Source organism: Zea mays, chromosome 1 (assembly GCF_902167145.1).
Source record: "Zea mays cultivar B73 chromosome 1, Zm-B73-REFERENCE-NAM-5.0, whole genome shotgun sequence".
Classification (NCBI taxonomy): Eukaryota; Viridiplantae; Streptophyta; class Magnoliopsida; order Poales; family Poaceae; genus Zea; species Zea mays.
Genome location: NC_050096.1, coordinates 140,196,888 through 140,341,066, shown reverse-complemented (window position 1 = coordinate 140,341,066; position 144,179 = coordinate 140,196,888). Strand labels below are relative to the sequence as shown.

Genomic DNA, 144,179 nt, shown 5'->3' with positions numbered 1-144,179 from the left:
CAGGCTAGGCAAAGGAGCTATCATGATAAGAGGCGGAAGCCTCTACAGTTTGAGGTGGGAGATCATGTCTATCTTAAGGTATCACCCACCAAGGGTGTTCAGAGATTCGGGATCAAGGGCAAGTTAGCTCCTCGCTATATTGGACCCTACGAGATCAAGGAGGCTTGTGGACCCGTAGCCTATCAAGTGGAATTGCCACCTCACATGTCGGCAGTTCATAATGTGTTCCATGTATCTCAGCTGCGGAAATGCGTTCGTCTACCCACTGAAGAACTCCCAGAACCAGACCTTGAGATAGAACCAGATTTATCCTACCAAGAGTACCCCGTCAAGGTGCTAGATCAAAAGGAAAGATCAACTCGGGCAAGGTCGGTCAGGATGTATAAGGTTCAATGGGGTCACCATTCAGCAGAAGAAGCTACATGGGAGACTGAGGATTTTCTACGCTCTCGCTTCCCCGACTTTCTACCCAAAGGAGTCGGTATGTAACCCCAAAACCCCACCCCACCTGCCCTTTGAATCCAATTATAAGAAAAACTTAGATAACAAGGATAGTCTAATTTGTGGATTTAACTTAAGAAGGGCTTCCTTCTGAAGTTGCAAAGAGGATGACATTCGAAGAGCAGTTAACAAGAGAAACTTAAGTGTAAAGGAAAAGCAACACCAGCACACCTTCAAGCACCCTCCAAGGGACTCTACCTAAATCTCGGGGCGAGATTCCTTTAAGGGGGGAGGGCTGTAACACCCCAGGTGTTACTCAGAGTGTCCATAGTAGAGTTTCCCCTTTTACCCATTATCACATGAAGATTGATTTGGGTAAAGTATACCCCACTTGGAATTCTAGGTCCTAGGCAAGTGTAATCCACTTTGGATGTCATGCCCTAGCTTATCATGCACATCTAAGTGGGGATCTTCCAAAACCCTAGAACAAAACCCCCATAGGCAATTATAACCCTGATTGAAGCCATGATCAAAAGATCATGTAAACATCATGATCATGGTTTGGGCCAAATACAAAGGTTGTAATATACTCAATAACCTACCATTTATAGTAAGGAAGTACCCCCAAAAAGTTTTCAGAAAGGTCCTAAAAAGATCACCAAAGGTTGAACACAAGGGAGAAATTCAGATTTTTGCCTAAGTCAAAAATCAACCCTTGAGCAAAGATCCCTCATGTTCACCTTGATCCCCTTTTCAAAACCAGTCGACCCAATTAACAAAGTGGCGCCAAATGAACCCTAGAATGCCCTGGAAAAGTTTGAACCCCAGCCAAAACCTTTTGACACGAGTTGGCACTGGTTTTGTCTCGGTTTGCACAGAGCAGACAGACAAGACTTGGCGCTACCATATCTCCTCAACCAGACCACATCTACCCTTGGAACTTACATGAACTAGGTAGCCCTAGGTGCAGGGAAGAAATCTCCCACAGGCGGTAGGGCAAGATTCGTACGCCTGGCCGCTCAGCAGAGCGAAGAACACGGGCAGAAGCAACGCGCCACGTGTTCGACGCGCTCTGAGCTCGCCAGAGCACGCCCGCGCGCGCGCCCCGCGTGCCCGCGTCGCGCCAAACGGTTGAGCCGGCGCCCCGGCCGCGTCCGCGCCTATAAAACCCACCCCGGCGCTCGGTTGCCTTCCCCGTTACCTCCTCCGTACTGCGCCAGACCCGCCCGAGCCAGCCATTGCCTCCGGCGACCTCCCCGCAGCCCGCCAGTGCCGACCAAGAGCCACCGCCGTGGCCAACCCCTCTCCAGTCCCCCTCCGATCGATTCAAGCCCCAGATAGCTTCCTAGTGAGACCGTGAGCCTGGCTCAAGCTTGAACCGAGGGCCCGCGTCACCGGAGAAGTCAAATCGCGCTCACCGGAGTTCAAGAACTCGCCGGCGCACGTGGACCGGGTAAACCCCTTCACCATTTCCCGATTCGTTGAGCGCATGGCCTCTGTGTCATCCCGTGAAGCTCCTCGTGCCCATTAATTGAACTCTCCCGCCGTGGTTTGGCCGGAGCAGGCGCCGCCGTCGATCCCCGCCGCCTGTGTTCGTGGCCAGGGGAGCTCCGACCACCTCTGACGCCGACCCGCACATCGACGTGACCGTCGCGACCTCCTGAACATCACCGACCACCTCGCCGGACCGCCCTCGCCGCCGGTAAGCCGCGCCACCCTTTCTTTTCCCGCGGCTACTATTTCAGTTAAGGGAGGGACTGCGGGTGAGAGGGAGAGAAATCCAGGGGGTTAAGTGAAAAGCCAGTGACTCAAGTGAATAGTGGCGTAAGGGTAGATCTGCGAAGTTTGATTCGGTGTAAACCCAGGGACCTCGGCGCAAACTGTTTTTCCAGAAAAACTTAATTAAAACCAGATTTAAATTCAAACAGAAACTTTAAAAACCTATAACTTCTGTTTGGTTTACCCAAATTTGGTCAAACTAATTTTGCCAGACTCTAAATAATGTAACCTGTCTAAGAAAAATATAAAACCCCATAAGTACTATAGAAAAATGTAAGGTCCTGATTTAATTACAATTTGAACCAAAAGCTTAATAATAGCAAGAAAAATGGTTGTGTTATTTAACTAAGGTTAGAAAAATTTAGAGAAGTTATTATCTACCTACTGACCTAGTTAAAAATATTAAACACCTCTGTCCACTCCATTTAAGTCAGTTTTACCCTTTCTTCTATAATATGCTTAAAGATAAGGAAAATAGAAAGTGTAACTTAATTAATGAACCAGAGAGTACTTCTATTTTTGTTAGGTTACTTGTTCAATAGAGTTCACTGGAAAAATATATCATACCCTGGATTAGTACAAATTAAGTAAGGTATCTTTTATTTTAATAAAACAAGGATAACTTAGAAAAACCCTACAAAAATGACCCCAAGGTAAAAACACCCCCACCCTTGGGATAACTATTGATTTATCAGAAAGAACTTAGGAAAAATAAGAAATCTGCTGTTTGACATTTTTCAAATAGTAATGTAGTAGAAAGAGCCTTTTTGACATTAAACTTGAGAAAATCATAACTAATTAACCACCCCTTAGTTCCCTATGATTTTTAGCACAAAGACCTATTATTACCAGAGGATGCCAACAAAAATAACCTTTAGGACAGAACCTACCCCCAACTAGGAGGTGTAGTGTAAAGTGCCCCTTTTTGCCTAACTTTTGTTATTTTTGTTTAAGGCCTAACTTTTATACTTTAAGCCTCAAATTCTTAAAACAAGCTAAAATAGCCAGTGACAACCCACTGTAATTTTTACAGAATTTTTGAAAATTATTAAAACCCTGTTGTAGTTCAAACCTACCCTAGAAACCCTAAATGGGAATTAAGGAAGGGAAAAAGAATAATATGAATTAAGGTTATCCTAAAACCTTTGTAATCTGTCCACTAAAATGTATCAAGGCAATACCAATCCACTATGTTATCCTAAAAGAAAACCTAAACTTAAAAGGTCGTAAGTCTATGTATCTATATATATATACACCACTAGAAGCCCCGCATGACTAAGAAACCCTAAGTTACTTCTTAACTTAGTTCTCTACCATCATATTATTAAATCCTGCATAATTATGACATACATGTTCATTGCATTCAATAGACTGTAATCTTGCTGACGGAGAGTACATCCTCGTGCCGGAGCAAGGAGCTGCTCAGGAGGTAGCCCCAGATCCAGCACCAGAGCCAGCACCAGAGGACCTGCCTGCCACTGCTTTGGAAGGCAAGCCCCGGTTTTATGCATAACCTGTTATTTATGCTATTTTACTATACTAAATGATTGTAGGATTGATTGTGCACTTAGGTGTAGGAGTTGACTGAAACCCTAGTTGCATGATCTCAGGAATCCCATTGAGATGAATACTAGTATGCTAAGTCGAGTAGCTGCTTTATTAATCAGGAATCTCGGTAGAAGTCGAGTGATTTTTCTAGCACTCGCGCGAGGTCAGGAAATTGATTGTATCCACTTTCATATCATACTGATGCTGGTTTGTGACAACAATCCATGGGGATTGGTTGTTCACGGGATGAAAATTTGAATAAGGATTAAGGTGTGGTACCGTGAGTCAAGCGTTTGAACGTACTAAGCACATGCCGAGAAATATGGTAAATCGGTAAGCCTAGTACCTGATTGAACCTGGCAGTGGACTTTACCCCTCACGCGACCTGAGACGAGGTCTCCCATTCCGGTTATGGTGGGTACAAGTGCGGTCACTGCACGACGGCCAGTCGGGGTCAGTGAGGCATTGTACGCCAAGGCGGTGAGCCCTGATCTGCTGACGGGGAATCGATGGGGACGGTTGATGTGTGTGGGGACGGAGTGCCCCTGCAAGTCGTGTGTTTAGGTTTACCTTGCAAGGATAAAAACTCGATTCGAATCGTCTGCTTCTCGCAGCTAATGAGACTGCTTGATCCATGCTGCTACATTGAGTAACAAGTGGAACTGTGTTGAGATGATACAAGATGTTGATTGCTAAAAATGCTTGCTACTATGTATGAGTAGATAGTACACTTTTAGCCTTAAGAGAGTCACACTTAATTTTGACAAAGTTAAAATCTTGATTTAGAAACTCAGCTAGTGCTTTTGGCAACCAAACCCCACAGCCAAACAGTTGCATGTCTAGAGGTAGAGGAGTAGACTCCTCACACCGGGTAAGTCTAGCTGAGTATTAGTATACTCAGCCTTGCTTGTGGCATAATTTTTTACAGGTTCTCTGGAGGAGATGGTTGCTGGGATAACTTGGTCGTCCACCTTGCCACCGGGTTGGACTGTTGAGTGGGACCCTGCCTCAGCCGAGGAGGAGCATGAGGAGTGATGGGACAGGCTTCCCCATCTCTCTGTTTAATTATCGTTAATTTTATTCCGCTGCACTTCAAACAATGATGGTTACTTTTGCAAAAACTCCGATGATGATGATGGTGATGTAATAATTTAACATTATGGCATGTATGGTTTTATGCTTTATTGTATTTGCTCTGTGACTCACCTTCGAGTGAGATTGTGGTACTTGATCCTGTCAGTGGCCGTGTCGGACTAGATCCGAGGGATTGACGGGTTATTCCCATTTAAGTGTGGTCTAGCCTCTAAGGCGGGACTTGGACACTTAAGTTGGAATAATTCGGGCAGTTCCGCCACAGAACCGAAGGTATCAATGTAATACGAATTATATTCATATGTTCATTATAAAATAAATATATGAATTGATATACAAATGATTAATATTTATCATCTTTTTAAATGATCGCTTTTGTAAATGCTTGTAACGCCCTGAATTTGAGGGGCATAATTTTTTTCTCCCATACTCACCAAATGCATGCGTTACTCTCTTTTCTCTTCCTATTTCGCTCCTTCTTCCAATTTTCAAAGTAGTATAGTGACATGGGTGTTGCATCATGCTGAAGCATATTTATTTGTCTGATGTTGTGTCTGATCGCTCGTTCGTCTCGTCTCTGTTTTTGACTCGCGGTTTGTTTTAGTTTAGTGATCGTGCGTGCAGTGGATCTCTGGCCCGACCCGTGGCCCAACCCGGCCCAGCTCTGGCGCGCGCGCCACTGGCGTGCCCACCTCCCCTGTAGTACCCAAATTTATAAAAGAGTTCATCTTGTTACATGTTTTTCCATCCATTCATTACTTTATGGAAATAACCACATTTAAATAATTACATAAGACACATCCATAAAATTTGCATCATATTGGATTTTTGCTTGTTTGTGCACTTAATAATAAAATATTGATAATGGGGATATAATAATGAGATGGGAATTTGAATTTAACCCAAAGATGCACTTTAGGGAAATTGGAAGTAATATAGATAAAACAAGAGAGAAAATACAATACAAACAAAATAAATTTGTAAAATAAATAACCTTATCCATTGTGGCAGAACCTCCCAAGTTATTGGACCTACATGCACCTGCCCTTGTCTCAAAGACCTTAGACGGTTATGCATGTGCACCAGATAACTTAACAGGATCTGTCTAACTGCCCCAAGGACCTCGGATAAACCACTTACAACAAGGATCGCATGATTAAGTAAACACAAATCAGACACCAACAAGTTGCAGCGGAAATCTTATTACCAAATTTTTCAAGTGATATCAAGTTTACATTGTACACAATCGGAGTGATTACAAAAGTGATTCAAAGAAATAACTTTGAACTGTTATAAATTATTTGTAGTTTTGAAATATATGCTAGCTTAAGTGACCATCCTCAATAAGAAGTATAGAAGAGTTACTTAGACTTATAAGAAGGCTGTGCCCACCGGCGCTTAACACCAATCACAATCAAAGTGACTCGTAACCTGCAGCAACAATGGGAATAAAACCCTAAGTACGCAAGTACTCATCAAGACTTACCCGACTAAAGAAAAGACTCTCAAGGGTATGCTGGTTTTAAAAGGATTTAAAGCATGGCTTATCAAGAATCAAAGACTCTCTTTGCAGAAAAGCTTACTACAAATGGATCCCTAAAAAATCATTTTTACTTGTCAGGTTAGGTAAAGTTACCTGCATCTAAAGTTCTTTCTATCCTAGTTCAAGCACTTGGCCTATACTAGCCGTCTTTTTTATGAACCCTTCAGTTCACTGGATTGCTACGTGTAAGTCAATGACCAAGTCTTCATGTCCGAGAAGTAACGGCGATCCGAATCGATTAATACCCAGTTGGGGATCTCCAATCATGTAACACCCCTGGTGTTACTGTCACTAAAACTTGAGCATAACATCATAAGCATCAGCATTTCATGTGTTTGACACACTTAGAGTGCATTCACTTGGCAAAAATTTCAAACAAGTTGTATTGTTATGACATTTTGCAAATAGAACCTTGGTGTAGGGTACTTAACCCTGAACAGGGATCTGAAGGGTAAAACAAGACCCAAATAGAGAAAACCCTAAAGCTTAAGTAAAATGATCATAAAATATTACTAAGGATGGATCTAAGTGGCATTCACACCCTTGAAATACCAAAAACCCTAATAAGGACCTTGGAAAACCCTAAACCTAAACCCTAGGGGGTTAAGTGCAAAATTAGTGCACTTTTGGACTAAAGTGTAAAAACTATGATGTTAAGGCATATAAAGTCATTTGGTTCACATTTATGAAGATTTGCAATTCAAACCCTGAGTTTTGGACCTATTGGCAAAAAGGCCCTATTTGGGTTCCAAGACTAAGTCTGAAAATCAGTGTTTGGGCTCAACTTTGGAGCTTTGTAATTTTCAAATTATAAGGTTTTATCCCTAGGTCACCAGATCAATATTGTAGAGCTATTAAAGGTGAACTACTTTGTTTAAGGGGTTAAGCATTGTTGTTATGAAGAATTGGGAGATAATTAAACCCAAAGTTGGGCTGTCATTCGGGTTACTGACTGAAAAATGACCACCAGTGTTATTGGTCGAGCTTTGGAATTGAAATTATGTATGATCTAGTGCTCAACTGAGTTCAGTTCCTATAGTCGAAATGTAGCTGGTTTGTAACTCTACAACTTTGCTGCAGAAATTTGGGTGAGTTGCCATGAAAACTTTAGAGAAAATCCACCCTAAACTTTGGCTGTCATGAGCACTGAAGAACATTGCCATGGTACAGTGCCCGGGAGGATAAGCTTTAGACCCTCACCGCCGACGACCAATTCGCGCCGTGATTTGCGCTAGGGTCGGGATGGGGCGCACGGCGTGCATCTCCTTGCAAAGAACTTTTTGATCCGGGTAAGATCGCCGCGGTGGAGCGTGATGATTCCGGCCGCCACGCGACCACTAATCACTCCGGCCATATCCGGTCATCGGCGCCGCTCCTCCTCGTTCATCCACGCCCTCACTGATTTGACCGCGTTACTGTCGTGGCGGGAATGTGGCAAGCTCGTAGGAAAGGATAGCGCTTGACGCCGCCGTTGATCGCCAGCTAAGGCCAGCGATGGTTATCACCATGGCCATGGCTGTGGCTCACTGCGCCTATAAATTCACCGCATCCTCACCCCCTCCATTCAAATCAACCGAGCACAGCTCTTCGTCTCTAAATTGCGAAGCCGAAGCACCCGCTCCCACCCTCGATTAGCCACCATAGTCGGTGAATCACCGATTTCCCCCAAATCGGTCCGCCGCGCCACCAAGAACAGCCCGCCCGTGGCCAGCCCGCTCTGGTAAGACACTGTCCAATTCACGTATTGTTTTCATGACTCTGCATGCTTGTGAAGCTCACTGTGGCGCCCGTTTACTCAATTCGGCCATGGTTTGGCGGGAACACGTGCTCACGAACTCGGTTTCCTCCATGATCGTGGACAGACTGTTCCCAGTAGGGTTTAGGTCAAATAAATGGGTGTTCTTAGATCGTCCTTGGCCAGTTATGCCTCTCCGCTAGTTAGCCGTAGCAGTCATCGCCGGCGATGGCCGATACAGGCAGCGTCAGGGATGAACGACGAGCGCGCCGTGGCCAGGGATGTTTGTGGAGAAGAAATAGAAGTGCGAGGGTATTTCTGCAAAGTGTCAGTGACTGTTTTAAATAGTGTTTTGGACTCCTTCGTGTTATTCAAAACTGCAGGGGCTTATTCGCAAAGTCGTCGTCGCGTGCGCGGGCACGCGTGGGCGCGCTCCTGTTCCCTGTGCAGTTGGGCCGCCTGGGCTGAAATCGGCCCATGAGTGTTCCTTCTTCTTTCTTTTCTTTTTCTGAAAGGACTCCAACAATTTTAGAAAATTGTGGAAAATTTCTAAAAATGTCAAACCAATTTTCCTAGATTCCTAATTTTCCATAGTATTTAATAAAAATAGTTTTATGATTTTTAGGTTAAATGGGAAATTTTGGAGCATTTAGAATGGCCTAAAACATTGTTCCTAGATTTTTAGAAAATCAATAATAATTCCAAAAATCTCCAAACTTTTTATATGAGCTCAAAACATTATTTAGAAGCCTTGGGTAGAGTTTGATTTGATTTGGACCTTGTTTGATACTTAGAACCCAAAACCCTACCCCTGCCCTTTGAATTCCTATAGTAACTCCGAAAACCCTAGGTCCTCGAAGGACCGTGAAGGAAAGTTGTACTCAAGACTTTGGAAAAATAAACTTATTTTATCTTTGCACACTCATAAGCATTACATGGCATTCATTCTTATATATATATATGGTTATATTTTGAAAACGAGGAAGAAGTTGAAGTAGAAGAAGAGAAGACTTCGCCGCCACCACCTGCGGAACATCAGGCAGGAAATTGTTTTTACTTTGACATCTGCGGATCCGAGCCTGACTCACCTATAAACGTAGGCAAGCCCCAGTGCATTTGCCACCTCCTTGTGTTTTAAAAATCTTTTTCACTTGCTTGATGCATTAGGTGATTGGAGTTGATTGCTAAAACAATTCCTACATTACCTTCCTTGGATTTGATTACCTTCTTTGAAATACCTATTTTACAAAAAAGACTTTTGATGCTTAGCCTTGCTTTAGAAAAACAAAATGTTTTGTTTTTACAAAAGATGATGTGGCAAAAGTGGGTGGGATGTTTTCGAAAATAAAACTTGATGGTGGATCCATCATGGCCATGATGGGTTCAACATCGGAAAAGATGTACCTCTGCTAGGTACCAAACTTTGGGTTTGAAATGATTAAACTGAGACCGGGCGGGTGACTTGCACGAGAAAGGAGTCTCGGTGTAGTGTCTCCGTCTGAGTCGATTAAGGACCGTGTCGATGTAGGCTTGATGACCGAGGACCCTTTAACTGGTCACATGCCTCGTCATGGGTAAGCTTTGCCTCGGGCAGACTAAGGCCAGAATAAGATACCACACAATGGGAGTGAAGAGATAGCGAGAGTAGCGTGTACCCTCCGTGGCAAGAGGCTAGACGGTGGTGTATCTATGCTCTCGGTTGGCGTGAACCTAATCTGGTCTTAAGAACCCCGGTGGCGGGTTGACATATGCAAGGGTTAAGTGCTACATATGTCGTGTGATTGGAGATCCTCAGCTGAGTATAATCGATTCGGATCGTCGTACCTTCGCGGTTATGAAGACTTGGTCACTGCCCTATACGTATAACTCCAGTAAAGATGAAGGGATTGTTAAGAAATTGGCTAGTGTAGGTCAAGTGATTGAACTAGGGTAGAAAGAACTCTAGTTATAGGTAATTTTACTTAACTGGACAAATAAAACTGGATTTTTAAGGATCCACGTTTAGTAAGCATTTCTACAAAACATAGTCTTTGATCATTGAGAAACCTTACCTTGACTCCCTTAAGCCAGCATACCCTTGAGAGTCTTTTATTTAGTCGGGTAAGACTTGCTGAGTAATTCCATACTCAGGGTTTTATTCCCCGTTGTTTTTAGGTGAGGAAGCAACCAACTTTTGTTGCTTCTGTTCTAAGGTGGTACCGAAGGAATAACACCAGGAGTAAAGCTGCGGGAGGAAAGGATCCTCCATAAGAACTTTTGTTTGATACTTATCGGGAGGGGTTTTTGCCTCCCTTGGTGTGTAATAATATTACTCTGCACTCATAGGTTATATTCTGGTCTGTAAATATTCAACTCTATCTTACTTTTAAATAAAGGTAAGTTAATGTAATTGCTTCCGCATTCTTGTAACTCCGATGCTTGTAATGTCTGCGTGACGGGTGAAACGCTCTTGGGAAAGGTAAGAAAAGCAGATACCGAACTTGTCAAGTGATTCAAGGGCACCTACAGGGTTGTCTGAGGTCCGTTGGACAAGGACAACTGTAGGTGGGCCTAATGACTTGGGAGGTTCCGTCACAACTGGTTTCGGAGCAAAGCCCTTCTCTGCAGATATTATAAGGCATCTTCAAAAAGAATTTTCTAAAGACTTATCTAGAAAATTTCTTCCCTTCTTACCTAAGTATTTCTGAAGAGTTTATCTTAAAGACCAGATAGTAAGAGTGCAACGTATAGAAGGTGTGAATCAACTAAGGTTGATTCTGTAATTACACATGCATCATGCTAAAAACTATACTAATAAGATTTCCCCCTTAGAGAAATGTTGTCGCGCACCAGAAAGACCGCGCGCAAATCTACTGGACCCATTGGCATACCCCGCCATCAACTTGCTCCAAGACATGAAGAAAGTTATGCCTGATCATTTTCTTTACTTGATGCCTTTGAATTCCCCATACCTATCTAAAGCATACCAACTTAACCTTGTGATTGTTTTCCCTACGTACCTAATCAAATACTAATCCTTGACCCTGTGATCTCTATGATGGGCATAGAAATATGCTTGGGGCTGAATTAACAGTCTCCCATCGTACTTCTTTCATCAAGTTTAGGTTATGGCCATGCCTTGTTCATTTCATCGGTCCATGATCTATTTGGCTCTCTACTTGTAACCATCTTTACTGATGGAGTATCTTTGTATATTGTCACCCTTGCCCAATCCATTAGTGTCACGCGAGATTTCTTATTGGTTACATCTGGCAATGGTGTTATGACTAAAACCGATGGCACCGCGATGAAACCGAGGGCCTCCTGTGGATGCACACACATGGTTGCACCACTTGGCACCCGCTGGTATCACCATTAATAGTCATAATTCATTATTAGATTATATCGATATGTTATCTTTGCGCAAATTGTTCTTACCACATGAGATTCTTTATTAGTGCCAGTTTTGTAATGGTGTCATGGTTAAGAACTTATGGTACCACGGCGAAACTGAGAGCCTCCTATGAATGTGCACACAGGATTTTGCTGCTTGGCGCATGCCGGTATCGAGGTCTCTAGTCATGATCCATTATGGAATTACACTGATGTGTTATCTTCCATTGACCTTTCCTTGAAACAATTCCTATGTTGTTTGTGAAGAGATCAAAAAACATCTGTCATTTCCGTTAGATCAAAAGGGCATACCACTTTCATGTGTGGTCTTATTTTTTTTGATCTTGGTAATGACTACTCATATAAGTTCCCTTTACATCCTTTGTGTAAAGGTGAAGCCTTGGAGCTTTTTAGTGTTGAAAAACAACTAATTAGCTCTCAAAATAGGGATCTGCTTCCCCTATTGCTGAAATGCAGGAGTTTGTACATTCGCTCTCTTATTTAACCCATGTGTTCCCTAACCAAGTGGATAATTCATCTCACATGAGGAAACGGATGAACAACTTGACCAAATAGATTTTTACCCACATACATACTCTCTTATTAACAAAGAGTGAACTCTCAACCCTTGGCTTACCAATGGTACTGAGAGGATTTGCTTAATGTCAAAAGTAGGTCAACAAGTTGGTTTTGACTAACTTGTAACTGCCCAATGAACGAAGGCTGAGTTTAGAGATCATTTTATCGAGTTGTCTAAACTCACTTTGGTTCAACCCACCCTAAAGAAAGTACTTACCAAAATCAAATTAAGTCGACCAGTAACCACCTAATTATCGCTCTAGTCGCGCCTCGATCGCCTCACACGTGCTTTTCCTGCGTGTGTGATTATGCCGATCCATGACTAGTGCTGGATAAAATGGACTGGTTGCAAATTCCGCATCTATAGATCCCTCCGCTGGTGATTTTCTTGAATCTATATCACCTTTTGTGGACTTGGATTCCATGGCTAACACGAGTTGATCGTGATGTTATTCGACATTCACACCCGTCTCGTGTGCTATGAACTTACTGTAACCACTTGTTGGTAAACCTCTTTCTGAGTGTTTTACCCAAGATGGTGCATCTGATTCTGTTTGGGTAAAATTGTGTAATTGCCGCTCGCCCAACATACTCAGATAGTACAGTGCCATCAGAAGAAGCAAATTGCACACATGGACTTTATTGTGGGATTACCCAGGACCACCAAAGGGTATGATTCTATCTGGGTTATCATTGATTGACTTACAAAGATCGCCCACTTCCTTCCAGTCAAAGTAAAATATCCCATCATCACCTATGCGGAACTGTACATTGCTCGCATTCTCAGTTTGCATGGGGTTCCGAAGACTATAGTGTCGGATCGTGGACCTCAATTCGTATCCAAATTCTGGGAAGAACTTCATAAATCCCTGGGTACCAAATTGCTCCACAGTTCGGCCTATCATCCTCAAACAAGCGGGTAGACTGAGAGGTTCAATTAGATACTTGAAGATATGTTGCAGGCATGTGTTCTGGAGTTTCCACATAAATGGGATGAATGTTTACCTTTAGCAGAGTTCTCATATAATAATAGCTATCAAGAAAGTATCAAGATGGCACCCTTCGAAGCTTTATATGGACGACGATGTCGTACTCCGCTAAATTGGTCTGAACCTGGTGAAAGGTACTTCTTCAGGGCTGATATGGTGAAAGAGACCGAAGAAAAGATTTAGAAAATAATTCATAATTTGAAGAAAGCTGAAGCTCGTCAGAAAAGTTACGCAGACAAGCGACGACAACCCTTATATTTTCTAGTAGGGGATTATGTCTACCTGAAAGTTTCACCGATGAAGGGTGTATCACGTTTCGGAGTTAAAGGGAAGCTTGCACCCCGGTACATTGGTCCAGTGTGGACCAGTGGCATACCGACTTCAACTACCCGAAACCTTGTCTGTTGTACATAATGTGTTCCACGTGTCTCAGTTGAAGAAGTGTCTTCGGGTTCCCGATCGAACCATTGACGTAACGGATATTGCCCTAGAACCAGACTTGACATATTCTGAGCACCCTATTCGAGTCTTGGATCAAAAGGACAGAATTACCCGAAGGAAAACTCTCAGGTTTTACAAGATACAATGGAACCAACATTCCGAAGATGAGGCTACATGGGGAACTCAAGACTTTTTAGACAAGAATTTCGTAGGCTTTTTGGCCTCATGTAATTTGTAAAGTGTGTATAGTTGCTGTAATAAAGGAGTAAATCCCCAAACCACCCCTGCTTTGTACCAGAAATAAGGAAATAAAAGTATGACGTGTTTCCTTTTCCATTACTTACCCTAGGACTTTTAATCTCGGGACGAGATTCTTTTATGGGGGGAAGGATGTAACACCCCTGTTGTTACTGTCACTAAAACTTGAGCATAACATCATAAGCATCAGCATTTCATGTGTTTGACACACTTAGAGTGCATTCACTAGGCAAAAATTTCAAACAAGTTGTATTGTTATGACATTTTGCAAATAGAACCCTGGTGTAGGGTACTTAACCCTGAACAGAGATCTGAAGGGTAAAACAAGACCCAAATAGAGAAAACCCTAAAGATTAAGTAAAATGATCATAAAATATTACTAAGGATGGATCTAAGTAGCATTCACACCCTTGAAATACCAAAAACCCTAATAAGGACCCTCGAAAACCCTAAACCTAAACCCTAGGGGGTTAAGTGCAAAAGTAGTGCACTTTTGGACTAAAGTGTAAAAACTATGATGTTAAGGCATATAAAGTCATTTGGTTCACATTTATGAAGATTTGCAATTCAAACCCTGAGTTTTGGACCTATTGGCAAAAAGGCCCTATTTGGGTTCTAATACTAAGTCTGAAAATCACTGTTTGGGCTCAACTTTGGAGCTTTGTAATTTTTAAATTATAAGGTTTTTTCCCTAGGTCACCACATCAATATTGTAGAGCTATTAAAGGTGAACAACTTTGTTTAAGGGGTTAAGCATTGTTGTTATGAAGAATTGGGAGATAATTAAACCCAAAGTTGGGCTGTCATTCGGGTTACTGACTGAAAAATGACGACCAATGTTATTGGTCGAGCTTTGGAATTGAAATTATGTATGATCTAGTGCTCAACTAAGTTTAGTTTCGATAGTCTAAATGTAGCTGGTTTGTAACTCTACAACTTTGCTGCAGAAATTTGGGTGAGTTGCCATGAAAACTTTAGAGAAAATCCACCCTAAACTTTGGCTGTCAGGAGCACTGAAGAACATTGCCATGGTACAGTGCCCGGGAGGATAAGCTTCAGACCCTCGCCGCCGAAGACCAATCCGCGCCGTGATTTGCGCCAAGGTCGGGATGGGCGCGCGTTGTGCATCTCCTCGCAAAGATCTTTTTAATCCGGGTAAGATCGCCGCGGTGGAGCGTGATGATTCCGGCCGCCACGCGGCCACTAATCACTCCGGCCATATCCGGTCATCGGCGCCGCTCCTCCTCGTTCATCCACGCCCTCACTGATTTGAGCGCGTTACTGTCGCGACGGGAACGTGGCAAGCTCGTAGGAAAGGATAGCGCTCGACGCCGCTGTTGATCGCCAGCTAAGGCCGGCGATGGTTATCACCATGGCCATGGCTGTGGCTCACTGCGCCTATAAATTCACCGCATCCTAACCCCCTCTGTTCAAATCAACCAAGCACAGCTCTTCGTCTCTAAATTGCGAAGCCGAAGCACCCGCTCCCACCCTCGATTAGCCACCATTGTCGGTGAATCACCAATTTCCCCCAAATCGGTCTGCCGCGCCACCAAGAACAGCCCGCCCGTGGCCAGCCCGCTCTGGTAAGACACTGTCCAATTCACGTATTGTTTTCATGACTCTGCACGCTTGTGAAGCTCACTGTGGCGCCCGTTTACTCAATTCGGCCATGGTTTGGCGGGAACGCGTGTTCACGAACTCGGTTTCCGCCATGATCGTGGACAGACTGTTCCCAGTAGGGTTTAGGTCAAATAAATGGGTGTTCTTAGATCGTCCTTGGTCAGTTATGCCTCTCCGTTTGTTAGCCGTAGCAGTCATCGCCGGCGATGGCCGGTACGGGCCGCGTCAGGGATGAACGGCGAGCGCGTCGTGGCCAGGGATGTTTGTGGAGAAGAAATAGAAGTGCGAGGGTATTTCTGCAAAGTGTCAGTGACTGTTTTAAATAGTGTTTTGGACTCCTTCGGGTTATTAAAAACTGCAGGGGCTTATTCGCAAATTCGTCGTCACGTGCGCGGGCACGCGTGGGCGCGCTCCTGTTCCCTGTGCAGTTGGGCCGTCTGGGCTGAAATGGGCCCAGGACTGTTCCTTCTTCTTCCTTTTCTTTTTCTGAAAGGGCTCCAACAATTGTAGAAAATTGTGGAAAAATCCAAAAAATGTGAAACCAATTTTCCTAGATTCCTAATTTTCCATAGTATTTAATAAAAATAGTTTTATGATTTTTAGGTCAAATGGGAAATTTTGGAGCATTTAAAATGGCCTAAAACATTATTCCTGGATTTTTAGAAAATCAATAATAATTCCAAAAATCTCCAAACTTTTTACATAAGCTCAAAACATTATTTAGAAGCCTTGGGTAGAGTTTGATTTGATTTTGACCTTGTTTTATACTTAGAACCCAAAACCCTACCCCTGCCCTTTGAATTCCTATAGTAACTCTGGAAACCCTAGGTTCTCAAAGGACCGTGAAGGAAAGTTGAACTCAAGACTTTGGAAAAATAAACTTTTATTATCTTTGCACACTCATAAGCATTACATGGCATTCATTCTTATATATATATATGGTTATATTTAGAAAATGAGGAAGAAGTTGAAGTAGAAGAATAGTAGACTTCGCCACCACCACCTCTGGAACATCAGGCAGGAAATTGTTTTTACTTTGACATCTGCGGATCTGAGCCTGACTCACCTATAAACGAAGGCAAGCCCCGATGCATTTGCCACCTTCTTTGTTTTAAAAATCTTTTTCACTTGCTTGATGCATTAGGTGATAGGAGTTGATTGCTAAAACAATTCCTGCATTACCTTCCTTGGATTTGATTACCTTCCTTGAATCCCTGTTTTACAAAAAGACTTTTGATGCTTAGCCTTGCTTTAGAAAAACAAAATGTTTTATTTTTACAAAAGATGATGTGGCAAAAGTGGGTGGGATGTTTTCGAAAATAAAACTTGATGGTGGATCCATCATGGCCATGATGGGTTCAACATCGGAAAAGATGTACCTCTGCCAGGTACCAAACTTTGGGTTTGAAATGATTAAACTAAGACCGGGCGGGTGACTTGCACGAGAAAGGAGTCTCGATGTAGTGTCTCCGTCTGAGTCGATTAAGGACCGTGTCGATGTAGGCTTGATGACCAAGTACCCTTTAACTGGTCACATGCCTCGTCATGGGTAAGCTTTGCCTCGTGCAGACTAAGGCCAGAATAAGATACCACGCAATGGGAGTGGAGAGATGGCGAGAGTAGCGTGTACCCTCCGTGGCAAGAGGCTGGACGGTGGTGTATCTGTGCTCTCGATTGGCGTGAACCTGATCTGGTCTTAAGAACCCCGGTGGCGGGTTGACATATGCAAGGGTTAAGTGCTACATATGTCGTGTGATTGGAGATCCTAAGCTGAGTATAATCGATTCGTATCGCTGTACCTTCGCGGTTATGAAGACTTGGTCACTGTCCTATACGTAGAACTCCAGTAAAGATGAAGGGATTGTTAAGAAATTGGCTAGTGAAGGTCAAGTGATTGAACTAGGGTAGAAAGAACTCTAGTTATAGGTAATTTTACTTAACTGGACAAATAAAACTGGATTTTTAAGGTTCCACGTTTAGTAAGCATTTCTGCAAAACAGAGTCTTTGATCATTGAGAAACCTTACCTTGACTCCCTTAAGCCAGCATACCCTTGAGAGTCTTTTATTTAGTCGGGTAAGACTTGCTGAGTAATTCCATACTCAGGGTTTTATTCCCCGTTGTTTTTAGGTGAGGAAGCAACCAACTTTTGTTGGTTCTGTTCTAAGGTGGTACTGAAAGAAGAACACGAGGAGTAAAGCTGCGGGAGGAAAGGATCCTCCATAAGAACTTTTGTTTGATACTTATCGGGAGGGGTTTTTGCCTCCCTTGGTGTGTAATAATATTACTCTGCACTCATAGGTTATATTCTGGCCTATAAATATTCAACTCTATCTTACTTTTAAATAAAGGTAAGTTAATGTAATTGCTTCCGCATTCTCGTAACTCCGATGCTTGTAATGTCTGCGTGACGGGTGAAACGCTCTTGGGAAAGGTAAGAAAAGCAGATACCGAACTTGTCAAGTGATTCAGGGGCACCTACAGGGTTGTCTTAGGTCCGTTGGACAAGGACAACTGTAGGTGGGCCTAATGACTTGGGAGGTTCCATCACAAATCACATGACATATGTAGCACTTAACCCTTGCATATGTCAACTCGCCACCGGGTTTCTTAAGACCAGACCGGGTTCACGCCAACCGAGAGCACAGATACACCACCGTCCAGGCTCTTGCCACGGAGGGTACACGCTACTCTCGCCATCTCTCCACTCCCATTGCGTGTTGGCCTTTCTGGTATTAGTCTGCCCAAGGCAAAGCTTACCCATGACGAGGCATGTGACCAGTTAAAAGGTCCTCGATCATCAGGCCCACATCGGTATGGTCCTTAATTGACTTAGACGGAGACACTACACCGAGACTCCTTTCTCGTGCAAGTCAACCGCCAGGTCTTAGTTTTATTATTTAAACCCAAAGTTTGGTACCTGGCAGAGCTACATCTTTTCCGATGTTGAACCCATCACGGCCGTGATGGATCCACCATCAAGTTTTATTTTTGAAAACATTCCCATCCACTGTGAAGCATCACCTTTTGTTTTTAAAACAAAACATTTTGTTTTTCTAAAGCAAGGCTAAGCATCATAAAAGTCCTTTTCAAAAAGGGTATCAAGGAAGGGTAATCAATTTTTCAAGGAAAGAAATGCATCAATTGTTTAGCACACAACTCCTATCACCTAATGCATCAAACAAAGTGATAAAGATTTTAAAACAGCAAGGAGGTGGCAAATGCATCGGGGCAAATGCACACAACTCCTATCAGCCTTTATTCCGATACTTGCTTCGTCCATCCATCTTCAGGTTAATCCATCAACATTATCTTGTGGAGAAGCTCACGCTTTCCAACATCTTGTGGTCGACTCAGTTTTGGTCCTCCGTATCACGTGATTAATTAACATACCTGAATGAAATGTATTATGCACATGGATGCATATAGACAGGAATATCACAAACCTAAATAGTGCTACGCGATAGCGAATTAAGCATCTAGAGGTGAGGCGTTGTACAATTTCATACGGAAACACTAGTTATCGACATACGACTACGCACAATAATCACAAAATAATAAACTATACATACTAATACAACACAATACTAATACAACACACGCATTTCTCCAGTTCAATCATATCTAATTTTATTTTCAAGCAAGAATAAATTATAAACATACACTATCATCCTTAGTAAAATATATTTCAGAGGTCTAGTAAAACCTGGACTCGCTATTATTAAATGCCAACGGCTTAAAATAGTTATAGAAATAATCTAATTAACTCTTTAAATCGTGCGTCTTAATTAACCTGAATTACCGACTTAACTAAATCGAACATCACAATATACGTATGCTAAGTCAATAACAATTATCACGACCAACAATTCTATTTAATCTATTTATATACCTAGTTGACTGGAATACTAATCAACTTACTCTCATTAAAACCGACTTGAAACCACGAAATCGACGATACCTTTCAGCTCTAGCATTTCACCGAAAATAGGGTGAGTGCTGCGTCGAATCGCGTTTCTTTGTCCACATCGAGAATTCTTCGGCCGCGTACTGATTTATTTCCTTCTGCGCCTAATCTTCTCGAATTTTTGGCGTAGACGAGGATGTCGATCGACGACTTGTTCAAGCTTTTTGTCGAGCATCCGACGAGTGTCGCACGAACATCACCATCATCGTCCACTAATTTCCCGGAATTTCTTCCCCAATATCCACAGCTCCAATTTCGCACCAAACAAACATACGAACCAAACGGGCTTCGCTTTCTTCTCCATCGATCCCGTTCTTCCACACACATACAGACAGGATGGAGTTCCGGTGTCGAGATACTGAGGGAGACACACGTAGAGACCGAGCTGTTGGCGACATGGACAGACGTGCGCAAGCATTAGAGAGCCGACATGGGTGTCGCTGGCCGGACCAAGGTGGACTCGCAAGGACTAGGAGCGTGCGCGGCACCAGAGAAACGCGAAGTTGCTGCGGCGTGATGGAGATTGAGGCCGAGCGAGTCGAGATGGCGTGCTGGCGAGGAAGACAAGTACAGCCGGCGAGCTGAGAGATCACGGCGCGAGCTCTAGGGAACCTGCGGAGAAGAGGACGCGCAAAACGTGACAAACGACACTGGAGCGCGCGTCGCGCAGAACATGGTGCTGACTAGAACACGACGCCGGCGAGCTGAGATGACTAAATAAGTGCTGGCGAGCAGGAAAGGCATGGTTGACGGCCACCCGACAGCGCGCACGGTTGGAAAAGGCAGAGGTCCGAGCAGGGAGATTGGCGCGCTGGAGCAGCAAGACAAGACCGCGCCCAGGCGAGCTGGAGCAGGGGCAAGCTGGGGAGCCGGCGCCCACCAGAGAAGAAGATCCGGCGCAGAGAGCAACCAGAGAGAGGGGCGCCGAACTGAAACAGGGAGGAGCGCCGGCGGTGAAGCGTCCGGGCGAGCTGGAGACTAGGCGACCGAGCGCCATGGCACAGGGCAAGGCCGAGCAGGGCGCAATCCGAGTTGGGCGAGCTGGGCGCGGCGCTGGAGGAGAGATGGAGGGAGAGAGAAGCAAGGGGGCGCGCCATGGGAAGGACCGAGCTGGAGCTGGAGCTAAAGCCGGCGGCGGGGTGCTGGAGCGTGGTGGGCGCGACCTGCAGAGAAGCTTCGCGCGTGCGGAGAGAAGGAAGAAGCCGAGGGAGGTGGCTGGAGGGGGCTTGGCTGGCAGATGAAGCACTCGGCTGGTCGGACTTGGGCAGCCGTTGGCCGAGCAGAGGAGCGCGGTGTGGAGGCTAGCGACTGCGAGAGGATGAAGACGGCTGGAGAAAAAAAATCAGGCGTAGAAGACTTACGTGAGGGAGATGAGCACAGCCACTGGGATATTTATGAAATACAACGGCGTGAATATCTTCTCCACAAGAGCAAGCGATAAGAATCTGAGATATTGAATACGTGGGAGCTCTTGGGAGTGAGCACCGCACAGGAAGAAAAATCAAAGCCTACGACGGCGGCTGGGAAATATCAGGAAGAGAGAGAACGACGGGATAACGAGAAGCAACGGCTGTAGAGGAGATTTTCTTTTCCTTTCATTTTTTACTCGAAAATTTAAATAAAAATATAAATATCAGTCGGAGATCGAGGCCAAAATTTAGAAAGATGTAAAAGAACCAAATTAAAATGATTTTGGTTACAATATTTTCATCGGTGTTAGATTTAATTGAAATCAGACGAGTTTCACCCGCTATCTGAATATTTGTCACACCCGGATTTCAGGGGCACTAAGACCCGGGCGCAAACATAATCACTAGGTGTGCTGAGACCAAGTCTCACACATATGATAAATCATGGCACAGGATCGAATGTCACATGTTTACTACATAACATGAATTCTATACAAAATAAATAAATAATTACATTATAAGGAGACAACGGTCCAGCAACCCAAAGTTGACTGTGAGACGACGGCCTAGACCTCCAAGCGCCTCATTCTGTGGTGCCTGTTCTTGACCTGTGGGGGGGTGTGAGACAGCAAGAGTGAGCTCACATACGTTCATCGCTCAACAAGTTGTGGGGAATAATGTGCATGAACTCGCCAAAGGTGGGAGCTCATGTGAAGTGTAAGGCTTACCAAAGAGGATGGTTAGAGCTGAGCATTGCTTTTAAAGTTGGTCAAAATTTTATTAGCAATTACTAAGTATAAGTAAATACCAACCCAATTAAGTAGTAGAACAAAAGTAACAATCTCACCTGTGATGCAATGCATATGACAAATTGAGTTTAAGTTCCATATTTTTAATCATGTGAGTGTCTGAGCTGCTCATGACCGTGAGCACGACTAGTATACCAGTTTTACACTCTGCAGAGGTTGCGCATCTTTACCCACAAGTCATGTTACCCATCTGCCAAGGGATCGCGACTTCCCATACACCTCTACCGAGGAGGCGAGGCAGGGTAACACTACGAGGCCTTTACAAAGTTCCACTAGCTTCAGAAAACCCGCTACAGTTTATAGGAAGCTCTAATGCAGGGTTCTTGCATGACCGCCATCGCATCAAAATCAACCAAGGACCTCCCTACACTGACCACTCACCTACTGTCCTTGCCCCTTTCGGGTAAGGTAGTCCTCCACTAGCTTTCCTAATTAATCAACCAAGGGCGTCCATAAACCCTTGTGGTAGCACTGTTTTCCCGGGTGATTCTCCATGTTCCAATTAACATAATGATCTTAACATGAACAATAAATAATAAACAGATAATAAAAAGTGTAATCATGAATAGTGTAATCTTCATACCCAAAACCACATAAAGCAATAGCAGGTACTACCCAAAAAGTTTAGTGGAGTCAAGGTATAAAGATAATCATCAAACTAGGGTAACTTGTTGGGTCCCATCAAAATTAACCTATGCAGATCATTATGATTAATCAGAACATGACTGGGTAAAAAGAAGTGATTAAGGGCACAACTTGCCTGAGACTTGAGATTCCAGGTACCAACTTGCTCTTCAGGTGACACGTGTCCTCACTGCTAAACGTAGTAATACAGACAAACATGTATATGCAAAATTAACATCACACCAAACATAAGAATAAACTGTGTAATAATATTCTACGCTGCGTAACAAGATCGTGGGAACAAGAACCACTAAATTCGGAGCTACGACTACCGAGTTATGATTTTTCGAAGATCCACGTGATTAAATATAGAATAGACTAAGTGCAACATTTTAACCTATATTTCATGACAAAACAAAGTTACCAGATGATAATAAATATTATTGTGGGACTAATGCAACTTGAATGGATCTTAACGGAGTTACGGTTACTTTTCCAAAGATTTAGGAGTGGTGCACAAAAGATTTTCAAAATATGATTTCAATTCAGATTTTATAACAAAATAAAGTTTACCAGGAGCTAAACAATGTTATTATGGAACTAATGCAATTGAAATGGATTAAAAAGGAGTTAACATGAGTAAGATATGATTTTTCATAGCTTTTGTGCATTTTTGCATTAATTTTGTGCCTAAAAACAAACTCTAGGGGTTAAAACGCAAAGTCTTCATTTAATCTTATTTTCTTTATACTGCAGAATGGACGGCGGGTTGAATAATCAAAAGTATAGGGGCCCTTATGCAATTGATCGGTCGTGAAGGGGTATGGCTGTTTGTGAGCCACAAGATTAGATTTGGATGGCCTAGATCGATCCCGAGCCCATAACCTGTGCAGATCGCACGATTGAAGATCAATGGCCCGCGATGTACCCCCCGCCAGAGACTCCATCCAAGCGTTCGATCTGCACGGACGGACAGGATTCAATTACGCCACGGGGTCAATCCTGGCCGCCCGGTCCAACCTATGGTCCAGATTCACTTACTCGAAGCGGTATGCATACTGTCTTAATCGTGACCGTTGGTTTCGATCCAACGGCCGACACTGATCTCTATCTCATGCCGTCCGAGCCCGGCGGCGCAAGTGCACGCACGGTGGTGACATCGCCGGCGAACTGAATCCGCGCCCCAGTGCACTAATAGGACCCTAGAGAGGTGCTACACCATGCAGAGGAAAGGGCGAGTGGCACAAAGGTGTCGTTACCAACGATTGTGCCGCAGTGATCCCTGCCCACGGAGACGTGCGACCCGCGGCGGCCATGGAGCTGCGGCGAGCAATTCCGATGAACCCAGCCATCGTTCTTGCACGAGATGTCGACGAGGATCATCGATGTGAACTCGCGAAGACCAGAGGCTATCGTATGTTCTCACAACGGCGCAGCAGACGCCGGACAATGGTGATTAGTGACCCGCGTTGTCTTCTCTCCCACGGCCGAGCCACGGCGGCCGCGCAGTGCCCACACGGCGGAGACCCACCGGCGCACACCGCGCATGCACAAACCAGGTCCAGTGGCCAAATTCCCCGGTGCTATGGCTAGAGAAGCGCAAGGCGGACACGATGGAGGTGTACTTACCAGCTGCGGCTCGACACAGGGCTCTGCCCACGCGCACCATAGGTCTGCGGCACGGGGTTGACGTCCGGCGAGCCATTCCGGGTTGAGCGGGATGTATTCTATCCAGGCGAGGTCGTGTTCAGGTTCCACGCGAACTGGTAAAGTACCCAGGCCCGATACCGGGGTATTAACGACGGTGAACCGCGGATCACACCGGCAGCAGCCTCACTGGATTCCGGCGCTGAGCTCCCAGTGATCCGTCGCGGTTGCAGAGGAGAAAGAGAAAGCGGTGGACGTAGGGAGAGGGAAGGTGTGGGGGATAGATATCCCCCGGGTCCACTAAAGAAGTAAAAGACCTCACGAAAGGCCCAAGGGCCCAATAAATCGTAAGGTCGTTCTTTCGTGGGCCTGGGGAAAGACAATCAACAAAGCAGAGAAGACGTAAGACCGGATTGGAGCAAACCCAGACGGCCCACAACGTCGAACGAGTAAATTGCAACAGAGACCCGACCTTCCCGCGCTGAAGCCCCCATGCAATGGAGCCATGCGAGGATAAGTCGGCGAGGGTTACGTAGGGATAAACTCAAGAGGTTCACTACCCTCCAGCTACTTGTTGTTATCATATCCACGTGTACAGCCCCACGGTCGAGTATATAAGGCCTAGGGGGCACCCCTTCAGATCGATCGACCCTATCTTACTAGGCCACCCACGTAAACTCTCGGTGCCTTCAATCCAGAGAGCCCTCTTGTAACCACACTCGCATATTCACCAGGACGTAGGGTGTTACGCATCTCTAAGCGGCCCGAACCTGCAAATCTTGTCCACTGTCCCTCGTGCGATCGGCACGAACCATTTTGCTACAGTCGTTGACACCGTCCTACTCCTAAAAACACCTTGAGGGGCAACCCCGGGTGTGCGGTCAGACCCAAAACACCGACAGCTGGCGCGCCAGGTAGGGGGTGTGTCGACGATCCAAGCTAGCTCAATGGCCGTCACCTTCCACAGCAAGATCACCATGCGTCCCGGATCCGTATTCTGCTTTGGGACAATCTCATCTGTAGCGGATGAAGAGGGAATTCTACACCGCATCGCGGACCCGCCGAAAAAGAAGTCTCCTCCAACGAACTCCGAAAATGCTGGAGAGACGCAACCTCCGGCTCTTCGGAAAAAGATCGTCTCCGGAAAGGCTGGAGCTGAAAGCTCGCTGACCCGGAAGACTCCGCTGCCTACTTCCCCGACGAAAGAATGGACACAGATCACGAGAAAGAAGGAGACCAGGGAAAAGCAAGTCGTTCTTTCCGTTCCTCCGACCTCAAAGGAGGACGGAAAGAAAGTCGCCACGACAGCAGCGCCATTCTACCCCGACGTCCTCTTCATCGGGAGAGTGGAGTCGCCCGCCGTCTCTGACGACGAACCGATCGCGCCTGGAGAAGAACCACCTCAACGAGAATCCCGCCGACGGAGGAACCGACGCAAGAACGTTCGATGACATCACGCGGCCGGAGAACGAGATCCGGAGCAGCCTGTCTCACGAGACGAGGTCTCGGAAATAGGAGAAACTCCGGAAGAACGCGTCTTCAGAGAACGAAGGAACTCCCGACGACGTGATCGCCGACGGACTCAGGAGCAAGCCGAGCAAGATGCAAGGCAACGCCGGGAGAATCCGCTCTTCGGGCGCAACCTGAACCCCGACTTCGCCCGAGCTATGAACACGCCAAGCGAAGTCGGAGGCGTACTAGCTCGGATAGCTGACGGACTTCCTCGGACTCCCGACGCCGAGGGATACTGACGCCTGTTCACTCAGGCGGCCAACCATCTTCTACCGCTCGCTCACCCGCCGAACGATCTATGGCACACCATCAACAGTCGCCGAGACGTACGAAGCTCTATCAATGCTTCGCGCGAACGGCGGCATGAAAACGAAATTCGCCGTCGGGAGGAGTATGATCGAGATCATGGCTTCCCGACTCAAAGCCAGGCCACCAGGACTGAGTCGGCAACAGCTTCAACTGGCGGTACCACCCGGGGACGGTCGAGGAACCACAACCACCACTCCCCTCCCCGGGACAGACATCGTCCCCAACGACAGGAGGACACGTGCGGAGTATCCGCTCTTACTCCGCGCCTTAGGGCCATCCAATGGCCTCCCAACTTCAAGGTATCCAATGTCGACAAATATGAACCTAAGCAGGATCCGGGGGGTTGGCTAACCGTCTACACCACCGCCGCTCGGGCTGCCGGGGCATCTGAGGACGTCATGACCGCGTATCTGCCCATCGTCCTTGGGCAAGATGCGCTACAGTGGCTACGACATCTACCTCGACACTGCATCGACGACTGGGGAGACTTCAGTCGACGTTTCACCGCCAACTTCCAGTCCCTCTCCGACAAGCCAGCGCAACCATGGGACCTCAAATCCATCAAGCGCCGGGGGGATGAGACTCTCCGGTCGTACCTCAAAAGGTTCCAGACCATGAGAAATCGCATCCCCGAGGTCACGGAGGCGGCCGTGATCGAGGACTTCTATAGAGGATCCAATGACTCGGCTTTCGTCCGAGCCATACTACAAAAGGCGCCAACTACCTCCGAGGAGCTGTTCCGGGAAGCCGACCTCTACATCACCGCCGACGAGCGGGCCCAGGATCTCATCGGAGGAGCAAAGCCTGCACCAGCAGCACCACGACGTGACGCGAACCAACCACCGACAAACGCTGGGAGAAGAGGCCTCATGAAGAAGTACACGCCGCCGGACCGCCCGCCTCTCGCGCCCGAGGAGGACTTCGTGGAGGCGAGCGCACGCTGGACGACATCCTCGACGCCTAGTGCCCGTACCACAAGGACATGCGCCACACTCTTCGTAACTGTCGGGACTTCAAGCACTCCGTCGGGCACGGCCGACCCTTCCAACCTCTACCGCCTCCTCCGCCGAGGGGAGGACCAGATGAACCACGACAGCCCCATCAGCAGGAGGAGGGGGGAGGAGGAGCCTTCCCACACGTTGACAGGGAGGTCAACGTCATCTTCGGCGGACATGGGTCGCAGGAGAACAAAAGACAACAAAAGCTCAACGACCGCCAGATACTGGTGGCGACCACCGGTCCTCCCGCCCCATACCGGTGGTCGGAGCACCCAATCACTTTCACTCGGGAGGATCAATGGCTCAACTTCGACCATCCAGGCAAATACCCGCTCCTCGTCGATCCGGTGATCCGAGAGAGCCGGGTAAAGAAGGTGCTAGTGGACGGGGGGAGCAGCATCAACGTCACCTTCCCCCGGACACTCCAAGGCTTGGGAGTTCACCTCAAAGAGCTCCACGAGTCGGACACTCCTTTCTTCGGCATCGTGCCGACGGAAGGGGAATACCCGCTGGGCCACATCCACATGCCGGTCACCTTCGGAACTCCGGAGAACTACAGAACTGAGTTCCTGAGGTTCGAGGTGGCGAACTTCGACTGCGGGTACAACGCCATCATCGGGAGGCCGGGACTGGCCAAATTCATGGCCATTCCGCACTATACATACATGATACTGAAGATGCCAGGACCGTAAGGAATCATAACTGTGCGCGCCGACTTCCAAGGCGCCGCAGAATGTTTCCGAGTGGCCATCCAAGCAGCCCTCACCACCAAGCCGTCAACGGTTCCTTCTACACTGGCGAACTCTAAGCCTGAGGAGGACCTCGCAGTACCGGCAAACGAAGCCAAGGCCGCGACCTCTATGCGGCCGACTGAAGAAACCAAGCGAATCAACCTGGGGTTCGCTGATGAGCGCAAGACGACCATCATCAGCTCCAGTTTGAACGACAAATAGGAAAGCGCGCTCGTCCAGTTCCTGCAAGATAACCGAGACGTATTCGCATGGCAACCTGCGGATATGCCGGGAGTCCCAAGAGAACTGGCCGAGCACAAATTGAAAGTCTATCCCCAGGCGAAGCCGATCCGGCAAAAGCTACGTCGTTTCACGCCCGACAAGAGAGAGGCCATCCGTGCCAAGTTAGCTCGCTTGGTCGCGGCTGGATTTATTAGAGAAGTATTACACCCCGAGTGGTTAGCCAACCCTGTTCTTGTACTCAAAAAGAATAAAGTGGATTGGCGCATGTGCGTCGACTATACTGATCTCAACAAACACTGTCCGAAGGATCCCTTCGGGCTCCCGAGGATAGATCAGGTGGTGGATTCCACCGCTGGATGTTCTGTGCTGTCTTTCTTAGATTGCTATTCCGGGTATCATCAGATTAGTTTGGCAAAAGAAGACGAGGAAAAGACGGCGTTCATCACTCCGTTTGGTGCTTTCTGTTATACCTCCATGCTCTTCGGCCTCAAAAACGCTGGAGCGACTTATCAGAGAGCCATTCAAACATGCTTAGCCGATCACTAGGGCAAGCGTGTGGAGGCTTACGTAGATGATGTGGTGATCAAAACGGAGAATTCAGAAAACTTCATCGAAGATTTACAGCTGGTTTTCAACAGCCTGAGAAGATATAGATGGAAGCTCAATCATGAAAAATGTGTTTTCGGGGTACCAGCAGGAAAGTTGCTCGGGTTTATCGTCAGCCACCGGGGAATTGAGGCTAATCCAGATAAGATTGAAGCTATCATGAAAATGGAAGCTCCTCGGTCACAAAAGAAGGTTCAGCGACTCACTGGATGTATGGCAGCTCTGAGCAGATTTATATCCAGGCTGGGAGAAAAAGGTTTGCCATTTTACAAGCTACTCAAGAGGGTGGATAAGTTTCAATGGACTTCAGAAGCACAAGAAGCTCTAGATGCACTGAAGAAATTCTTGACAACACCACCAGTACTGAAACCACCCCGGCGAGCTACGCCGACTCAACCGGCTGAAGATTTGTTGCTGTATATCTCTTGCACGACTCACGTGGTAAGCACCGCGTTGGTAGTCGAGCGAGTAGAAGAAGGACATGCCTATCTAGTACAACATCCTGTTTACTTCATCAGTGAAGTTCTAGGCCCCTCGAAGAAAAAGTATCCTCAGGTTCAGAAGCTATTATATGCAGTACTTCTAACTGCCCGCAAGCTGCGTCACTACTTTGACGACCACAAAGTCATAGTAGTCACTGGTTTTCCAATAGGGGACATTCTTCATAACAAGGAAGCCATTGGCCGAATAGCCAAGTGGGCTTGCGAGCTGGGATCCCACGATATCGAGTTCCGACCTCGCACTGCCATCAAAACTCAAGCACTGGTTGATTTCGTATCAGAGTGGACAGAACAGCAAGTACCAGACAATCCAGAAACTGCAGAAGTATGGCGAATGTATTTTGATGGCTCGCTGAAGCTACAGGGAGCAGGAGCAGGGATTCTCTTCACCGCACCTGGAGGCGAGCACCTCAAGTACGCTCTCCAGTTGCTATTCCCGGCCTCTAACAATGCAGCCGAATATGAAGCTTTGATACACGGATTGAACATCGCCATGTCACTGGGCGTCAAGAGATTGATGGTATACGGAGATTCTCTAGTAGTCATCAGACAGATAAACAAGGAATGGGATTGTTCAAGTGATTCAATGGGAAAATACTGTGCTGCCGTCCGAAAGCTGGAAGATAAATTCGAGGGAATGGAATTTCATCATATAGAAAGAGATCGGAACACGGCGGCTGATGTACTGTCCAAGCTCGGATCCGGTCGAACTCAGGTCCCACCCGGAGTCTTCGTGCAAGAAATTCTGCAGCCAAGTATCTCAATGGATCAAACAGAAGAGTGCAACATCATAAATCAACTCGAGTCAGATTCTGACGACTGGAGAAGACCGATTATTAAGTATATAAAGAATGAAGAAGAACCAGACGACAAGAACTCGGCAGAGCGCATTGCCAGGCAGTCGGCTCACTATACACTCATTGGGGAGGAACTGTACAGAAGGGGCGCGTCAGGCATCCTCATGAAGTTTGTTCTCCCGTCCACCGGGAAACAACTTCTGGAGGAAGTCCATGCAGGGCAATGTGGGATACATGCAGCATCCAGAACACTAGTCGGGAAGGTTTTCAGGTCAGGATTCTATTGGCCGACGGCGAAGAACGATGCAGCCGAGTTAGTTCAGAGATGCGAAGCTTGCCAATACTTGTCAAAGCAACAACACATGCCAGCACAGCAGCTACAGACCATACCAGTGACCTGGCCTTTCGCGTGCTGGGGACTGGATAGGATTGGACCTTTCAAGAAAGCTCAAGGGGGATATACCCATGTATTGGTGGCGATTGACAAATTCACTAAATGGATAGAGTTCAAGCCCATTGCTTCTCTGACCTCTGCCAAAGCAGTGGAATTCATACAAGGCATAATATTCAGATTCGGGATACCAAACAGTATCATCACTGACTTGGGATCCAACTTCACCAGTTCAGAATTCTTTGACTTCTGCGAACAAAAGAGCATTCAGATCAAGTACGCCTCTGTAGCACATCCAAGAGCCAACGGGCAGGTTGAGCGAGCCAACAGAATGATATTGGAGGCACTCAGAAAAAGGGTCTTCGATAAGAATGAAAAAATCGCAGGAAAATGGATAAGAGAACTGCCTTATGTCGTTTGGAGCTTAAGAACCCAACCTAGCCGAGCCCTGCATGGAAACACTCCTTTCTTCATGGTCTATGGATCGGAGGCAGTGCTACCTGCTGATCTCAAGTTTGGGGCGCCAAGATTGATCTTCGAAAGCATAGCAGAAGCCGAGGCCACCAGGCTGGAGGACGTTGATGTACTTGAGGAAGAGCGACTGAATGCAGTAATCCAATCAGCACGGTACCAGCAGACTCTAAGGCGCTATCACGGCAAGGCTGTGCGGCAACGGTTCTTTTCGATAGGAGACCTCGTCCTCCGCCGAATTCTAACGGGAGAGGGACGACACAAGTTATCACCCTTATGGGAAGGACCTTTCATAGTGACAGAAGTCACTCGGCCCAGATCATATCGCCTCACTCAGATGGATGGCACAGAAGTTGGGAACTCCTGGAACATAGAGCACCTCAGAAAGTTTTATCCCTAGGCTGCATTTCAAAACTGCTAGGACGACAATGTATTCTGTAAAGTGGAAATGTGTCATCAATAAAGAGAGATTACAAAGATACTCAGCTTATTTACGATTGACTTGCATACTTACTTAACTCAGGGTGACCACTATGCCCTACAAACGGAGCAATCGACTTAAGTCGGCAACGACTTAAGGCGGTGTAACATGCTCACGCTTACTTAACTCAGGGTGACCACTATGCCCTACAAACGGAGCAATCGACTTATGTCGGCAACGACTTAAGGCGGTGTAACATGCTCACGCTTACTTAACTCGGGGTGACCACTATGCCCTACAAACGGAGCAATCGACTTAAGTTGGCAACGACTTAAGGCGGTGTAACATGCTCACGCTTACTTAACTCAGGGTGACCACTATGCCCTACAAACGGAGCAATCGACTTAAGTCGGCAACGACTTAAGGCGGTGTAACATGCTCACGCTTACTTAACTCAAGGTGACCACTATGCCCTACAAACGGAGCAATCGACTTAAGTCGGCAACGACTTAAGGCGGTGTAACATGCTCACGCTTACTTAACTCGGGGTGACCACTATGCCCTACAAACGGAGCAATCGACTTAAGTCGGCAACGACTTAAGGTGGTGCAACATGCTCGCGCTTACTTAACTTGGGGTGACCACTATGCCCTAAAAACGGAGAAATTGACTTAAGTCGGCAACGACTTAAGGCGGTGCAACATGCTCACGCTTACTTAACCCAGGGTGACCACTATGCCCTACTAACGGAGCTATCGGCTAAAGTCAGTGGTGGCTTACGCAATTCAGGGGATGACTTCCATATCCCGCAAACAAACTTCATAATCAACATGCGGCGTTACCACAAACTTACGAACCAATAAATTCCGATACAATAAGAGAGTAATTATGTCACTTGAATGATAAGCTGATGTTTTCTAACGAATACTTGATCATGCTAACCGCGCGCTCAGAGCACGCAAAATGTTTCTCTATTTTCCAGTGTCTTTCTCAGGAACGACCGACGAAGAAGGGCGATTCGAAGAATCGGGGGCAGCATTCACGTCGGCTTTTATGTCTTCAGGAACAACCACGCCGGGTCTCCTCATCAAGATTCGTCCCACCCGAATAGCCTTGTCCATGGCTTTATCGCGCTGGGCTTTGAGAGTAACAGCAGTTTCTTCGGCAACTTTAGCAGCCAGCTGAGCAGTTTCTAACTCCTGAGCAATGGATTTCTTAGAAGCTCGGAGTCCCTTGATGGTGGCATCCTTTGCTGATATCAATTGCTTAAGGCGGGTCACTTCATCCGCAGATTCTTGCAGCCTACAACGCTGATTGTCCAGTTCTTCCATTGTAAAGCGGTGACTCCTCTCCAAGATGGTCAGCGAGTTGCTAGAATCACGATACAATCTGTCCAGATTGTCGCGAGAAGCAGCAAGGATACGTTTTTCTTCCTACAAACAAAAATCAACTCCTTCAGAATCCAAGCAAGTAATAAGAGCATAGCAAGGCGAGGCACGGTGTTGTAAGTTACCTTTTCAGAGTCAAGCCGAGCATGAAGAGAAGAACTCAGAGCGTTGGCGTCATCCAAAGCAGCGGAGACCTGATTTAGTTCAGTCTGGCTCTGAGAATACTTCTCCTCGAAGTCAGCGCACCGTTGAGCCATTTCAGCCTGATCTCGGGAATGTTTTACTTCAAGAATTGCAATCTGCCGAGTCATTCCTAGCAAGAAGCAATCAAACAAACCGAGGTCAGAAGGTAAAACAGTCCACGAACAAAGGCAAAGAAGAAGAAGAAAAAGGGCACTAACCAGCGTTAGTTGCCTCCAACTCGGATACACGACGATGAAGCGACACTGGATTCCAATGCTGAAGAGACGAAGCGACTTCTGGGATGAAAGCACCCTGCGATCTCAGCTGGCTGGCCATCCCATCCACCAAAGCCTGATAAGAAGAACAGATGAACATAATGACAAATTCTCATGCAACGCAAAGATCAAGCTAAAAGTACAGCACAGTACCTGGAGGTTGGAAAAGAACGAAGGGATCCCCAAATCAGGAGAAATCAGCTGATAACCAGATGCCAGACCACCACCTGAAGCAGCTTGCAACAGACCAGTAGGAATGAGCTCAGTGCCTTCAACAGAGCCAAACGCCAGACCAGCGGGGACGCTGCCCTCTAAAGCGACTCCCTGATCCAGAGTTTGGGCCACCACCATGCCGCCAGAGTGTGGAGGTGAACCCGCGTGAACGTCCATGGAAGTGCAGGAAGGAGACCTTGCTCGGGCACCCTCGGGGGCTGGGTCATAGTTGGCACTGCCCACTTGAGCCGGATCTTCCCCGGCGACACCCTCGGGGGCTGGGCAGTAGCTTATACTCTTCCCCCGAGCTAAGTCTTCCCCGGCGACACCCTCGGGGGCTAGGCATGTGTCAGCACTATTCTTGGGGTCCAGGCTCTCTGCAGTAACCACCTCTAAAGTTGATGGGCTTTCAGCTACTTCCATGGGACCAGAACAATCCAAGTCAACATCCCGACCCTCGAGATCGTGCTCTAAGGTCGACGAGGCACGGGATGACCTCAACCCAGCATCAGGCACGGCAGCACAAGTCTCTGTTGCATCATCATCCACAGGCTCTGACAACAAGTCCTCTGGGACCATATCCTCTAGAGTTTGATCAAAGTTGGCCAGGGACAGTTCTTGCAGACCAATAAGGGCAGACAATGCAGGAGAAGGAACTCCACTACTTCCACCGCTGGCGATGAACTACCGACTGTTTTTCCGAGTTAAAGGAGCTTCATTTTCTTCCCCCTCATCTTCCACAGTAACCACGCAAGCAGCACCCCCATTGGGATCAGCAACAGATGGAGCACACCCATTGGGTTCAACAGCAGTTTGGGCACACCCATTGGGGTCGGTGTCAGTAAGGCCAGTTGCAGGCACTTCTTCAGCAGCAGGAGCTAAGGTACCGGCGTCTTCATCAAAACTGGATACTCGCCGGATGCGTCTTCTCTTCTTCTTTTGCTCATCAGCAGAAGGCTCGGGCTAACTGTTTCGGCTAGGGCGCCTCGGGCGAGTACTGACAGGTTTCGGGACATCCAAAGTTGTATCAACCTCTGGAAGGGGCACCACTGCCAATGTACCATCAGGAGCAGCATCGGATGAATCCTCAGCTAACAGATCAAGCATGTCATTTATGTCTGCATCACTAGGGTTCAGAGGCACTTCAAAATAAACCTGCCGTTCATCATCAGGAATCTCCCCGAGCGAAGCGACCAAAGTACTGATTTCTTCAGCAGAGGGTCGCACTCTAAGGCCCAAATTGCTATCAGTCACAGGCAGATTTGACACAAAAAGGGTGAAAGCTTTGGGAGGAGGTAGGTTCCAGGCCGAGTACGCCACTGGAGCACCAACATTTGAAACCTTACCCCTGAGGATCATTTCAAGTCGGCTTACCAAGTCTACAGAAGGAATTCTCCTATTGGTAACCCGGGTTGAGTCGGCCAGCCCTCGATACAGATATGCCGGATAGGCCCTATCTTTCAGTGGCTGAATGTTCTTAAAAACAAAGTCAGTGACCACCGCTTCAGCAGTTAGACCTCTCTCTTTCAGCAGTCCAACTTCAGCCAGCAACACACCTGCCTCAGCCACTTCCTGATCTGTGGGAGACTCAGTCCAACTCGGAGTGCGAACGTCTAGCTGTCTTCCCGACCGGGAGGGGAGAGAATTTCCATAATTATCAACTATAAACCACTCTAGACGCCACCCCTTAATGCTATCTTTGAGGGGAATCTCAAGATACTCAGTCTTCCGCCCACGGCGCATCTCCAAACTGGCACCTCCGACCAACTGATGTTGTCCCCCGGCCATCCCAGGGCGACAATGATACAGATACTTCCATAAACCGAAATGCGGCAGCACGCTGAGATAGGCTTCGCATAGGTGAACGAAAATGGAGATTTGCAGAATGGAATTAGGGTTCAAATGGGTCAAGTTGATATGATAGAAATCAAGGAGGCCGCGGAAAAAAGGAGAGATGGGAAGGCCGAGGCCGCGGAGAAGAAAAGGAGCGTAAACTACAGACTCGTGGGTATCCTCTGTTGGGACAGTAGTCCCGTGGCAAATCCGCCAAGAACAGAGTTCCTGCGGAGGAAGAACCCCGATGGAGACGAGGCGGAGAAGCTCAGCTTCGGAAATAACGGACATATGGTTACCTGCGAAGGGTAACTGACTGTTGGGGTCGATTGCAGGGATCACCGCAGCAGACGAGTTCGCAGTTTTCCTCTTGGGCGCCATCTTGCTTTTCACCAGTGAACAGAGTAGGAGGCGAGTGGCAGAGAAGATTCAGATGCGGGAATGCAAGAACTAGGGCACGGAAAGCAAAGGCGGCTAAAAGGGCAACTCTTATGGGATATTCTCGAGCCAGATACCGTTTCAAAAAGTGCCCAGTCATCACCCGGCGGTTATTTCCGAAACCCCAGCATGCCACGTGGACATCTGGCAGTTATTTCCAAAAAAGCCGACGTGTCACTTCATCACTCGGTTATTATCCTCAAAATAACTCGTGCGACCGGCTATCACTCGGCGTTGCCTCTAAAACGCTGACCTCGTATTCAATCGCTCGACATTACTTCTAAAATGCCGACGCTGACCTTCAATCACTCGGCGTTGCCTCTAAAACACTGACCTCGTATTCAATCGCTAGGCATTACTTCTAAAATGCCGACGCTGACCTTCAATCACTCGGCGTTGCCTCTAAAACGCTGACCCCGTGCTCTATCGCTCGGCATTACCTCTAAAATGCCGACGTCGACCTTCAACCACTCGGCGTTGCCTCTAAAACGCTGACCCCGTGCTCTATCGCTCGGCATTACCTCTAAAATGCCGACGTCGACCTTCAACCACTCGGCGTGGTCTCTAAAACGCTGACCTCGTATTCAATCGCTCGACATTACCTCTAAAATGCCGACGTCGACCTTCAACCACTCGGCGTTGTCTCTAAAACGCCGACCTCGTATTCAATCGCTCGGCATTACTTCTAAAATGTCGACGCCGACCTTCAATCACTCGGCGTTGCCTCTAAAACGCTGACCCCGTGCTCTATCGCTCGGCATTACCTCTAAAATGCCGACGTCGACCTTCAACCACTCGGCGTGGTCTCTAAAACGCTGACCTCGTATTCAATCGCTCGGCATTACCTCTAAAATGTCGACGTCGACCTTCAACCATTCGGCGTTGCCTCTAAAACGCTGACCTCGTACTCAATCGCTCGGCATTACTTCTAAAATGCCGACGCCGACCTTCAATCACTCGGCGTTGCCTCTAAAAACGCTGACCTCGTATTCAATCGCTCGGCATTACTTCTAAAATGCCGGTGTCGACCTTCACTCACTCGGCGTTGCCTCTAAAACGCTGATCTCGTGTTCGATTGCTCGGTATTACTTTAAAATGCTGACGTCGACCTTCAATCGTTCGGCGTTGCTTCTAAAACACCGATATCAACCGCAAGACTACTCGGCAGCTACTTCTGAAAGCGACAGTATGATGCACAAGTTATTCATCTACTGTCTCAAAAGAATCAGTTCTATAATAAGGGAAAGCAAGTCATCGATAAGGGGCCAACGTCATTTTTTCAAAGGGAAGATAAAAAGCTTACAAACCAACTCTTCGCGAGTTGGTGCTTCCCTATTACTACTACATTATATTACTACTACATTACATTACTACTACTATACTACTCTACATTACTACTACATTATTCTAACTACTCTATACTAATATCTAAAGACCAGTGGCGCTTAGCCACTGGCCTTGCTGCTGCTGCCACCGCCGCCGCCCCTGGTGCTGCCTTTGCTGCTGCCGCCTCTGGTGCTGCCCGTGCTGCTGCCGCCTCTGGTGCTGCCCTTGCTCCCGTCGCCGCCGCCGCCGCCCCCGCCGCTGCCGCTGCCGTCGCCATCGCCGTCGCCACCACCATCGTCGTCGTCGTCGTCGTCATCCTCGCCCTCGCCGCCGTCCGAGTCCTCCTCCTCCGAGGAGAACTCCGACTCATCCGAGCCCTCGAGCCCGGAGCGCTCGACGGCCCGGATGTATGTCCAGACTTCCGCGGCAATCCCCTGGGAGTCGTCTGAATCATCAGACGACGCCGGGGGAGAGACGGGAGCTGGAGAGCCCTCGGACTCGGAGGAGAACTCCTCCTCCGAGTATTCCGAGTCGCCGAAGTCCTCCGACGGAGGAGTCGGCTCGCGCTTGCGCTTGTTACTCTTGCCCATGGCGGAAGCAGACAGAAGGGAGGAGAAGGATGCAGTAAAGAACAGCAAAGAGATGTGAAAAAACCAGAGGAGCAAGGGCGTTATTTATAGAAGGGAAAGGCAACCGCTCACTTCCAACCGCGGTCACTGAACAGTCGCAAAGCATTCAATAAGCACTCCCACCCATCCGAAGACACGTCAGACGGCTGACGCCGTTTCATGCAACACTACACCCATTGGGACTCCAGTCAACAGCGCAAAGGATATGATTACACTAGCCGTCCCATCACATTACTACTCAGAAGCAGCCGGCTAAAACACTCAGCGTACCAAGCCGTCCCTTGCCCACACCCATTGGGGGGGGACGCCCAGGAATTATCAGTATATTTTTCAAAACGGTCACATCCGTGCAGGGCATGCAATAAATACCTCAAGACAAAAATGAGATATCAGTAAGGATCAGAGGAAAGCCAAATATAGCCAGCAAAGTACAAGATATGGCCGACAGAAGCGACGCAAAGACTAGACAGAGAACGTCCATCAAACGTCCAATCAAGTCGCAGAAGCAAATAAATTGCATTACCTAGCAAGATATGGATGGATTGCAAACTCGGCTGCTAAAGACAAAATATATGCTGACCTCTGCAGCAAAATATTGATGACATAATGCTGACCTCCAAAGCATAATGCAAATAGCTTCATGCCAATTTTTACAAGCAAAAGGAAGACCTTCGAATGGATTATCCTTAAAAAAATCCATTTGAAGGTCGGGGGCTACACCCATTGGGTGCACCTCCGGTGCACCCCATGGATTATCATTACAAACCGAGATAGTGCTGACTTCTAAGGCGTGGGACAAGATTAAAAAGACCAATCCTCAACCGAGATGCAGGAGCGCAAATGGAGATAGTTTCTGGGGAAGACCTTCGAGTGGATTATCTTCTAAAATCTACTCAAAGGTCGGGGGCTACACCCATTGGGTGCACCTCCGGTGCACCCAACGAAGTCCAGAATCCTACAAATCAAAATGCCGACCTCTAAGGCACAAGCACAAAACTAAACTTCGGTCGAACGAGTGATCGGAGCAAGAGAAGACAGCAGGAAGTCATTTTTTGGACCTTGGATCTTTGGGATGATTACCTCTAAATCAACCCAAAGATCGGGGGCTTGTGGGGGATAGATATCCCCCGGGTCCACTAAAGAAGTAAAAGACCTCACGAAAGGCCCAAGGGCCCAATAAATCGTAAGGTCGTTCTTTCGTGGGCCTGGGGAAAGACAATCAACAAAGTAGAGAAGACGTAAGACCGGATTGGAGCAAACCCGGACGGCCCACAACGTCGAACGAGTAAATTGCAACAGAGACCCGACCTTCCCGCGCTGAAGCCCCCATGCAATGGAGCCATGCGAGGATAAGTCGGCGAGGGTTACGTAGGGATAAACTCAAGAGGTTCACTACCCTCCAGCTACTTGTTGTTATCATATCCACGTGTACAGCCCCACGGTCGAGTATATAAGGCCTAGGGGCACCCCTTCAGATCGATCGACCCTATCTTACTAGGCCACCCACGTAAACTCTCGGTGCCTTCAATCCAGAGAGCCCTCTTGTAACCACACTCGCATATTCACCAGGACGTAGGGTGTTACGCATCTCTAAGCGGCCCGAACCTGCAAATCTTGTCCACTGTCCCTCGTGCGATCGGCACGAACCATTTTGCTACAGTCGTTGACACCGTCCTACTCCTAAAAACACCTTGAGGGGCAACCCCGGGTGTGCGGTCGGACCCAAAACACCGACAGAAGGGGTATGTATTTTATACACCCAGGTGACCGAAACTCCCCCCGGAACAACCGGATCGCTCAAACGGATCAGCGCGATTCCTGGCTTCACGACAGCAAATCCCAGCGACCCGCAAAATCCATGGGTCTGTTGAGCTCGTATCGGGAGGGGAAACGAGCGTACACTCCACCTCAGACACACGGTCTGCAGGGAGTAAGGGGTGAGGAGAGGATTAGAGGCACCCTGCCTTAGCCATAACCACATTGCGACGAATTCCCCGGAATCTCGTGCGGTTGAATGAGTCTGTTGAAGAGATTGACTCGGGGTTGGGGAAAGGGATGACGAATCGGTCCCACATGGCAGTTGTTCTGGTCTGGTGCCTGGACGCGGCTGGGGCGCTGGTGACCAGGGCCCACCGGTCAGTAAAAAGGTGATGGCACCCTCGCGCGCGCATCACGAGCTCTGTTCCTGCCAGTGGGTCCCACAGTGCCAATGTTACACACGCAACATGGGCCGGCAGAGGGATGAGAGGGAGTGGGCCGGCCAAGGGAGAAAACGGCCCATGCATAGGTTTTCTTTATCTTTTTCTTTTCCATTTTAGTTTTGCAATTCTTTCTAAATTTCAAACTTTGGTTTTTTTTAATTCAAATTTGCTGGTGAATTTCACACACAAATTAAATGCACAAATAAGAGTGCCATCATGAAGGAATATAATTATTCGTGTATATTTTTCTTATAGTGTATATTGTTTTCCTTCTTTTCTCCTTCCCTTTTTCAAATACTATATTTTTAACTTAAACTTGTCTCGCGAATTTAAACACAAATGCACAAATACAAGAATCCTCAGGATGAGATGCATAATTCCATATTCATTTATTTGCTATTTGACTACTTTAATTCACATAATTGGGTATGCACAATGAGAAGGATATCAAATAATTCCCAAAACACTTTTATATAAATACATGTATTTATTTTATTATTATTATTTTACCTTATACAAATTTTAGGGCTTACAAATCCTACCCCCTTAAAAGAAATCTCGTCCTCGAGATTTGTTAGAAAAGGGATACAGAAAGAATTGTTTGCAGTCTATGTGCTCGTTTCTAATTGGTTTTAATACCAAAAGGATTAGGAAAGCATGGGTATCAAGCCATCTACTATGTAGGATAAAAGGTGTCTTTAAAGCGTAGATAGATTCGGGTTAGAAAGAGTAGGGTAAGGGAAGACTCCATCCAGGATTGTGGATCTTCATTCCGTTGTGGATCTGGCTTGAATCCTTGAAGACTGGAGTTGGTGCTTATCCTTTCTTGATGAGGTTGATCATCTTCAGTCTCTAATCTTGGTGTCTCCATCTGAGCTAGGGGAATATAGTTAAGATAGATGGAGTCTATGGGTAGGACATTTTTTTAATCAATAGGTTCACATAGATGGATTATGTAACTTATTGGAAGTGTATGGCTGAGTTGATCTATGGCACTAACTTAGGCTTAAGTGACTTCGGAGTATGGTTTTATCGTTTGTACCAACATTAAATAACTTACTCTAGATTAGATCATAATAGATTAGATAAAAATCTAGATTAGGTTGGATATGACTAGATTAGGCTAGTTAAGATCTAAATAAATTTTGGATTAGCTCACGTTTGTTACACTAGTGTGGGATAAATATGCTTATTAAGGCAAGATGAATCCATATGGATAAAGTAGAATCTTTTTTAGGTCGGTTAGATCTATTAGGGTGACATAAGATCTTTTCAAGATAAGATGAGTATCTTTTTTAAGATAAGATGGATCTATGAGTGTAGAATAGAATCTTTCCAGATGAGATGGATATTGTTAGGCTAGATATTTTAATGAGGGATAATCTAGTTTGTCTTAGCTATTTTTATAAGCATTTTTTTCTATAAGTATATGCAAATGTAATTGTGGACGTTACTCCACAATTCATCACACTCAATCAAAAATCCAAATCAGACATGTATCACAAGAACAAACATTCAGGCATACAAATACCTATAAAAATAGTTTTGTTTTTTGTTCCTAGAATTAGGTATCCTATTCCTAAGAGTCACATTAGGCACATGATTTCAAAGTGTGAAATCCACATTTGTCTTTAGAAGGAACAGATAAGAATAATCAGAGTAAAGCGGAAATAGATGAGAAAGATTAAGAAAACTTTAGAAAGAATCAGAGTAGTAAAGGTAAGTAGATAAGGGTTATCCAGTTCTATCTAGGTTTCATCCTACAGTCAATATTCCTCTGATACCACTTCTGTCACACCCGGATTTCAGAGGCACTAAGACCCGGGCGCGAACATAATCACCAGGTGTGCTGGGACCAAGTCTCACACATATGATGAATCATGGCACAGGATCGAATGTCACAAAATTACTACATAACATGAGTTCTATACAAAATAAATAAATAATTACATTATAAGGAGACAACGGTCCAGCAACCCAAAGTTGACTGGGAGACGACGGCCTAGACCTCTCACGAACATATCGTAGCATCCTCCAAGCGCCTCATCCTGTGGTGCCTGTTCTTGACCTGTGGGGGGGTGTGAGACAGCAAGAGTGAGCTCACATACGTTCATCGCTCAACAAGTTGTGGGGAATAATGTGCATGAACTCGCCAAAGGTGGGAGCTCATGTGAAGTGTAAGGCTTACCAAAGAGGATGGTTAGAGCTGAGCATTGCTTTTAAAGTTGGTCAAAATTTTATTAGCAATTACTAAGTATAAGTAAATACCAACCCAATTAAGTAGTAGAACAAAAGTAACAATCTCACCTGCGATGCAATGCATATGACAAATTGAGTTTAAGTTCCATATTTGTAATCATGTGAGTGTCCGAGCTGCTCATGACCGTGAGCACGGCTAGTATACCAGTTTTACACTCTGCAGAGGTTGCACATCTTTACCCACAAGTCATGTTACCCATCTGCCAAGGGATCGCGACTTCCCATACACCTCTACCGAGGAGGCGAGGCAGGGTAACACTACGAGGCCTTTACAAAGTTCCACTAGCTTCAGAAAACCCGCTACAGTTTATAGGAAGCTCCAATGCAGGGTTCTTGCATGACCGCCATCGCATCAAAATCAACCAAGGACCTCCCTACCCTGACCAGTCCCCTACTGCCCTTGCCCCTTTCGGGTAAGGTAGTCCTCCACTAGCTTTCCTAATTAATCAGCCAAGGGCGTCCATAAACCCTTGTGGTAGCACTGTTTTCTCGGGTGGTTCTCCATGTTCCAATTAACATAATGATCTTAACATGAACAATAAATAATAAACAGATAATAAAAAGTGTAATCATGAATAGTGTAATCTTCATACCCAAAACCACATAAAGCAATAGCAGGTACTACCCAAAAAGTTTAGTGGAGTCAAGGTATAAAGATAATCAAACTAGGGTAACCTGTTGGGTCCCATCAAAATTAACCTATGCAGATCATTATGATTAATCAGAACATGACTGGGTAAAAAGAAGTGATCAAGGGCACAACTTGCCTGGGACTTGAGATTCCAGGTACCAACTTGCTCTTCAGGTGACACGTGTCCTCACTGCTAAACGTAGTAATACAGACAAACATGTATATGCAAAATTAACATCACACCAAACATAAGAATAAACTGTGTAATAATATTCTATGCTGCGTAACGAGATCGTGGGAACAAGAACCACTAAATTCGGAGCTACGACTACCGAGTTATGATTTTCCGAAGATCCACGTGATTAAATATAGAATAGACTAAGTGCAACATTTTAACCTATATTTCATGACAAAACAAAGTTACCAGATGATAATAAATATTATTGTGGGACTAATGCAACTTGAATGGATCTTAACGGAGTTACGGTTACTTTTCCAAAGATTTAGGAGTGGTGCACAAAAGAATTTCAAAATATGATTTCAATTCAGATTTTATAACAAAATAAAGTTTACCAGGAGCTAAACAATGTTATTATGGAACTAATGCAATTGAAATGGATTAAAAAGGAGTTAACATGAGTAAGATATGAATTTTCCTAGCTTTTGTGCATTTTTGTATTAATTTTGTGCCTAAAAACAAACTCCAGGGGTTAAAACGCAAAGTCTTCATTTAATCTTATTTTCTTTATACTGCAGAATGGACGGCGGGTTGAATAATCAAAAGTATAGGGGCCCTTATGCAATTGATCGGTCGTGAAGGGGTATGGTTGTTTGTGAGCCACAAGATTAGATTTGGATGGCCTAGATCGATCCCGAGTCCATAACCTGTGCAGACCGCACGATTGAAGATCAATGGCCCGCGATGTACCCCCCGCCAGAGACTCCATCCAAGCGTTCGATCCGCACGGACGGACAGGATTCAATTACGCCACGGGGTCAATCCTGGCCGCCCGATCCAACCTATGGTCCAGATTCACTTACTCGGAGCGGTACACATACTGTCTTAATCGTGACCGTTGGTTTCGATCCAACGGCCGACGCTGATCTCTATGTCATGCCGTCCGAGCCCGGCGGCGCAAGTGCACGCACGGTGGTGACATCGCCGGCGAACTGAATCCGCGCCCCAGTGCACTAATTGGACCCCAGAGAGGTGCTACACGATGCAGAGGAAAGGGCGAGTGGCACAAAGGTGTCGTTACCAACGATTGTGCCGCAGTGATCCCTGCCCACAGAGACGCGCGACCCGCGGCGGCCATGGAGCTGCGGCGAGCGATTCCGGTGAACCCAGCAACCGTTCTTGCATGAGATGTCGACGAGGATCATCGATGTGAACTCGCGAAGACCAGAGGCTATCGTATGTTCTCACAACGGCGCAGCAGACGCCGGACAATGGTGATTGGTGACCCGCGTCGTCTTCTCTCCCACGGCCGAGCCACGGCGGCCGCCAGTGCCCACACGACGGAGACCCACTGGCGCACACCGCGCATGCACAAACCAGGTCCCGTGGCCAAATTCCCCGGTGCTATGGCTAGAGAAGCGCAAGGCGGACACGATGGAGGTGTACTTACCAGCTGCGGCTCGACACAGGGCTCTGCCCACGCGCACCATAGGTCTGCGGCACGGGGTTGACGTCCGGCGAGCCATTCCCGGTTGAGCGGGATGTATTCTGTCCAGGCGAGGTCGTGTTCAGGTTCCACGCGAACTGGTAAAGTCCCCAGGCCCGATACCAGGGTATTAACGACGGTGAACCGCGGATCACACCGGCAGCAGCCTCACTGGATTCTGGCGCTGAGCTCCCAGTGATCCGTCGTGGTTGCAGAGGAGAAAGAGAAAGCGGTGGATGTAGGGAGAGGGAAGGGGTATGTATTTTATACACCCAGGTGACCGAAACTCCCCCCGGAACAACCGGATCGCTCAAACAGATCAGCGCGATTCCTGGCTTCACGGCAGCAAATCCCAGCGACCCGCGAAATCCATGGGTCTGTTGAGCTCGTATCGGGAGGGGAAACGAGCGTGCACTCCACCTCAGACACACGGTCGCGCAGGGAGTAAGGGGTGAGGAGAGGATTAGAGGCACCCTGCCTTGGCCATAACCACATTGCGATGAATTCCCCAGAATCTCGTGCGGTTGAATGAGTCTGTTGAAGAGATTGACACGGGGTTGGGGAAAGGGATGACGAATCGGTCCCACATGGCAGCGGTTCTAGTCTGGTATGCCTGGACGCGGCTGGGGCGCTGGTGACCAGGGCCCACCGGTCAGTAAAAAGGTGACGGCACCCTCGCGTGCGCGTCACGAGCTCTGTTCCCGCCAGTGGGTCCCACACTGCCAATGTTACACACGCAACATGGGCCGACAGAGGGATGAGAGGGAGTGGGCCGGCCAAGGGAGAAAACAGCCCATGCACATGTTTTCTTTATCTTTTTCTTTTCCATTTTAGTTTTGCAATTCTTTCTAAATTTCAAACTTTGGTTTTTTTAATTCAAATTTGCTGGTGAATTTCACACACAAATTAAATGCACAAATAAGAGTGCCATCATGAAGGAATATAATTATTCGTGTATATTTTCCTTATAGTGTATATTGTTTTCCTTCTTTTCTCCTTCCCTTTTTCAAATACTATATTTTTAACTTAAACTTGTCTCGCGAATTTAAACACAAATGCACAAATACAAGAATCCTCAGGATGAGATGCATAATTCCATATTCATTTATTTGCTATTTGACTACTTTAATTCGCATAATTGGGTATGCACAATGAGAAGGATATCAAATAATTCCCAAAACACTTTTATATAAATACATGTATTTATTTTATTATTATTTTTTTACCTTATACAAATTTTAGGGCTTTACAATATTCGATTTGAGAACAATTCGATTAACAATCCAACACCTTGTTTTTCTTGGATTTTAAATAGAAAAGCGAATCGAATAGCTATTGTTCAGGTTTCAGTTAGTTCGAGTTCAAATAACCTATTGAGTCCGGTTCTAATAAATTTATTTTTGAGGCAAAATCGCGAGACTGAGTGAAGTTTCAAGACTCGTATCGCGCAATTAATAAATTTTAAATAGGCATAGGACTCGCAAATTTTCGGAACAATCACGTTCCGAATTTCGCGAAAACTTGGGAAGAGTCTAAATAAACAGAAACAGATGTGACATCGAAAAAATCGTGATGGGCGAAAATGTTTAGGGCATAGAGACCATTATTTCTTACCCATATTCTGTGCTTAAGTCCATACTCACTGTTAAACTGGTGATAAACACCTGGGTTGTTACATCCATACCCTGTTCAAAATTTATTTTGAACATTTAAACGTGAGGACAGATTCACCACAAATTTGAAATTCAAAATTGAGACTCAAAATAAGAAGAAAATAAAATAAAAAGAAAAGAAAAAGAAGAAAACGATCAGTGGGCCAAAACTCTAGAAATCCAGCCCATCTCCCCACTTTCCCCCACGCGCGCGCAGTAGCCCACTAGGTTATCATGCGCCGACACCACGACCCCACTGTTCATCCTCGCACGCCTTCCCTCTTTACGCGTTGACTCGCTGCCAATGGGCCCTCTCACCTCACTGATTCATGGCCGTCCAGGGATGGTCATCCGCGGGCGCTCGAGTTCATGCTCCGTTCAGGACACCGACAGGTGGGACCCCTTGGGCAGGTCCATCTTCCACGCGGGCGCAAAACTCGGACCACGCTAACAACCTTCCACGGGATGCCAGTCGGAATCCTCGTTGGCTTCAGTGGAATTGTGGCCGCCGACCGGGGTATAAAACCGCCCTTGTGCGCCTCGTTGACCGGCTGCAACTCACACGCATAAGCGACCTTCACTATCGCCGTGAACCTCTCCACCGAAACCAAGTCACCGCCGTGGTAGTCCACCCATTGCTTCGCTGCTGCGCTCTCGGAAGGTGTTCCGGGCCGTTGCCTTAGTCGCGTAGTGCGTATTGGTGCCTCGGCGGGAGTAGATTTTGCCGTGCGGCTCCAGATTACTCACCAGTGACTTGGTGTGCCATGGTGCCACCGTGAGCCAAACGGTTGCCCAACCCGTCAATATGAGCTTCCCCATGTTTTTCCCCATGATCTTAGCTTCGGGTAGCCTCACTTGTATCGAATTTGGGAACCAGCGTGCGATCGCGGCCTCATCGGCGATACCGCCACCACGATACTCGGCGGCGCCGCCACGTCTAAGGCTAGTGTAACACCTTGAATTTGGGGGTATAAAATTTCTTTCTAAATTACCAACCAAATTCAGGTGTTACTCTTCTCTCTCTCTTGTTTCACCCTCTCCTTTTCTTTTTTGTAGAATTAGTTTAATTAGGGACGGATTAATTATTTTATTTTGTCCAAACCATATGAGTCATGAAATGTTGAGCTCCAAATATTCTTTGAATTGTTGCACATGTTTGATTTTGTTTGAATTTGAAAATTGATTTGAATTTGAATTGAAAACCCTAGAGAAAATAAATAGAAAAGCAATTAGAAATTCCCTGGAAAATAGATGTTGGGGGCATGCTTCTTCACCGAAGGTCCTCCAAGTAAAAACACCTTCGGCAATATGATATGCGAAATGACACAGCATGAAGGCACAAGCCAAAGCTACAACCCAGAAAGCTTCGGCATAATGACGCGCCTTGAAGACGAAGGGCGGCACCGACTTAAAGAGGAAAAGACCGTTTAGTCCTTAATAATTTGTGTCGCGTTGGTCAAAATTTTATTAGCAATTACTAAGTATAAGTAAATACCAACCCAATTAAGTAGTAGAACAAAAGTAACAATCTCACCTGCGATGCAATGCATATGACAAATTGAGTTTAAGTTCCATATTTTTAATCATTTGAGTGTCCGAGCTGCTCATGACCGTGAGCACGGCTAGTATACCAGTTTTACACTCTGCAGAGGTTGCACATCTTTACCCACAAGTCATGTTACCCATCTGCCAAGGGATCGCGACTTCCCATACACCTCTACCGAGGAGGCGAGGCAGGGTAACACTACGAGGCCTTTACAAAGTTCCACTAGCTTCAGAAAACCCGCTACAGTTTATAGGAAGCTCCAATGCAGGGTTCTTGCATGACCGCCATCGCATCAAAATCAACCAAGGACCTCCCTACACTGACCAGTCCCCTACTGCCCTTGCCCCTTTCGGGTAAGGTAGTCCTCCACTAGCTTTCCTAATTAATCAGCCAAGGGCGTCCATAAACCCTTGTGGTAGCACTGTTTTCTCGGGTGGTTCTCCATGTTCCAATTAACATAATGATCTTAACATGAACAATAAATAATAAACAGATAATAAAAAGTGTAATCATGAATAGTGTAATCTTCATACCCAAAACCACATAAAGCAATAGCAGGTACTACCCAAAAAGTTTAGTGGAGTCAAGGTATAAAGATAATCAAACTAGGGTAACCTGTTGGGTCCCATCAAAATTAACCTATGCAGATCATTATGATTAATCAGAACATGACTGGGTAAAAAGAAGTGATCAAGGGCACAACTTGCCTGGGACTTGAGATTCCAGGTACCAACTTGCTCTTCAGGTGACACGTGTCCTCACTGCTAAACGTAGTAATACAGACAAACATGTATATGCAAAATTAACATCACACCAAACATAAGAATAAACTGTGTAATAATATTCTACGCTGCGTAACGAGATCGTGGGAACAAGAACCACTAAATTCGGAGCTACGACTACCGAGTTATGATTTTCCGAAGATCCACGTGATTAAATATAGAATAGACTAAGTGCAACATTTTAACCTATATTTCATGACAAAACAAAGTTACCAGATGATAATAAATATTATTGTGGGACTAATGCAAATTGAATGGATCTTAACGGAGTTACGGTTACTTTTCCAAAGATTTAGGAGTGGTGCACAAAAGAATTTCAAAATATGATTTCAATTCAGATTTTATAACAAAATAAAGTTTACCAGGAGCTAAACAATGTTATTATGGAACTAATGCAATTGAAATGGATTAAAAAGGAGTTAACATGAGTAAGATATGAATTTTCCTAGCTTTTGTGCATTTTTGTATTAATTTTGTGCCTAAAAACAAACTCCAGGGGTTAAAACGCAAAGTCTTCATTTAATCTTATTTTCTTTATACTGCAGAATGGACGGCGGGTTGAATAATCAAAAGTATAGGGGCCCTTATGCAATTGATCGGTCGTGAAGGGGTATGGTTGTTTGTGAGCCACAAGATTAGATTTGGATGGCCTAGATCGATCCCGAGCCCATAACCTGTGCAGACCGCACGATTGAAGATCAATGGCCCGCGATGTACCCCCCGCCAGAGACTCCATCCAAGCGTTCGATCCGCACGGACGGACAGGATTCAATTACGCCACGGGGTCAATCCTGGCCGCCCGATCCAACCTATGGTCCAGATTCACTTACTCGGAGCGGTACGCATACTGTCTTAATCGTGACCGTTGGTTTCGATCCAACGGCCGACGCTGATCTCTATCTCATGCCGTCCGAGCCCGGCGGCGCAAGTGCACGCACGGTGGTGACATCGCCGGCGAACTGAATCCGCGCCCCAGTGCACTAATTGGACCCCAGAGAGGTGCTACACGATGCAGAGGAAAGGGCGAGTGGCACAAAGGTGTCGTTACCAACGATTATGTCGCAGTGATCCCTGCCCACAGAGACGCGCGACCCGCGGCGGCCATGGAGCTGCGGCGAGCGATTCCGGTGAACCCAGCCACCGTTCTTGCACGAGATGTCGACGAGGATCATCGATGTGAACTCGCGAAGACCAGAGGCTATCGTATGTTCTCACAACGGCGCAGCAGACGCCGGACAATGGTGATTGGTGACCCGCGTCGTCTTCTCTCCCACGGCCGAGCCACGGCGGCCGCCAGTGCCCACACGGTGGAGACCCACTGGCGCACACCGCGCATGCACAAACCAGGTCCCGTGGCCAAATTCCCCGGTGCTATGGCTAGAGAAGCGCAAGGCGGACACGATGGAGGTGTACTTACCAGCTGCGGCTCGACACAGGGCTCTGCCCACGCGCACCATAGGTCTGCGGCACGGGGTTGACGTCCGGCGAGCCATTCCCGGTTGAGCGGGATCTATTCTGTCCAGGCGAGGTCGTGTTCAGGTTCCACGCGAACTGGTAAAGTCCCCAGGCCCGATACCAGGGTATTAACGACGGTGAACCGCGTATCACACCGGCAGCAGCCTCACTGGATTCCGGCGCTGAGCTCCCAGTGATCCGTCGCGGTTGCAGAGGAGAAAGAGAAAGCGGTGGACGTAGGGAGAGGGAAGGGGTATGTATTTTATACACCCAGGTGACCGAAACTCCCCCCGGAACAACTGGATCGCTCAAACGGATCAGCGCGATTCCTGGCTTCACGGCAGCAAATCCCAGCGACCCGCGAAATCCATGGGTCTGTTGAGCTCGTATCGGGAGGGGAAACGAGCGTGCACTCCACCTCAGACACACGGTCGCGCAGGGAGTAAGGGGTGAGGAGAGGATTAGAGGCACCCTGCCTTGGCCATAACCACATTGCGATGAATTCCCCAGAATCTCGTGCGGTTGAATGAGTCTGTTGAAGAGATTGACACGGGGTTGGGGAAAGGGATGACGAATCGGTCCCACATGGCAGCGGTTCTGGTCTGGTATGCCTGGACGCGGCTGGGGCGCTGGTGACCAGGGCCCACCGGTCAGTAAAAAGGTGACGGCACCCTCGCGTGCGCGTCACGAGCTCTGTTCCTGCCAGTGGGTCCCACACTGCCAATGTTACACACGCAACATGGGCCGACAGAGGGATGAGAGGGAGTGGGCCGGCCAAGGGAGAAAACAGCCCATGCACAGGTTTTCTTTATCTTTATCTTTTCCATTTTAGTTTTGCAATTCTTTCTAAATTTCAAACTTTGGTTTTTTTTAATTCAAATTTGCTGGTGAATTTCACACACAAATTAAATGCACAAATAAGAGTGCCATCATGAAGGAATATAATTATTCGTGTATATTTTCCTTATAGTGTATATTGTTTTCCTTCTTTTCTCCTTCCCTTTTTCAAATACTATATTTTTAACTTAAACTTGTCTCGCGAATTTAAACACAAATGCACAAATACAAGAATCCTCAGGATGAGATGCATAATTCCATATTCATTTATTTGCTATTTGACTACTTTAATTCGCATAATTGGGTATACACAATGAGAAGGATATCAAATAATTCTCAAAACACTTTTATATAAATACATGTATTTATTTTATTATTATTTTTTTACCTTATACAAATTTTAGGGCTTTACAATATTCGATTTGAGAACAATTCGATTAACAATCCAACACCTTGTTTTTCTTGGATTTTAAATAGAAAAGCGAATCGAATAGCTATTGTTCAGGTTTCAGTTAGTTCGAGTTCAAATAACCTATTGAGTCCGGTTCTAATAAATTTATTTTTGAGGCAAAATCGCGAGACTGAGTGAAGTTTCAAGACTCGTATCGCGCAATTAATAAATTTTAAATAGGCATAGGACTCGCAAATTTTCGGAACAATCACGTTCCGAATTTCACGAAAACTTGGGAAGAGTCTAAATAAACAGAAACAGATGTGACATCGAAAAAATCGTGATGGGCGAAAATGTTTAGGGCATAGAGACCATTATTTCTTACCCATATTCTGTGCTTAAGTCCATACTCACTATTAAGCTGGTGATAAACACCTGGGTTGTTACATCCATACCCTGTTCAAAATTTATTTTGAACATTTAAACGTGAGGACAGATTCACCACAAATTTGAAATTCAAAATTGAGACTCAAAATAAGAAGAAAATAAAATAAAAAGAAAAGAAAAAGAAGAAAACGATTAGTGGGCCAAAACTCTAGAAATCCAGCCCATCTCCCCACTTTCCCCCACGCGCGCGCAGTAGCCCACTAGGTTATCATGCGCCGACACCACGACCCCACTGCTCATCCTCGCACGCCTTCCCTCTTTACGCGTTGACTCGCTGCCAATGGGCCCTCTCACCTCACTGATTCATGGCCGTCCAGGAATGGTCATCCGCGGGCGCTCGAGTTCATGCTCCGTTCAAGACACCGACAGGTGGGACCCCTTGGGCAGGTCCATCTTCCACGCGGGCGCAAAACTCGGACCACGCTAACAACCTTCCACGGGATGCCAGTCGGAATCCTCGTTGGCTTCAGTGGAATTGTGGCCGCCGACCGGGGTATAAAACCGCCCTTGTGTGCCTCGTTGACCGGCCGCAACTCACACGCATAAGCGACCTTCACTATCGCCGTGAACCTCTCCACCGAAACCAAGTCACCGCCGTGGTAGTCCACCCATTGCTTCGCTGCTGCGCTCTCGGAAGGTGTTCCGGGCCATTGCCTTAGTCGCGTAGTGCGTATTGGTGCCTCGGCGGGAGTAGATTTTGCCGTGCGGCTCCAGATTACTCACCAGTGACTTGGTGTGCCATGGTGCCACCGCGAGCCAAACGGTTGCCCAACCCGTCAGTATGAGCTTCCCCATGTTTTTCCCCATGATCTTAGCTTCGGGTAGCCTCACTTGTATCGAATTTGGGAACCAGTGTGCGATCGCGGCCTCATCGGCGATACCGCCACCACGATACTCGGCGGCGCCGCCACGTCTAAGGCTAGTGTAACACCTTGAATTTGGGGGTATAAAATTTCTTTCTAAATTACCAACCAAATTCAGGTGTTACTCTTCTCTCTCTTGTTTCACCCTCTCCTTTTCTTTTTTGTAGAATTAGTTTAATTAGGGACGGATTAATTATTTTATTTTGTCCAAACCATATGAGTCATGAAATGTTGAGCTCCAAATATTCTTTGAATTGTTGCACATGTTTGATTTTGTTTGAATTTGAAAATTGATTTGAATTTGAATTGAAAACCCTAGAGAAAATAAATAGAAAAGCAATTAGAAATTCCCTGGAAAATAGATGTTGGGGGCATGCTTCTTCACCGAAGGTCCTCCAAGTAAAAACACCTTCGGCAATATGATATGCGAAATGACACAGCATGAAGGCACAAGCCGAAGCTACAACCCAGAAAGCTTCGGCATAATGACGCGCCTTGAAGACGAAGGGCGGCACCGACTTAAAGAGGAAAAGACCGTTTAGTCCTTAATAATTTGTGTCGCATTTGTAATTCGTCATCAAGGACATAAATGTAATTTCGACCAGGCTGCGTCCCGCGCCTATAAATAGGTGAACAGTAACCCTGTACTGTTCACGTTGACTCATATTTACTCGCACGTCACGCCTGGATTTTTGCCTTCTGTCAAGTCGAAGGTATAAATGTAATTCAATATCATTCATGCTTATTCATGATGATATAATAAAGATATAATGATAATATCATATTATTATTTATGTTATTTTCCATGTTTCATATGCTTCTACTTTCATTATTATATACTGAGATGATGAAGGTATGTCCTTCATAACCTTCGTCTACGGATCATTATATCCTAAGGAAGATAATTCTTCGAAGGACGAAGGTCTCTAACCTTTAACATTTTTGTGTTGCCTTGTTCTTAACTCATAGTATTTGAGAACAAGTCCCCAACATTGGCGCCCACCTCCGGTAAACTCACTTCCACTGTTGAGACGATGGCTTCATTCAACAACCAAGCTGTAGCACCTTTGGTCACGAAGCTGGTGCTCCTAATCATGGGCGGTTCAAGTTCAGGGCCAGCCAACAAGAAGCAGAAGAAGGAAGCGTAGAGAAGAGTGCAGCATGTTGGGGTGCAAGGACCCTTTGTCAGATCTAAGTGGTCCCACATCCCAATCACCTTCTCCTAGGAGGATCTTCAGCTCAGAGATTATCCCCACAATGATGCCATGGTGATATCTTGTATCATCAAGGGATTTCTGGTCCACAATGTTCTGGTTGACACAGGCAATGCAACGGGCATCATATTTGCAAAGGCTTTCAGACAGATGTAAGAACCAGAAGACAAGATTCATGATGCTACACACCCTCTTTGTGGCTTCGGAGGAAGACAAATTGTGGCACTTGGCAAAATCACAATGTTAGTTACCTTCAGTTACGTCCATAATACAAGAACTGAGCAAGTTGTTTTTGACATTGTCGACATGGAGTACCCATACAATGCAATCATTGGTCGAGGGACGCTTAATGCCTTCAAAGCTATACTTCATCCAGCATACTTATGCATGAAGATACCTTTAGAGCAAGGGCCCATTGCTGTCCATGGAAGTCAAGAAGCTGCCAGAAGGGCTGAAGGGAGTTGGACATATTCAAAGGCGATCCATAACATAGATGGAGCCGAAGCTTGTCAACAGTATAAACACAAAAGAAAGAAGGCTGCTTCGGCAGATCAGCCGAAGCCTATGCTCTTATGTGAAGATATAGCAGATCAAAGGGTGTTGCTGGGATCTTAGCTATCTGATGAGCAAGAAAATACTCTGCTAAGATTTTTGTTCAACAACAAAGATGTCTTCGCTTGGACAACCAATGATCTTTGCGGTGTCAACAGAGATGTCATTGAAAAATCACTTAATGTAGATCCATCTTTCAGGCCAAGGAAGCAAAGGCTTCAGAAGATGTTTGAGGATAAAGCTGAAGGTGCTCGGAACGAAGTAAAAAGACTTCTCAGTGCTGGTGTTATCAGAGAAGTAACATATCCAGAATGGCTAGCTAACACTGTTATGGTGAAGAAGGCTAATGGTAAATGGACAATGTGTATTGATTTTACAGATCGTAACAAAGCATGTCCAAAGGACGAGTTCCCATTACCAAGAATAGACTCCCTTGTAGATGTAGCAGCTTCTTCGGAGCTCATGAGTCTATTGGACTGCTACTCAGGCTATCATCAAATTTGGATGAAGAAGGAAGATGAGCCAAAGGCCAGCTTCATAACTCCTAGTGGCACTTATTGCTACCTTCGGATGCCTGAGGAGATCAAGAATGCTGGAGGAAGCTTCAGTAGAATGACAGCCAAGGTCCTTCATTCTCAAATAGGCAGGAATGTGCTGACTTATGTTGATGATATCATAGTAAAGAGCACAAAGCAAGAGAATCACATTGCCGACTTGCAAGAAACATTTGCCAATTTCAAGCAACCTGGTTTGAAATTAAATCCAGAAAAGTGCGTTTTTGAAGTAAAGAAGGGCAAGTTTCTTGGCTGTCTGGTATCAACGAAGGGAATCGAAGCTAACCCCAATAAGATCGAAGCTATCCTTCAGATGGAGCCTCCAAATACAAAAAAGGGGGCCCAACGGCTGGCAGGAAGATTAGCATCATTAAATAGATTCATATCCAGATCAGCAGAAAGAAATATGCCGTTCTTTGAAATACTGAAGTCAGCCGAAGTTTTTCAGTTGGGTCCGGTGAAAGAGCTGGAGTGCCCGATCTTTCGGTGAGTGGAGATAATTCCGATTTGGTGGAAGTAGACCCTCACGATCCGACTACGACGAGCGATCTCGAAGCGCCAATGCAATCGCTGAACCAAGAAAAAGATGCGAGCAATCTTAATATCACTCGAGGTGGAGTTCTGACTCACAGAGGACAACACGTATTTGTGCGTGTTCTGGGGTAGCTAAAGCTAGATGTAAAACAAAACTCGAAAAACAAAGGAGGCGCAGCTCCTATATAAATAGAGAGAGGGAGCGCAGCCCCTAGGGGCGGCCAACCCTAGGTCGTCCACTATGGGCCGCAGTTGGGCTGGTTGTCTATTCTTCTGGGCCCTCATTCTTCAGTAGCATGACGAAGTTAAGATCTCTGGCACGGGCCCGAGTGATTGGCCCAGCTAATGAAGGAAGTGGCGCTTGATGTGGAGGTGCTGCTGGTGTAGTCGTACTCATAGTGATGTCCTCATCATCCTCCCCTTCTTGAAGTGAAGTCGTCCTCGACGGCAACTCCTCATCCTCAGCCATATATGGTTTCAAATCTGCAACATTAAAACTAGTGGAAACACCAAATTCCGCAGGCAGGTCAAGGATATAAGCATTATCATTAATCTTTGTTAGCACCTTAAAAGGATCAGCAGCACGAGGCATTAATTTAGAACGGCGCAAAGTAGGAAACCGATCCTTTCTCAAGTGCAACCAAACCATATCACCAGGCTCAAAAGTAACAAGTTTTCTTCCTTTACTACCAGCAACCTGATTTTTTGCAGTAGTAGCAGCAATGTTTTGTTGAGTTTGTTCATGGAGGTTAATCATTTGTTCAACATGTGCAACATCATCTATGTGTGGGGCGTCCACAGCATCAAGCGAAAACAAAGCAATAGGCGCCCTAGGAATGTAACCATAAACAATTTGAAAACGACACATCTTTGTAGAAGAATGTGTTGCATGATTATAAGCAAACTCAACATGAGGCAAGCAATCCTCCCAACGTTTCAAATTTTTGTCTAAAACAGCCCTAAGCATGGTAGACAAAGTTCGATTAACTACCTTAGTTTGACCATCAGTCTGAGGGTGACAAGTGGTGCTAAACAACAATTTAGTTCCCAATTTATTCCACAGAGATCTCCAAAAATGACTAAGAAACTTAGCATCACGATCCGAGACTATTGTATTGGGAATACCGTGCAAACGAATAATCTCTCTAAAAAACAATTCAGCAACATTGCTAGCATCATCAGTCTTATGACAAGGTATGAAATGAGCCATTTTGGAGAATCGATCAACAACCACAAAAATGCTATCTCTCCCCTTCTTAGTTCTAGGCAATCCCAAAACAAAATCCATCAAAATATCAATCCAAGGGGAAGTAGGAACAGACAAAGGCATATACAAACCATGGTTGTTCAACCGTGACTTAGCTTTCTGACATGTAGTGCAGCGTGCAACAAGGCGCTCAACATCAGCGCGCATCCGAGGCCAAAAGAAGTGGGCAACCAACACCTCATGTGTCTTGTAGACGCCAAAGTGCCCCATGAGACCGCCTCCATGCGCTTCCTTTAACAACAAAAGATGAACCGAGCTAGCTGGAACACACAGCTTGTTAGCGTGAAACAGGAACCCATCCTGTATGTGAAATTTGCCCCATGGTTTCCCATTAATACAATGGCCGAAAGCATCTTTAAAATCAGCATCGTCAACATATTGATCTTTCACAGTGTGCAAACCAAAGATTTTAAAATCTAACTGTGACAGCATGGTATAGCGACGAGACAAAGCATCAGCAATAACATTGTCCTTCACGTTCTTGTGTTTAATAATGTAAGGAAAAGAGTCAATGAATTCTACCCATTTAGCATGATGACAGTTCAGATTTGTTTGGGTACGAATATGTTTTAAAGCCTCATGATCAGAATGAATTATGAACTCACGATGCCAAAGATAGTGCTGCCATGTATGCAAAGTGCGCACTATAGCGTAAAGCTCCTTATCATAAGTAGAATATTTCAGACTAGCACCGCTTAATTTTTCACTAAAATAAGCAACTGGTTTTCCTTCTTGTAACAAAATAGCACCTAGCCCAATACCGCTAGCATCGCATTCAAGCTCAAACACTTTATTAAAATCAGGCAATTGCAATAGGGGAGCTTGGGTTAACTTATCTTTCAAAGTGCCGAACGCTTCCTCCTGCGAATCACTCCAAGTAAATGACACATCTTTCTTTGTAAGCTCATGTAGAGGCGCTGCAATGGAGCTAAAATCACGAACAAATCTGCGGTAGAAACTGGCAAGTCCAAGAAAGCTCCGAATTTGTGTGACCATCGTCGGTGTAGGCCACTCCCGAATGGCAGCAATCTTGATGCTATCCACCTCAATTCCCTGTGGAGTAACAACATAACCAAGAAACGAGACACGTCGTGTGCAAAAGATGCATTTTTCCATGTTAGCAAATAACTGGGCAGCACACAATGCATCAAAAACAACACTTAAATGTTCCAAATGCTCTTTCTTAGATTTTCTGTAAATAAGGATATCATCAAAATAAACAACCACAAACAATCCTATGAAGGGCCTCAGAACTTCATTCATCACTCGCATAAAAGTGCTGGGAGCATTAGTCAATCCAAACGGCATAACCAACCATTCATATAAACCAAATTTTGTTTTAAAATCCGTTTTCCATTCATCACCCAGTTTCATTCTAATCTGGTGGTAACCACTACGCAAATCAATCTTAGTGAAAATAATGGCACCACTAAGCTCATCTAGCATATCATCAAGGCGTGGTATAGGATATCGATAATGAATAGTGATGTTATTAATAGCACGACAGTCTACACACATACGCCATGACCCATCATTCTTGGGAACAAGTAACACAGGAACAGAGCAAGGGCTAAGAGACTCACGAATGTATCCCTTGTCAAGCAACGCCTGTACCTGGCGCTGAATCTCCTTCGTCTCATCCGGATTTGTACGGTACGGTGCGCGGTTCGGAAGCTGTGCGCCAGGGATGAGGTCGATCTGGTGCTCAATGCCAAGAAGTGGTGGGAGACCCGGTGGTAAGTCTTTGGGAAAGACATCAGCGTACTCCTGCAAAAGGTTAGCAACCATAGGGGGAATAGCCAAAGATGGTGCATCATCAAGTGAAATGAGGACACTAGAGCATACAAGTGCATAGCATGGCAAATGAGCACCGTGTAGATCATCAAAATCAGCACGTGTAGCAAGTAAAACAGGAGCCTTCAACTTGATTTCAGAAGGAACAGAGGGCGATGGATCAAGTTGTTTAGCAGTTATAGCAGCTCGGGCAAGATCATCTTTAAAAATTTGTTCAGGTGTCATTGGATGTATAATTATTTTCTGACCCTTAAAAATGAAAGAATAATGATTCGAACGACCATGATGCAAGCTATCAGTATCATATTGCCAAGGTCGACCAAGTAACAAAGAGCATGCTTCCATGGGAATAACATCACAATCAATAAAATCAGAATAAGCACCCATGGAGAAAGGAACATGCACGGAACGCGTGATTTTTATTTTACCACCATCATTAAGCCATTGAATGTGATATGGGTTTGGATGCTTACGAGTGGGTAACGACAACTTTTCGACCAACATGGTACTCGCCAAATTGTTGCAACTGCCGCTGTCGATAATGATGCGAATTGACCGCTCCTGCATAACACCCTTTGTATGGAACAGAGTGTGTCGCTGATTCTTCTCGGGCAAAGCGACCTGTGTACTAAGAACACGCTGCACAACAAGACTTTCATACCTATCAGCGTCGCCCGGGTTGACATGTACCTCCGCCTGAGCTGCATGGTTAGTGGCAAGTAGTGCATGTTCAATTTCTGCAGAATCACTAGCAGAAGAGTACTCACCATCGTCACGAATGAGCAAAGTGCGCTTGTTTGGGCAGTCTCGAATCACATGGCCAAATCCTCTACAGCGATGACACTGAATATCCCGTGTACGACCTGTGGGTGGGGCAGTGCTGGCTGGTTTGGTCGTCTTCTCGCGTGGAGTAGTGGTGGACGTGGATGGCGTAGGGGGAACTGGTGCTGAGGTGGATGTCGAGCTTCGTCCCGCAAAAGGGTTAGAATATGTCTTCGAGCGGCGTCCCCGCACTTCACGTCAGCTTTGCAAGCATATTCAAATAAAGTAGTCATATCATAATATTCCTTATAATCAAGTATATCCTGGATTTTGCGGTTTAAACCACCACGAAAACGTGCCATAGCAGCGTCGTTGTCCTCCAATATCCCACAACGAATCATACCTTTTTGTAACTCCTGGAAATAGTCCTCAACAGATTGAGAACCTTGCTGAAAATGCTGCATTTTATTAAGCAAATCACGAGCATATTACGAAGGCACAAATCGATGTCGCATCGCAGCTTTCAACTGATCCCAAGTGGTTGGAATGGCAGAGGGATGTTTCATTTTATACTCACGCCACCAAATTAAAGCAAAATTAGTAAATTCACTAATAGCAGCTTTAACCTGAGAATGTGCAGCAATATCATGGCATGAAAATTTTTGTTCAACCTCTAACTCCCAATCAAGATATACAGCAGGATCATATTTGCCATTAAAAGGTGGAATTTTAAATTTAATCTTAGAAAATAAGTAATTAGGGGGATGACGAACCACACGGCGTGCACGACCACGGTGATCTCCATCGTCCTGCTCAGTGTCACCGCTGTAGTCCTGCTCTATCTTTGTGGTCAACGCATCAAGGCGTGCCAGGATGGTGTCGAGTGTGGTGCGAGTCGCCGTTTGAGCAAGGTCAAGCTGGTTGAAACGCTCGGTCGTCAAAATGACCGTTGAATCAAGCCGTTCATGCATCGTCCTAATGTCAGCAGCAAGTCCATCAACTTGTCCCCTTACTTCCAGCAACTGGGCATCCACCGTGTCGTGTGCTCCTGCCATAGTTAGCGCAAACACCAAAACACCAAAAGGAGAAAAACCGACGACAACAGGGAAATGGTGGTGACAACTCGCTCAATGAAATGCTGTTATCAAATTCTTATCCGTTCTTACCAAGCCACAGTGGTGAACTGCAACCAACAGGTGGAACCGGTGAAAGATTGGATGAGCGATTGCCTGGAGAAACAAAAACCTTCTCGTCGTAGAAATATGTGGAGTTTTGGGTAGGCTGCACTCAAGTCAAGGATTAGCACGATCAAACAATAATGCAAAGTTGAATTATAGTGCAAAACATGAAACTATATTGCTGGCCACAAGTGCAAAGGACGGATGGAACTAGCAGAATGGCAGTACCGTAAATATTGTACTAGCGAGGCCAAAAAGGCACTAGTAGGAATCACAGGTGATTTTATTTTTCTTTTTTGTATGATTTTTTTTGATATTTTTCTCAGCACAAGGAGCAACAAACTAGGAGCTACACAAAATTTCACCTAAAACAGAGTTCAGATGTGGTCTACAGAAAATCAGGAAGTTCTCTGAAAAGCGTGCGAGAACTTTGACAAATTTTTTCTTTATTTTCCTGAATTTTTTGACAATTTTGTCGAAACCAAACAGATCGAAGGTCAGTTTGGCCGGCCTCAGAATGGTGTCAACAAACTCCTGTAAAAATTTCAGATTTTTTGAACAACCGAGCGAAAAGTTATGCCCGGTTTAAGGAAGGTATGTTTAAAACGACCGAGATGAGACAACCGCTTTGTATCCTTTCTCCTTCGTTTTCTTTTTTTTGTTTCTGTTTTTTTTACGTAACCGAAGGAGAAAAACAAGGAAGCGGCGTTGACTCGGTTTGTTTTTTTTCTGTTTTTTACATAACCGAAGGAGAAAAATATGGAAGCGGCGTTGACTCGGTTTGTGGCGTTGACTCGGTTTGATGTAACCGAAGGAGAGAAACAAGGAAGATGGTTGCAGCGCGCTAGGGTTTGATGTAACTGAAGGAGAAAAACAAGGAAGATGGTTGCGGCGCGCTAGGGTTTGATGTAACCGAAGGAGAAAAACAAGGAAGAAAGAAGGATGGTGAGAAAAAACACAATGCGACTAGCAACAAATGACGCGAAAGCACACAAATTCAACAATGCAGATTATTGAAAGAAGGTGCGAGGCTCAAAAGGGTGCTGGTGTAAGGTCTAACCTGAATTTTTATGTGGTTTTGTGGACTGTAGGAGAAAAAAACACTCGATAAACTCACCGATCAACCTGGAAATCTGATACCACTTGATAGAGCTGGAGTGCCCGATCTTTCGGTGAGTGGAGATAATTCTGATTTGGTGGAAGTAGACCCTCACGATCCGACTACGACGAGCGATCCCGAAGCGCCAATGCAATCGCTGAACCAACTTCCAATGGTTACCGACCTTGATGATGCGAGATCGGCCTGATCACGAAGATCGTTTCCTGTGCGCTATCGAAGAACGAACAAGAAAAAGATGCGAGCAATCTTAATATCACTCGAGGTGGAGTTCTGAATCACAGAGGACAGCACGTATTTGTGCGTGTTCTGGGGTAGCTAAAGCTAGATGTAAAACAAAACTCGAAAAACAAAGGAGGCGCAGCTCCTATATAAATAGAGAGAGGGAGCGCAGCCCCTAGGGGCGGCCAACCCTAGGTCGTCCACTATGGGACGTAGTTGGGCTGGTCGTCTATTCTTCTGGGCCCTCATTCTTCAGTAGCATGACGAAGTTAAGATCTCTGGCACGGGCCCGAGTGATTGGCCCAGCTAATGAAGGAAGTGGCGCTTGATGTGGAGGTGCTGCTGCTGTAGTTGTACTCATAGTGATGTCCTCATCATCCGGCTCAGCAAAAGGCTTTCGAAGAGTTAAAGCAATACTTAATAGACTTGACAACTCTAACTCCACCTTCGCCAGGGGCTCCATTACTCTTATATGTAGCAACCTCTCACTCTGCAGTCAGTGCAGCGCTTGTACTAGAAAAACAAGATGGCCAAGTTAAAAAACAAACACTAGTGTATTTTTTCTCCGAAGTTCTAAGTTTCTCAAAGAAAAATTATACAGAATTGGAGAAGGTACTATATGCTGTGTTGATGGCCTCCAGGAAGCTTGGACACTATTTCCGGGCATATCATATGGTGGTTCCTTCGTCACAACCTCTAAAGGACATAATGAGAAATAGAGAAGCTACTGGGAGGATCATAAAATGGGCTACCGAGCTCAATGAATTCTCTATTGATTATGTTCATAGATCCTCAATTCAGTCTCAAGCCTTAGCAGACTTCATTGCTAATTGGACGCTAGGGGCTCACGAAGAAGAAGCAACAAAAGACGCCGAAGCCTGGACAGTCTTCTGCGATGGTTCTTGGGGAACCTTCGGCGCAGGAGCAGCTGCTGTTCTTGTAGCGCCTTCCGAAGTCAAAACATGTTATGCAGCAAGGCTGAATTTTAGTTGTACAAATAACATTGTTGAATACGAAGTCCTTCTTTTGGGGCTTCGGAAGCTAAAAGCAATGGGAATAAGACGAGCGATCCTCAAAACTGACTCCCAAGTCATCTCTAGCCATGTAGACAAAACCAGTAAGGCAAGGGATCCGAAGCTTGAAAAGAATTTGGACATAGTCCGAAGGTTGGAGGCTTCTTTCGAAGGTTTTTCCGTAAAAAATATTCCAAGAGGGGAAAATGAGCATGCATATTTGTTAGCTAAGTTAGCAGCACAGGGGCTCCCTCTACCTTTGGAAGTATTCTTTGAAACAATAAAAGCACCTTCGGTCGAACTTCTTGAAAGAGCAGTGCTTGCAATATCACCTATGCATAGTAAAGATTGGAGGACTAAAATCATATATTTCCTCCAGGGTAACTGTCTCTCGGATGACGAAGTTTATAATAAAAGAATGGAAGCAAGGACAAGACCATATGTCATAATAGAAGGGGAATTATACAAACATGGAGTCTGCTCCCCACTTCTCAAATGTTTATCCAGAACCGAAGGTATAGAGCTAATGAAAGAAATACATGTAGGATCATGTGGATCTCACAATAGATCCAGACCTTTGCTGGGAAAGGTTTTTAGAGAAGGATTTTATTGGCCGAAGGCAGCTTCGGATGCTACAGATCTGGTTCAAAAGTGCGAAAATTCTCAAAAATGTGCAAGAGACCAGAAACAACCTTCATCGTTAACTCAGTTAATACAACCAACTTGGCCATTGCAAAGATGGGGCCTGGATTTGTTGGGTCCACTTCCACCAGCACAAGGTAACTTGAAGTATGTTGTAGTAGCAGTAGAATATTTTTCCAAATGGATTGAGGCGAAGCCCTTAGCTACAATAACTTCGGTCACAGTTCAAAAATTCTTTTGGAAAAATATTGTTTGTCGCTTTGGTGTGTCGAAGGCAATAACTGTGGATAATGGTACACAATTTGATGCCGAAGCATTCAAAGATTTTTGTGACCAAATTGGTATGAAGATCCATTTTGCATCAGTTAGACATCCAGAATCAAATGGTCTGGTAGAAAGAGCAAATGGCATTATAATGACAGGAATAATGAAGCTAATCTTCAACCAACCCAGAGGAAAGTGGCCGGACGAGCTGATTAAAGTGGTGTGGAGCCACAATACAACTGCGTTAAGGTCAACATGATTTACACCCTTCAAACTCTTGTTTGGTGACGAAGCAATAACTCCAGAAGAGGCAAAGGCAGGGTCAATAAGAACAACAGTTTTGACAGAAGACGAAGCTGATTATCAAGTAACAAAAGATACTATAGAAGGGACCAGACTTCAGGCTATAGAGCACATCAATAAATATCAGGCCGAAACAATAAGGTGGCGTGATAGAAAAGTTCGATTGAAAAATATCAAGCCAGGACATCTGGTGCTTCGAAGAGTGGCAAACCCAGATACAGTGGGCAAGTTACAACTGAAGTGGGAAGGTCCTTTTCTGGTAGTATCTTCGTCAAGACCCGGTTCTTATAGATTAAAGGATATGGACGGCAATGACATACCCAGATCTTGGAATGCGGATGAGCTTCAACAATATTATGTGTAATTTGATGTAATCTTTTTTCATTTTTTCTATGGCACCCTTTTCCTTTCCAGAGGAGAGAAAGGTTTTTAATAGGGCCATAGCTTGTAATTTTTCACTCTTATTTATCCCCACGAGGGCCTAATCACCCAAAGATGTAATATGTAAAATCTGACCTGCACCATGCATCGAGTGCAAAAAGAAAACAGGGAGAAGCTCAAAAGACATCCCCAAGGGGATGCAGAGCATGACGAAGCTACAAAAAGTCATTCCTAAGGAGCGCAGTGTAAGTTTTTTGCTCAAAAGTCGTTCCAAAGGGAATACAGAGACAAATACCGCCGAAATATAAGGCGGAGAAGTTCAAAAGTCGTTCCTAAGGGGATGCAAAACTTATACCACCGAAATATAAGGCGAAGAAGTTCAAAAGTCGTTCCTAAGGAGATGCAGAGTCTAGGTGTGGCTTCGTGTGTGTATTTGGACATTCATTTGCACATTACATTACATCATTCATTGCATTCATACACGTTCATGTAGACATTCGTAGGATCATCATCATCATAACATAAAGCACAAACAGACACTTTAGCTTTGATATCAATGCTTTGATGAGCATAAAGAAGCAGGAATACGCTTCGTTGTGTATGAAAAGAAGGGAAGGTGTTTTTCGCCTTCGGCTCAAAAGATACATGTTTCGTTCACAGCCAAGCAATTCATACATGGATGGAAAGGTAAAAATATATTACAAGGTATGGCCAAATTTACTAAGTAATGTTCGATTCCTAAATTACAATGTCGTTTACAAATATATTTCAAATGTTCCTAAGCTTTGTTAAGCAGCTTCGGTAATCTTCAAAATGAGCTTCAAACTATTGACCTTCGGCATCGTCATCCTGTACACAACAAAGCAACATCAGGTAAAAAGTAATTACAAGAGAGCAAGCAACAGGTATAAGTATCGTACCGACTTTAGCAGGCTTCGGGCCTCATCGCTAGCTAATTCTCGACCACCCTTTGCCCAAATTTGTGTTATAAATCTGCTCCCTATGCTTCGGGCTATATTGGGGATGTCAACCAAGTCCGATGCAGATAGGCTGAAGTTTGGTCTATTTAAAATTTTTGCGTGCGTATAGCGAGCCTTCAAAATTGCTGCGGCTGTGCCACGTGAAGCTAGCAGGGCACAGAAGTCACAGTGCCCGGCTATTACTTCGTCGAGTGCCTCTATTTCGCCTTCAACATGTTCGAAGGTGCTGCATATGTTTTCGGCTGAAGGGGTAAATTTCTCATCGCTGGCCCCAACCGAGTTAAAAACCTTCTTTAGTCGTTGTATGCAACGGGTGCCAAATTCCAGACACATGTTCCGAAGCTCTTCCAAGGATTGCTTCAGCTTCGTATTTTCAGTAGCTTCAGCTTCGTATTTTGTTTGCAAATCTTCTCTTTCTTGTTCGAAGCTCTCTGATTTTTGGAGAAGCTCACTGTTTAATCTAGCATTTTTGGTTTGTGCTTCTGCAAGGGAACCTTCCACTACTTGGAGTAGGAAATCTTTCTTCTCAAGAGAAGCTTCGTATTCTTTGATTTTGCTCTCTAGACCCTCGATTATAATTTCGTTCTTTTTATCCTCGAGGTCTTGTTGCATTTGCAGCGCTTTGCTCAGCAGCATACTCTATACAAAATAGACCTTCATCTGCAAACTTCATCGTAAAAACAAGCAAAAAATAAAATGTTGCTTTATTATAAGAATTTTACCTTAAAGTTGGAATAAAACAAACTACCGACGATATGTTGTCGTCGGTAGCTGCTAATATCGGCTTCAAGCTTCGGAAAACCGATACTCTTTGATAGAGTGCCGATTATTTTCGCCCCAGTACGGTCACAAACACATCCCAAGGCCCCTTCTTCGATTCCACCAAAGAGCATGGCTCCTAGCTGGTAGCCACACGAAATGCCATATTCCTGTAGCTCCTTCTTCTCGGCCTCAAAGAGTTCTTGACCAACCAGGTTCTGAAGATCGAAACCTTTTCCTTCCGAAGCAGCTTCGGCAATTCCTTTCCCTTTGTCAGGCACTGGGCCATGACCTGTTCTGCAGCTGCAGATGTCTCTTCTATTGGCATACCCAGTATCATTTTATCAATCCCAGATAAGGTAGCCTCCAGGTTGGCAGCTTTGGTGGCAGCTGCAGCTTCGGCTGATACGTTTGCTTCGTCAGCAGCCTCGGCGCTTATAGTAGGTGCTATCTTCGATGCCAAGGCCGAAGGTGGCGTCTTTTCAATGGCTTGCATCACGCTACCAATCCTTCGCTTCTTCAGCCCATCTGCCCTCTTTGTAGTCGAAGGTTCTCCTTTCTTCTGAAAAAGCTTCGTTAGTTGCGGTCCCAGAGGACTTAGCAGCATGATAGGTAAAGATTCAGTCATTACCTTTAAAATCTCTTCTACTTCGGCAGCAGGAGGTGTTGAAGGAGTTTCCTCTTCCACCTCAGTCACCTTCGGCTCTAGAGTAGCAGCCTTTCTCTTCTTCAAAGCCACAGCTTTCGGCTCGGGACTGGATTTTCTCTTCTTTAAAGTTTTTTCATCTTCCTTCACCATTCTGGTAGCCTGCCTGCTCAGAACGCTGACAACCCTTTTCCTTTTTGCCCCTTTGGCACCTTTGTTGAGTCGTTCATAATCAGGGTATTCAAAATTTAGAGCATCCAATACCTGGTTCAACCTTCGTTTTGGCCCGGGTGCCAAAGGCTGCAATCATTAATTGATCTTCTTTTTTGGTATAGTTTCCCAAAATTTCATTGCACATTGTCTCAATCATTTCCAGCCACTCTTGGCAAGGCTCCTTGAACTGTTTCTCAAATTTAAAACGATAAGGCAATCGAACAAGCTCAAGTTTTTTCTTTGTTCCCATTAGCTTCAGTATGCTCCATTCACTTGACGTCGGAGATGTTCTATTAGCCAAGTATTCTTGAACCAGATCCCTAGTGCTGATCTGTTCAGCCACCACCCTGAACTCTAATACAGATAGTTGGCATGCTGACCCTGGCTGCATGTTGCACAAAAGTCTGGTCATTCTGAAGCTTAAAGCCAACGGGTGCATGACCATCGTCATCAGTTTCCCCCTTCTCTTTTCATTGGCTTTAATATAAAACCATTCACTCTTCCAGCCGGTTGGCCACTTGGTGCGATAGCTGAGGACCGAAGCCTTCGTATCTTTGCGATACGCGAAATTATAACAGCCAAAATTCTCATGTAAACCATCTTCTCTGGCCTTTGTTTGATAGTGCAGCTCATGCACTCGGCAGAATGCTTCGGCATCTGGGTTCACCCCTTGGCTTCGGAGGGCCCAGATGAAGATACTGAGCCTAACGATAGCGTTAGGGGTCAACTGATGAAGGTAAATTTCAAAAATTTTCAAAACCTCTCCTATCATCTCGTTTAGGGGAAACCGTAATCCTGCTCTGAAGAAACTTTTGAAAACTACTACTTCATCATCCTTTGGCGTTGGAGTGGTTTCTTCTCCGGCAAAACGAACAAACTTCCTCTTAGCTTCTCCAAAGTAGCCCAGTTTCATCATCATGGGCACGTCGGCTTCAGACACAGTAGACTTCTCAAAATCTAGGTGGCTGGGTTTTGATGGGATCAAAATGCTCTTCATCAGCATTTTCTTCCTCAATATCAGCATGTTCAGCTTCGGTAACAGGTATATCTTCGTCAACGGTTCCCTCTGTCACAACTAAACCCGACTATCTCATGATTTCAGAAATTGGAGCCGTCTTGGTGGCCTCAGTCTCCTCTCCTTCACGAGTCACCCTTGCAGTCGAACACACTTTGGCCATCTGTTGGGGGCCTTCGTCTTCCTAAGGTCCTAAAAAACATGACTAACATGTTTCCCAAGTATAATATATGTACAGGAACCTTTGGACATGGGATGAAGCTATACATAATATGAAGAGTGTAGTTCAAGAGAAGGGTGAATCAGTGCCGAAGCTACCCATGAAGAAGCTTCGACTTAACGATGGAAAATGAAACCGACTTAAAGGGGAGAAGGTTGTCTAGTCCTTGATAGATTTCTCTAAGTCAATAGTAAATGTCGAGGGCATGAATGTAATTCTACACAGGCTGTGTCCTGTGCCTATAAATAGATGAACCGTGACACCGTACTGTTCACGCTGACTTGTATTCACTCGCACGTCACTCTTAGATTTTTACCTTCTTTCAAGCCGAAGGTATAAATGTAATTCAATATTGTTCATATTTATTCATGATAAGATAAGAAAAAATCTCTAATGATGTCATGTAATTATCCATGTTATTTTCTATTTTTCATATACTTCTACTTACTTTATTATATATTGAGATGATGAAGGTACGTCCTTCATAACCTTCGTCTAAAGATCATTATGTCCTAAAGAGGATAATGCTTCGAAGGACAAAGGTCTTTAATCATTAACATTTTGTGTTGCCTTGTTCTTAACTCATAGCATTTGAGAACAAGTCCCCTGTGAATCATCTAGGCCCCTTAGTGATGTTTTGGTAATTAATGACAACTATTTTTGGACTAACGGTTCTTGGAGAAATAAGAATGCAGTGTTGGACCACATAGAACAGAAAATCTTGGAGATTTATAAGCATTGGTTGTGGATCAAGTGAAGGCAAAGGTATAACATAGGTTTTGTTTTTGCCGGTCTCCAGGAGTTTAGAGAAGATATTTGACCGGATTAGTAGGCTAGATAGCCATACTATTAAAAGGGGTCAATGACTTTGATCTGTGTAAAACTTAGTGCCTCATAGAGCATCTAGTGGTTGCATTTGCATAAGGACTAACAACGCTTCAAATTTCAAGAGTTAAAAATCTTTTCAAAAGCGTGTTTGAAAATTGCTAAGTCTTGGGATAGGGCGGACTGTCCGGGCCATGTGGGCGGACCATCCGCGATCCTCGAGTGGGGTCCGAAATATGTTTACTTCGGACTGGTCCTGTTCATTTGTACTACGAACCGTCCGGGCCTTGGGACCGAACCGTCCGCGGTCCTGACCAGAGAAGGCTGCTCTCGGCATAGTCCCTGTATTATTGTGCGGACCGTCCAACCTTGTAGGGCGGACTGTCCGCAGGTGCCAAATTGGTTTGGGCAGGGACTATGTGGTTTTTGGGATTTATACTATGGACTGTCCGGAGGATAAGCCCAGACAGTACTGACTCCCAGGTCACGGATCGTCCGGCCTTGTAGGGTGGATGGTCTGCATGTGTTAACTCCTTTTGGTCAGAACTCTGGTGCTCCAAGTTGCCAGGTCGCGGACGGTCCGATCAAGGTTGGCGGACTGTCCGGACCTCACTTTTCTGATAGCTCTGACAGATTTCAAACGGGAAAAATAGCCTTTATGTGTACGGCGGACCGTCCGGCCTTAGGGCGCGGACCGTCCGCGTGTGCGCAGAAAATGTGCAAGTTGCACATAACGGTTGGATTTGAGTGGTGTGCTATAAATAGAAGGGGAGCTCGTGTGTGAGGGTTCTCTTGGCCATTCCTTGCACACATTGAGCTCATTTGTGATCCTCCAACTCATTCTCTCACACTCCTTGCTTGAGATTACATTCCAGTGAGAGATTGAGAGTTCCTAGTGCATTTGCATCTATTGGTGATTCTTGAGGCACTATGTGGTACACCGAGCAAGTGTCATCGGCTTGTTACTCTTGGAGGTTGCTGCCTCCTAGACGGCTCGGGTCTTGTCTCCATCGAGCTCTCCAAGAAGATTGTGGAGGAGTCACGGTGTTGATTGTGAAGGGTTCGCTCCTACCTCGCTGGAGCGGCAAAGGTGGCATTAGTGGAAACGAGGTATTGAGTAATTTCTTGTCCACTTGGCTCAAAGATCAAGCCGTGTCTTGATAGAGGAGCAAGTGAGAGCTTGAAGTCCACCTCAACGCAGATTAGGGGTGATCGGCAAATCACCGATACCACGAGATAAGATCCGATGTCTTTTTTTTCTTGCATTACTTATTGTCGTGCAAGTGATTAGTATTTTGCATATTGTTCTTCAAGTATACAATTACCTTAGTTGATTCTCTTAGATTGTTTACTTGTTATCACTAGAGAATTTATACCTCTTGTCATATTGATTAAATTTCTCTAGTGTTTTTGATTTGTAGTCAAAACCGTCTATTCACCCCCTCTAGCCGGTGTCCTAGATCCTACAAGTGGTATCGGAGCCAAGGTCTCCATTATTTGTGGATCTAATCATCTCGGAGTGGGATAAAATGGCTAGTAACAACAATGTGCACATTGGGAAGCCACCACATTTTGATGGGAATAACTACGACTATTGGAAAATAAGAATGTCAATGCATCTTAGAGCAATGGGTGGAAAAAATTGGCCAATTGTCAAGGATGGGTTTGTTGTGCTGAAAGAAGATGAACCATCGGTTAGTGACAATGAAAACATTCTTACAAATGATCAAGCCATGAATGTATTATATGATGCTCTTGATATAAATGAGTTCAACCGTATCAAGAATCTCACAACCGCTCATGAGATTTGGATTAAGCTAATGGAAATTCATGAAGGAACTACAATTGTGAAGAGTGCCAAGCTATATGTGTGCAAAGGAAAATTTGAGCAATTCATTATGGAAGAAGATGCAAGTGTATCCGATATGTTCAACCGGTTAAATGAGATAGTGAATGAACTCAAGGGACTTGGTTTTAATGTACCGGATGTGGGTTTCACTCATAAGTTCCTTAGATCTCTTCCGGAGAAGTATGAGACCATTGTGACCATGTTAGTAAGAAGTGATCTATCTACAACTTCTCCAACCGAAGTATTGGGGGAAATTCTTACTCAAGATATATTCAAGAAATCTCAAGCCGATGCTATAAGTTTGGCAAAGAAAGTGAAGAATGAATCAATCGCTCTCAAAGATAAAGCTTCTAAAGCAATTGAAAAAGAAGATAGTGATGATGAAGAAAATGAAAGTGAGAGTGATGGAGATATGGCTCTATTTTTAAAGAAATTCAACAAATTCATAAAGATGAAGAGAGGTCAACTTAGAAGAGGCCAAACATCAAGAAGGAATGCTTTCAATGATAGAAAATGTTTTGAGTGCGGGGAACCCAGTCACATTGCCATGAATTGCCCTAACAAGAAGAAGAAGGGCAAAGATGGAGATGATAAGAAGAAGAAGAAATTTTACAACAAGAAGAAAGATGGCAAAGCCTACCTAGTTGAATGGGATTCGGATGATAGCTCGGATGATGATGATGATGACACCTCATCCAAGCTTAATGCTGGAATTGCCATCAAGGAAGCTCCCTCACTTTTCTCATCCCCTCATTGTCTCATGGAAAAGGGAGATGCTAATGTAAAATCATCACCGATTTAAATGATATAAATGATGATGATGATGTTGATGATGTTGATGATGATGGCTATTCATATGATGATCTTGTTAGAATGTTAGGTGAGGCCGATGACTACATGCACAAAGAAAAAGAAAAATTTAAGACCTTGAAGGAATCGTATAAAAACGTCCAAGTGTCTTTTGAGGAGCTCAAGACCTCTAACAACAATCTAAAAGAGAATTGTGAGAAGCTTGTGGAAGCTCAAAACTCATCTATTGTGCATGAAGTTGTGGTGGTCACCGAGGATGTTGGAGTCACTTGTGACTTACTTGATAGTCCTACAAGTGAACCACTACCTACTAACTCTATTTGTGATAAATGCAAAATTTCTCTTATGAATGATAATATTGCTCTTGATGAATCACAAATCATTGTTGAGAATGAAGTGTTAGTAGATAGAGTAAATGCTCTAACTCATGATCTAGAGAAGGCATATGGTGGAAAGGCTAAATTGGATTTCATATTGGGAAGTCAACGGTGCTCACTTAATCGTGAGGGTCTTGGATATGTTCCCAAGAAAGGAAAGAATGCTTTTATAAAGCAAAAGACATTGTTTGTGAAAGAATGTGGCAAAGTGTGTCACAAGAAGGGACATATTAAGAAAATTTGTCCTAAGCTCAAGAATGTATCCTACACTTGTTTTGAGCATTGTTATGTTCTTTCTCATAATGCAAAAGGTGTTCATGCTAAATTTGTTAGTACTTCAATTGTTGGCAACAAGAAAGCTATTTGGGTGCCAAAGACCTTGGTCACTAACATCCAAGGACCCAAGCAAGTTTGGGTACCTAAAAGAGATTGATTTCCTTTTGTAGGTGAACTACAAGGCGGGAGGGAATCATTGGGTGTTGGATAGTGGATGCACTCAACACATGACTAGAGATATGAAAATGTTCACCCAAATGAGTGAGGAAGATTGCTCAAATTATGATAGTATCACATTTGGAGATAATCGCAAAGGAAAGGTTAAAGGCTTGGGTAAAATTGCTATTTTGAATGATCATTCCATATCAAATGTGCTCTTGGTTGAGTCTTTGAATTTTAATTTACTATTCGTAGCTCAATTACGTGATTTAGGATTTAGTTGCAATTTCACTGTTGATGATGTTATTATCTCTATTGTTGATGGTAGCAATCTTAAGTTTAAAGGTTTTAGATATGAAAATCTTTACCTTGTTGATTTCTCATCTAGTGAGCCAAAGCTCACAACTTGCTTATTCTCAAAGGCTTCACTAGGTTGGTTATGGCATAGAAGACTTGGTCATGTTGGAATGAAGCAACTCAATCGTTCAACCAAACATGATTTAGTCCGTGGTTTGAAAGATGTGAAATTTGAGAAGAACAAATTGTGTAGCTCTTGTCAAGCCGGGAAGCAAGTGGCAAATACTCATCCAAATAAAAGTCAAATGTCTACTCATCGACCTTTGGAATTACTTCACATGGATTTATTTGGGCCAACATCGTTTGTGAGTATTGGCGGTAATTCCTATTATCTTGTGATTGTGGATGATTATTATAGATTCACTTGGGTTTACTTTCTTCGGGATAAATCTAATGTGTTTGAAACATTCAAGTCATTTGCTATATTGGCTCAAAACCAATTTGATTTTGATATCAAGAAAGTTAGAAGTGATAATGGGTCGGAATTCAAAAATACAAGAATTGATGAATATTGTGATGACAAGGGTATTAAACATGAATTATCTTCCAAATATACTCCGGAACAAAATGGTATTGTTGAAAGAAAGAATAGGACTCTCATTGATATGGCTAGGTCTATGTTAGCGGAATATAATGTGTCGGATTCTTATTGGGCCAAAGCAATAAACACTGCATGTCACTCATCAAATAGGCTATATTGTCACAAGCTTTTGAAGAAAACTCCCTATGAATTGCTCATTGGTAGAAAGCCAAATATCTCATATTTTAGAGTATTCGGTTGCAAATGCTATATTTTGAGAAAGGGAAGCCGGCTCTCTAAATTTGAGAAGAAATGTGATGAGGGTTTTCTACTTGGATATTCATCAAATAGTAAGGCTTATAGAGTTTTCAACAAAACTCATGGTATTATTGAAGAAGCATATCATGTTGAGTTTGATGAAACTAATGGGTCTCAAGATGAAAGTTATAATCTTGATGATGTTAGTGGCACTCAATTGAAAAATGCTATGAAAACAATGGCCATTAGTGAAATAAAGCCAAAGAAAGATGATGATGAGAATAGTGTGGTTGTCATTCCATCCTCTTCAACCCTAAATGAAGAAAATCACCAAAGCCAAAATAATGATGAAATTATGGATACTCATGATCAAGATACTTCAAGTCATTCGGTTCCTCCTCATGCTTCAACTAGCAATTATCAAACAGTATCAAGAATTCATCATTCTATTGTGAAGGATCACCCGGTTGATCAAATTGTGGTTGATATTAGTAAGTGTGTTCAAACTCGCTCTCGTATAGCTTCATTTGTGAACATTTCTCTTTTGTATCTTGTATGGAACATAACCGTGCAGATGAAGCTCTACTTGATGTTGATTGGGTGAATGCAATGCATGAAGAATTAAATAACTTCACTCGAAATGAAGTTTGGGAGCTTGTTGAGAGACCAAAGAACCACAATGTTATTGGTACAAAATGGGTGTTTCGCAACAAGCACAATGAAGATGGATTAGTAGTAAGGAACAAGGCAAGATTAGTTGCTCAAGGGTATACTCGAATAGAGGGATTGGATTTTGGTGAGAGATTTGCTCCCGTGGCAAGGTTGGAAGCAATCCGGATCCTTCTTGCTTATGCTTGTGCTCACAATATCAAACTCTACCAAATGGATGTAAAGAGTGCCTTTCTAAATGGTAAGATTAGTGAACTAGTGTATGTTGAACAACCCCCCGATTTTGAGGACCCCAAAAGACCTATCCACGTGTTCAAGCTTTCTAAAGCTCTCTATGGGCTTAAGCAAGCTCCACGCGCTTGGTACGAAAGGCTTAGGGATTTCTTGCTTTCCAAAGACTTTAGAATTGGGAAGGTTGACACTACCCTATTCACTAAAATAATTGGCAAAGATTTGTTTGTTTGTCAAATTTATGTTGATGATATTATTTTTGGATCTACTAATGAATTATTTTGTGAGGAATTTGGAAAAATGATGTCAAAAGAATTTGAAATGTCTATGATAGGAGAATTGAGCTTCTTCCTTGGTCTTCAAATCAAACAATTGAAAGATGGAATCTTTATAAGTCAATCAAAATATTTGAAGGATATGCTCAAGAAGTTTGGCTTAGAGAATGCGAAGCCTATCAAGACTCCTATGGCAACAAATGGTCATCTAGACTTAGATGAGGGAGGTACTATGGTTGATCAAAAACTTTTTCGCTCAATAATTGGTAGTTTGCTTTATATTATCGCATCTAGGCCCGATGTTATGTTTAGTGTTTGTATGTGTGCTCAATTTCAAGCTTCACCTAGAGAGATTCACTTGAAGGCCGCAAAAAGAATTCTAAGATATTTGAAGTATACTCCCAATATTGGTCTATGGTATCCCAAAGGTGCTCAATTTGAATTAATTGGATATTCGGATTTGGATTACGCGGGTTGCAAAGTTGATAGAAAGAGCACCTCCTGTTGTTGTCAATTTCTTGGAAGATCTCTTGTTTCATGGTCTTCTAAAAAGCAAAATTCTGTTGCTCTCTCTACCGCCAAGGAGGAATATATATCGGCCGGTAATTGTTGTGCTCAATTATTATGGATGAAACAAACTCTATTGGATTATGGGATCATTTTTAAGAATGTGCCTCTCATGTGTGATAATGAGAGTGCGGTAAAATTGGCTACAAATCTGGTCCAACATTCAAGAACTAAGCATATTGATATAAGGCATCACTTCTTGAGGGATCATGTTGGAAAGGGAGACATCTCTATATATTCAATTGGCACGGATGATCAATTGGCCGATATATTTACAAAGCCATTGGATGAAACGAGATTTTTCACATTAAAAAGTGAAATGAATGTGATAGATCTCTCAAATATGGCTTGAGGTTGAACACAAATGTGTAGTATTGCATTTGGCTTCTAAATATGCTATCTAGGCTATTTATTAGTTATTTTTGATGAATTTTTCATTCTCGTTTGATCTAAGTAGTTTTATATGCAAATGTGTATTCCTCAAATACATAATGTGTATATGCATGCATATTAACCCTTGGATTGGTCGAAATGTCCATATATCAGCATCAAATCAGATTTGAAATTCAAAATCAGAAAGTGGACAAAGTTTGAAGATTTGAGTATCAGGTCGCGGACCGTCCGCCTATGGATCGCGGACCGTCCACCGTATCAGGTTCTGGACAGTCCGAGTCAGCAGAGCAGACAGTCTGAATTACCAGGGCACGGACCGTCCACCGTTCCTGCGCGGACCGTCCGTGACAGGCATTTAAGTCGGGCAGAGGCAGTTAAATGATCACTTTCATCCATTGCTTTCTCCTCTCACACTCTCCCCATGTCTAAAGGAGACTCTCGTCGATTGTGAGCAGACCGTGAAGCGAACTTACGCACGGACTGTCCGAAAGCTTGTTGGAAGTTTAACAATCATGTCTTCATCCCGGTATTTCAAAATCTCATGGATTTTATCTGATTTCTTCAAATTAGGGGATTCTTTGTATTTTCACTCTGATCTAGAATTGAGCAGTGGATTTACAAATATGATTGGTGGAATTGGTAATGTTACTCATTGTGAATGTTGTGCAAAAATTTGAACGAGTTTTGGTGGCTATTTTCTGTTGAATCGTCGATTGAATGGATGGGGCGACTAGGGTTCTAGCAAAATCGCCCCTTGACGGTCGCGGACCGTCCGTCAGGTTGGCGCGGACTGTCCGGACCTCTTGCACGGATAGTCCGCCCCCCTAGCGCGGACAGTCCGGCCCCTGGCAGAAAGTTGCACTTCTTTCTCTATGATTGTGGCGTTATCAACAATTCACCTATGGTTATTTCTCACATATATTGCAGTGGTCTAGGTGGTCTTCGGAAGAAGCTTGCCGGTCGTTTCAAATCAAAGCGCCCTCGTGTAGACGATGCAGACTATAATCCAACCACAGACTCAGAGGCCCAATCTTTAGCTGGGGGTAGTGTCTCTATGGACACAGAAGATGTTCCACATGCTCATCCTGACTATCCGATTGAGATCACGGGATGGCCTTATCCAAAGAGGAGGTTCTCTATGGCAGAATATATTGCTCTAGGAGGACTGTCAATCAATATGCTTTGCGCTCAGACACTAATATTCATTCTTTCACACTCGGCTCCAATTTGATGTCTTTTGGGGCACACTGATGGATACCAACATTCACAAGCATCAAGTGATAGATTGGACTTTTATGCTGGGACAATCAGTTATGGAGGACCTGATTCCAAAATTTGAGGCATGTGGTCTCTATTAATTTATGGGTCAGAGGACCGATTTCAGTGAGATGGCTGTAAAACAATTGTTAGCCACTGCTGAGATTGATATCGATGAGGAATCCATCACATGGATGACTAGTTTCAAGAGGTATTATGCAACATTTGCTGAATTTGCTACTCCAAACAGTCTGGATTATGATACAATTTCAGCTGGGATTGATTTGTACACTGAAGATAACTTTGAAGAATTTGTGCAATTTTATGAGCCAGCAAGGCTGGGAATTCCTAGGAGGTTTGGTGAGACTGTAGAACTGAGGCATCATCCTGCTGTGATTAACAAAATTTCTAGAGTTACAATTCTTCCCAAGAGTGGAGACAAGAGCAAAATTAGAGACAAGTTCTGGAACATTATCCACCATGTCATGAATGGTGAGGTAATGAATGTTGTGCTATTCATGATGAGACAATTAAATGACCTCAAAATGGACAAAAACCAGAACTTAGCCTATGCTCCATACATTATGGTTCTCATTAAAGCCAAGACTAAATTTGAGGGGCACTGTGAGATAGTTCACACACCTTTTAGGCCCTTGAAGAATGAGATTGGGTTCCTCACCAGGCCTCTTACTCCCTTCCCAGATGATGAGGAAGAAGCTGGTGATGATGCAGGAGAAGCTCCTGAAGCTGATGCAGAGCAGATGCCTCCTCCTCTACCTCCTCCTCAGCCTCAGCAGTACTGGCAGCCTGGTCCAGGCTATTTTGACCCTTACTTTCAGAACATGCAACAAGGGCTCCAGACCCACATGGATGGCCGCTTCTAGGGAATGATGACCCATATGGACTAGCGTATGGATGCCATGCAATCTCGCTTTGATGATAACTTGGATGCGAAAACTCTGAGCTTTCTGAATTTCGCAGTCACATCCAAGACCATGTCACTAATCCCATCATGACTAGACTAAACAACATGCAGCAAAGTTTTCAGGACAGTATGGGGGCTCTGTCTAGTCAATTTGACAATCTATCTACCAATGAAGGCATTCAAGATAAAAGTCAGAGGCAGCAACAACTCCAGTAGAACTTTGGCAGTTCTCCTCTCTCTTTAACAACTTCAGCACTCACTATTATAGCATGTATCCTCCACCTAGTGGTCAGTGAGGCCCCTCCTTTGTGGCAATTGATGCCAAAGGGGGAGAGAAGAGAAGAGAAGTTGGAAATATCATATTCTGGGGGAGCTCGCTCATGTGGCTCACTCATGTGGACATTCAGACTATGCATGTGCATGTTTACCATTTTATGTCTTATGCACCTGGTATTGGTCACTATTTGAACTTTATGTCTTATGCATTTGGTGAACTATGTCTTATGCCTATGGACAACTATTTGTAATATTCTGTGGGTTGAACTATGTGTGTTAAATCTTATGTTTAAATTAGTTCGAATTATTCTGTGAATGGTTGATCGAGGAGTGATCAAATTTGATGCGTTTACTTTACATATTACCTCTTGTATGCCTCGATAACTATGACTATAGGAAGATCTCCATCAAAACTCCGATCGATTATGTGTGTAGTATCTTTAACTAGAAATATCATGCACACACATAGGGGGAGTTATTCCTAGATTCTGAGTATTATTGAGATTTATCTATCTCTCGGACAGAACTTCAAATCAAGATAAGTCTTTTGAAACTCATCTCTAAAATCCTTCTTATACCTAAGGTATAAGGGAGATTTGAAAAACAAAACTTCTCTTGGATATAATGTGTAGTGTTGTCATCAATTACCAAAAAGGGGGAGATTGTGAATCATCTAGGCCCTTAGTGATGTTTTGGTAATTAATGATAACTGTTTGTGGACTAACGGTTCTTGGAGAAATAAGAATGCAGGGTTGGACCACATAGAACAGAAAATCTTGGAGATTTATAAGCATTGGTTGTGGATCAAGTGAAGGCAAAGGTATAACATAGGTTTTGTTTTTGCTGGTCTCCAGGAGTTTAGAGAAGATATTTGACCGGATTAGTAGGCTAGATAGCCGTACTATTAAGAGGGGTCAATGACTATGATCTGTGTAAAACTTAGTGCCTCATAGAGCATCTAGTGGTTACATTTGCATAAGGACTAACAGCGCTTCAAATTTCAAAAGATAAAAATCTTTTCAAAAGTGTGTTTGAAAATTGCTAAGTCTTGGGATAGGGCGGACCGTCCGGGCCATGTGGGCAGACCATCCGGATCCTCCAGTGGGGTCCGAAGTATGTTTACTTCGGACTGGTCCTGTTCATTTGTACTGCGGACCGTCCGGGCCTTGGGGCCGGACCGTCCGCGGTCCTGACCAGAGAAGGCTGCTCTCGGCACAGTCCCTGTATTATTGTGCGGACCGTTCGGCCTTGTAGGGCGGACTGTCCACAGGTGCCAAATTGGTTTGGGCAGGGACTATGTGGTTTTTGGGATTTATACTACGGACTGTCCAGAGGAAAAGCCCGGACAGTATTGACTCCCAGGTCATGGACCGTCCGGTCTTGTAGGGTGGACGGTCCGCATGTGTTAACTCCTTTTGGTCAGAGCTCTGGTGCTCCAAGTTGCTAGGTCGCAGATGGTCCGGCCAAGGTTGGCGGACTGTCCGGACCTCACTTTTCTGACAGCTCTGACATATTTCAAATGGGAAAAATAGTCGTTATGTGTACGGCGGACCGTCCGCGTGTGCGCAGAAAATGTGCAAGTTGCACATAACGGTTGGATTTGAGTGGTGTGCTATAAATAGAAGGGGAGCTCGTGTGTGAGGGTTCTCTTGGCCATTCCTTGCACACATTGAGCTCATTTGTGATCCTCCAAATCATTCTCTCACACTCCTTGCTTGAGATTGCATTCTAGTGAGAGATTGAGAGTTTCTAGTGCATTTACATCCATTGGTGATTCTTGAGGCACTAGGTGGTACATCGAGCAAGCGTTATCGTCTTGTTACTCTTAGAGGTTGCCACCTCCTAGACGGCTCGGGTGTTGTCTCCATCGAACTCTCCAAGAAGATTGTGGAGGAGCCGCGGTGTTGATTGTGAGGGGTTCGCGCCTACCTCACCGGAGCGTTAAAGGTGACATTAGTGGAAACGAGGTATTGAGTGATTTATTGTCCACTTGGCTCAAAGATCAAGCCGTGTCTTTATAGAGGAGCAAGTGAGAGCTTGAAGTCCACCTCAACGTGGATTAGGGGTGATCGGCAAATCACCGATACCACGGGATAAAATCCGGTGTCTTTATTTTCTTGCATTACTTATTGTCGTGCAAGTGATTAGTATTTTGCATATTGTTCTTCAAGTATACAATCACCTTAGTTGATTCTCATAGATTGTTTACTTGTTATCACTAGAGAATTTATACCTCTTGTCATATTGATTAAATTTCTCTAGTGTTTTTTATTTTAGTCAAAACCATCTATTCACCCCCTCTAGCCGGTGTCCTAGATCCTACATCCCCAACACCATCTAATGGATTTTTGCGGTTTTTACGAAGTTGATGTCTTTCGCAGTTTTGACGAAGTTCTCTTTTTTGACGAAACTAACTCAAAATGATGTCCCGCTCGAGAATACAGCGAAAAAGCTTCGGCTATGGTTAATTTTTTTAGCAGCACAACAGTGCAATGGCAATGAATGCTGTGGTAACTCCACACCTACGCGTCTATTTATATAGTGCTGCAGGTGGGAAGGTGAACCGCCAAATCGCCCGCACTCGCTGAATAGTGGGCCACTCAGCGTCTGGAAGGTGAATCGACAGATCGCTCATACCCGCTGAGCGCTGGGCCATCTGCCGCTTGGAATATCTTAATCGTTTCTCGACAACGAGCTCAGGGAAGGTGTTTTCGGACCTTCGGCATTTTGAAGCCTTTGAGATTTTTTCACGAGTCAAGCTCGTTACGAAAAACGATCTAGCACCGTGAAGGGCTACTGTTGGGGGCATACTTCTTCACCGAAGGTCCTCCAAGCAAAAACACCTTCGGCAGTATGATATGCGAAATGACATAGCATGAAGGCAGAAGCTGAAGCTACAAACCAGAAAGCTTCGGCATAATGACGCGCCTTGAAGACGAAGGGCGGCACTGACTTAAAGAGGAAAAGACCGTTTAGTCCTTAATAATTTGTGTCGCATTTGTAATTCGTCATCAAGGACATAAATGTAATTTCGACCAGGCTGTGACCCTCGCTTATAAATAGGTGAACAGTAACCCTGTACTGTTCACGTTGACTCATATTTACTCGCACGTCACGCCTGGATTTTTGCATTCTGTCAAGCCGAAGGTATAAATGTAATTCAATATTATTCATGCTTATTCATGATGATATAATAAAGATATAATAATAACATCATATGATTATTCATGTTATTTTCCGTGTTTCATATGCTTCTACTTTCATTATTATATACTGAGATGATGAAGGTATGTCCTTCATAACCTTCGTCTAAGGATCATTATATCCTAAGGGAGATAATGCTTTGAAGGACGAAGGTCTCTAACCTTTAACATTTTTGTGTTGCTTTGTTCTTAACTCATAGTATTTGAGAACAAGTCCCCAACAATAGAAAAGCCAATTCAGCCCAAGTCGGCCCATTAAGCCTAGCCTACGCGTGTGCCCGCGCCCACGCGCCCTCGGTGCTTGACAGGTGGGTCTCGCCTATCGACGCCAGCCCTCGCGCCCCCTCTCTCCCTCTCTCCCTCCCGCTGCCAGTGGGCCAGGCTTGTCGGCGCCGTTCCTTTCGCACGCGCACCCACTTCCCTCTCTACCCCGCCGACCCCACCTATCAGCTCGTCCCCAACCTCCCGCCCACGTACCCCCGCCGTGGACGTGCCCACGACCGCGTGATCTCCGGCCACCTCCGCACGTCCTTGCCGCTTTTGAGCCCCGTGCCCCGCTCGCCACCTTCCCCCGCTCTCACTTGCGCCCTCAGCCGAACTCTCTCGTGCCCTCTCTCTCTCTCTCTGCGCACGCGACCAGATAGCCCTGCCGCCGCTCACCGTCGACCACCGTCCGTTCTGTGATCGTCGTCGAGCCCGCGCCCCGTCTGTTGCCTCGGTGAGTTGCGCCTCGCCATCAGCTACTTGGGACACCCTCTGGTTTGCCCTTCCCCTCTCTGGTTTGCCTGGTCCGCGCTCACCGGGGCGTTTCTTACGCAGCCGGAGCCCGCCGCCGTCGACCAGAGGCTCCACTGCACCCCCTCCGTTCTCCAAGCATCCTGGAGTTCGCACTCGAGGTGAGCAACCTTTCCATGCCTTTATTTCGCCAAGTATCACCCCAGTGCCCGCGCAATTGCTCACCGGAGTTAGTTGCGCCGCCGCGGGACCTTTCCCACCGTGGTCTGTATCCTCTGGTGCCCCCGTGCCGGTTCTGCGCCCATGGTCATGTTCGTCGTGTCACCCTGAACGTGCCTGACCCTTTCCCTAAGCCCCTAGAGCCCCACCGTGGTCGCCCCCTCGTCTCCGGCGAGCCCTTGCCGCGGGACCGAGCGGCGCCACCGCGCTCATGTCTGGTCCCCGGTTGTTGGATCTCAGGCGTCCGTCCGAGATCTGAAGGTTTAGGTTTAATCAGAGCGGATCTAATCTCAGCCCTCCGATCCAGATCTGACCACTCTTCTCTCTCCCCCTCACCCATGCCCATGCAGCTCGGCCCGGCTGGTCAGCTCGCCCTGGTTCACTGACACCCCGTCCCCGCCTGTCAGTCGCATCCGTGCGCGCTTCCGCGGGATCTAATCCCGTCTGTTGATCTGAGATTCGATGGTTGAGATCATCCGATACCCCTTCGCGTGAATGTTTTGCTTAAGAGACCCTCAGGTTTTAGGAAATAAACCCGTCGTCTCGGGTTTTCGCGCGCAGGTCCCTGAACTCTTTTAAACAGACCCCTGTACTTTTAAATAATCACTGAATTAGGCCTAATTTCATATTTTAAACTTCAAAACTTGTTTATTTCATATCTTTTTCATATGAACTCCAAATTTAGTGGTTCAAATTGCAAAATGTTCATAAGATTATTGTCTGCCCAAATAAATTAGGTTCATCTATAGTCTATACACTTTAATTTTACATCTAGAATATAAGATTAAAGTATATGTTGATTTATTCATTTAATGAAATAAATAAAATGAAAGCCCTAGAAGTTAAGGTATATTTAATCTTGTGAGTTTAATAATATGTATTACATGAACTCATCTCTGGTTTAACTTTTAGGTCTCAATAAAATGAATAAAATTAGGTTATGTAATTATGGACAACACTTAAAGAATAATCAATTCCTAAATGAGATTAGTTCATTTTATAACTTAATCTCTTTCTTTGTTTAATTACTACTTTACCTTTTTGAGGTGTGTTCCAAACACTTAGAGAGTAATCAACTCCTAATTAAGATTAGTTCATTTTATAATTTGATCTCATTCTTCTTTATTTAATATTATACCTTTTTAGATGTGTTCCAATGTTTGTACATGTTTGATGTGATGTTCATTTGTACTTTCCAAATTATAATGAATGTATGATCGCTTTATTTAGACAACGAGCAGCCCGTGGTTCCTGACCGTGTTGTCGAAGATCCCTCTGAGCAACAACCTGGTGAAGGCAAGTGTCCTCAGACCTATCATGTCCTATTTTACTTTATAATTCACTGTCCCGCATTACATTATTTAAAACTTAAGGATTGACAAGTCTGTATTTACCTTATCCTTGTTTACCTTTTGGGTTATCATGATTAGCATTATGCTATTGCTTTAACTTAATCATTGAACATGATGTGATTATTTATGATACGATGATGTTATCTCGATGAGGTTCTTGTGATTACTTTAGGGGACTCAGGCTTTTTCCTGAGTACCTCTCCGTAAGGACCTGTTTGGGGAGTGACAACCCGGGATAACCGTGCAACCATGAGGGTGGAATGGGATGCCCTTAGCTAATTAATTAGAGGAACTAGAGGAGTAGTTAGCTTCACCAAGGGCCGTCAATGTGGTCCGAGCACAGTACTTGCTCTACCGAGGCTGGTTGCAGAGGTTCTTGATTTTGTTTTGTTAGTCACCCTTCTTTGGGGAGATGTACTGTGTTTATCAAACTGGAGAAACCTAACGGACGACTATGACCTCTAGGAAATCTTTGTAAAGGCTACATAGTGAGACCCTCCTAGGTCACCTTGGTAGTGATCAATGGGGAGGCTAGAGCCCCGCTCATAATGGGAATCATAGCTTGTGGGTAAAGTGTGCGACCTCTACAGAGTGTTAGAAACTGGTATATCAGCCATGCCCAGTCAGAGTTAAACATGAGGCAGCGAAGATGACTAGAATTGATCAAAGACAATGAGCTGGAGATCCATTATCACCTAGGCAAAGCAAATGTGGTTGCAGATGCTCTGAACAGAAAGAGTCAACTCAATATGTTGGCCGGTCACCCCATGCCGTATGAGCTAGCAAAGGAATTCGACAGATTGAGTCTCGGATTTCTAAACAACACTCAAGGAGTGACAGTTGAGCTAGAACCCACCCTAGAGCAAGACATCAGGAAGGGCCAAAAGGATGACGAGAAGATCAACGAGATCCGGCAGCTGATCATAGATGGAAAAGGTCCAGATTTCCGTGAAGATACAGAAGGAGTGATATGGTTCAAGGATAGGTTGTGCGTTCCCGACTTCAAATCGATCTGGGAACTAATTCTAAAGGAAGCTCATGAGACAACATATTCTATACACCCTGGTAGCGAGAAAATGTACCAAGACCTGAAGAAGATATTCTGATGGTACGGTATGAAAAGAGAGTGTGACACCACCCCAGGTGTCTATTTCGTGTTATGTCGGGAGATTTATCCTAATCTCAGAATGTTAGTGGAGATTTCTATTTCTCAATCACATCTATCTCCTCTTATCAAGTTACTTGTGAAGGTTTCACCGATCTCTGATATTATTCGATCTCGAGAGCGGCCGAATTTGGAGCCTATTAAAAATTTCGTCTCGTGAAGCAAATGCAAACTCGAAAGTCAATCTCGTCTCGTAAAATTCCGTCTAAAGCTCATTTAATAAAACTCTCGACAGTTCTTATGTTATCTGATCGGTGTTTGAACCTGCTTTGTCTATTTTCAATCCATGTCCAAAAAAGTAATCCAAATCTGTACTCTCAAGCGGAATACTCAGTATGTCGTCCTCTAATTAATTCTTACTCGACTCAGCCTAGTATCTTATCTCTAAACCGAATTCAAAACCCACTCCGGTAGCGATTTTAAAATATCACGATTTGCCTTCTCCGACTAAAAATCCAAAGCCGACCAAAATCTTGAGATAAAAATTTGTTTCTAAAATAGCGCGCGAGAAAATTTCAAAGTGACGCCAAACTCAAAATTCTTGATCCAAATTAAGTACTCAATCGTCTGTCATCTTGACGCCGACTTTCCTCGTTGTCGCATCAGTTTCAGTCTTGCGCAGATGAATCGCCGCCAAAATCTAGTAGTATTTTTGGTTTGCTTCTACCCTAACTGTTGGGGGTGTGCTTCGTAGCCGAAGATCCTAAAGCAAGAGAACACCTTCGGCAGATCCTCTCATAAGCAGCGCCGAAGCTATCACCTATAAAGCTTCGACACAGTGACAGATCTCAAGACGAATGGGTGAACTGACTTAAAGATGAAATGACTTAAAGACCCATGACGTTTTGTGTCATTATTGTAGTGGATTGTAAAGGGCCTAAATGTAATTTTACACAGGCTGTGCCCTGTGCCTATAAATAGGTGAACAATACCCCTGTACTGTTCACGCAATCTTGCAATCGCTGACACGTTACGCTGGAATTATTGTTTTCTGCCAAGACAAATGTATAAATGTACCTAAATATTATGTTTTAATATTTAGGTTCGTATAATAAAATATGTGAATAATATTACCTATTTTTATATCTTTCTCTAATGTTTTATATTTTATATTTTATATTTCATTTTTCATTGTCTTATAAGTCTGATCACGAAGGTGTGACCTTTGTGATATTTTGTTTATGGCCTTCGTCCGAAGTTCATTAAATCCTCGGGGAGATAATGCTTCAGCGGACGAAGGACATTAATATTTAACATTTTATGTTGCCTTGTTCTTAATTCATAGCACTTGAGAACAAGTCCCCAACATTGGCGCCCACCTCCGGTGAACTCACTTCCACTTTTTGAGCTGATGGCTTTGTTCAACAACCAAGCTAGAGCTGCTTCGGCTTCGAAGCTGGTACTTCCAATAACAGGCGGTTCATGCTCAGAGCTGGTCAACAAGAAGCAGAAGAAGGAGGCACAGAGAAGGGTACATCATGTTGGGGTGCAAGGACCCTTCATCAAGTCTAGATGGTCCCACATCCCAATTACCTTCTCCCAAGAGGACGTTCAGCTCAAGGATTACCCTCACAATGATGCTATGGTTATTTCTTGTGTTATCAAAGGATTTCTGGTTCACAATGTTCTGGTTGATACAGGCAGTGTAGCAGATATTATATTTGCTAAGGTCTTCAGACGGATGGAAGAGCCAGAGGATAAGATTCATGATGCTACACACCCTCTTTATGGCTTCGGAGGAAGGCAGATTGTAGCGCTCGGCAAGATCACGATGCCAGTGACCTTCAGATTTGTCAACAATACAAGGACTGAACAAGTTGTGTTTGATATTGTCGACATGGAGTATCCCTACAATATAATCATTGGTCGTGGGACACTCAATGCTTTTGAAGCAATTCTTCTTCCAGCATATCTTTGCATGAAGATACCTTCGGATCAAGGGCCTATTGCTATTCATGGAAGTCAGGAAGCTGCCAGAAAGGCTGAAGGAAACTGGACAGAATCAAAAGCAATCCATAATATAGATGGAGCTGAAGCTTGTGAGCAATACAAGTACAGAAGGGAGAAGGCTGCTACGGCCGATCAGCCAAAGCCCATGCTTTATGTGAAGATATAGCGGAGCAAAAGGTGCTGCTGGGATCTTAATTGTCTGAGGAGCAGGAGAAAACTCTAACAAGGTTTTTGTTCAACAACAAAGATGTCTTCGCATGGTCAGCCAACGATCTCTGTGGTGTCAACAAGGATGTCATTGAGCACTCGCTCAATGTTGATCCATCCTTCAGACCCAGAAAGCAGAGGCTTCGGAAAATGTCTGATGGCAAAGCCGAAGGTGCTCGGAACGAAGTGAAAAGACATCTTAGTGCTGGGGTCATTAGAGAAGTAAAGTACCCAGAATGGTTAGCCAAAACTGTTATGGTGAAGAAGGCCAATGGTAAATGGAGAATGTGCATTGATTATACTGATCTCAATAAGGCCTGTCCGAAGGATGAGTTTCTGTTACCAAGACTAGATTCTCTAGTAGATGCAGCAGCTTCGTCAGAGCTCATGAGTCTATTAGACTGTTATTCAAGCTACCATCAAATCTGGATGAAGAAAGAAGGTGAGCCAAAAACCAGCTTCATAACCCCCAGTGGTACATATTGTTATCTTCAGATGCCTGAGGGGCTCAAGAATGCTGGAGGAAGCTTCAACAGAATGACAGTGAAAGTCCTTCATTCTCAGATAGGCAGGAATGTGCTAACATATGTTGATGATATCATAGTAAAAAGCACGAAGCAAGAGAATCACATTGTTGATCTGCAGGAAACATTTGCTAACTTTAGGCAAGCTGGCCTGAAGTTGAATCCAGAAAAATGTGTCTTCGGAGTAAAGAAGGGCAAATTCCTTGCTTGTCTAGTTTCAACAAAAGGGATCGAAGCTAATCGAAACAAAATTGAAGCCATTCTTCGGATGGAGCTGCCAAGCACAAAGAAGGGGGCTCAGCAGCTGATAGGAAGATTGGCATCTTTGAATCGATTTATATCTAGATCAGCAGAGAGAAATTTACCATTATTTGAAGTGCTGAAGTTAGACGAAGTCTTTCAATGGGGATCAGCTCAGCAGAAAGCCTTCGAAGAGCTAAAGCAGTATCTAATAGATCTAACGACGCTAACTCCACGAGCGCCAGGGGCTCCTCTACTGCTGTATGTGGCAGCTTCGCACTCTGCAGTAAGTGCGGCGTTTGTCCAGGAGAAGCTTGAAGGACAAACTAAAAAGCAACCCCCAGTATACTTTGTCTCCGAAGTTCTCAGTTTATCAAAGAAAAACTATACAGAATTGGAGAAGCTGCTATATGATGTCTTAATGGCCTCCAGGAAGCTTCGACACCGAAGTTAGTTGCGCCGCCGTGGGACCTTTCCCACCGCGGTCTACGTCCTCTGGTGCCCCCGTGCTGGTTCTGCGCCCACGGTCGTGTTCGCCGTGTCGCCCTGAACGTTCCTGACCCTTTCCCTAAGCCCATAGAGCCCCACCGTGGATGCCCCCCTCGTCTTCGGCGAGCCCTCGCTGCAGGACCGAGCGGCGCCACCACACTCATGTTCGGTCCCCGACTGTTGGATCTCGGGCGTCTGTTCGAGATATGACGGTTTAGGTCTAATCTCTGCCCCCAGATCCGACCGCTCTTCTCTGTCCCCCTCACCCGCGCGCCTGCAGCTGGGCCCGTCTGGTCAGCCTGCCCTGGTTCGCTGACACCCCGTCCCCGCCTGTCAGTCGCGTCCTCGCGTCCTTGGGATCTAATCTTGTCCTTTGATCTGAGATCCGATGGTTGAGATCGTTCGATACCCCTTCGCGTGGATGTTTTGCTTAAGAGATCCTCGAGTTTTAGGAAATAAACCCATCATCCCTGGTTTTCGCGCGCAGGTCTCTGAACTCTTTTAAACAGACCCCTATATTTTTAAATAATCACCGAATTAGACCTAATTTCATATTTTAATTTTCAAAACTTGTTTATTTCATATCTTTTTCATATGAACTCAAAATTTAGTGGTTCAAATTGCAAAATGTTCATAAGATTATTCTATGCCCAAATAAATTAGGTTCATCTATAGTCTGTACACTTTAATTTTACACCCAGAATATAAGATTAAAGTATATGTTGATTTATTCATTTAATGAAATAAACTAAATGAAAGCCCTAGAAGTTAAGGTATATTTAATCTTGTGAGATTAATAGTATGTATTACATGAACTCATCTCTGGTTTAACTTTTACGTCTCAATAATATGAATAAAATTAGGTTATATAATTATGGACAATACTTAAAGAATAATCAATTCCTAAATGAGATTAGTTCATTTTATAATTTAATCTCTTTCTTTGTTTAATTACTACTTTACCTTTTTGAAGTGTGTTCCAAACACTTAGAGAGTAATCAACTCCTAATTAAGATTAGTTCATTTTATAATTTGATCTCATTCTTATTTATTTAATACTATATCTTTTGAGATGTGTTACAATGTTTGTACATGTTTGATGTGTTGTTCATTTGTACTTTCCAAATGTATTGAATGTATGATCGCTTTATTTAGATAACGAGCAGCCCGTGATTCCTGAGTGTGTTGCCGAAGATCCCTCTAAGCAACAACCTGGTGAAGGCAAGTGTCCTCAGACCTATCAAGTCCTATTTTACTTTATAATTCACTATCCCGCATTACATTATTTAAAACTTAAGGATTGACTAGTCTGTATTTACCTTATCCTTGTTTACCTTTTGGGTTATCATGATTAGCATTATGCTATTGCTTCAACTTAGTCAATGAACATGATGTGATTACTTATGATACGATGATGTTATCCCGATGAGGTTCTTGTGATTACTTTAGGGGACTCAGGCTGTTTCCTGAGTACCTCTCCGTAAGGACCTGTTTGGGGAGTGACAACCCGGGATAACAGTGCAACAATGAAGGTGGAATGGGACGCCCTTAGCTAATTAATTATAGGAACCATAGGAGTAGTTGGCTTCGCCGTAGGGCCATCAATGGGGTCTGGTGTAACACCCTGATTTTGGGGGTATAAATTTTTTTTCTAATTATCACCCAAAATCATGTGTTACTCTTCCTTTTTCTCACGGTAGGCTTTGTCTCTCTAGATCCACTCTCTTTTCCCTTTTTGATTAGAAATAGCTTGGACTAGTAGAGATTAATTATTTATTTTTGTCAAAACTTTATGAGTCATGACATGTTGCATCATGGTGAGCTTAAAATATTCTTTGAAGTGTTGCACAAGTTTGAATTTATTTGAATTTGAAACCTAGTTCAATTTGGATTTGAAAACCCTATAGAAAAAGAATAGAAAAGGAATTAGAAAATCCTGAGAAAAAAAGGAAAGCAGCCCAGCAGCCCAGCCGGCCTAGTTAAGCCCAGCTAGGCTGCACGCCCGGACTCCTGTCGTCCCTGACAGGCGAACCCCGCATGTAAGCGGCCATTCTCCCTCGCGCGCTCCCTCTCTCGCTCTCTGCCCGGTAGGACCAACCTGTTGGCGCCAGTTTACTTCGCCCACTCTGTCTCTCTCTCTCTCTCTCTCTCTCTCTCTCTCTCTCTCTCTCTCTGTCTCGCGGGCCCGGATCGCTAGTCGTCGAGCCGTTGCCTCGAGCGTCCCTCTTTTCTCTCTCTGCGCTGTGGGCCAGCCCTGTCAGCTTCGCCCTCTCCGCGCGTCATCGTGGACCGATGCATGCGCACTCGCGCACGTCGCCGGGTTTCTTCGCCACGACGCCGCCCACGCTCCCAGCTCCCTTCTTATAGCCCCGCCAGCGCACTAGGCACACCCCTCGCCTCATTTCGCACACCTTCGCCCTCTCTTGCACTCTGCCCTCGCCGCCGGAGACCCGCGCTCGCGTCCCCGGCCATCCAGCTCGCCGGAGTCCGCGCCAAGCCTCCCCGAGCTCCGCCCCGAGGTGAGACATCCGTCCCCGTGCCCAATTTCCCTTATTACGCCCTGTGTTCGTCCAATTTCGCCTTCGCCGGTGTTCGACCGCGGCGGTCCGCCGTGCTCGCGCAGTGGCCGACCGATTTAGCCCGGTCTAGTTCACTGGAGTAGTTTCCCGTGTCACCCCTGCCTCTGCTGAAGTTAGCCAAGGCCTTAAGTCCCCTCCCCGTGGCCGGAATCGCTGTCCGGAGTTTCTCTGGCCCGCCCGAGACCTTCTCACCATCGTTCTCCCCTCTCTGCCCGTGGATTTGTGGCCTCTTCCCCGCCATTGAGTTCGTCGTGGCGCCCTCTTCCCCTCTGCCCAAGTCCGGTGACCCCAGAGCCACCCTAGCTCGTGCCTGCCTCAACTCTGGTGACCTCACCGCCGCGGAGAGGAGCGGCGCCGCCCGCAGCCGTCTGTTTCCCCGATCTGACCCCCTCCGTCCGATTCAGATCGAACGGCTCGGACCGCGGGTACCGCTTTGCGCACGCGCGTCTGACGCCTTTACCCACCTGTCAGCGCCACCCGCAGCCGCTCATCATTCCCGGCCTGACTCCCTCCGTCTGATCTTGATCGAACGGCTCGGACCCCCTCGGACCCCTATAGCCGTCTGTTTCCCCTCTAGCGCTGGGCATGCTCGGTCAGCGCGCTCTCTCCCCCTCTGTCGCTGACACTCCCTGTCCCGCTTGTTAGTGCTCGCCCGTGCGCGCCCTCGGCCGCAGATCTAATCTCGGCCATCGGATTCCGATCTAACAGTTAGATTCACCAGATACCCCTTCGCGTGGCTGTTTTGTTTAAGAAACCCCCTGGTTTTAGGAAATCAACCCATTGTCCTCTGTTTTAGCGCATAGGTCCCTAGTTTGTTTTAATTAGACCCCTGGACTTTTATTTAATCACAGAATTAGCCCTAATTCCATATTTTGAATTACCAAACTTGTTTATTTCATAACTTTTGCATATGAACTCCAAATTTAGTTATTCAAATTGCAAAATGTTCATAGGATTATTCTCTGTTTAAATTAAATGGTTTCACTTACTGTCTACACACTCTAATTTTTCAGGATTGAATATGAACTAATATAGATGTAGTTTTATTTATTTAATAAAATAAATAAAAGGAGAACCCTAGAGATTTAATCGTGTTTAAGCTTGTGAGATTAATAATAGGTATTACATAAGTTCATCTCTGTTCTAAGTTTTAGGTCACCATAAAATAGAATTGATCTATGATTATGTACTTGTAAATAACACTTAGGGAAATATTAATCTATTTTCAAACAAAGTTAATGTAGGTCATAGTTTATGTTATACTTTGAATCCATTAGCCCTTATGTAGTATTTTGTCTTTTTAAAGATGTGTTCCAATGTTTGTACATGTTTAGTGTGATGTTCATTTGTACTTTCCAAATGTATTGAATGCATGCTCGCTTTATTTAGACGACGAGCAGCTCGTGGTTCCTGAGTGCGTTGCCGAAGATCCCCCTAAGCAATCACCTTGTGAAGGCAAGTGTCCTCTGACCTATTATGTCCTACATACTTTATGATTCACTGTTTTGCATTACTTTATGAAACCTAAGGATTGACTAGTCTGTATTTACCTTATCCTTGTTTACCTTTTGGGTTATCAAGGTTAGCATATTGCTATGGCCTTAACTTAATCAATGAACATGATGTGAACATTCATGATACGATACTGTTATCCTGAATTGGTGGATGATATTGTGATACTTTAGGGGGCTCTGACCTTTTTCCTGAGTACCTCTCCGTAAGGACCTGTTCGTGTAGTGACCACCCAGGATAACAGTGCAACTATGAGGGTGGAATGAGACGCCCTTAGCTGATTAATTAGTTGAACCTGGGGGTGTAGTTGGCTTTGCCAGAGGGCCGTCAATGGGGGCCGGGGGCGTAGTGCTCGCTCTACCAAGGTTGGGGTGCAGAGGTTCTTTCGATTTGGTTTTGTTAGTCACCCACCTTGGGGAGGTGTACTGCGTTTGTACGACTGGCGAAACTTAATGAGCAGTTATGCACCAGGGGAGTCTCTGTAAAAGCTACATAGTGAAACCTTGCCAACTCACCTTGGTAGTGTTTGAGGGTTTGATCGACCCGAGGCATAAAGGGATCACGACTTGTGGGTAAAGTGTACAACCTCTGCAGAGTGTTAAAAACTGGTATATCAGCCAAGCTCATGGTTAAGAGAAGCCTTGGGATCCTCTCTAATTAGAAGAACTTTGGATACTTTTATGATGATGGTTAATAATGATGTTATAAAATCTAATCTCTGGTATTTCCTCTTTTGAGGAGGTACTTCTGGGTAATAACTGGGTTTATTACAAAAACTTGGCTCTACTAATAACAATAAATATTTGACCAACTAAAAGCAACTTCTTGACCTCAACTCCATATACATCTAGTCCACTTTAGCCAAACGGGACATTTGCTGAGTACGTTGATGTGTACTCACCCTTGCTTTACAAACCACCCCACCCCAGGTTGTCCCCATTGCTCTCATTGCTCAGGAGGTGATGCTGGCAATATGGATGACTTCAATGAGTTCCAGGAATATGACGAGTTCTAGTTCTTTCTTAGTGGCAAACCCCCAGTCAGCTGTCTGTGTAGGCTTAGCATCTACGTTTCTTATTTCCGCACTTTGATAATTATGTTGAGCAATGGTTATGTATTAGACTCTGTGGATGTCTTGGACATCTTGATGTAATAAAGTATCTTTCCGCTATTTATTTTAAGCATTGTGTGATGATGTCCAATTATGTAATCGCTGTGTACGTTAGTTTCTGATCCTGGCACGTATATGGTTCGCATTCGGTTTGCCTTCCAAAACCGGGTGTGACATAAGTGGTATCAAAGCCTTGCTGACTGTAGGACCGCTAACCTAGACTAGAATGGTCGACTTAAGGACTATAGACCTCTACTCTTACCTTGACCTTACAGTTCTTTCAAAAGTTGGTCATCTTGACCAACTCTATGTCATCTATTTATCTCAAAAAGTTTTATCTCACTTTTCTTTCTGTTTACTTTCTGGTCTAATAGTTCTACTCTTACTCTTGTGCTTACGATATCTTCTGTAGATGGCTCGTATCAGGTGCACCGCACGTAAGTCTGTGATCCCATTTTTGCCTTCTTGCTTGGCGGAGCGTCCCCTGCATCGCACGGTGCCAGGTCAGTCCAGCCAGCTGGAGAGACTGCATCGTCACCTGCACGAGGAGCAGGAGCGCCGACGCCAGGAGAAGGAGTAGGAGCAGCAGGACTCTTCCCCCTCGCCTCAGCGGGAGGTGGAGTCTGAGAGGCCGCCTTCCACTGCACCTCAGCCAGAGATGCCCCCTGCACCACCTCAGGGCATCCCGGCTGCTGGAGGAGACCCTGACGGAGACGGAGCCGACGACGCCGGTGGCAGTTCGAGCCACGACACGGAGCTTTCGGAGGAGCCAGAGCCGGAAGGATGGATCGCTAGACCCATCACTCGTGACGCCTCTTGCGGGTGTCACTTCCACGACGCTCTCTATACCCTGCTGCGTTGGGCCTTCAACTGACACACTTGGTCTATCGAGTACCATTGTGTAGTCTACCAGCATCGTCGCGGGCTATACCCGGACCAGTGGGAGGCTATTTCCTTGGTGCGCCGTCCGGACGATGATCTCCGGGGTGCAGAGGCCTTCTCAGAGCACTATTCTATCACTGAGAGGGATACTGCTGAGGCAGCCATGCAAGATGCAGCACGACGGGCACTTTCTCAGTATTGCTCGTTGTTCAGCGGGGTAGCTGATGGCCTTGACCTGAAGTACTACCCTCGCCGTTCGACCGGTAGTGCTGGAGGTGTGATTGTCTCGCCTGTTGGTGAGGGCAATCCAAAGATGAACAACATGGTCAACTTGGTCGCTATGCTCAACACAGAGTTGGACCACGCCCTTGATGAGTTGGGCAAGGTTCGGGCGGAGGTTGCAGAATTGCGTGCTGAGTGCGCAGCATGCCACTATCTGGATGGTGGTTCTCCCGCCCCTGTCGGGATTTAGCACCCTTACCGTTCACCGCCCCGTGGTCGCTTCGACTATGGTACCCCAGACTGCAGGACCTAGATAGATTTGGATCCCTAGATCAAGAGAGTCAGATTCTATAATAATGCTTAGTTTAGTGTCTCAGTCTAGTCAGTCTAGTTAGAGTTAGTTTGCTTATTTGATGTTGGATGCTTGTTATGATGGACATTTACTAAAGTTGGATCTTTGTAATGATTGTCACCAAGCCGTGGGTATCCCCTGCAACTTGGTGTAGTTTTTAATAAAAGTCAGTTATTTAGTTGGGTAATCCATTTATTTCCACTTTCCTCTTTATCTGAAAAGTTGTCAGTGAAGATGATCAATTGTTCAGTGCTATGAAGATTTCTGTACATCTTTTCTTATGCTGAAAGAACTGCAGAGTCAGATTTGATATATGTGTGTGATTTCTACAGATGTCTGAGAACAGGCGTAGAGGTGCAAGGCGTGCTCAGCCTGAACAGCAGGCACCCCAAGAGGAAGTAGCCCCATGGCAGCATTTGCCACCGCCACCACCAATGACCATTGAGCAGATGTTCTTGATGCAGACCCAAGCAATTCAGACAATTGGCCAGACATTAACAGCGATGCAGCAAGCTCAGCGGCAACCATCACCGCCTCAGCCTCCAGTGCAAGTCCAGATGCCTCAAGTGCCTAGAGACAAGCGAGCCGAATTCATGAGGGGCCATGCCCCAGTCTTTGCCCACTCTGCTGATCCCATGGACGCTGAAGATTGGCTACGTACTGTGGAGCATGAGTTGCACACTGCCCAATGCAACGATCGTGAGGAAGTGTTGTATGGTCCCCGATAGCTGAGGGGAGCAGCACAGTCTTGGTGGGAGTCTTAACTCGCCACCCATGCCAACCCTGAAGCCATCACTTGGGAGGAGTTCAGGGATAACTTCCGTCGCTACCATGTGCCCGAGGGACTGATGATAGTGAGGAAGGAGGAGTTTCTCGCCCTGAAGCAAGGTCCCCTGTCCGTCAGTGAGTACAGGGACAAGTTTCTGCAGCTGTCGCGTTATGCCCCATAGGATGTCAACACGGATGCCAAGAGGCAGTACCGCTTTCTGAGAGGATAGGTTGATCCCCTCCATTATCAGTTGATGAACCATACTTTCCCCACCTTCCAGCATTTGATCGACAGAGCAATCATGACTGAAAGGAAGCGTCGGGAGATGGAGGACAGAAAACGCAAGATTGGTGGACCTCTGGTTGGGAGTAGAAGCTGTCCTTGCTACTCAGGCAACCCACCTCAGCAATTCAAGAAAGGTCACTAGCACCAGCACCAGCATCAGCGTCAGAACCAGCCGCAGCAGTACCAGAGGCAGTTTCCTCAGCAGCAGTAGCAACAGTATCGTCAGAACAACCAGCAAGGAGGAAATCAATATCAACGTCAGAGCAACCAGCCAGCCCGTCTTCCTACCCCAGCAACCAACCAGAACAATCAAGTAGCGCCAGCTCAAGGAGGAAGTCGTGCATGTTTCCACTGTGGTGAACAAGGCCATTGGGCGAATCATTGCCCAAAGAAAGCAGATCAGCAGCAGCCAGCTCCCAATGCCTCAGTCAGGCAGAATGCAATGCAGCAAGGAGGCAACAACCGTGGGCAACCTCGTGCCCAGTATGGAAAGGTGAACCACTTGGAGGCCGACACAGTCCAGGAGACTCGAGGAGTGGCATTACGTACGTTTTCAGTCGAGTACCATTTTTTAAATGTCTTATTTGATACTGGGGCAACACATTCTTTTGTGACTGCATCATGGGTAGAATCACATAATATACCAGTAGCACCCATGTATCCACCTATTAGAGTTAGTTCAGTTGGTGGAAGGACCCAAACTAATAGATTTTGCCCTAGTGCAAAGGTTCAAATAAGGGGGATAGAGTTCCCCGCCGATTTGATAGTTATGAGTAACCAGGATACAACTATAGACGTCATCCTAGGGATGAATTGGTTAACCAAGTATCAAGCCAGCCTTAGTTGTGATAAGAGAACGGTGAAGTTAGTATCCCTATCAGGAGAAGAAGTGTTAGTAGAGTTGGTCTTGTCAGGACCAAGGAAATGGAGTTGTCACCAAGTCACCGCCCATATTGAAGAGATTAAACCATCAGAGGCTATCAGTGTAGTATCAGATTTCCCAGATGTGTTTCCCGAGGAGTTACCAGGTATGCCACCTAAAAGGAAGGTTGAATTTGCCATAGAGCTTATTCCAGGCACCGCCCCTATTTCCAAAAGAGCCTATCGAGTGTCCGGACCAGAGTTGGTGGAACTCAAGAAGCAGATTGATGAATTGTGAGAGAAAGGTTATATTAGACTGAGTACCTCGCCTTGGGCAGCGCCAGTGTTATTTGTGGAGAAGAAGGATGGCACGAAGAGGATGTGCATCGATTATTGAGCATGAATGAAGTAACTGTCAAGAACAAGTACCCTCATCCTTGAATTGAAGACCTATTCGATCAGTTGAGAAGAGCCAGTGTGTTCTCAAAGATAGATCTGAGGTCAGGTTACCATCAGCTCAGAATCCGACCCTCAGACATACCGAAGACAGCATTCATCACCAAGTATGGACTATATGAGTTCACGGTTATGTCATTCAGTTTGACGAATGCGCTAGCCAACTTCATGTACTTGATGAACAGTGTGTTCATGGACTACCTCGACAAGTTCGTGGTGGTGTTCATTGATGACATTCTTATATATTCCCAGAATGAGAAAGAACATGAGGAGCATTTGAGGAAAGTACTTCAAAGGCTACGAGATTGTCAGCTGTATGCCAAGCTTAGCAAGTGCGAGTTCTGGATCAGTGAAGTCCTATTCCTGGGTCACATTATAAACCAAGAAGGATTAGCTGTAGATCCGAAGAAGGTAACAACTATCTTGGACTGGAAAGCACCAAAAGATGTTCGAGGAATCAAGAGTTTCATCAGAATGGCCGGTTATTATCAGCGTTTCATTGAAGGTTTCTCCAAGATTGCCAGGCCCATGACAGCTGTTGGGGACTTGTTCTCAAATGCTAAGAATTAAGAACAAGGCAACATAAAAAGTGTTAAATGTTATAGTCCTTCGTCCTTCGAGACATTATTTCCCTTCGGATGTAATGAATTCTGGACGAAGGTTATGAAGGAAAAACCTTCATAAGCACAATAAATGATGAGGAAGAATTCATATGCAAGATACGAAAAATAACATAAACACTTAAACATTATTATCAATTTATTTTTATTTGCATTACCATATCAGCAATAACAAATTATAAATGTACCTTCGGTTTGAAGGAAAGCAAGGGTACAAGCGTGATGCAAAAAGCGAATGCCAAGTCAGCGTGAACAGTACGGGAGTACTGTTCATCTATTTATAGGCAAGGGACGCAGCCTATGTAAAATTACATTCATGCCCTTTACATTTGCTAATAACTCTATAGTAATTCTTCGAGGTCTAATTTGCCTTTTCATCTTTAAGTCGGTTCCCCTTTTCTGCTGCCATGCCGAAGCTTTCCTGCGCACAGCTTCGTGATTACCTTGTCCTTCGTCATAAACACCTTTCGTCTCGCTCAGGCTTCGTCCTGACCATGCTCTGTATGCTCATGATCCGAATCCGAAGATACCTGTTCACATGTTTCACTTGGAAAACATTGTCAAATTATGTTTTTGAGGACCTTCGAAAGCCGAAGGCCCCCAATAGTAGCCCCTCGCAATATTAATTTGTTAGAGTGATAAATTCAGATTGCGACATGAACGAAGGCCTTAAGCCGAAGGTCCGAAAAAACACCTTCCCTTTGCTAGAATAGCAACAGTCATTGACAAGCGGGACCCTCCAGTTTTCAACGCACTAGGCGTATAAATAAGAGCTCACCACAGGTTCATTTGGCACGCTTTCTTGCCATCTGCTCTTGCTCACCCAACTTTTAGCTCTTGCGCACCGACACTTGCTTGGCTTTTTTTTAAATTTTTTAAGCTTCGGTTTCGAGAGCACTTTCTCAGCATTTTCGAAGATGTCTGAAGATAAGAAAGTTATCGCTGAAACGAAGTTGGGCCTTTCTGAGGAGATGAATCTCGGCTTTCTTGAATCAATAGCAAAGACAAATACAGAGAAGATTACTATGGAGATTTTAGAGGGTTTGTCTGAAGACACTGGTGACAGTGACAACTATGATGTGGAAAGTGGTGGTGAAGATTCCGAAGATCGACCTTGGCGACCAAGCCATGCAGTTTTTGGAAAATCAAGCATTAAACAAAGCCATCTTGTCAATATGAGGGGTAGATATTTTCGGGATTTATCTATTGTGAGGGCTGACGAAGGAGAGAAAACTTGTCCAACTCCCGAGGAGAATGAAGTCATGATATTACGAAGCTTCTTTACGGCTGGACTTCGGTTTCCTTTGAGCAGTTTCGTGGTAGAAGTTTTGAAGATATTTGAAATCTGCCTCCATCAAATTACTCCCAAAGCAATCATAAGGATGAGAATCTTCGTATGGGCCGTGAAGAGCCAAGGTTTGGAGCCAAATGCAAAAAGTTTCTGCAGTATGCATGAGTTATTGTATGAGACGAAACCATGGGGTAAGGAGCAATATCACAACAATTTTGGCTGTTATAGCTTCGGTGCCCGCTCTGGGTCAAGTTGTCCCGTGCCAACTTTTCGGAAGAGATGGCCTGGGGACTAGATGAAGGAATGGTTCTATGTGAAGAACGACTTGAAGACGCGAGAAGATATTAAAGATATCATTATGCGCCCTATCTGGCAGTGCTTCGGCCTTCGGAAACCGAAGGTGGAAATTGACGAAGCAGCCGAAGAATGCCAGAGGGCCTTCGGCGTGGTTTGCTCTTTCATCGGGACAAGGGATTTGATCCAAGAACACATTGCCTTCAGAGTATGACCACTTGCAGAAAAGTGGGAAATGCTGAAGGAAACCATCAGCGAACCTGACGAAGGTGGACTAGTTAGGTTAAAATACACCTTCAAATATGGAGATAAGTTCGTCGAGCCAGATGATGACTGGCTGAAAAGTATTGAGGCCATAAGCGATGAGCTGCTTGGGCCATACTCGAAGGCAGAAGATACTGCACTGTCTGCAGCCTTCGGAGGCCGGAAGAAGAAAAGACTCAACCGAGTATTTGATGCCATTGGGTTCGTCTATCCTGACTACCGTTACCCAACACGGGGTCAAAAAAGGAAAGATACGGCTTCTGCGAAGGAAGTCGCTTCAGCCGCTCCTAGTGAGCCAGCGCCGAAGAGGAAAAAGATGAAGGTTCTTACGCACCGGCCACGCTATATTGAACCGGTCACAGTGCCTGAATTTGTCGGTGAGACCTCTTCGGCCACCGAAGCCAAGGAGCCGACTCTCCTGTCGAATATTGAAGAGCCGGCCAAAATGCCGGCGATGGAAAAAATAGAAGAACCGAAGGTTGAAGAGACAAAGACATCGGAAATTCTAAGTCCTTCAGCAAGAATTGAGGCGCCAACGACAACCCCCAAGAGGAAAAGAATGGTTAACGTGCTAGATGTACTAGAAACAATAAAATCTTCAAGCTCTACTTCGAAGATAGCTGCCGAAGTTCCAAAGACACAAACTGAGGCCGAAGCTGCCAAAAATCAAGCGGAAACTGAAACTGGGCTTTCAGAGTCTACCAAGAGAGAATTCTTGGAAATTGAAAAAGAAACGGAAAAAGAATCTGCAGAAGAAACTTTATCTGAGAAAATCGCCACACCAATTCTCGAAGCATCTTCTGAAGCTTCTGACTATATATTACGTCATGCTTCGGGTAAAAGTCTGAGCGAAAAAGAAAAAAGAGAAGCTCAATTCTATGCACAAAAATTGAAATATCCGAAAGGGGCGCTGATATTCAATGGTAGTGGAGAAGAAGACTTCTTGTATTGTCTCCCTGACAGCAAGGAGATTTCTGTCTGTCGGGAGATGAGCAAAAGCTTCGGATTCCCAACATTAGAAGACGGGCTCTCGGTGTTGTCAAAGAACGAGCTGGCCGACAGCTTAGCGTACAATAGTTTAAAGGTGAAAAAAATGAGATCTTTGTATTATTTCTTGAAACCAAAATTTTTCATTTGCTTAAACTTATTAACACACATTTTTTTCTAGGGCCTTATACTTAGCAATGCCCTCAGGGCACAAAAAGATGCCGAAGACGAAGGGTGTACCATAGCCTTGAGCAACCTTCGTTCCGAAGTAATTGAACTAAGGAATGAAAGTCTCGAAAAAGATAAAATATTACACTCATTACTGAATAAAATAAAAGAAGACGAAGCTGCTTTCAAAGCTCAAGCTGAGGCTCAGAAGCGCGAAATTGAGGATCTTCGGAAACAGCTAGTCAGAGCTAAAGAAGAGTGCACACATGAAGAAACAAAATGAGAAATTAGTGAACAATTGGCCTGTTGGGGGCCTTCGTCCTCCGAAGGTCCTCAAAAACATGATTTGACAATGTTTTCCAAGTGGATTATGTGAACAGGTACCTTCGGACTCAGAATTACGAACATGAAGTGCGGTCAGGACGAAGCCTGAACCAGACGAAGGACGGGCTGATTACCAAGCTCCACGAAGGATGGTGCACAGCCGAAGCTGTGCGCAGGGAAGCTTCGTCGCGATAGCAGAGAGGGGAACCGACTTAAAGATGAAAAGACTACGTGGACCTTGTCAGATTTCCATAAGTCATTGACAAATGTAATGGACATAAATGTAATTTTACGTGGGCTGCGTCCCGCGTCTATAAATAGATGAACAGTACTCCCGTACTGTTCACGCTGACTTGGCATTTGCTTTTGCGTCACGCTTGTACTTTTTATCTTCTCTCAGGACCGAAGGTACATTTGTAATTTGAAATCATTTCTATTTTTCCATGTTAATAAAATAGAAATGATTCTATGATGATGCTTATATTATATTTCATGCTTTATATGAATCCTTCGTCATTACTTGTTATGTTTACGAAGGTATGTCTCTTATGACCTTCGTCCGAAACTCATTATTTCCCGAAGGGACATAATGCTTCGAAGGACGAAGGACTTTAACACTTAACACTTTTTATGTTGCCTTGTTCTTAACTCTTAGCATTTGAGAACAAGTCCCCAACATTGGCGCCCACCTCCGGTGAACTCACTTCCATTTCTTGAGCTTTGAATACCTTCGGCGAGCGTCACCTTCGTCATGCCGCCGAAGAAGGCTTCAACAACAGGAGCTGGCACACTGCAGTCGCTGGATCCCAATCAGGATGTTATTTCTCTTAGAGAAGCCCGAAGCCAGAAAAGGAAGGCTGTCAGTCCAACACCTCCGGATGATGATCTTGATCAGGAAATTCAAAATTTGGAGATCCTTCAGCAACAAGTTCAGCGCAGGAAGGAAAAGATGGCTCGTCTAGCTGATCTTCAGAGACAGATAGATGAAGCTTCGGAAGAGGTCCGTCATTTCGTTCAAGGCGATCAAACCCGAAGGCCTCCACGCAGAGAGCTTCATCAGGAAGATTTCCGCAATGAAGACGACTGGTATGAAGATCTCCATCATGGAAACTTTGCTTTTGATGATGCTTCTCCTCTTTCAACAGAATTGCAGGCTACACCTTGGCCACAGACTTACAAGCCACCCCAGCTTCCCATATATGACGGTCACTCAGACCCGAAGCAATTCCTAATGAGCTACGAGGCAACAATATCTTCATACGGTGGCAATACGGCAGTCATGGCAAAATCCTTCGTCATGGCCGTCAGAAGTGTTGCTCAGACCTGGTACTCTTCTCTTCGGCCAGGGACAATCACTTCTTGGCAGAAACTGAAGGATATGCTCATAACTAGTTTCCAAGGGTTTCAAACAAAGCCGGTCACTGCTCAGGCCCTTTTCTAGTGCACCCAGGACCACGAAGAATACCTTCAGGCATATGTCCGAAGGTTTCTGCGTCTAAGGGCACAGGCGCCGACAGTGCCCAATGAGATTGTCATTGAGGCCATGATCAAGGGGCTTCGGCCAGGGCCATCAGCGCAGTATTTTGCCAGGAAGCCACCACAAACGCTGGAGAAGCTGCTCCAGAAGATGGATGAATATATTCGAGCTGACAATGATTTTCGCCAAAGAAGGGAGGAGGCCTTCAGATTTTCTGAGATGACCAGGGGCTTCGGAGGAAGATTCTATCCGAGGCATGTCAGATCAATTCATAATTCCAATCAAAATGATGATAAGGGGAGCCAGCAGCAAAGGCCACAGTACTCCTCACAGGCTTCGGGGCAACAGCAAAGCTCCTTCCGACCACCAGCTCCAAGAGGCAGAGGCGCCAGGGGCTTCGGCGGAAGATTCGGGGATCAACCCAGAAGAATATTTTGCTTATTCTGTGGTGAAAACAAAGGTCATACTACCAGGATGTGTCATGTTACCATTCAGAAGCAAAAAGAGATAGCCGAAGCTGCCGCGCAACAGGCTCAGCCGAAGCAGGTCATGCACACTGCTTCGTATCATTCGCCCTACATCCCAGAATATGTGGGCAACCATCCTGCAGTCTCTGCTGCTTCGGCAAGTCAGCCTTCAGCTTCCTGGCAACAGCCCCCGCCTCCACCTCCGTTGCAACAAGGCCAGCAGCTAGAAGGGAGCCAATATGCTCCACATCAAAGGGACTTCAGAGAACAGTCCGAAGCTCGCACGGTCAACAGCACCGTGCCAGAGTCAAAACACATCTATTGACAAATATCCTACCTTAATAGCAATCTTTTTCATTCAGTTTTATTTTTTGTAATAAAGGACATTGTTTAGGTTTCATGTAATTAGTTTCGTTGATTCCTACAAGAAAAATATGTTTTCTTCACAAGTTTGTGATAATAAAAAGGACCTTCGGACTATCGAAAATCCTTCGAAGCAACAAAAAGTCGTTCTAAGGAACGCAGAGTAAGTCTGACGAAGTCACAAAAAGTCGTTCCGAAGGGAGCGCAGTGTAAGTTTTCTGCTCCAAAGTCGTTCCAAAAGGAATGCAGAGCATACAGCGAAAAGTCAACGCTGATACCGCCTAAGTAAAAGGCGAAGAAGCTCCAAAGACGTTCCTAAGGGAATGCAGAGCTTATACCGCCTAAGTAAAAGGCGAAGAAGTTCCAAAGACGTTCCTAAGGGGATGCAGAACTTACAGCGAAAAATAAACGCTGATTCCGCTGAAGTAAAAGGCGAAGAAGCTCCTAAGGGAGGCTTATAATGAAAAAGTCAGTATTGATACAAAAGATTGTGCCCCATTGCAGGAATGTGCGTATCTTCGGCACAAAATATCATTTTGCATAACATAACATCATCACATCATTTTGCATAGCATAATCATCATACATCATGCTGCATGTGGCACAAGAAGGGGGCATGTTATCGATCTTCGGAAAATGCTTTGAAAAAGGGCAAATCATGCCAAGTGACAGGGAGAAACAATATTGATTTTCGAGGTATAGCTTCGGAGATTATTTTTACGAAGCTTGGATATTTCTTATCAGAACACTATGGATATTGTCGTGATAAATGATAAATTCTTCTTCACGAAGCATGAAAAGAAGGGAAGGTGTTTTTTCGTCGAAGACTCAAAAATGGTACGTGTTTAAAGTTTCATGCATCGTAAAGAATTGAATCATAAAACAAGTATATTACATACAGGATTACAAAATATTACACAAATCATATATCAAATGTTTTTTGCAATAGCACTTAGTCTTCCCTAAGTACTATCTCTGCAGCTTCGTTCAGCAGTCGATCGACAACCTGATCCATGATAGCTTCGGCCATCTTTTTAATTTCGTCGTCATCTTTAGGCTGAGGGCCCGAAGATGCTTTAGTAGGATCTGAGTGAGGACGGGATACTATTACATCATTATTACAGATCGCGAACGAACTATAAAATTAAAAGTTATAATGCAATGAAAACTATTCGTTAGTACCTATTTGCCCTTCGGGCTCTGCGTTTTTCTCAGCAGCCTCGGCTACTTTTCTAGCCTCATGAATCCCTTTCTCGCTTTTCTGAATGATTTCTTGGGCCATTTCTCTACCACCGTTGTCCCAGATGTCGGTGAAAAATTTTCCCCCAACCGCGCTAGCTTCGGCTGAAGGATCTTTTATATCTTCAGTGGACAAGGTGGCTTCGGACTGCGATAAAATCTTTACATGTTCACATCCTTTCCCCTCCAAAATAGTGGCAATCCCTCTGGCACCAGAAAAAGCGCAGATGTCTCCGCGACTATTTAAAATTTCTTCAAAGGCCTCCGCCTCATGATTGATCCATTCCAGGGGACCTTCGGGGTTACCTCTTATAAAGTTTTCTTCTTGCGAAAATGCACCAACGCTGGCGAAGCTAGTTTTTATTTTCTTGACACACTCTATAGATTTGTCGAAGCATTTCTTCTTGGCTGACCGAAGCTCTTTAACAGTTTCTTCTAAATGATTTGCCCATTGGTCGCTGAGTTCTCGCCTTGTTTCTTCAAGTATGCATTCCTCTTTAGCTCTGGCTAATTGTTTACGAAGGTTTTCAATTTCACACTTCTGAGCTTCGGCCTGACCTTTGAAAATAGCTTCGTCTTCTTTTATTTTATTTATTAAGGAATGCAATATTTTGTCTTTTTCGAGACCTTCGTTCCTCAGTTCAATTACTTCGGAACGAAGGTTGCTCAGGGCTATAGTACATCCTTCGTCCTCAGCATCTTTCTGTGCTCTGAGGGCATTGCTGAGTATCAGGCCCTGCAGACAGGAATATGTCTGTGTTAATAGTTTTAAACAAACGAAAAATCTTGAACTCAACAAAAATATAAGAATTCCATTTGTCGCACCTTTAAACTGTTGTAAGCTAGGCTGTCAGCCAGATCGTTCTTTGACAGCACCGAAAGTCCGTCTTCTAAAGTTGGGAATCCGAAGCTTCTGCTTATCTCCCGACAGACAGAAATTTCCTTGCTGTCGGGGAGGCAATACAAGAAATCTTCTTCTCCACTGCCATTAAATATCAACGCCCCCTTTGGATATTTCAACTTTTGGGCATAGTGTTGGGCCTCTTGTTCTTCTTTTTCTGATAATTTTTTCCCCGAAGCATGACGAAAAATATAATCACGAATTTTGGGGGATGCTTCGGGGGTAACAACACCAGTTCCTTCAGCAAAAGTTGGCTTTGTTATTTTTTCTGCCTCACTTTCCAAGGTTTTTGCCTTTGTGGACTCTGAGGGCCCAGCTTCGGCTTCAATTTCTTGCTCTGGAGCTGCAGAACCAGAAATTTCAGCTGTTGTTTCAAAAGTAACAGCAGCCTTCTTCGGAGGTGTGCTTGAAGTCTTAATTGTTTCTAGTACATCTAGCACATTCGCCATTCTTCTTCTTTCTGGAGTCATTGCTGGCGCTTTTTGATTTTTTGTTGTCTCAACATTTGCTGCAGGACTCACAATTTCTGGTACTTTTTCTTCAGTTGGTTTTTCCACTTCTGCAATTTTTTCTGTGGATAGTGCTTCGGCCATTTCTTTGGTTTCTGGCAGCGAAACCTTTGGTTCTTCTAGTTCTATCTTTTTCGCCGTTTCGGTCATCCCTGCAGCTGCAGGTGGCGTGACTGGTCTGATTGGCTTTTCAGCTTCGGTGACCGAAGAAGATTTTTCGGTAAACTCCGGCACCGAAGCTGGTTCGATATAACGCGGCCGGTGAGTGAGGATTTTTATTTTCTTTCTTTCAGGCTCTGGCTCGCTAGGAGCAGTTCCAGCTTCTTCTTTTGCAGAGGTTATGTTCTTTCTTTTCTGCCTTCGGATGGGGTAGCAATAGTCAGGGTAAACAAACCCAATTGCATCAAATACCCGATTCAGCCTCTTCTTTTTTCGGCCTCCGAAGGCTGCTGACATCGCGGTATCTTCGGCCTTCGAATAAGCACCAAGTAATTCGTCACTTAAATTTTCAATACTCTTTAGCCAGTCATCATCTGGCTCAGTAAATTTATCTCCAAACTTGAAGGTGTACTTCAGTCTCACAAGCCCACCTTCGTCGGTCTCTTTTGTGGTTTCTTGAGGCATTTCCCATTTCTCCGCAAGCGGCCACACCCGGAAGGCAATATGTTCTTGTACTAAATCTCTTGTTCCAATAAAAGAGCAGATGACGCCGAAGGCCCTCTGGCATTCTTCGGCAGCTTCATTCATTTCCACCTTCGGCCTCCGAAGGCCGAAGCTTTGCCAAATAGGACGCATAATTATACCTTTGATGTCTTCTCGTGCTGATAGGTCATTCTTCACATAAAACCATTCTGTCATCCAATCCCCGGGCCATCTCTTCCGAAAGGTTGGTACGGGACAGCTTGCCCCGGAGCGAGAGACGAAACTGTAGCAGCCAAAGTTATTGTGGTACTGTTCTTTGCCCCAAGGCTTTGTTTCATATAATAATTCATGTATATTACAGAAGCTTCTTGCGTCAGGCTTCAGACCTTGGCTTCTCGTGGCCTACACGAAGATATTTAGCCTTATAATAGCCTCTGGAGTAAGTTGATGAAGATAGACTTCGAAGATTTTCAACACCTCCACGACGAAGCTGCTCAAGGGGAATCGCAATCCGGCTTTCAAAAAGCTTCGGTACACCACAACTTCATTTTCTTCAGGGTGTGGACAAGTCTTTTCCCCTTCGTCCGCCCTCACAATGGACAGATCCCGGAAATACCTTCCTCTCATATTAACAAGATGATTCTCTTTGATAATTGATTTACCATAAACTGAATGGCTTGGTCGCCAGGGGCGATCTTCGGAGTCTTCGCCACCGCTGTCCACATCATAACTTTCACTGTCACCAGTATCTTCAGACAGCCCTTCCAGAATTTCCCTGGTGATCTTTTCTGTGTTGGTCTTCGACATTGCTATAAGAAACCCTAAGTTCTTCTCTTCATCAAGACTCAGCTTCATTTCAGCAGCAGCCTTCTTAGCAGCTTCAGACATCTTCGGAAACACTAAAAAACTGTTTTCAAAGCCGAAGCTTCAAAGCTAAAAGCTTAGCAGATCACAGTGCACAAGAGCTAAAAAATGAGTGAGCAAGAGTGGTTGGCCAGAAAGCGTGCAAAATAAGTTTGCGGTATGGCCGTATTTATACGCTTGATGCGTTGAAAGTTGAAAGACCCCACTTGTCATTGAATGTTGCTATTCTAGCAAAGGGAAGGTGTTTTTTCGGACCTTCGGCATAAAGCCTTCGTTCATATCGCAATCTGAATTTATTATTTCAAACAAATTAATATTGCGAGGGGCTACTGTTGGGGGCCTTCGTCCTCCGAAGGTCCTCAAAAACATGATTTGACAATGTTTTCCAAGTGGATTATGTGAACAGGTACCTTCGGACTCAGAATTACGAACATGAAGTGCGGTCAGGACGAAGCCTGAACCAGACGAAGGACGGGCTGATTACCAAGCTCCACGAAGGATGGTGCACAGCCGAAGCTGTGCGCAGGGAAGCTTCGTCGCGATAGCAGAGAGGGGAACCGACTTAAAGATGAAAAGACTACGTGGACCTTGTCAGATTTCCATAAGTCATTGACAAATGTAATGGACATAAATGTAATTTTACGTGGGCTGCGTCCCGCGTCTATAAATAGATGAACAGTACTCCCGTACTGTTCACGCTGACTTGGCATTTGCTTTTGCGTCACGCTTGTACTTTTTATCTTCTCTCAGGACCGAAGGTACATTTGTAATTTGAAATCATTTCTATTTTTCCATGTTAATAAAATAGAAATGATTCTATGATGATGCTTATATTATATTTCATGCTTTATATGAATCCTTCGTCATTACTTGTTATGTTTACGAAGGTATGTCTCTTATGACCTTCGTCCGAAACTCATTATTTCCCGAAGGGACATAATGCTTCGAAGGACGAAGGACTTTAACACTTAACACTTTTTATGTTGCCTTGTTCTTAACTCTTAGCATTTGAGAACAAGTCCCCAACATGGCCAATCATTTCGAAAAAACGTTGAAGAGCTTCGTGCATCCAAGAAAAGGTGTTATGAAAAATCTATAGAATGTGTTAAGAAAATAAGAACCAGCTTCGCCAGCGTTGGCGCATTCTCAAGTGAGGAAAACTTCATAAGGGGTGACCCCGAAGGAGCAATTGGATGGATCAACCACGAAGCTGAAGCTTTTGAAGAAGTTTTAAATAGCCGCGGAGACATATGTGCCTTTTCGGGTGCTAGAGGGATTGCCACTGTTTTGGAGAGGAAAGGCTGTGACCATGTGAAATCCTTGGCACAATCCGAAGCCGCCTTATCTTCTGAAGATATAAAAGACCCCTCGGCCGAAGCGAGCCTGGTCGGTGGAAAATTTTTCACCGACATCTGGGAAAATGGTGGCTGGGAGATGGCTCAAGAAATTATAGGGAGAAGCGAAAAAGGCATTCATGACGCTAGAAAAGTAGCAGAGGCCGCTGAGAAAAGTGTGAATCTCGAAGGGCAAATAGGTATTGACTAGTAGTGTTTGGCTCTTTGTTGTAATTTTTTGATTTCGAACTTGTTTACGCTTTGTAACACAGCCGCACTTTCTCCTCCCTCAGAGCCTGCCGAGCCATCGGCGGACCCCCATGTGAAGGGGACGACGAAATTAGAAAAATGGCTGAAGCTATCATGGATAAAGTTGTTGATCAACTACTAAACGAAGTTGCAGAAGTAGTTCTAAGGGAAGATTAGATGTTATTGTAAAAACATTTGGAATGTAATATTTGTTGAACAACATGTGTAATATTTTGTAACTTTGAATGTAATATATAAGCTATTTATGGTTCAATTCTTTACGATGCATGAAATTTTACTTACATACCGTTTTTGAGCCTTCGGCGAAAAAACACCTTCCCTTCTTTTCATGCTTCGTAAATAATATCCGTATTTTCATAAAAACATCCAATCTTCGTAAAAATCAGTAACCAATAGATCTTTTCATTTCAAAGTTTGACGAAGGCATGCTTCTTCAATAATTATTTTCGTGCCTTGGCACTGTTTCTTCGAAACAATTTCCGAATATCAACATTGAAACCCCCTTCTTGCGTCATTGATGCAATATGATGTATGATGTTATGCTATGCAAATGATGTGATGATATGATGTTATGCAAAATGATATTTGCCGAAGATCGACGTTTATTTTTCACTGCAAGCCTCCCTTAGGAGCTTCTTCGCCTTTTACTTCAGCGGAATCAGCGTTTATTTTTCGCTGTAAGCCTCCCTTAGGAGCTTCTTCGCCTTTTAATTTCAGCGGAATCAGCGTTTATTTTTTGCTGTAAGCCTCCCTTAGGAGCTGCTTCGCCTTTTACTTTCAGCGGAATCAGCGTTTATTTTTCGCTGTAAGCTCTGCATTCCCTTCGGAATGACTTTTGAGCAGAAAACTTACGCTGCGCTCCCTTAAGAACGACTTTTTGTTATTTCAAAGGTTCTTCCTGTAACCACAAATTCTTATGCTTCGGCAACTTCGCCATTCTGCGGAGAAGGTATATTTTTACTGTGGCGAAAACAAAGCTATTACAAGAAATTGAAAACGACAAGAAGCACTTAGGCTTTCAATAATTGTTCCTTATTAAAAAGAAAATGATACTGAATGCAAAAACTGCTGCCAAGGTAGGATATTTGTTAGTAAATATGCTTCGATTCTGGCACAGTACTATTGACTGTGCGAGCTTCGGACTCTTCTCTGAAGTCCCGTTAGAGATGGGTATGCTGACTCCCTTCTGGCTGCTGGCCTCGTTGCATTGGTGGTGGAGGTGGAGGCTGTTGCCAAGATGCCTGAGGTTGGCTTGCCGAAGCAACAGAAGCTGCAGGGTGGTTGCCTACATACTTTGGAATGTAAGGCGAATGGTACAAAGTAGTATGCATGACTTGCTTCGGCTGGCTCTGTTGGGCTGCAGCTTCTGCTATCTCCTTTTGTTTCTGGATGGTAACATGGCACATCCTGGTGGTGTGACCCTTGTCCTCACCACAGAATAAGCAATAAATTTTCCTGGGATGATCCCCAAATCTTCCTCCAAAGCCCCTGGCACCTCTGCCCCTTGGAGCTGGAGGCCGAGGATAGCTCTGCTGCTGCTCGGCCTGGGAGGAATATTACGGCCTCTGCTGCTGGCTTCCCCTATCATCATTCTGAGTGGAATGAATCGATCTGACATGTCTGGGATGAATTCTCCCTCCGAAGCCCCTGGCTATTTCGGAGAACTTGTAAGCTTCCTCCCTTCTCTGTCGAAAATCATTGTCAGCGCGGATATATTCATCCATCTTCTGAAGCAATTTCTCCAGAGTCTGAGGGGGCTACCTGGCAAAGTATTGGGCTGAAGGTCCCGGCCGAAGCCCCTTAATCATGGCCTCAATGACAATTTCATTGGGCACTGTTGGCGCTTGTGCCCTCAGGCGTAAGAACCTTCGGACATACGCCTGAAGATATTCTTCGTGATCTTGGGTGCACTGGAATAAGGCTTGAGCGGTGACCGGCTTCGTTTGAAACCCTTGGAAACTGGTGATCAACATATCCTTCAACTTCTGTCATGATGTGATTGTTCCTGGCCGAAGGGAGGAGTACCAGGTTTGTGCAACATTCTTGACGGCCATGACAAAAGACTTTGCCATGACTGCAGTACTGCCACCATAAGAAGATATTGTTGCTTCGTAGCTCATCAGAAACTGCTTCGGATCTGAATGTCCGTCATACATGGGGAGTTGAGGTGGCTTGTAAGACGGAGGCCAAGGTGTAGCTTGCAGTTCTGTTGACAGAGGAGAAGCATCATCAAAAGCAAAATTTCCATGATGGAAATCCTCATACCAGTCATCCTCGTTGAAAAAGCCTTCTTGATGAAGCTCTCTGTGCTGAGGCCTTCGGTTCTGCTCATCTTGAGCAAGATGGCGAACTTCTTCAGAGGCTTCGTCTATCTTCCTTTGCAGGTCAGCTAGCCTAGCCATCTTTTCCTTCTTCCTTTGCACCTGCTGATGGAGCATCTCCATATTTCTGATCTCTTGATCCAAGTCGTCCTCCTGAGGCGTTGGACTGGTGGCCTTCCTCTTCTGGCTTCGGGCCTCCCGAAGATTGAGGGTCTCCTGGTTGGGGTCCAGCGGCTGCAGAGCGGCAGTCGCTGTTGCTGAAGCTTTCTTTGGCGGCATGACGAAGGTCTATGCTTGCCGAAGGTGTTCGAAACTCAAAAAGTGGAAGTGAGTTCACTGGAGGTGGGCGCCAATGTTGGGGACTTGTTCTCAAATGCTAAGAGTTAAGAACAAGGCAACATAAAAAGTGTTAAATGTTAAAGTCCTTCGTCCTTCGAGACATTATTTCCCTTCGGATATAATGAATTCCGGACGAAGGTTATGAAGGAAAAACCTTCGTAAGCACAATAAATGATGAGGAAGAATTCATATGCAAGATACGAAAAATAACATAAACACTTAAACATTATTATCAATTTATTTTTATTTGCATTACCATATCAGCAATAACAAATTATAAATGTACCTTCGGTTTGAAGGAAAGCAAGGGTACAAGCGTGATGCAAAAAGCGAATGCCAAGTCAGCGTGAACAGTACGAGAGTACTGTTCATCTATTTATAGGCAAGGGACGCAGCCCATGTAAAATTACATTCATGCCCTTTACATTTGCTAATAACTCTATAGTAATTCTTCTAGGTCTAATTTGCCTTTTCATCTTTAGGTCGGTTCCCCTTTTCTGCTGCCATGCCAAAGCTTTCCTGCGCACAGCTTCGTGATTACCTTGTCCTTCGTCATAATCACCTTTCGTCTCGCTCAGGCTTTGTCCTGACCATGCTCTGTATGCTCATGATCCGAATCCGAAGATACCTGTTCACATATTTCACTTGGAACACATTGTCAAATTATGTTTTTGAGGACCTTCGGAAGCCGAAGGCCCCCAACAACAGCCTTATTGGCAAAGAAGGTTGAGTTCAAGTGGACCCCCAGCATGCCAGAAGTCCTTTGAGCCATTGAAGGAGAAGTTGACAACGACACCAGTACTGATTCTGCCAGATGTTCACAAGCCGTTCTCAGTGTATTGCGATGCTTCGTATACCGGACTGGGATGTGTGTTGATGCAGGAAGGGAGAGTTGTGGCATACTCTTCTTGACAGTTGAAGATTCATGAGAAGAATTATCCTACTCATGATCTAGAATTAGCAGCCGTGGTTCATGCATTGAAGACCTGGAGACATTATCTTTATGGGCAAAAGTGTGATATCTACACGGATCACATGAGTATCAAATATATATTCACTCAGTCAGAGTTAAACATGAGGCAGCGAAGATGGCTAGAGTTGATCAAAGATTATGAGCTAGAGATTCATTATCACCTAGGCAAAGCAAATGTAGTTGCAGATGCTCTTAGCAGAGGAAGAGTCAAGTCAATATGATGGCCGCTTACCCGATGCCGTATGAGCTATCAAAGGAGTTCAACAGATTGAGCCTCGGATTTCTAAACAACACTCAAGGAGTGACAATCGAGTTGGAACCCACTCTAGAGCAAGACATCAGGAAAGGTCAGAAGGATGATGAGAAGATCAACGAGATCCGGCAACTGATCATAGATGGGAAAGACAAGGATTTCCGTGAAGATGCAGAAGGAGTGGTATGGTTCAGGGACAGATTGTGTGTTCCCGATATCAAATTGATCCGGGAACTGATTCTCAAGGAAGCTCATGAGACAACATACTCTATACACCCTGGTAGTGAGAAGATGTACCAAGACCTGAAGAAAAGATTCTGGTGGTTCAGTATGAAAATAGAAATAGTAGAGTATGTGGCTGTATGTGACAGTTGTCAGAGGATTAAAGCAGAACATCAGAGACTTGTAGATTTGTTGCAACCGTTGCAGATTCCTCAGTGGAAATGGGATGAGATCGGAATAGATTTCATAGTCGGTTTGCCCCACACTCGTACTGGTTATGACTCCATCTGGGTAGGAGTGGACCGTTTGACCAAGGCGGCCCATTTTATGCCAGTCAAGACCACCTACAACAGTGAAGTGTTGGCCGAACTATACATGGCTCGGATTGTGTGCTTGCATGGTGTTCAGAATAAGATAGTATCAGATAGAGGTACCTAGTTCACCTCTCATTTTTGGCAGCAGTTGCATGAAGCTTTGGGCACACACTTGAAGTTCAGCTTAGCTTATCACCCGCAGATAGATGGTCAAACAGAAAGAACAAATCAGATTCTAGAGGATATGTTGAGGGCTTGTGCTTTGCAAGACAAGATAGGTTGGGACAAGAGATTACCATATGTAGAATTCTCTTACAACAACAGCTACCAAGCCAGTCTGAAGATGTCACCGTTTGAAGCGCTCTATGGGAGGAATTGCAGAACTCCATTGCATTGGGATCAACCTGGCGAAAGGCAGGTGTTCAGACCAGATATTTTGCTCGAAGCCGAAGAGAACATCAGAATGGTCTGAGAGAATTTAAAGGCAGCACAGTCCAGACAGCGAAGTTATGCTGACACCCGAAGAAGAGAACTCAGTTTTGAAGTGGGAGACTATGTCTACTTAAAGGTGTCACCCATTAGAGGAATCAGGAGATTTGGAGTCAAATGCAAGCTAGCACCCGATATATTGGGCCGTATCAGATTCAAGAAAGACGCGGAGGAGTGGCTTATCAACTTAATTTGCCAGAGAATCTATCAGCGGTGCATGATGTGTTCCATGTGTCTCAGTTGAAGAAATGCTTGAGAGTGCCAGAAGAGCAGTTGCCAGTAGAGGATCTTGAAGTTCAAGAAGATCTGACTTATATTGAGAAGCCAACCCAAATTTTGGAGACAGCAGATCGGGTCACTCGGAGAAATACCATCAGAATGTGCAAAGTCAAATGGGGTCACCACTCAGAAGAAGAAGCAACCTAGGAAAGAGAGGATGATCTGAAAGCCAAGTACCCTGAGCTCTTTTCTAGCCAGCCCTGAATCTCGAGGGCGAGATTCTTTTAAGGGGGATAGGTCTGTAACACCCTGATTTTGGGGGTATAAAATTTCTTTCTAATTATCACGCAAAATCATGTGTTACTCTTCCTTTTTCTCACTATAGGCTTTCTCTCTCTAGATCCTCTCTCTCTTTTCCCTTTTTGATTAGAAATAGCTTGTACTAGTAGAGATTAATTATTTATTTTTGTCAAAACTTTATGAGTCATGACATGTTGCATCATGCTGAGCTTAAAATATTCTTTGAAGTGTTCCACAACTTTGAATTTATTTGAATTTAAAACCTAGTTGAATTTGGATTTGAAAACCCTATAGAAAAAGAAATAGAAAAGGAATTAGAAAATCAAGAGAAAAAGAAAAAGGAATGTAGCCCAGCCGGCCCAGTTAAGCCCTGCCAGGCCGCGCGCCCACACGTGTGCCATCCCTGACAGGCGGACCCCGCCTATCAGCGGCCATTCTCCCGCGCGCGCTCCCTCTCTCGCTCTCTGCCCGGTGGGAACAACCTGTCGGCACCAGTTTACTTCCCCCGCTCTCTCTCTCTCTCTGTCTCGCGGGCCCAGATCGCCAGTCGTCGAGCCATTGCCCCGAGCGTCTCTCTTTTCTCTCTCTGCGCCGTGGGCCATCCTTGTCAGCTCCGCCCTCTCCGCGCGTCGCCGTGGACCGGCGCATGCGCACTCGCGCCCATCCCTGGGTTTCTCGGCCACGACGCCGCCCACGCGCCCAGCTCCCTTCTCTGAGCCCCGCCGACGCCCTACGCACACCCCTTGCCTCATTTCGCACACCTTCGCCCTCTCTCGCGCTCTGCCCTCGCCGCCAGCCGCCGCCGGAGACCCGCACTCGCGTCCCCGGCCATCCAGCTCGCCGGAGTCCGCGCCAAGCCTCCCCGAGCTCCGCCCCGAGGTGAGACATCTGTCCCTGTGCCCAATTTCCCTTATTGCGCCCTGTGTTCGTCCAATTTTGCCTTCGCCGGTGTTCGACCGCGGCGGTCCGCCGTGCTCGCGAGGTGGCCGGTCGATTTAGCCTGGTCTAGTTTACCGGAGTAGTTTCCCATGTCACCCCTACCTCTGCTGAAGTTAGCCAAGGCCTTAGCGCGCCTTAAGTCCCCTCCCCATGGCCGAAATCGCTCACCGGAGTTTCTCTCGCCCGCCCGAGACCTTCTCACCGCTGTTCTTCCCTCTCTGCATGTGGATTCGCGGCCTCTTACCCTCCATTGAGTTCGCCATGGCGCCCTCTTCCCCTCTACCCAACTCCGGCGACCCCGGAGCCACCCTAGCTCGCGCTTACCTCAACTCCGGCGACCTCACCGTCGTAGAGAGGAGCGGTGCCGCCCGCAGCCGTCTGTTTCCCCAGTCTGATCCCCTACGTCCGATTCAGATCGAACGGCTCGGACCGCGGGTACCGCTTCGCACACGCACGTCTGACGCCTTGACCCACCTATCAGCGCCACCCATAGCCGCTCATCCTTCCCGGTCTGACTCCCTCCGTCCGATCTTGATCGAACGGCTCGGACCCCCTCGGACCCCTGTAGCCGTCCGTTTCCCCTCTGGCGCTGGGCCCGCTCGGTCAGCGCGCTCTCTCCCCCTTTGTCGCTGACACTCCCTGTCCCGCTTGTCAGTGCTCGCCCGCGTGCGCCCTCGGTCGCAGATCTAATCTCGGCCGTCGGTTTTTGATCTAACGGTTAGATTCACCCGATACCCCTTCTCGTGGCTATTTTGTTTAAGAAACCCCCTGGTTTTAGGAAATCAACCCGCCGTCCTCTGTGTTCGTGCATAGGTCACTGGTTTGTTTTAATTAGGCCCCTGGACTTTTATTTAATCATAGAATTAGCCCTAATTCCATATTTGGAATTCCCAAACTTGTTTATTTAGTGATTCAAATTGCAAAATGTTCATAGTATTATTCTCTGTTTAAATAAAATGGTTTCACTTACTGTCTGCACACTCTAATTTTTCAGGATTGAATATGAACTAATATAGATGTAGTTGTATTTATTTAATAAAATAAATAAAAGGAGAACCCTAGAGATTTAATCATGTTTACGCTTGTGAGATTAATAAAAGGTATTACATAAGTACATCTCTGTTCTAAGTTTTAGGTCACCATAAAATAGAATTGATCTATGATTATGTACATGTAAATAACCCTTAGGGAAATAGTAATCTATTTTCAAACAAAGTTAATGTAGGTCATAGTTTATGTTATACTTTGAATCCATTATCCCTTATGTAGTATTGTGTCTTTTTAAAGATGTGTTCCAATGTTTTTACATGTTTGGTGTGATGTTCATTTGTACTTTCCAAATGTATTGAATGCATGCTCGCTTTATTTCGACAACGAGCAGCTCGTGGTTCCTGAGTGTGTTGCCGAAGATCCCCCTGAGCAATCACCTGGTGAAGGCAAGTGTCCTCTGACCTATTATGTCCTACATACTTTATGATTCACTATCCTGCATTACTTTATGAAACCTAAGGATTGACTAGTCTGTATTTACCTTATCCTATTTTAACTTTTGGGTTATCATGGTTAGCATATTGCTATTGCCTTAACTTAATCAATGAACATGATGTGAACATTCATGATACGATACTGTTATCCTGAATTGGTGGATGATATTGTCATACTTTAGGGGGCTCAGGCCTTTTTCGTGAGTACCTCTCCATAAGGACCTGTTCGTGGAGTGACCACCCGGGATAACAGTGCAACCATGAGGGTTGAATGGGACACCCTTAGCTGATTAATTAGATGAACCTGGGGTGTAGTTGGCTTTGTCGGAGGGCCGTCAACGGGGGCCGGGGCATAGTGCTCGCTCTGCCAAGGTTGGGGTGCAGAGGTTCTTTCGATTTGGTTTTGTTAGTCACCCACCTTGGGGAGGTGTACTGCGTTTGTACGACTGGCGAAACCTAACGAGCAGCTATGCACCAGGGGAGTCTCTGTAAAGGCTACGTAATGAAACCTTGCCGACTCACCTTGGTAGTGTTTGAGGGTTTGATCGACCCGAGGCATAAAGGGATCACGACTTGTGGGTAAAGTGTACAACCTCTGTAGAGTGTTAAAAACTAATATATCAGCCGAGCTCACAGTTAAGAGCAGCCTTGGGATCCTCTTTGATTAGAAGAACTTTGGATATTTTTATGATGATGGTTTATAATGATGTTATAAAATCTGATCTCTGGTATTTCCTCTTTTGTGGAGGTACTTCTGGGTAATAACTGGGTTTATTACTAAAACATGGCTCTACTAATAACAATAAATATTTGACCATCTAAAAGCAACTGCTTGACCTCAACTCCATATACAACTAGTCCACTTTAGCCAAACGGGACAATTGCTGAGTACGTTGATGTGTACTCACCCTTCCTTTACAAACCACCCCACCCCAGGTTGTCCCCATTGCTCTCAGTGCTCAGGAGGTGATGCTGGCAACATGGATGACTTTGAGGAGTTCCAGGAATATGACGAGTTCTAGTTCTTTCTTAGTGGCAAATCCCCAGTCAGCTGCCTGTGGCTTAGCATCTACGTTTCTTATTTCCGCACTTTGATAATTATGTTGAGCAATGGTTATGTATTAGACTTTGTGGATGTCTTGGACATCTTGATGTAATAAAGTATCTTTCCGCTATTTATTTTAAGCATTATGTGATGATGTCCAATTATGTAATCGCTGTGTACGTGAGTTTCTGATCCTGGCACGTATATGGTTCACATTTGGTTTGCCTTCCAAAACCGGGTGTGACATCCGGGCACAGTACTTGCTCTGCCGAGGCTGGTTGCAAAGGTTCTTGATTTGGTTTTGTTAGTCACCCTTCCTTTGCGGAGTGTGTTTATCAAACTGGCGAAACCTAACGGGCGATTATGACCTCTGGGAAATATTTGTAAAGGCTACATAGTGAGACCCTGCTAGGTCACCTTGGTAGTGATCAATGGGGAGGCTAGAAACCCGGGGAGAATGGGAATCATGGCTTGTGGGTAAAGTGTGCGACCTCTGCAGAGTGTTAGAAACTGGTATATCAGCCGTGCTCACGGTTATGAGCGGCCTTGGGATCCTCTTTGATTAGAAGAACTTTGGTTACTTTTATGATGATGGTTAACAATGATGGTTATAATTTTGATCTCTGGTATTTGCTCTTGGAGGAAGTGCTTCTGGGTAATAACTTGGTTTATTACTAAAATTTGGCCCTACATATAGTAATGAAAACTTGACCAACTAAAAGCAACTGCTTAGGCTTAACTCCACATACAGCTAGTCCACTTTAGCCAAATGGGACATTTGCTGAGTACGTTGATGTGTACTCACCCTTGCTTTACTAACCAACCCCCCAGGTTGTCCCCACTGTACTCAGTGCTCAAGAGGAGATGCTGGCAACATGGAGGACTTTGAGGAGTTCCAGGACTATGATGAGTTCTAGTTTATTTTAGTGGCAAACCCCCAGTTAGCTGCCTGTGTAGGCTTATCTTCTATGTTTTGTTTCTCCGCACTTTGATATTAATGTTGAACACTATGGATATGTATTAGACTCTGTGGATGTCTCGGACATCTTGATGTAATTAAAGTACCTTTTCCGCTATTTACTTTGAGCATTGTGTGATGATGTATAATTGTGTAATCGCTGTGTACGTGAGTTCTAATCCTCGCACGTACATGGTTCGCATTCGGTTTGCCTTCCAAAACCGGGTGTGACAGCTGGGTAGGAGCGACGGTCACTGACCGTCTGATGCCCTCTGGGCGGTTAGATGTGTGAGGCGTATATCGTTGCGACTTGAGTAATCCAGGCCGTTCGATTCAGTTTGGGCGTTTAGGATCTAATCGGGGCAGGATCGCCCTCATCCGTGGATGTTAGATCTGACGGTCAAAAAAAGTATATGTTATATGTTGCACAATCTAATCCGATGTGTCGGATTTTGATCGGGTGGCCCAAATTCTTGGGTACCCCTTCGCGCTGAGCATCTTACATAAAACACCCTGGGTTTTTAGAAAACCAACCCGCCGTCCATCAGTGGGTTAGCCTGAGTCTTAGGAACTTTTTCAGGTGAGCCCCTGCACTTCTTGGGAATTGACGCGCAATCCAGGAAATAGAAAAAAACAGATAAATGATTATAGAAATTGGTTTTTAATACAAAAATAATTCCAGAAACTTGGACTAATCATATTAAATTCATTTTAGCTCCAAATTGATTTATTCCAGAGACATTAATTTTGTTTCAATATGTTCTACCAACTAGTAACACTATTTAGCCATAAAACTTGAATTAAAATTATTCATTTGAATTAATCTGTTCTAGGTGCTCAATAACTTCAGAAATTCATAACTTAATAACCGTAACTCCGAATTTAGTGATTCTTACTCCTACAATCTCGTTACGCAGCGTAGAATATTATCATGCATTTTGTTCTACTGTTTGGTGTGATGTTAATTTGTGCTATACCATGTTTGTTTGTATTGATGCGAGTAGACGAGCCAACCACTGAGGATCCAGGGGTTCAGCTGGTGGAGACTGCTGAGCAGGAGCTCATTGAATGCAAGTTGTGCCCTTGATCACTTCTTTTTACCCGATCATGCTCTTATTAATCATAATGATCTGCATAGATTAATTTTGATGGGACCCTTTAGGTTACCCTAGTTCGATTATCTTTATACCTTGACTCCACTGAACTTTTTGGGTAGTACTTGCTATTGCTTTATGTTGTTTTGGGTATGGAGAAACATTATTCATGATCACATTTTTATTATCTATTTATTATTTACTGTTCATGTTAAGATCATTATGTTAATTGGAACATGGAGCGACCACCCGGGAAAACAGTGCTACCCAAGGGTGGTATGGGACGCCCTTGGCTGACTAATTAGAAAAGCTAGTGGATGACTACCTTACCAGAAAGGGGCAAGGGTAGTAGCGGAGTGGTCAGTGTAGGGAGGTCCTTGGGTTGATTTTGCTACGATGGTGGTCAGGGGAGGGATCCCTTCATTGGAGCTTCCTAGAAACTGTAGCGGGTTTTCTGAAGCCAGTGGAACTTTGTAAAGGCCTCGTAGTGTTATCCTGCCTCGCTTCCTTGGTAGATGTGTATGGGATTCATGACCCCTTGGCAGATGGGTAACATGACTTGTGGGTAAAGATGCGTAACCTATGCAGAGTGTAAAACTGGTATACTAGCCATGCTCAAGGTCATGAGCAGCTCGGACCATCACATGATTAATTTATGGAATTAAATTCAATTTGTCATTTGCATCGCATTGGGATTAGTTTATTATTAGTTTTATTTATTATTACTATGGTTTGGTATTTACTTACATTTAGTAACTGCTAATAAAATTTGACCAACTTATTAAAAGCAATGCTCAACTTTAACCCCTATTGTTGATCAGCCTTACACATCACATGAACTCCCACCTTTGGTGAGTTCATGCACATTATTCGCCACAACTTATTGAGCTATGAACGTATGTGAGCTCACCCTTGCTGCCTCACACCCCCATAGAGAAGAGCAGGTGGTCGAAGAGGAGGCACACAACGAGGAGTTCGACTTGATCTAGGTGGCGTCTCTCAGTCAGCTTTGTGGCGCTAGGGAAATAATATTTAGTTTGTTTTATATTTATCGTTCACTTTGTAAGACTTCCGCTATGTAATAAGTATATTTATGATATTTATGACATTTATCTCTATGCACTCTGTTTTTATATGTGTTGTTCTTCCTTGGCGCACATATGAGTTGCACCCGACTTTATCCCTTAAATCCGGGTGTGACAGAAGTGGTATCAGAAGAAATGTTAACTGTAGGACGAAACCTAGATAGAAATGGACAAAACCCTTACCTACTTACCTTACTCTGATTCTTTCTATACTTATCTGGATCTTGTCTCACCTTCTACTCTTCTACTCTGATTATTCTTACGTTTTCTATTCTAAGATAAGGAGGATTTCACACTTTGGAATCCTACATCCATGACCCTCTAAAGAGATAGGAGACCTAAGACAAAATTTAAAAATTATTTTCACTATTTAAAATGTTGGTTGATTGTTCTGATGATAAATGTTTGATTTGCTTCTTTGATTGAATGAAATAGTATAGATGGGCATCTTAGCATGTACCACCATAAGGTAATGTATTAGCTTTAGTAGGTGACACACTAATCTACTTAGCTAATAAATCCCCCAAAGTAACAAGATAAACCCAACGGGTAGAAGGGTGCCCGATCTTTCGATGAGAGATGATGGAGGTGGAAAACTTGTTGGAGAACGACGTTGGCTACCCGACTACCACAACCAAGATGGTGTGGCGCCTTGAGCGACAGGTACACCGTCTCCTGATAACTACGATTTGGGGTGGAGGTCGACGTTGTGCTATCCGACTACAACAACCACAAGGGTGCTGCGCCTTAGCGATAGTTACACCGGCTCCTGTTGTTGCTGCTCTTGTCGTGCCAAGAACAGCCTTGAACCTGCAAGCAATCGAGAACAAGCAAGAACAAGATAAAAATCAGACGCTCACGTACCTGATAGAGTTGGGGTTCTGTTTCAAGTATCCGGATGGTCTAGCCGACACACGCGTTTACAAGGAAGTAGCAAAGGCTAAACTTACATCAAACAAAAACCCAAGTTCTTTGGTGGCTGCTAGTTGCTTAAATAGAGGAATAGAAAGAAGTTCTGGTGGAGAACGAAGCTCTCTCGACAGTTTCTGGACGTGTTGTTTGGTTTCTCCCATTGATTCTTGAGCCGCCAGAAAGTAGACGAAGAGAGCTTTCCAACAAGTACTTATTTGCACTAAACAACCTTGGGAGATGAAAGATATGCTCCATTTAATATGGTGCTTGCTGCAGTTACGAATTCCCTCGGACTGGTGGAGTCAAGAAGTTCTCTCGACAGTTTCTGGACGCCTCATTTGGTATCTCTAATTGATTCTTTCTCCACCAAGAAGTAGACGAAGAGTGCTTTCCATCAAGTGCTTATTTGCCTTCATTGGCCTTGGGAGTTGAAAGATATGGCCTCTTCAACTTGCACTTGCTGCAGTTACGAAATCCCTTCAAGTGGAGCAGCTTTTATTGCCTTGTTGCCTTCTCAAATTCTAGATGGTTTACCTCCCAAACACCTTAGCATAATAAAGTAATCACAAGGTATTAATACCTCATTTAAGGAATGATTAGCTTCAACAACAAGGAACGAGTTCACCTGATAATTAAATTTACGTGCACGGACTCGTTTCACTGATCCATGATTAAATGGTGAAGGGGGTCGCTGGTGTGGTTGTATTGATGGCAGTGATGTCCTCATCATCCTCCCCTTCTTGTAATAGAGTCGTCCTCGACTCTAGTGTGTGCTCCTCACCCAAGTATATCTTTAAATTTGATGATGTGCTTGCTTGGTTGGAAATGTTGGAAATATCATTACTTGGTCCCCAATCAACTTCTTTGTTCCTCAATGTCTTTGTAGCAGGAGCCATTAACATGGCCATATCTGTGCGGGTTATGTTCTCATCATTCTCCCCTTCTTGACAGCAAACCGTCCTCGGTTTTGCATCATGATTGATGTTGATGACTAAGCTTTTATCAATGTCTTTCAAATATAAACTTGAAACTTCTACTAAAGTACATGGAAACAAGAGATTCTTTTCTTCTTGAGAACATACCAATATCTTATTTGCACAAAGTGAAGAAACAACATATCTAGATGAAATAGAAATTCTATGCACAAGAAATTGTCCTATGTTGTTGTACTTGCCAGCAATGTAAAATATAACATGAGAAGGACAAGGTATAGTTGATCTAGCAAATAAAATATTTTCCAAATTACCGAGCTCAAAAAGATCATCAAACTCAATATAGCCCCAAGTATTTAAAGAAGAGAGCAAATTTATTTCTTCAGTTTCGTTTGCAATACAAATTACATGTTCCTTTTTAGCCAAAATGTTTGGTTCAATAACAGATGTAACATGATCATTTAATAGTTGTTGCCTTAGTACATGTGAATCATTATACCACAAATCGTCACTATCACAAGTGTTAGCAATCAATTCTTCTTGTGATGATGGAAAAATAATAGCTGGTTTCATTATTTTGTGTTCTTGATCAGCATGTAGAGCAGATGCAAAAGAGGAACTATGGCTCACATGTTCAGTGCTTGTATAATTATATAATAGAATCTCATTTTCAGCTTTACATGCAAGCAAAAACAAGTGAGAAATGTTTTTGTATGCTTCATGCATGACTATAGTCTGAATTTCATAATTGAGTCCTTTCATGAACCTAGTCATTACATCTTCCATGCATTCATCTAAACGAGCAAACATGGTACAAATTTTAAAATCATAATAATAATCTTTCACGGTCCTAGCACCCTGCTTTAAGGTGTCTAATTTAGAAAGAAAATGATCAGAATAGTATGCAGGAATGAATGCATCTCTAAAATGAAGTTTGAAGTCTTCCCAAGATTGTGGAACTTTGTTGTGCCTACAAATGTATTTCCATTCCATCAATGCGTGCTCAGTTAACAAATTAGAGGCAATATATATCTTTTGTTTTTGAGATAGATCATGCTTATCAAATTCATTATCTACCTTTAGCTCCCAATCAATGTATGCATGAGGATCAAATTTACCGGCATATGAAGACAAGTGTCGAATGATGCCTTGAACATAATGTTGAGTTGGCTCAAAAATCTCCATATCACCTGCCATGTTTAGTAAAGACAACAAAAAAAATAAAAATATCTTTGATCCTATAAACTACAAGGAATCATTGTTGTAATCTCTCATTCTCAAACTTGTTAAGCAAGTTCTTACAAATTCTCACCACGCAATACAGGAGGTGCCGGCAAACAGCAAGAACAACAACAACGGTGGCAGCTAGCACAACCTCGTGGTGTTGTAGAAAAATTTGTGAATTTATAGGTGGCTGATAAAACAATAGATCCAAGGAATAGCTAGTACCACGTTAGCCACAACAAGTTGAATAAACGTTCCACAATGGTGTTGTGCTGGTCCTAGTCCAAACCGTAATAGAGACGTGAGCCGTTACACAAATAGTATCACCAAAAGCTGAGAACAGCAATCTGATTTCTAAAACTATAAAAAGAAGGCACACAAACTGCCTTTTGTTTTGTTGCACTTACAAATTTTATCTACCAAAATTCAGAACTGGTTTTTCTCTCTCTTTTTTTGCGCGTGTCTTTTTTTGTTTTGCTGATTAGTGCGGCTTTTTTTATGCACTCGCCTTTTGCTTTCTCTTCTTTTTGGTTGAATTGCAGCAAGAGGTATAAACTGGTGATTGAAACAAGGTGGCGCGAACTCAAAACTCTAGAGGTAAGAAAACTTTAGACCAGCAACTTGACCCAAATGCAGCAACCGTGAATTCAACAAGTCGAAAACTAAGTAGTAAAGCAAAGGCTCAAACTGTTTTTAGGTGAATTTCTGATCTAAATATATCTTTGGGCAAAAGTGGACTGTAGGTAAATAAAACAAGGAAGATTGAGTTCTCTCACCGAGCAACCTGGCTTTGATACCACTTGATAAACCCAACGGGTAGAAGGGTGCCCGATCTTTCGATGAGAGATGATGGAGGTGGAAAACTTGTTGGAGAACGACGTTGGCTGCCCGACTACCACAACCAAGATGGTGTGGCGCCTTGAGCGACAGGTACACCGTCTCCTGATAACTACGATTTGGGGTGGAGGTCGACGTTGTGCTATCCGACTACAACAACCACAAGGGTGCTGCGCCTTAGCGATAGTTACACCGGCTCCTGTTGTTGCTGCTCTTGCCGTGCCAAGAACAGCCTTGAACCTGCAAGCAATCGAGAACAAGCAAGAACAAGATAAAAATCAGACGCTCACGGACCTGATAGAGTTGGGGTTCTGTTTCAAGTATCCGGATGGTCTAGCCGACACACGCGTTTACAAGGAAGTAGCAAAGGCTAAACTTACATCAAACAAAAACCCAAGTTCTTTGGTGGCTGCTAGTTGCTTAAATAGAGTAATAGAAAGAAGTTCTGGTGGAGAACGAAGCTCTCTCGACAGTTTCTGGACGTGTTGTTTGGTTTCTCCCATTGATTCTTCAGCCGCCATAAAGTAGACGAAGAGAGCTTTCCAACAAGTACTTATTTGCACTAAACAACCTTGGGAGATGAAAGATATGCTCCATTTAATATGGTGCTTGCTGCAGTTACGAATTCCCTCGGACTGGTGGAGTCAAGAAGTTCTCTCGACAGTTTCTGGACGCCTCATTTGGTATCTCTAATTGATTCTTTCTCCACCAAGAAGTAGACGAAGAGTGCTTTCCATCAAGTGCTTATTTGCCTTCATTGGCCTTGGGAGTTGAAAGATATGGCCTCTTCAACTTGCACTTGCTGCAGTTACAAAATCCCTTCAAGTGGAGCAGCTTTTATTGCCTTGTTGCCTTCTCAAATTCTAGATGGTTTACCTCCCAAACACCTTAGCATAATAAAGTAATCACAAGGTATTAATACCTCATTTAAGGAATGATTAGCTTCAACAACAAGGAACGAGTTCACCTGATAATTAAATTTACGTGCACGGACTCATTTCACTGATCCATGATTAAATGGTGAAGGGGGTCGCTGGTGTGGTTGTATTGATGGCAGTGATGTCCTCATCATAACATGCCTCGTAATTACTCGCCTTGCCTACAATCCTTTCTTTCTTACCATGCGTTTCTAACTCAGATGGTCAATACCAGCAAGGGTGGTGGAATTGATCTACCCCCCTATCGACGTAGTAGGAGGATATTTAGACAACCACAACAACAACAAGAAGAAGAGATGAATCCTCCAAATCCTCCATCAGCCAGAACTGACTAAGTTGTTGCAGCCCAGATGCGGATAATGCAACAGATGGCTGATACTATGGTGGATATGCACGCGCTGATGCGGTAGGAACGCCAAGAGATGCGGCAAGAGAGAGAGGAGATGCGCCAGGAGAGGAGGGTGCAACAGCAGCAAGTACCACTGCCACCACCACCGCCACCACCACTTCCACCCCAGGACAAGCACCGGGAATTTATGAGCCACAAGCTGCCTACCTTCGCCAGCTCTCCAGATCCTCTGCATGCCGATGACTGGTTGAAGTCAGTGGAAAAAATGCTAAACATTCCTCAATGCTCCGACCGGGAGAAGGTTCTCTATGCTTCTAGTCGTCTGGCTGGTCCTGCTGCTGACTGGTGGGATTCTTATGTTGCTGCCCATGATGCTGCTGACAGTATTACTTGGGCGGAATTCACCATACAGTTCAGAAACTACCACATTCCTGCTAGACTCATGAAGATTAAAAAGAAGGAATTCCTGTCATTGAAGCAAGGCAACATGTCTGTCAGCGAGTATCGTGACAAATTCATCCAGCTATCAAGATATGCTCATGATGAGGTGGCTGATGATGAAAGGAACCAAGAGCACTTCACAGAAGGACTCAATGGGCCACTACAGTATGCACTGGTTGCTTATACATTTCGATCATTTCAGAGGCTTCTTGATAAAGCTCTAGCTATTGAACACAAGCGTGCTCAATTGGGAGATTTGAAGAGGAAGGCCATTTCCTAGGGGCAAGGTAGCAGTAGTATTCGTCCTCGCTACGTGCCGCCCTAGGGTACGCCAGCTCGTCCAGGAGGACCACGCCCAGCTCAGTACGCTCCACAGGGAACCCCATAGACGCCCCACACTCGTCAGGCTCCCCCCACTGGCACCCCGGCGAGGCCTATAGGACAGAAGACAGGTCCTACATGCTTCAAGTGCAGTCAGATTGGGCACTATGCTAATTCTTGTCCGGTGGGAAATTCTAGTGCACCAGCTCAGAATAAGCAACAGACTCCTAGAAAGGGATTCTCTATTGTCAGGGTTAATCAAGTTAGCGCTGATGCTGCTGCTGAAGGTGATGACATCGCACTTGGTACGTTTTATATTAATGCAATTCCTGCAACAATATTATTGAATTCTGGTGCTACACATTCATTTATGTCTGCTTGATATGCCAACAACAAAGGAGTTACCACTAAAAAATATGAAAACACCAATGGTAGTAATTACACCTAAAGGGCCAGTTGAGGCAAACTATATGACACATAGGTTGACATTGAGCATTATGGGAAGAGAATTCTGGGCTACCCCTATAATATTAGAGGAAAGCAGTATAGATCTGATCCTTGGTATGTCATGGTTAAGAAAGGCAAAGGCCGTTATACAATGTGGTAGGGGTACTGTAGAACTCACCAGCCCTAAAGGAGAAAGATTTGAAGTGGAAATTACAGTAACTACCTCTACCATACGTGTGGTATTCTTATTAGATGGGAAGTTTGTTGGTTACAACATCCATGTGGTTAAGGATTTTCCAGATGTCTTTCTGGAGGAGTTACCAGGGATGCCACCAGATAGGGAAGTTGAGTTTGTCATTGATCTCTTACCTGAGACTGCTCCTATTTCTAAATTCCCATACATGATGTCTGTAGAAGAGTTAAAAAGAACTTAAGAAGCAACTAACTGAGTTACAGGAGGCTGGGCACATTTGTCCGAGTTCCTCACCTTAGGGAGCACCGGTACTGTTTGTACAGAAGAAGGATGGTTCGCAACGGATGTGTGTAGACTATAGATCACTTAATGATGTCACTATTAAGAATAAGTACTTGTTACCTCGTATTGATGAATTATTTGATCAGATGAGAGGTGCTAGGGTGTTCTCCAAGATTGACCTCAGGTCGGGCTACCATCAAATGAAGATTAGGCCATCTGATATTACAAAGACGGCTTTCTCTACCCGATATGGTCTATATGAATTCACAGTCATGTCGTTTGGCTTAACCAATGCACCAGCCTACTTCATGAATTTGATGAACAAGGTGTTCATGGAGTATCTCGATAAATTCGTCGTGGTATTCATCGATGACATTCTTATTTATTCCAAGAATGATAGTGATCATGAGGAACATTTATAGATGGTGCTACAGAAGTTACGGGATAATCAGTTGTTGGTCACTTGTTCTCAAAAGCTATGAATCAAGAACAAGGCAACACAAATGTTAATGGTTAAAGACCTTTGTTGTGATAGAACCTCCCAAGTCATTAGGCCCACCTACAGTTGTCCTTGTCCATCGGACCTCGGACAACCCTGCAGGTGCACCTGATCACTTGACAATTTCAGTATCTGAATTCTTGCCCAAGAGCGTTTCACCCGTCACGCAGACATTACAACACATCGGAGGTACGAAAATGCGGAAGCAGTTACAATAACTTATTTTATTTTAAAGTAAGAAAGCATAGTATTATTACAGACCAGAGCGAATATAGGAGTGCAGGAGTAATATTATTACATAACCTGGGAGGCAAAAACCCCTCCCGATAAACAGTAAAAAGTTTTTCTTAAAGGAGGACACTTCCCCCGCGGCTTCAGTCTTGATTTTCTTCTTTAGGCACCACCTTGGAACAGAAGCAACAAAAATTTCCTGCTTCTTCACCTAAAACAACATGGGACAAAGCCCTGAGTACGAAGTGTACTTTCGCAAGTCTTACCCGTCAAAATAAAAAGACTGTCAAGGATATGCTGGCCTTTGGGGATCAAGGTATGGCTTATCAATAATCAAAGACTCTGTTTGCAGAAATGCTTACTAATAATGGATCCTTAAAAGTCCAGTTTTATTAGCACGTTAAGTCATTACCTGAGGTCTAGAGTTCTTTCTACCCTAGTTCAAGCACTTGACCAAAACTAGCCAATTTCTTATCAACCCTTCTTATTCATTGGAACGCTACGTGTAGGGCAGTGACCAAGTCTTCATGTCCGCGAAGTTACGGCGATCCGAATCGATTATACTGAGCTGAGGATCTCTAATCACACAACATATGTAGCAATTAACCCTTGCATATGTCAACTCGCCACCGGGGTTCTTAAGACCAGATCAGGTTCACGCCAACCGAGAGCACAGATACACCACCGTCCAGCGTCTTGCCACGGAGGGTACACACTACTCTCGTCATCTCTCCACTCCCATTGCGTGTTATCTTATTCTGGTATTAGTCTGTCTGAGGCAAAGCTTACCCATGACGAGGCATGTGACCATTTAAAGGGTCCTCGATCATCAAGCCTACATCGACAAGGTCCTTAATCGACTCAGACGGAGACACTACACCGAGACTCTCTTCTCGTGCAAGTCACCCGCCCGGTCTCAGCTTTATCATTTCAAACCCAAAGTTTGGTACCTGGCAGAGGTACATCTTTTCCGATGTTGAACCCATCATGGCCATGATGGATCCACCAATAAGTTTTGTTTTTGAAAACATCCCACCCATTTTGAAGCATCATCTTTAAAACAAAACATTTTGTTTTTCTAGAGCAAAGCTAAGCATAAGAAAAACCTTTTTGTAAATCAAGGGACTAAGGAGAAGTAGTCAAATCCATGGAAGGAAATGCAACAACTAGTTTAGCACACAACTCCTATCACCTAATGCATCAAGTAAGTGAGAAAGATTTCAAAATAGCAAGGAGGTGGCAAATGCACCAGAGCTTGCATTGTGTGATAGGTGAGTTAGGCTCTGCTCCGCAGATATCAAAGTAAAAGCAGTTTCCTGCCTGAGGTTCTTCAGGTGGTGGCGTAGTCCCCACTTCTTCAACTTCTATCTCTTCCTCGTTTTCTATATATAGCCATATATAATCATGAATGCTCATGTAGTGCTCATGAAAATGCAAAGATAAAAGTATATTATCTAATGTCTTGAATATAACTTTCCTTCACGGATCTCCGGGAAACTAGGGTTTTTGGAGTCTATAGTGAAGTTCATAGGGTAGGGGTTAGGGTTTTGGGTTCTAAGTACCAAACATGGTCCAAATCATACCAAATTTTACCCAAGGCTTCTAAATAATATTTAAAGCTTATTTAAAAAGTTTGGTGAATTTTGGGATTATTAATTACTCTCTAAAATTCCAGAAGTATGGGTTTTGGATATTTTAAATACCCAATAATTCCTTATTTGAATTAAAAATCATGAAACTATTTTTGTTAAATACTATAGAAAATTAGGAGCCTAACAAAATTGGTCTGGTATTTTTAGCATTTTTCTGTAATTTTCTAGAAAATATTTAGTCTTGGCAGAAAAAAGAAGAAAGATGCTACAGTTTTGGGCTAAATCTGGCCCGAGCCGGCCCATACACTCGCGAAAGCGCCCACGGTGCCCATTTTCCATAGAGGTCCCTTGTCGTTTGACATATGCACTAAACCCGTAAAGACTCCTCTCCACTGTTTCTCTGTCTCAATAACATGTGCACTAAGGCCCCTCCCTTTCTATTTCTTCGCGAGGTGAGGTCCCCGACCGTGGACGGCGGAGCAGCGGCTCCGGCGAGCCCATACCGGCCGGAAAACGCAACGGCTATGCTTCCCCGTTGCACAGTACCTAATTCTACCCCTAACAACCATTTCCCCTCACACAATTTCACTAACGAGGCTCTAAATCATTCGATCCACGGAGACAGCGCAGACAACGGAGGAACATACGTGTTCCCTGTGATCTAGGGCAACATAATTCAATCAAACTGGTCAAGAAAAAGCATCAGGAGAACCTAAGGATGCTGAAATAAGAGAGCAGGGAGCACGAATAGACCTGGAGCACGCTGACCACGGTGAGATCACATTGTGCGATGCTTGGGATTGATTTGGGGGGAAACCGAAATTGGGTCTTGTTGGTGAGTAATTGGGGGCACGGCTTGGTGGATTAGTGCTTGATTACCCTACGGACCCGTCGGTGAGCTCAATTTATAGTGTGCTTGAGCGGTGGCGTTTAATTTGGACGAATTGCTCTAGCGGCCGAGAGGGGAATGAGTCACGGCGGCGATCTACCGTGGCAACCGCAGAGCGACTGAACTACGGCGGTCACTGGATGGTCACTACAGCTCATACCGATGCGATAAACTTCCTAAGGCATGGCGCCCTCACGGTGAATGGCGAACACGTCGGTGATAGCTGCTTGGCCACGTCGCCGGGGTGCACTGATGAACCATCAAGAACACAGTACATCCTAGCTCACTCGCGGCAAGATCTTTCACCCCGTGATCATTATCCGCGTTTAATTCGGCGTGAATCACGGCAATAGCACAAATCCGCGCGCGTGGTCGCCGGCGGTGAGGTCTCTGAGCTGGCGATCTGATCAGTATACTGTACCATCGCAAAGCTTCATCAGTTGGCCTGACAGAGCATGCTTGGGATCAAATTTGCTCCATATTTTATTGGTGACTCAACCAATACTCTGCATCAATGTCGAAGCTTGATAAACCAGCTCTAACTTTGTTATATTGTGCACCCACAAAAATCACAGAATCTTACTTAAAATTGAGCCCTAAGTTCATCCAATCTCACTATCACTGAAAGTTCAGACTTAAAGTGACCTGACAGCCCGACTTTGGATCAAATTTTCTCAAAATTTCTCATGGCACCAAGGCATAATGCCTATAGCAAATTTGTTATCCTATAGTAGCTCTACAAACTTGATGTGTTGACCCTAGGCAAATTCCTTATAATTTGGAAGATACAGGGTTCTAAAGTTGGTCCAAATGCACTGATTTTCAGACTTAGCTATATGATCACAAAAGTGGCCTTTTTGCATTTAGGCCCAAATCTCATGGGTTCTTTTGCAAATCCCCAAATATGTGAACCATATGACTTGAGGTACCCTAATGTCATGATTTTTGCACTTAGGTCCAAAAGTGTGCATATTTTTACAGATAACCCCCTAGGGTTTCAGTCCAGGGTTTTCTAAGGGTCTATTTATGGTTTTTGGTACTTCTAGGGTTTGGATGCCACTTAAGTCTATTAATGGTGACATTTTATGATCATTACTAATAAGTGTTGAAGTTTTCTCTTGTTTAGGCTTTGTTTTCTCTTTTAAGCCCTAGTTTAGGGTTAAGTATTGTACCCTAGGGTTTTACTCATGACATGTCACATCAATAGAACTTATTTGAAATTTTTGCTTAGTGAATGCATTCTAAGTGTGACAAACACATGATATGCTGATGCTCATGTTGTTATGCTCAAGTTTTAGTGGCAGTAACAACAAGGGTGTTACATCCTTCCCCCCATAAAAGAATCTCGTCCCGAGATTTAAAAGTCCTAAGGCAAGTAATGGAAAAGGAAATGCGACATATTTTTATTTCCTTCTTTCTTGTACAAGGCAGGGATGTCGGGGTTTATTCATCCTTTACAACAATAGTACATATTTCATAATTTACATGAAGCTAAAAAGCCTGGGAAATTCTTATCTAAAAAGTCTTGAGTTTCCCAAGTAGCTTCATCTTCCGTGTGTTGGTTCCACTGTATCTTATAAAACTTGAGAGTTCTCTTTTGGGTAATCCTGTCCTTTTGATCCAAGACTTGAATAGGATGTTCGGAATATGTCAAATCTGGTTCTAAGGCCACATCTGTCACTTTAATAGTTTGATCTGGAACCCGAAGACACTTCTTCAATTGAGATACGTGGAACACATTGTGCACAACAGACAATGTTTTGGGTAACTGGAGTCGGTATGCTACTGGTCCACACTTTTCAAGAACAGGGAAAGGACCCATGTACCAGGGTGCAAGCTTCCCTTTTACCCCGAAACGTGATACACCCTTCATTGGTGAGACTTTCAGGTAGACGTAATCCTTAACTTGAAAGTACAAGGGTTTGCGTCACTTGTCTGCATAACTCTTTTGGCGAGCTTGGGCTTCTTTCAAATTATGTATTATTCGTCGAACTTTTTCTTCTATTTCTTTTACCATATCAGGCCTGAAAAACCATCGCTCTCCTGGTTCAGACCAGTTTAACGGAGTACGACACCGTCGTCCATACAAAGCTTCAAAGGGTGCCATCTTAATGCTCTCTTGATAGCTATTATTGTATGAGAACTCCGCCAATGGTAAGCAATCATTCCATTTCTGCGGAAACTCTAGAACACATGCTCGCAACATGTCTTCAAGTATTTGATTTACCCTCTTAGTCTGCCCACTAGTTTTGGGATGATAGGCCGAACTGTGGAGCAATTTAGTACCCAAGGATTTATGAAGTTCTTCCCAGAATTTGGATACAAATTGAGGTCCATGATCCGACACTATTGTCTTCGGAACACCATGCAAACTGAGAATGCGAGCAATGTATAGTTCCACATATGTGATCACTGGATACTTTACTTTGACTGGGAGAAAGTGGGCGATCTTTGTAAGTCGATCAATGATAACCCAAATGGAATCATACCCTTTTGCTGTCTTGGGTAACCCCACAATGAAGTCCATACTAATATCCTCCCACTTCCATGTTGGTATAGGTAAAGATTGCAATGGACCAGCGGTTTTCATATGTATGGCCTTGACACGTCTGCAAGTGTCACATCTCGCCACATAGCGTGCAATTTCAATCTTCATCTTCGTCCACCAATAATGATGTTTTAGATCATGATACATCTTAGTGCTTCCGGGATGAATAGAATAGCGACTAAGATGTGCTTCATCTAGAATTTGCTGGTGGATCTCATCATTCTTGGGCACAACTATGCGGTTGTTAAACCATACAATGCCTTGATCATCTTTTCTGAAGCAGTTGGCTTTACCGACCTCCATTTTCTCATGAATGTGTTTCATACCCTCATCATTTCTTTATGCATCAATTATCCTTTGTAGGAGGACTGACTCAAGCTTCAAGTGATTTGAAGTTCCATGTTGAATCATTCCCAGGTTCAACTTCTCCATTTCTTGGCATAACATAATGTCAGAAGTCTTCATTGTAAGACAATGACAGAAAGCCTTGCGACTTAATGCATCTGCCACTACATTAGCCTTGCCTGGGTGATAATGAATTTCCAATTCATAATCTTTAATTAGCTCAAGCCATCTCCTCTACCTCATATTCAGCTCTGACTGGGTAAAGATGTACTTCAAGCTTTTATGATCTGTATAAATATGACAGATATTCCCCAGCAGATAATGACGCCATATTTTCAGGGCACGAACCACAGCGGCTAATTCTAGGTCATGAGTTGGATAATGCTCCTCATGCCGGCACAACTGCCTTGAAGCATAGGCTATCACTCGGCCCTCTTGCATTAGAACACAGCCTAGACCACTGCCTGATGCGTCACAATACACATCAAACGACTTTTCAATGTCCGGTTGAGCTAATACCGGAGCAGTGGTCAATAACAACTTTAGCTGCTCGAATGCTTCATTGCATCTTGAAGACCAATTAAATTTGGTATCATTCTTCAATAAACTTGTGATTGGCTTCACAAGATTGGAAAAATCTGGAATAAATCAGCGGTAATAACAAGCTAGTCCAAGGAAACTTTGGACTTGATGTACAGTGGTTGGTGGTTTCAATCCAAAATATCCCTGACTTTGCTGGGATCAACCGCAATCCCTTTGGCAGACAATACGTGTCCCAAAAATTGGATCTCCTCCAGCCATAACGCGCATTTACTGAATTAAGCATATAGTTGATGCTCCCTTAGGCGCGTTGATACAATCCGCAAATGCCGAGCATGCTCCTCTTCATTCTTGGAATATATCAAAATATCATCAATGAACACCACAACGAATTTATCCAACTCGGGCATGAATACCGAGTTCATAAGATATGTGAAGTGGACAGGAGCATTTGTTAATTCGAAAGACATAACCAAATATTCAAATAATCCATACCGCGTAGTGAATGCGGTCTTGGGTATATCTATGGGTCGGATACGGATCTGATGGTAACCCGACCTTAGGTCAATTTTGGAAAATACCCGAGCTCCGATAAGTTGATCAAATAGAATATCAATTCGGGGAAGAGGGTACTTATTCTTGACTGTGACCTCATTAAGGGGTCTATAATCCACGCACATCCGAAGTGTTTGGTCCTTCTTTTTGACAAAGATGGTTGGACAACCCCAAGGTGATGAGCTTGGTCGGATGAATCCCTTTTCTAGCAGATCTTGTAGTTGTGTCTTGAGTTCTACCAATTCATTCAGAGGCATTCGGTATGACCTTCTAGAAACAGGAATTGTACCGGGCTTCAACTCAATTACAAATTCTACATCTCTTTCTGGAGGCAATCCAGGCAGATCTTCTGGAAAGACGTCCAAAAATTCACATACTACCGGAATATCTTGGATCTCCGGTATGATGGCTTCATATACTCTGCCAAATGATTTAGCTGGAATAGCTACAGGGATGGACAAGAGAACCTCTTCCTGGCTGTAGCTCAGCCTGATGGTTCTCAGATCAGTGTTGAGGATAGCTTTGTGTTGGGCTAACTAATTCATGCCCAGAATTACATCTATATCTTGGCGTTTTAAAACAATCATGTTTGTGGGAAAGTCTCGTTTAGCCAATGTTACGGGCACATGGAAAGCCAATTCTTTAGTGAATATTTGTCCCCCAGGCAAATGAATTATAAACCCTTCCCTTGATTCATTGTATGGAATGCAATGTTTCTCCACAAACTTCTTGCTTATGAATGTATGTGAAGCACTAGAATCAAAAAGAATGACTACAGGGTGATTGGCCACGAGAAACGTACCCATCATGATCGGCTCTCCTTCCGGCGTCGTGGCCACTTGCGTATAATAAATTCGCCTAGTTTTCTTCATGTTTTTGCCCGTTGTATTATTCGCCGTGTTTCCCTTGCCTTGGGTGGAACTCCCTGAACTCTGCTGATTGTTTGATCTGTTCTGCTTTGGATATGGGCAGTCATTGATAAAAATGTCCGGACTTCCCACAATTAAAGCAGCCTGTTGAGGAGCTTGGGAGGGCGGCGAAATGAGTACCGGTAGCACTCGGCTGAGTTGTTGAGGTGGGGGCAGTGACGGGGCAAATAAAGACAGGTTGTTTAAAGGGGTAGGAGGGTGGACGTGGTGAAGAACGGTTTTGATTAAAAGGTCGGATCACCAACCTTTGTCTCTTCTCAGGCCCCTGGTTGGACCTGCCACCTCCATAGCCCTTTGACTTTCTTGGGCCTGCATATTTGGCTTCAACTGCCAGTGCTGTGCTGACAGCCCTGCTGTAGGAGAGGTCGAGGCAGGTGGCCATTTTCCACTGTAGCCAGTCATTAAGGCCCCTCATAAAACAAATTCTCTTCTTCAGATCAGTGTTGACCTGATCAATGGCATACTGGGACAAATGGTTGAACTTGTTGACAGTATCTCCACCTTGTTTAAGCTTCATAAATTCTTCTTGTTTCATATGGAGCACCCCTTCTGGAATGTAGTGCTCTCGAAATGCCAGTTTATATTCATCCCAGGTAACTTGATGACCAGAAGGCTAGATAGCCACATAATTTCCCCACCAGGTGCTGGCAGGGCCTCTTAACTGTTGTGCCGCAAACAAGGGCTTCTGAGTCTCCATGCATCGGAGAAGCCCAAACTTTTGCTCGATAACCCGGATCCACTCGTCTGCTTCAAGGGGATTTTTAGCCTTGACAAATAGCGGGGGACGCGTTTCTGAGAAATCCAAATATGAAGTTTCGCGGGGTCCTTGCGGATAAGCTCGCCTGCCTTGCTGCTGATATCGTTGTCCTGCCATTTCGCGAAGGAAGTGGGTGTTATTGGCTGTTGCATTGACTAAGGCAGCGATAGCCTCAGCCAAGGTCGGGGGTACTGGTGGTGGATTAGGAGTAGTTTCCCTCCCACGGGAGGTTCCCGCACCATCCTATCCACGAGTTCTGGACAGCATCTGAGGCAAAGAACATTTGGAAAATATAATATGCCAAAGCACACCATCATTTTACATTACTTAAAAGGTAATACAGACTCGAATTTACAATAGGACTACATTACCTATTATACATTATCATATCTAAACTACACTACTCTAGCTTCTTATCACTTTTGGTAGCTTCACTGTCGGGTGTAGGGGACCATTCATCAGCCCGATTCATTGAAGGAGGGGGCCTGAAAAGGTCCAGTTCCCCACCAAGGGCTTCACTCGATGTTCCAGAAGGTCTGGCTCCCATTCTGACAGGATCTGCAGATACGTCAGGGTGCAGTCGCGAATACAATACATGAACTTCCTCGTGTAGTGTATTACAGTACACCTGCAAGTTATCCACGGCTGTACTAAGCTCCTCCACACGGGCTCGAGCTTTGGCTTCCTTGGCCTAAGCAAGTGAACGTGAGTTAATAGCCCAATCGAGTGCTAAATCTCATTCAGCAAGTTGGTCTTGCAGATGTCGGATGTCAGTTCTTAACTCGTTTATTCGCTGACCATCCTCGACCCACACATTGTTCCTGTGACGGAGCTCCGTTGGAAGCTGCTCTACCTGAGCATCCAGATCTCCGATGGGATCATTGCTACCACTACTACTATCCTCATGCCTGGAAGCTAGTTGATGGCAAGGCACGCCAATCGGTCTGGTAGACTTGCGCACGGTTTTCCTTGTGCGCGGCGGCATATCTCCATAAGGGGGAAAATCTTATTAGTATAGTTTTTAGTATCATGCATGCATAATTACAGAATCAACCTTAGTTGATTCACAACCTTCTATACATTGCACTCTACTATCTGGTCTTAAAATTAAGTACTTCAGAAGTTAGTTAGATAAGAAGGAAAGAAATTTTCTTAGATAAGTCTTTGAAAATTCTTTTTGAAAATGCCTCATAACATCTGCAGAGATGGGCTTCGCTCCGATACCAGCTGTGACAGAATATCCCAAGTCATTAGGCCCACCTACAGTTGTCCTTGTCCATCGGACCTTGGACAACCCTGCAGGTGCACCTGATCACTTGACAAGTTCAGTATCTGAATTCTTTACCTTGCCCAAGAGCATTTCACCCATCACGCAGACATTACAACACATCGGAGGTACGAGAATACGGAAGCAGTTACAATAACTTATTTTATTTTAAAGTAAGAAAGCGTGGTATAATTACAGACCAGAGCGAATATAGGAGTGCAGGAGTAATATTATTACATAACCTGGGAGGCAAAAACCCCTCCCGATAAATAGTAAAAAGTTTTTCTTAAAGGTGGAAATTTCCCCCTGCGGTTTTAGTCTTGATTTTCTTCTTTAGGCACCACCTTGGAATAGAAGCAACAAAAATTTGCTGCTTCTTCACCTAAAACAACATGGGACAAAGCCCGGAGTATGAAGTGTACTTTCGCAAATCTTACCCGTCAAAATAAAAAAACTCTCAAGGATATGCTGGCCTTTGGGGATCAAGGTATGGCTTATCAATAATCAAAGACTCTGTTTGCAGAAATGCTTACTAATAGTGGATCCTTAAAAGTCCAGTTTGATTAGCACGTTAAGTCATTACCTGAGTTCTAGAGTTCTTTATACCCTAGTTCAAGCACTTGACCAATACTAGCCAATTTCTTATCAACCCTTCTTATTCACTAGAATGCTACGTGTAGGGCAGTGACCAAGTCTTCATGTCCGCGAAGTTACGGCGATCCGAAACGATTATACTATGATGAGGATCTCCAATCACACGACATATGTAACACTTAACCCTTGCATATGTCAACTCGCCACGGGGGTTCTTAAGACCAGACCAGGTTCACACCAACCGAGAGCACAGATACACCACCGTCCAGCCTCTTGCCATGGAGGGTACACACTACTCTCGCCATCTCTCCACTCCCATTGCGTGTTATCTAATTCTGGTATTAGTCTGCCCGAGACAAAGCTTACCCATGATGAGGCATGTGACCAGTTAAAGGGTCCTCGATCATCAATCCTACATCGACAAGGTCCTTAATCAACTCAGACGGAGACACTACACCGAGACTCTCTTCTCATGCAAGTCACCCGCCCGGTCTCAACTTTATCATTTCAAACCCAAAGTTTGGTACCTGGCAGAGGTACATCTTTTCTAATGTTGAACCCATCATGGCCATGATGGATCCACCATCAAGTTTTGTTTTTGAAAACATCCCACCCATTTTGAAGCATCATCTTTAAAACAAAACATTTTGTTTTTCTAGAGCAAAGCTAAGCATAAGAAAAACCTTTTTGTAAATCAAGGGACTGAGGAGAAGTAATCAAATCCATGGAAGGAAATGCAACAACTGGTTTAGCACACAACTCCTATCACCTAATGCATCAAGTAAGTGAGAAAGATTTCAAAATAGCAAGGAGGTGGCAAATGCACCGGGGCTTGCCTTGTGTGATAGGTGAGTCAGGCTCTGCTCAACAGATATCAAAGAAAAAGCAGTTTCCTGCCTGAGGTTCTTCAGGTGGTGGTGTAGTCCTCGCTTCTTCAACTTCTATCTCTTCCTCGTTTTCTATATATAGCCATATATAATCATGAATGCTCATGTAGTGCTCACGAAAATGCAAAGATAAAAGTATATTATCTAATGTCTTGAATATAACTTCCTTCACGGATCTCCGGGGAACTAGGGTTTTTGGAGTCTATAGTGAAGTTCATAGGGCAGGGGTTAGGGTTTTGGGTTCTAAGTACCAAACATGGACCAGATCATACCAAATTTTACCCAAGGCTTCTAAATAATATTTAAAGCTTATTTAAAAAGTTTGGTGAATTTTGGGATTATTTGTTTCTCTTTAAAATTCCCGAAGTATGGGTTTTGGCTACTTTAAATACCCAATAATTCCTTATTTGAACTAAAAATCATGAAACTATTTTTGTTAAATACTATAGAAAATTAGGAGCCTAACAAAATTGGTCTGGTATTTTTAGCATTTTTCTGTAATTTTCTAGAAATTATTTAGTCTTGGCAGAAAAAGAAAAGAAGAAAGATGCTACAATTTTGGGCTAAATCTGGCCCGAGCCGGCCCATACACTTGCGAAAGCGCCCGCGCGTGCCCACGGTGCCCATTTTCCATAAAGGTCCCTAGTCATTTGAAAAACCCGTAAAGACTCCTCTCCACTAATTCTTTGTCTCACTGACATATGCACTAAGGCCCCTCCCTTTATATTTCTTCGCAAGGTGAGGTCCCCGACCGTGCACGGTGGAGCAGCGGCTCCGGCGAGCCCATACCGGCCGGAAAACGCAATGGCTATGCTTCCCCATTGCATAGTACCTAATTCTACCCCTAACAACCATTTCCCCTCACTCAATTTCACTAACGAGGCTCTAAATCATTCGGTCCAAGGAGACAGCGCAGACAACGGAGAAACAGACGTGTTCCCGGTGATCTAGGGCAACTTAATTCAATCGAACTGGTCAAGAAGCATCAGGAGAACCTAAGGATGCTGAAACAAGAGAGCAGGGAGCACGAATAGACCTGGAGCACGCTGACCACGGTGAGATCACTTTGAGCGGTGCTCGGGATTGATTTGGGGGGAAACCGAAATTGGGGCTTGTTGGTGAGTAATTGGGGGCACGGCTTGGTGGATCAGTGCTTGATTACCCTACGGACCATTCGGTGTGCTCAATTTATAGTGTGCTTGAGCGGTGGCGTTTAATTTGGACGAATTGCGCTGGCGGCCGAGAGGGGAATGAGTCACGGCGGCGATCTACCGTGGCAACTGCAGAGCGACTGAACTACGACGATCACAGGATGGTCACTATGGCTCATACCGACGCGTTAAACTTCATAAGGCGTGGCGCCCTCACGGTGAATGGCGAACACACCGGTGATAGCCGCTCGGCCACGTCGCCGGTGTGCACTGATGAACCATCAAGCACACAGTACATCCCAGTTCACTCGCGGCAAGATCTTTCACCCTGTGATCGTTATTCACGTTTAATTCGGCGTGAATCACGGCGATAGCACGAATCCGCGCGCATGGTCACCGGCGGTGAGGTCTCTGAGCTGGCGATCTGATCAGTATATTGTACCATCGCAAAGCTTCATCAGTTGGCCTCACAGAGCATGTTTGGGATCAATTTTGCTCCATATTTTATTTGGTGACTCAACCAATACTCTTCATCAAAGTCGAAGCCTGATAAACCAGCTCTAACTTTGTTACATTGTGCACCCACAAAAAGTCACAAAATCTTAATTAAAATTGAGCCCTAAGTTCATCCAATCTCACTATCACTGAAAGTTCAGACTTAAAGTGACCTGACAGCTCGACTTTGGATCAATTTTTCTAAAAATTTCTCATGGCACCAAGGCATAATCCCTATAGCAAAATTGTTCTCCTATAGTAGCTCTACAATATTGATGTGTTGACCCTAGGCAAATTCCTTATAATTTGGAAGATACAGGGTTCTAAAGTTGGTCCAAATGCACTGATTTTCAGACTTGCTATATGATCACAAAAGTGGCATTTTTGCATTTAGGCCCAAATCTCATGGGTTCTTTTGCAAATCCCCAAATATGTGAACCATATGACTTGAGGTACCCTAATGTCATGATTTTTGCACTTAGGTCCAAAAGTGTGCATATTTTTACAGATAACCCCCTAGGGTTTCAGTCCAGGGTTTTCTAGGGGTCTATTTAGGGTTTTTGGTACTTCTAGGGTTTGGATGCCACTTAAGTCCATTAATGGTGATATTTTATGATCATTACTAATAAGTTTTGAAGTTTTCTCTTGTTTAGGCTTTGTTTTCTCTTTTAAGCCCCAGTTTAGGGTTAAGTACTGTACCCTAGGGTTTTACTCATGACATGTCACATCAATAGAACTTATTTTAAATTTTTGCTTAGTGAATGCATTCTAAGTGTGACAAACACATGATATGCTGATGCTCATGATGTTATGCTCAAGTTTTAGTGGCAGTAACACCAGGGGTGTTACATTTGTCCTTTGTTACATTATGTCCCTTAGGATATAATGATCTTCGGACAAAAGTCGTGAAGGACACACCTTCATCATTTTAATATGCAAACATATAAACATGGGCATATGAAACATAAAGAGAGCATGAATAATCATTTTAATATCATCATCATATATCCATGAACAAACTTTAATGATACTAAATTACATTTGTACCTTCGGCTTGACAGAAGGTAAAAGTCCAAGAGTGACGTGCAAGCGATTACAAGTCAGCATGAACAGTACGGGGGTACTGTTCATCTATTTATAGGCACGGGACACGGCCCGGACAAAATTAAATTCATGCCCTTGATAACTAATCATAACCATGACACAAACTATCAGGGACTATGCGGTCTTTTCCTCTTTAAGTCGGTGCCACCCTTCATCTCAAGCGCGTCATCATGCCGAAGCTCTTTCAATTGTAGCTTCGGCATACATCTTCACGTCACGCCTGCTTGCATGTCATCTTGCCGAATGTGTTTTTTCTTAGAGGACCTTTGGTGGAGAAGAAGGCCCTCAACAGTAGCCCCTTCGCGGTGCTACATCGTTTTTCGTAACGAGCTCAATCCTCAAAAAACTTGAAGGCTTCAGAATGCCGAAGGTCCGAAAACACCTTCCCTGAGCTCTTTGCCGAGAAACGATTAGAATATTCCAAGCGTCGAGTGGTCCACCATTCAGCAAGTGCAGGAGACATGGCGGTTCGCCTTCCCACCTACAGCACTATATAAACAGATGGGTTGGTGAAGAGTTACCACAACATTCATTGCCATTGCACTGTTGTGCTGTTAAAATATTTAACCATAACCGAAGCTTTCTGCACTGCGATTTTAAGCGAACACGTCATCGTTTAAGGTTAACTTCGTCAAACGGGTTAGCTTCGTCAAAATGTAAAATCCATCAAAAATGGCCAGAGTGCGATCAACTGCAAGGGTGTCTCGTGTGGCGGAACTGCCTGAATTATTCCGACTTAAGTGCCTATGTCCCGCCTTAGAGGCTAGACCACACTTAAATGGGAATAACCCGTCAATCCCTCGGATCTAGTCCGATGAGGCCACTGACAGGATCAAGTACCACAATCTCACTCAATGGTGAGTCACAGAGCAAATACTATAAAGCATAAAACCATACATTAAGGAGTATTAAATTTATTACATCATCATCGGAGTTTTTGCAAAAGTAGTCATCATTGTTCGAAGTGCAGCGGAATGAAACAAACGGTAAATAAACAGAGAGATGGGGAAGCCTGTCCCATCACTTCTCATGCTCCTCCTCGGCCGAGGTAGGGTCCCACTCGACTGTCCAACCCGGTGGCAAGATGGACGGCCAAGTCACTCCAGCAACCATGTCCTCCAGAGAACCTGTAAACATTATTCCACAAGCAAGGCTGAGTATACTAATACTCAGCTAGACTTACCCGGTGTGAGGAGTCTACTCCTCTACCTCTAGACATGCAGTTGTTTGGCTGTGGGGTTTGGTTACCAAAAGCACTAGCTGAGTTTATAAATCAAGTTTTAGCTTTGTCAAGTTTAAGTGTGACTCTCTTAAGACTAAATGTGTACTATCAACTCATTCATGGTATCAAACATATTTAGCAATCAACATCTTGTGTCAACTCATCACATTTCCACTTGTTACTCAATGCAGTACAATGGATCAAGCAGTCTCATTAGCTGCGAGAAGCAGACGATTCGAATCGAGTTTTTATCCTTGCAAGGTAAACCTAAACACATGACGTGGCGAGGCACTCCGTCCCCACACACATCAACCGTCCCCATTGATTCCCCGTCAGCAGAGAGGGGCTCACCGCCTTGGCGTACAATGCCTCACTGACCCCAACTGCCGTCGTGCAGTGACCGCACTTGTACCCACCATAACCGGAATGGGAGACCACGTCTCAGGTGGCATGAGGAGGGCAATCTGCTGCCAGGTTCAATCAGGTACTAGGCTTACCGAGTTACCATATTTCTCGGCATATGTTTAGTACGTTCAAACGCTTGACACAAGTATCCGCACGTTAATCCTTATTCCCATTTATGTCTCGTAAACAACGCATCCCCATGGATCCGTGTCCACAGACCATCATCATTCTGATATAAAAATGGATACATTCAATTCCTGACCTCGCGCGAGTGCTAGAAAAATCACTCGACTTCTACCAAGATCCCTAATTAGTAAAGCAGCTACTCGACCTAGCATACTAGTATCCATCTCAAAGGATTCTTGAGTTCATGCAACTAGGGTTTCAACCAACTCCTACACTTAAGTGCACAATACAAGCCTACAAACATTAAGTGTAGCAAAATATCATATAGAACAGGTTATGCATAAAACCGCGGCTTGCCTTCCAAAGCTGGGGCAGGCAGATCCTCTGGTGCAGGCTCTGGTGCTGGATTTGGGGCTACCTCCTGAGCAGCTCCTTGCTCCGGCACGAGGACGTACTCTCCGTCAGCGAGGTTGCAATCTATCGAATGCAATGAATAAGAATATG

At 44.6% G+C, this 144,179-nt stretch overlaps 1 protein-coding gene across 1 annotated transcript; it reads right to left on the bottom strand.

The window, feature by feature from the left end:
* Positions 1–19,048: 19,048 nt before the first annotated feature.
* On the bottom strand, positions 19,049–20,712 carry LOC100381513 (uncharacterized). Its single transcript, NM_001174343.1, has one exon. It carries the CDS (start codon positions 20,361–20,363, stop codon positions 19,956–19,958), a length of 408 nt encoding a protein of 135 aa, NP_001167814.1. The 5' UTR covers positions 20,364–20,712; the 3' UTR covers positions 19,049–19,955.
* Between the last annotated feature and the right edge of the window lie 123,467 nt (positions 20,713–144,179).

Coding starts and splice junctions, on each gene's coding strand:
- LOC100381513 (NM_001174343.1), bottom strand. CDS start 20,363: ATGGCGCTCGGTCGCCTAGTCTCCAGCTCGCCCGGACGCTTCACCGCC.